At 52.6% G+C, this 136,383-nt stretch overlaps 10 protein-coding genes across 12 annotated transcripts in view; 5 read left to right on the top strand and 5 right to left on the bottom strand.

Annotated features, from left to right (window-relative positions):
- Nucleotides 1-15,368: 15,368 nt before the first annotated feature.
- BCAT2 (branched chain amino acid transaminase 2) lies at nt 15,369-25,329 on the bottom strand. Of its 2 annotated transcripts, XM_080827747.1 has the most exons (11): nt 25,291-25,329; nt 21,708-21,782; nt 21,144-21,347; nt 18,865-18,975; nt 18,655-18,774; nt 18,394-18,557; nt 17,416-17,558; nt 17,160-17,245; nt 16,776-16,916; nt 16,625-16,699; nt 15,369-15,810 (listed from the first exon to the last, which is right to left on the bottom strand). In XM_080827747.1, the coding sequence occupies exons 1-11, from the start codon at nt 25,312-25,314 to the stop codon at nt 15,772-15,774; spliced, it is 1,182 nt and encodes a 393-aa protein (XP_080683873.1). In that variant the 5' UTR covers nt 25,315-25,329; the 3' UTR covers nt 15,369-15,771. The 2 variants fall into 2 exon arrangements, with proteins under 2 accessions (XP_080683873.1, XP_080683872.1); XM_080827746.1 differs by lacking the exon at nt 25,291-25,329 and having other exon boundaries at nt 21,708-22,055.
- A 2,103-nt stretch (nt 25,330-27,432) lies between these two features.
- Nucleotides 27,433-42,353, bottom strand: HSD17B14 (hydroxysteroid 17-beta dehydrogenase 14). Its single transcript, XM_080827748.1, has 9 exons — nt 41,915-42,353; nt 41,180-41,218; nt 40,864-40,946; nt 40,317-40,383; nt 37,176-37,267; nt 28,309-28,413; nt 28,073-28,140; nt 27,879-27,975; nt 27,433-27,776 (listed from the first exon to the last, which is right to left on the bottom strand). Exons 1-9 carry the CDS (start codon nt 42,000-42,002, stop codon nt 27,603-27,605), a joined length of 813 nt encoding a protein of 270 aa, XP_080683874.1. The 5' UTR covers nt 42,003-42,353; the 3' UTR covers nt 27,433-27,602.
- A 42-nt stretch (nt 42,354-42,395) lies between these two features.
- On the bottom strand, nt 42,396-61,630 carry PLEKHA4 (pleckstrin homology domain containing A4; the record flags this gene model as incomplete). Its single annotated transcript, XM_080828567.1, has 19 exons — nt 42,396-42,851; nt 43,190-43,302; nt 43,711-43,769; nt 44,652-44,813; nt 50,072-50,148; nt 50,221-50,320; nt 51,323-51,463; nt 52,643-52,741; nt 54,040-54,189; nt 54,346-54,426; nt 54,565-54,612; nt 55,724-55,810; nt 56,370-56,649; nt 57,012-57,227; nt 58,021-58,130; nt 58,291-58,391; nt 58,483-58,555; nt 60,085-60,192; nt 61,547-61,630. 19 exons carry the CDS (start codon nt 61,628-61,630, stop codon nt 42,592-42,594), a joined length of 2,349 nt encoding a protein of 782 aa, XP_080684693.1. The 3' UTR covers nt 42,396-42,591.
- Nucleotides 61,631-64,160: 2,530 nt separating this feature from the next.
- PPP1R15A (protein phosphatase 1 regulatory subunit 15A) lies at nt 64,161-67,763 on the top strand. Its single transcript, XM_080827924.1, has 3 exons — nt 64,161-64,374; nt 65,083-66,933; nt 67,331-67,763. Exons 2-3 carry the CDS (start codon nt 65,092-65,094, stop codon nt 67,676-67,678), a joined length of 2,190 nt encoding a protein of 729 aa, XP_080684050.1. The 5' UTR covers nt 64,161-64,374; nt 65,083-65,091; the 3' UTR covers nt 67,679-67,763.
- Nucleotides 67,764-68,427: 664 nt separating this feature from the next.
- Nucleotides 68,428-76,656, bottom strand: TULP2 (TUB like protein 2; the record flags this gene model as incomplete). The annotated part of the gene is made up of 12 exons (XM_080828568.1): nt 68,428-69,486; nt 69,776-69,947; nt 70,188-70,286; nt 70,372-70,486; nt 71,207-71,319; nt 72,191-72,487; nt 73,129-73,250; nt 74,651-74,767; nt 75,031-75,195; nt 75,780-75,906; nt 76,335-76,386; nt 76,529-76,656. 12 exons carry the CDS (start codon nt 76,654-76,656, stop codon nt 69,353-69,355), a joined length of 1,641 nt encoding a protein of 546 aa, XP_080684694.1. The 3' UTR covers nt 68,428-69,352.
- Nucleotides 76,657-77,984: 1,328 nt separating this feature from the next.
- NUCB1 (nucleobindin 1) lies at nt 77,985-97,565 on the top strand. The gene is made up of 13 exons (XM_080828182.1): nt 77,985-78,102; nt 78,510-78,649; nt 81,484-81,591; nt 83,880-84,012; nt 87,947-88,050; nt 91,742-91,927; nt 92,172-92,262; nt 94,904-94,962; nt 95,233-95,325; nt 95,410-95,502; nt 95,828-95,998; nt 96,472-96,568; nt 96,684-97,565. Exons 2-13 carry the CDS (start codon nt 78,521-78,523, stop codon nt 96,794-96,796), a joined length of 1,377 nt encoding a protein of 458 aa, XP_080684308.1. The 5' UTR covers nt 77,985-78,102; nt 78,510-78,520; the 3' UTR covers nt 96,797-97,565.
- A 5,380-nt stretch (nt 97,566-102,945) lies between these two features.
- DHDH (dihydrodiol dehydrogenase) lies at nt 102,946-110,187 on the top strand. Its single transcript, XM_080829614.1, has 7 exons — nt 102,946-103,086; nt 103,467-103,578; nt 104,756-104,919; nt 106,848-107,100; nt 108,756-108,880; nt 109,643-109,796; nt 110,041-110,187. Exons 1-7 carry the CDS (start codon nt 102,997-102,999, stop codon nt 110,136-110,138), a joined length of 996 nt encoding a protein of 331 aa, XP_080685740.1. The 5' UTR covers nt 102,946-102,996; the 3' UTR covers nt 110,139-110,187.
- A 16,177-nt stretch (nt 110,188-126,364) lies between these two features.
- Nucleotides 126,365-130,148, top strand: BAX (BCL2 associated X, apoptosis regulator). 2 transcript variants are annotated; one of them, XM_080829479.1, is made up of 6 exons: nt 126,365-126,460; nt 127,036-127,087; nt 127,178-127,324; nt 127,723-127,858; nt 129,348-129,452; nt 129,876-130,148. In XM_080829479.1, exons 1-6 carry the CDS (start codon nt 126,427-126,429, stop codon nt 129,978-129,980), a joined length of 579 nt encoding a protein of 192 aa, XP_080685605.1. In that variant the 5' UTR covers nt 126,365-126,426; the 3' UTR covers nt 129,981-130,148. The 2 variants fall into 2 exon arrangements, with proteins under 2 accessions (XP_080685605.1, XP_080685606.1); XM_080829480.1 differs by lacking the exon at nt 127,036-127,087 and having other exon boundaries at nt 126,369-126,460.
- A 2,666-nt stretch (nt 130,149-132,814) lies between these two features.
- Nucleotides 132,815-134,262, top strand: FTL (ferritin light chain). Its single transcript, XM_080829481.1, has 4 exons — nt 132,815-133,164; nt 133,316-133,462; nt 133,736-133,861; nt 133,958-134,262. Exons 1-4 carry the CDS (start codon nt 133,063-133,065, stop codon nt 134,108-134,110), a joined length of 528 nt encoding a protein of 175 aa, XP_080685607.1. The 5' UTR covers nt 132,815-133,062; the 3' UTR covers nt 134,111-134,262.
- A 1,653-nt stretch (nt 134,263-135,915) lies between these two features.
- The window catches only part of GYS1 (glycogen synthase 1), a 16,060-nt gene continuing 15,592 nt past the window's right edge, over nt 135,916-136,383 (bottom strand). Inside the window, exon 16 of the mRNA XM_080829681.1 lies at nt 135,916-136,383. This exon is cut by the window's right edge and continues 1,174 nt beyond it. The gene's annotated coding sequence lies outside the window, so the exon portion shown is untranslated.

Below are 136,383 nucleotides of genomic sequence, written 5' to 3' on the forward strand. Positions count from 1 at the left end.
ATGGGCTGGAAATCAAGCTGGGTGGTTGAGGCACTGACAAGCTGAGGAATCGATGGCGTAGCGAGCGGTTGGGCTGGTGATGCCCCTAGGTCTCCCACCAAAGCAAAGAGAAAGCTTCTCTAGAGAGACATCACCCAACTCAGATTGAACAGAGGAAGGCTTGAGTGAGCTCATCATGCAAAGTCACGAAACACAGGAGGGAACTAGGCACATAGCTGGTGAGCCAGCAAGGACATTGTCCCACCCCGTCCCACCCCTTCCCACCCTGCAATCAAATTTTATTTTTTTTTAAGATTTTATTTTTAGGGGCGCCTGGGTGGCTCAGTGGGTTAAGCCTCTGCCTTCGGCTCAGGTCATGATCTCAGGATTCTGGGATCGAGCCCCGCATTGGGCTCTCTGCTCAGTGGGGAGCCTGCTTCCCCCTCTCTCTCTGCCTCTCTGCCTACTTGTGGTCTCTGTCTGTCAAATAAATAAATAAAATCTTAAAAAAAAAAAAAAGATTTTCTTTTTAAGTTGTCTCTGCACCCAATGTGGGGCTCAAACTCCCAACTCAGCGATCAAGAGTCGAAGGCTCCACTGCCCAGAGCCCCCCAGGTGCCCCACCCTACAGTAACATCAGATTGTAAAGCTTATAGAAAAAAAAAAAAAAACAGTTCTTTGAAATCTTTTTTAAAGGCTTCTTTTTTTTTTTAAAGATTTTATTTATTTATTAGAGAGAGAGAGAGAGTGCACAGGCAGACACAGTGGCAGGCACAGTGGCAGAGGGAGAAGCAGGCTCCCTGCCGAGCAGAGAGCTGGATGTGGGACTCGATCCCAGTACGCTGGAATCATGACCCGAGCCGAAGGCAGCCGCTCAACCAACTGAGCCACCCAGGCGTCCCTGAAATCTTTTTTAAATTGTGATCAAATATACACAACATAACAATCACTCACTTAACCATTTTTTAAAAATATTTTATTTATTTATTTGACAGACAGAGATCACAAGTAGGCAGAGAGGCAGGCAGAAGAGAGAGGAGGAAGCAGGCTCCCTGCTGAGTAGAGACCCCACCCCCACCCCCAATGTGGGGCTCGATCCCAGGACCCTGAAATCATGACCTGAGCCAAAGGCAGAGACTTAACCCAATGAGCCACCCAGATGCCCCTACAGTTTGGCAGTCTTGAACGACTCATGTCATGGGGCAGCCAGTTCCCAGAACTTTTTTCATCTTGTAAAATTCAACCTCTGTACCCATTGAACAACTCCTCACTCCCTCCTTCCCCCAGCTCCCCACCACCACCATCTGCTTCCTGTTTCTATGAATTTTACTACTTCAGATAAGTCAGTGGAATCATAGAGTATTTCTGTGTGTGTGAATGTCTTACTTCACCCAGCACAATGTTTCCAAAGTTCATCTAAAGTGGTGTACAATGTATCAACATACCCTTCAAGGTTACCTAGTATGGACAGACCACATTTTCGTTTCCTGTGTACCCACCCATGGGCATCTGGGCTGCCTTCACCTTTTGGCCATTGGGTAAAAGGCTGCGATGAACACGTATGTACAAATAGCTCTTCAAAAACCCTGGTTTCCTTCTTTGGAGGATACACTCAGCATTGTATTGCTGGATCATATAGTAAGCCCACTTTTATAATCTTCTGAGGAGCTGTCATGGTTAATTGTATGGGTCAACTTGACCTGACGGAAGGGATACCGAGAGAGACGGCAAAACATGATGTCTGGGTGTGTCCGTGAGGGTGTTTCTGGAAGATATTAGCATTGGAATCAGCAGACCCATCAATGTGAGTGGACATCATAGAAAGCTGTAGAGATATGCACTAATCCCTAATCACATATATGACTTGCAAATATTGTCTTTTATCCCGTGGGTTGACTCTGTTGACTGTCTCCTTTGATGCACAAAGGTTGTCAATTTGGATACAGCCCCATTCTTCTATTGTTACTCTTGAGGCCTGTGTTTTTGTTGTAATATCCAGGAAATCATTGCCAAATCCAATGTCATGACACCCCACCCCCACCCCCCGCCCCGCCATGTTGTCTTCTATGAGCTTTATAGTTTGGGTCTTTACGTTTAGGTCGCTGATTTAATGAGAGTCAATTTTTGCATTTGGCGTTAGGTAAGGATCCAAGTTCATTCTTTGGCGTGTTGATGTGCAGTTTCCCCAGTATCATTTGCTGAGAAGACTGTGGTGAGCTCTTTTAATGTCACAAAAGCTTTTATGGATGGACACAAATATTCACAACTATTTGTTTCTCTGGTAATGATTAACGAATTTTTAAGCAATCCACTTTCCTCTAAACATTAGCTGACGACTTTTACAGCTAAAAATAGCAAGCTGTGCATTTCACAATTTTAGATTTTCCCAAACATTTGAACATTGCAAACGTAAATCAATGAACTTCATCTCAGATTCCCTTAAACGAGTGAAGTGCCTTGAAGAGAAGACGAACAGTAATATTTTTTGCAAGTCAAATATACAACATTTTTCTAAATGCCTTAAATATCTCAAGGACAGACAGGAGTATAGTGATCAGCATATCAATTTCTTTTTTTTTTTAAGATTTTATTTATTTATTTGACACGGAGAGAGACAGCAAGAGAAGGAACAGAAGCCAAGGGACTGGGAGAGGCAGAAGCAAGCTTCCCGGCCAAGCAGGGCACCTGATGTTGGACTCGATCCCAGGATCCTGGGACCATGACCTGAGCCGAAGGCAGACGCTTAACAACTGAGCCACCCAGGTGCCCCAGCAAATCAATTTCTTTACATTCAACTGGTTACAAGGGTGCCAATGTCCTGGATATAAATCTGTTTCTTCAATACCTCTATTCTGATCAAGATTTTGACTTCACAGTCTTGATACTTCTTACTTGTGATTTTTCCTACTTTATGGGTAGGCTTCACTCACCCAGGAGCTAAAGTCAACAGTTTGAGGGTTGAAGATTCAGTCCTAGGACATAAGCTGGCTACCTTCCAAGGTAATTCCTACCACACTCAAATTCCATCCCAGTTAGACTTTGTCACCATCACACAGATGAAGAAATTGATTTTGGGGGGCGCCTGGGTGACTCTTGGTTTCAGTCTGGGTCGTGATCTCAGGGTCTCAGGTCATGATCTCAAGGTCATGAAATGGAGCACAGAGTCAGGCTTCACACTCAGTGGGCTCTCTCCCTCTCCGCCCCCCTCCCCGGCCCAGGTTCTCTCTCTCTCAATTAAGTAAATTTGTGTGTGTGTGTGTGACTTAACAGGGGCACCTGCACGGCTCAGTCGGTTGAGTGTCTGCCTTCTGCTCAGGTCATGATCTCAGGGTCCTGTGATGGAGTCCTGCATCAGGCTCCCTGCTCAGTGGGGGGTCTGCTTCTCCCTCTCCTGCTGCTCCCCCTGCTTGTGCCCTCTCTTTCTTTCTCTGTCAAGCAAATGAATAAAATCTTTTAATAAAGTAAAGTACTATTTTATTACATTGCCAGAAAATCCCTGAAAGATAAAAGCAACATTATATCCCCATTTCACAGATTAGGAGACTGAGGCACATATGGCTCACACTTGGCTGCTATAATTAAAAGATGGGGGCGCCTGGCTGGTTCAGTCGGTTGAGCATGTGACTTTTTTTTTTTTTTAAGATTTTATTTATTTATTTGACAGATGGAGATCACAAGTAGGCAGAGAAGCAGGCAGAGAGAGAGGAGGAAGCAGGCTCCCTGCCGAGCAGAGAGCCCGATACAGGGCTTGATCCCAGGACACTGGGATCATGACCTGAGGTGAAGGCAGAGGCTTTAACCCACTGAGCCACCCAGGCGCCCCAAGCATGTGACTCTTGATCTCAAGGTTCTGAGTTTGAACCCCACCTTGGGTCCACGTGGAGATGGCTAAAAAATAAAATCTTAAGGAAAAAAAAAAAAAAGATGTAACTCAATACAGCTTTACCAGAAAACAAAAGATTTGAAGCTCCAGATGAAAAGGATATAGTGTGAGGGGAGTCTGCTGGCACCAATTCTTCTAGAGGTGTCTCCAAATCCCTGCACGGTGGTGGTGGGAGGGGGGGACTCCCCCCCTCCCACACACACACACAACACCAAGCAGTCCCTGCTGGTGTCCATGAACTCAACTCCGTTCCGACACTCTACCCGGAGGCAGCCTCGGATTCTACAAGTTCAGACGGCCCTCCACCACCCCCACCCCCACCCCACCCCCGCCAGACATCAGTCTGCCTAAACCTCAGGCTGTAAGTCTGACCCACCCGCCATAGATTGGTGGTTCCAACGACCGTCTCTGTGATGCTTTTAATTGGCCGGGGTGGCTCAGGGAAACACTTACTTGTGTTTAGCCGCTTATGAAAGGATATGATAAAGAAAGTGAATCAACGGCCAGATGCAGAGATACACAGGGTGAGGTCTGGGAAAAAAACAGGGAAGCCTCTGTGCCCGCTGCAAGTGCGCCCCGCTCTCGCAGACCTCCACGGGCTCACCAGCCCAGAACTCTGCGGACCCCAGGCCTTTCGGGTTCTTCTGGAGATTTGATTGCAGAGTCACCATGGACTAAGTCATTGGCCATTGGCTGATTCAGCCTCGCCAGCGGTTGGTTGGGGCAGTGGAGGTGGGAATGAGAGCTCCACCCCCTCGTACACAAGGCCGGTCCTCCCGGTAACCAGCAGCATCCTTGGCTAGGGTCCAAAAGTCACCTTCATGAATAACGAGACAGCCCTGGGGCGCCTGGGGCGCTCAGTCTGGTCGAACATCCGACTCTTGATTTCAGTTCAGGTCTTAATCTCAGGGTACTGGGATCTGGCCCCGACATCAGGCTCCAAGCTGGGCATGGAGCCTGCTCAGGCTTCTCTCTCTGCCTAGAATGGACACGATTCCCCATTCATGAAGGGTCTCTCTCTCTCTCAAAACAGAAATAAAAACAAAAAACAAGACAGCCCTTTCACCTGTAGGGCTCTGAAGCATTTGCAGGAACTGCATGAAGACTAAATACAGATGAGAAATATGTATTTTAGTCATCCGAATGACAAAATGTATATTTCTCATAAATCATTGTATTTCAGGGAGATTGATACAGAAGAACAATCAGTATCAAATTGTACCCTATTGAAGTCAACGGACTTTAAAGATTTTATTTTTTTGTTTTTTAAGATTTTATTTATTTAGGGGCGCCTGGGTGGCTCAGTGGGTTAAAGCCTCTGCCTTCGGCTCAGGTCATGATCCCAGGGTCCTGGGATCGAGCCCCACGTCGGGCTCTCTGCTCCGCGGGGAGCCTGCTTCCTCCCCTCTCTCTCTCTCTGCCTGCCTCTCTGCCTACTTGCGATCTCTGTCTGTCAAATAAATAAATAAAATCTTTAAAAAAAAAAGATAAAAAAACTTTTGCACAGCAAAGGAAACAGTCAACAAAACCAAAAGACAGCTGACAGAATGGGAGAAGATATTTGCAAATGACGTATCAGATAAAGGGCTAGTATCCAAAATCTATAAAGAACTTATCAACTCAACATCCAAAGAACAAATAATCCAATCAAGAAATGGGCAGAAGACATGAACAGACATTTCTGCAATGACATCCAGATGGCCAACAGACACATGAAAAAGTGCTCAACATCACTCGGCATCAGGAAGATACAAATCAAAACCACGATGAGATCCCACCTCACATCAGTCAGAATGGCTAAAATTAACAAGTCAGGAAATGACAGATGCTGGTGAAAATGCAGAGAAAGGGGAACCTCCTACACTGTTGGTGGGAATGCCACCTGGTGCAGCCACTCTGGAAAACAGTGTGGAGGTTCCTCAAAAGGTTGAAAATAGAGCTACCCTGTGACCCAGCAATCGCGCTACTGGATATTTACCCTAAAGATACAAATGTAGTGATCCAAAGGGTCACATGGCCCCCAGTGTTTATAGCAGCAATGTCCACAATAGCCAAACTACGGAAAGAACCTAGATGTCCCATCAGCAGATGAATGGATAAGGAAGATGTGGTATATATACCACATCTTCCTTATCCATTCATTCATATATATATATATATATATATATATATATATATAAAACAGAGCCATCAAAAAATGAAATCTTGCCATTTGCAATGACATGGATGGAACTAGAGGATATTACACTAAGTGAAACAAGTCAATCAGAGAAAGGCAATTCTTATATGATCTTGCTGATATGAGGAATTTGAGAACAAAGGCAGAGGTTCATAGGGGAAGGGTGGGAAAAATGAAATGGGATAAAACCAGAGAGGGAGACAAATCATAAGAGACTCAATCTCAGGAAACAAACTGAGGGTTGCTGGAGTGAAGGTTGCTGGTGGGAGGGATGGGGTGGTTGGGTGATGGACATTGGGGAGGGTATGTGCTATGGTGAGTGCTGTGAATTGTGTAAGACTGACGATTCACAGATCTGTACCCCTGAAACAAATAATACATTAAATATTAATTAAAAAAATAAAAAATATACTACTTTAAAAAAAGACTATAGACATGCTCATATATGAATATAGACACAAAGCTATGATATATATATGTCCATAGTATATGATGTGATATATATATGTAGATAATACTTAAAATGAAATCTTAAGAATAATAATTTTTCTTAATTTTGAAACAATCACAAACGTATAGAAATTCTGGAAGTACAGAACAAGCAAGAGTTATTTTCCAGAACTTTCTGAGTGTAAGGTACTAACTAAAAAGTATAGGGGCGCCTGGGTGGTTCAGTGGGTTAAGCCTCTGCCTTCGGCTCAGGTCATGATCCCAGGGTCCTGGGATCGAGCCCCGCATGGGGCTCTCTGTTCAGCGGGGAGCCTGCTTCTTTCTCTCTCTGTCTCTGCCAGCCTCTCTGCCTGCTTGTGGTCTCTGTCTGTCAAATAAATTAAAAAAAAAAAAGTATATAATCGGTCACCCCTCATGACCCCCATGCCACTCTTTCTGCCCTCAGGTCCTGTTCCTGTGCTTTTAATAAAAACATCTCTTTTTTGCACCAAAAACGTCTTAAGAATTATTTTCCTTTCTTTTTAACTTTAATTTACTAGATTTTTTTTCCTTTCAATTTTTATTTAAGTAATCTCCGCACGCAACGTGGGGCTGGAACTCACGACCCCAAAATCAAGAGTCCCACGCTCCACCGACTGAGCCGGTCAGGTGCCCCTGGAGAATTCTTTCTTGACCATTCCCTCCTCACCCTGCAAGACATCATCTGTTTTCCTTAATAGACTTCTTTGATCAGAGTGTCTGACTGGCTCAGTCCGGCGACTCTCGATTTCAGGGTTGTAGGTTTGAGCCCCACACTGAGTGCAGACATCACTTAAAAAAAGCAAAATCTTAGGGGCACCTGGGTGGTTCAGTGGGTTAAGCCTCTGCCTTCGGCTCAGGTCATGATCTCAGGGTCCTGGGATGGAGCCCCGCATCGGGCTCTCTGCTCAGCGAGGAGCCTGCTTCCCCCTCTCTCTCTGCCTGCCTGTGATCTCTCTCTCTCTGTCAAATAAATAAATAAAATCTTAAAAAAAAAAAAGCAAAATCGCAAAATCTTAAAAAAAGAAATAGACTTCTTTGATCAATTCCCTTGTCTGTTACCCCTTCCCTCCTCTGCCCCCACCCAAACCCTTGCCACCTACCTTGGGCTTCTGCTTCCATACCAGCGGGCCACCCCCACTGCCAGCAAAAACCCCTCGGGTGCTCCCCACTGTGCTGAGCCCTCCCCAACTCACCAAGGTCAAGACACCCCATTCTGGGCCATTGTTCCCGCATAAACTGACCTTGTCTGCTCCACCCAAGGGCCTTAGAACTATTTGTTCAAAAAGAAACAAAAGAAGAAAGACTGTTTGATTCCATTCCCCGTGTTTAAATGCATCAGTTTTCTTTTATGGCTTCATAATTCAGGATTATGAGTCACAGTGTAAAGGCTTTCCTCATACTCAGGTTAGAAAGGAACTGTTCAACGTTTGCTTCCCTTTCTTTCATGGTTGCGTGTTTCACATTGAAATCTTTGAGTCATTTGGAGTCTATTCAGTGAATTATTTTTTCCATTCCTTCCTTCTATTGGGCTGATAGGATTTTCTTTGTTCCTTTCCTAAAAAAAATATTTTATTTACTTATTTGAGAGAGAGACGACAGAGGTAGCCAGAGAGGGAGGAGAGGGAGAAGCAGGAGCAGGGAGCCTGACACGGGGCTCGAGCCCATGACCCTGAGACCATGATCTGAGCCGAAATCAAGAGTCCAATGCTTAACGGCCTGAGTCACCCAGGAGCCCCGGTCCCTGTAGTAGGTAAAACAATGTAGTAGGTAAAACAATGAGGCAGATAAATCCTGAAATATCCACGGATGAAACAACTGAGTTTTATTTCTCAATTTGGTAAAGTGAGTACATAGAGTGGCCAGGGATTGTCCTGGGGACCGAACCCACGCTCCGAGATCACGAGTCTCAGGCTGCACCAACTGAGCCAGCCAGGCACCCTTCAGGGCTGTGAATTAATACAACCAGCGCAGAATGGCCGGTCTGATCAGTATGTTTCATCAGCTTTTTTCATAAAAGCTCCAAACTGGAGCTTACCCTGTGATCCTGGGATTTATAGTAAGAAATATATACGTTGGTCTTCATTCCTTCCTAAGCGTTTAGAGTTTCCTAAGGGCTTTAGGGTGATCAAGGTCTCTTGATATTCCTTTTTTTATTTTTTAAGGATCTTATTTATTTATTTGTCAGAGAGAGAGAGAGAGAGCACAAGCACAGGGAGCAGCAGAGAGAGAGAGAAGCAGGGTCCCCGCTGAGCAAGGAGCCCGATGCAGGACTCGATCCCAATACCCTGGAATCATGACCGAACTAAACGCAGACACTTAAGCAACCAAGCCTCCTAGTGTTCCTAACAAACCCTTTCAACCACGCTTGAGTTTAAACGCTGACTTTGGAAAGCACCTAAGTGTGGGGGCTGGTTGTCTAACCAACCCTGTGGCTAGAGGGTTAAAAGTTTCAGTCCCACCCCCCACCACCCCCACCACCCCCAACCCCCCCCCCCCCCCCCGGAGACCACAGGGAAGGGGAGAGCAATCGGAGGTTGAGTTCATCACCAATGGCCAGTGATTTAACCAGGCGTGTCTGGGTACTGAAGTGGCCGTAAAACCCAACAGGGTGGGATTCAGGGAGCTCCCAGGTAGATGAGCTGCTGGAAATTTGGGGACAGTGGCACTGCTGGAGAGAAAGTGGCAGCTGCGTGCCCTTTCCCCAGGCCTCATCTGGTCCATCCTGGGTTATATCCTTTTATAATAAACCAGTCATCTAGTAAGGGACATTTCTCTGGGTTCTGTGAACCACGCTAGCAAATCAATCCAACCCAAGGAAGGGATTGTGGGAAGCCCTGATCTGTAGCTCGGGGGTCAGAAGCTGGAATTGGAACCGGGATCTGAAGTAGGGGGGCAACCAGCAGGCTTGCAGGACCCAACCGTTACCCTGTAGGACAGCGTTAAGGGAAAGAAGTCCTGTTTTATTTCTCTTTCTCCTCTCATACCTGACTGGTAGGGGTGTGATCTCATGCATCCCGTCTGACGCGTTGGTCTGACCGTCAAAATGCACCAGAATCCCACGACTCTTTGCTTCTGCCACAGTAACCTCCTTGGTCTCGCAACCTCCCCCCACCCCGCCCCCGCCCACGGGGACTGCTCGGAGTCCTCCCAACAGAAAGCTCCCCGCACCCATCCTCTCCTCCCTCAGTCTGTCCTCCAGACGGCCGCCAGAGGGCGCCCGTTCCCACCTACGGAAGGTCAAGTTCCTTTCCTGCCGGGAACCTTTACGTAGCTCCAGGCTCGTTCTTAGAAAAGCCTCAGGGCCAACGGGCTTAGAACGAGCTGGCCCCTTCTCTGTCTGCCCTCACACGCCACTGTCTACCCTTGGCTCGCTGACTGTGTGCTGGCCACACCTGCTTTACAGTTCCTGGAGCACTAACGGCACTTTCTAGTCTCAGGGCCCTTGTACTGCTGTTTTCTCTGCACCCGATGCTCTTCCCCCGGACACCCACGTGGCTCATCCCTCACCTGCTTCAGCGAGCTGCTCCACATCCACCTGCCACGGGCAATTAAATGACATTAGGGAATCGGTTGGTTTGTTTTGTTTTTTTTTTTTAAGATTTTATTTATTTATTTGACAGAGATCACAAGTAGGCAGAGAGGCAGGCGGAGAGAGGTGGGGAAAGCAGGCTCCCCGCTGAGCAGAGAGCCCGATGCGGACTTGATCCCAGGACCCCAAGATCATGACCTGAGCCGAAGGCAGAGGCTTAACCCACTGAGCTACGCAGGTGCCTCGGGAATCGTTGTTAATTTCATTATGCGCGGCCAAGTGATTTATAGTAGAGAAAAAACGGCTTCATTGTTGGAAGACACAAAGTGAAGGGGGGAGGGGTGAAGATGTCTGAAACGAACTCGAAGGAACCTGGGTGGTTTAGTCGGTTAAGGGCCCTGACACTTGATTTCCGCTGGGGTCATGCTCTCAGGGTCATGGACTCGATCCCCCAATGAGGCTCCCTCAGCAGGGAGTAAGCTCTCCTCCCTCTGCCCCTCCCCGCTCCCTTCACCTTGTGCTCCTGTGCACTCTTTCTCTCTCTAAAATAAATAAATGAATAATGGAATAGATAGATACAATCTTTTAAAAAAATAAAAAATTTGGGGCGCCTGGGTGGCTCAGTCGGTTAAAGGTCTGCCTTCGGCTCCAGCGGTGAATCCAGAGTCCTGGGATAGAACCCCACTTTTGGCTCCCTGCTCAGCGGGGAGCCTGCTTCCCCCTCTGCCCGCTGTCTCCTCCCCACTGGTCATGCTCTGTCTCCCCCTTTCTTTCAAATAAATGCATAAAATTTAAAAAAAATAAATAAAAGAGGATTGGTTGTGGCAAGGGCCCCTTCCTTTAGGGGACAGCAGGGGTCCTCAGGAGGGCTGATGAGGGGATTTGCAAATGGTTTAAGATGCCATTCCCGAAAGGGGCTGAACCCTTACCTCTGGTGACGTGGGGCTGACCTTTGCACTAGTTACTCCCTGTTGGACCTCGTGTCTCTTTTCAAACAGTTTCGTGTTTGGTTTTTAACAGTCTAGGGACAGCTCTCTCCAGCTACCAGCCTTGGCGTGAGCCGGTAGCCACAGGCGCAGTGAGCCACATCAAGGAGGCCGGACCCCAGCCTCGTTCCGGCAGTGATATCTGGGCCAAGCCTTGTGGCCCCTGGGACGCTGCCAGCCTCCTTTTCGGCTTTGAGGGTGGGGCCCATTCTGGTCACTGAGGTGTGGGAGGTACGTCTCGGGAATCTCGGTGTTGAATTGCCCCCCAGAAAGGCAAGGGCATTGCCAAGAAACTGACCAATGTCCCTGGATGGTTGAGCTGCTGATTTAACACAGCCGGGACCTCCTTCTCTTAACCATTATTCTGCACGACTCTTCAGGTCATGAAAGATCAGAAAAGATGCAGGAGAGGCTCGTGGGTGGGTGGGCGGGTGGGTGGGGGCTCAGGGTATTAAGCACCGTACTCCTGATCTCCACTCGGGTTGTGATCTCAGGGTTGTGGGATCGAGCCCCGTGTCGGGCTCCAGCCTCAACAAGGAGTCTGCTCAGAAATTCTCTCTCTCCCTCCCCGCTCCCCCACCGCTCTCACGTGCTCTCTCTCCAAAATAAATAAATCTTTTTTAAAAAAGAAAGGAAGAAAGAAAAGACGTGGGACCTTCCCCACCTAGGAAGAGGGTAAGCAACCAGGTTGAGAACGGAAATGTGGGATCTCGGATTGGATCTAGATCACGGGTTGGTGGTAATGGGATATAACCCAGGAACGGGCAGACGATGAGACGCAGAGGACCAGGCCTAGGGAAGGGCGAAGAGCTTCCAAGGCCTCCCCAGGTACCCGTCCCCCCAAAATAAGTCCTGTAAGAGAGAAGTTGCAACAGGAGCAGATCTGTTGCTTATTTTAACATTAAACCGGGTCTCGCATGAGCTTGCTAAGTGCCAAGCATCGCTCATGGACGTTTTGGTCCTGAGTCCTCTTGACCTTCCTCAAAAGCCATGAGGACCACCCCCCACCACCACCTCAACCGAGGGGCCTTAATGCGGGTCACATCTACCCATATTTACAGAATTAGAAATCGCAACGATTAGCCAAATGGGTATTCATTAATTCATTTTAAAAATAACAATCCTTAACTAATGATAAGTTATATTTACCTCGCAGGGACTTAGTCTCTATTGGAGGCTTCTAGTTTTGTTAGCCTCATAATAATGGCTATCTACGCTGTCCTTTCCCTTCAGAGGCAAATCTATGCTAAAAATCTGGCCTACGGGGGGCGCCTGGGTGGCTCAGTGGGTTGGGGCCTCTGCCTTCAGCTCTGGTCATGATCCCAGGGTCCTGGGATGGAGCCCCACTCTCTGCTCGGTGGGGAGCCTGCTTCCCCCTCTCTCTCTGCCTGCTTGTGATCTCTGTCTGTCAAATAAATAAATAAAATATTTTTTAAAAATAAAAATAAAAAAGTAAAAATCTGGCCTGCCCTCTTGGGGCTCAGTTACTGCCCAGGAATTCAACTGACCACCAGAGTCAGGGATTCTCCTTGGGTATAATCAGCTCTGGCCATTGGGACAGGTAGCAAAGAAGCAAAGAGTCTTTGACTGCAGGTCACAAAGCAAAACAAAACAAAAACCGTACGAAATCCAAAAAAAAACCCCAAAGCAAATCACAAACTGACAAAAGTGGTTTAAACCAGTTTTTGTTTAATTTTGACTTTTTTTTTAAAAGCAAAACAATCTAGAAATCAGGTGGGTTTTGTTGTTTTTTTTTTTTAAGGTTTATTTATTTGTCAGAGAGAGAGTGGGTGAGAGCAGGAACAGAGGGAGCGGCGGGCCGAGGGAGAAGCAGGTTCCCCGCCGAGCAAGGAGCCTGGGATCATGACCTGAGCCAAAGGCAGACCCTTAACCAACTGAGCCACCCAGGAGTCCCTAGAAATCATGGTTGGAGGACCTGACATCTCTGTGTTTGGCATTCAGTGTGTGGGCAGTGTCACTCTTGGGTGTGAAATGGCTGCAGCCGCTCCAAGCATCACAATTCCAGATAATCACAGCCAAAGGGAGGGAAGAAAAGAAAACATTGTCTTCTTTCAGAATTTCTTTTATGGAGGGAAGAAAGCTTTCCCAGAGGCAACTACACAAATATCCCCATAGCGTGCATGCCCTTCTCTTGAGCAATCACTGACAAAAGGAGATGAGAGGGGATGACAATGGTGATCCGCAAATTGGAATTTTGTCCCAAAGCAGATAACTAACTGCTGGACAGACTGTGTCTGTCCTAGTCCCATGTGGGTCAGCAAAGGGAGTCAGAGGGGGTCAGAGATAGTGACCAGCCCAAGGTCACACACCAAGCAGATAACGGAGGCACGTTTGTCTCTACACCTGCAATGGAATGGATATGCCCATGATGCGGGATACAAAGGCAAAAGAAACATTCAATTTCCTTACCACTTGCAGTCCACTGACAAGTCCTTGAAACAGGCAGAGTGACATTCCTCTAGGAACTCAGCTGCCTCCATGTTAGTACTTTGCTAAGGGCAAAAGGCCACCTTACCTTAACATTATCCATCCTGACCCCCCAGGATCCTGTCAATCTATTTTAACATATAAAATTTCTTTGGAAACTTCCCTTATCGCTACCTGCCCCTCCCCCAAGATGTATGTTGACTGTCATCCCCCAAGCATAGGGCCCACTGATATACATCTAGGGTCTCATGACTGAGGGTTTATTAGACAGTAATAAATGACCTTCTCCTAACAACAGTTACCCCCCTCAGGGTCTTGGAAACCACGCTTCCAAAATTTCTTAGATTCTTACATTATCCCTAACCCCCTCCCAACTTGGAAGTATTTAACAGGCCACTCCTCATGACCCCAGTACAGCTTTCTGCCCACAGATCCTATCCCCATGCTGAAGTAAAATCAGCTTTTTGCACCAAAGACATTTCCAGAATTCTTCCTAGGTCGTCAGCTCTGAACCCCAACATTTTCCTACATTATCCCGGCCCTAAGGTCTGGCTCTTTCTATAGCTACACACGACCATAATTAAAGTATGTGTGTGGGGGCGCCTGGGTGGCTCAGTGGGTTAGAGCCTCTGCCTTCGGCTCGGGTCATGGTCCCAGGGTCCTGGGATCGAGCCCTGCATCGGGCTCTCTGCTCGGCGGGGAGCCTGCTTCCTCCTCTCTCTCTCTCTCTGCCTGCCTCTCTGCCTACTTGTGATCTCTGTCTGTCAAATAAATAAACAAAATCTTTAAAAAAGAAAAAAAAGTGTATGTGTGAAAGAGCCAAGGTTGGGACAAAAGGCATGCCACAGGGAGGGAACAGGGACTAGGTTTTACAGACTTTTTTTTTTTTTAAGATTTTATTTATTTATTTGACAGAGAGAGAGATCACAAGTAGGCAGAGAGGCAGGCAAAGAGAGAGAGGGGGAAGCAGGCTCCCCACGGAGCAGAGAGCTGGACGTGGTGCTTGATCCCAGGACCCTGAGATCATGACCTGAGCTGAAGGCAGAGGCTCAACCCACTGAGCCACCCAGGCGCCCCAGTTTTACAGGCTTTTGCTGTTCACCCCCAGCCAAGGGCAAAGCATCCTGCCCCACTCCTCACCCACCAGGGCCCACTAGCTGCAGTACTGGCCGTGGTGCTGGGAAGCCCTGGGAAGAGAGTGAGCAGAGGCAGCTTTGGGTGGACAATGACCCTTTGGGGGCCTGACTGGCTGCAGAGAGCCAGTAAGGTAGCGCAAGGGTCCAGGCAGGAGAAGACAAGAACCGGGTTGAAGAGGGGCTGAGAGGACACAGAAGAGGAAGACAGGGCAGAGCTGGGAACAGGAGGGCCGGGTTTTTTTGTTTGTTTTTGTTTTTAGATTTTATTTATTTGAAAGAGATACAGCGAGTGGGAACACAAGCAGGGGGAGTGGGAGAGGGCAAAGCAGGCTTCCCACCAAGCAGAGAGATGGCGCGGGATCGATCCCAGGACCCCAGGATCGATCCCAGGACCCCAGGATCATGACCTGAGCCAAAGGCAGAAGCTTAACGACTGAGCCACCTAGGCGCCCGGGGGGGACAGGACTTGAGTGATGGACTTTGGGGAGAAAGGCGTACAGCTCTGAGGGATCTGGCCAAGTGACTGGATGTCCAGTGGGGCTTTCCCAAAGATGTGAAAGTAGAGGAGGCGTGGGTTGGTGGGGGCAAGAGGCTCGTCTCAGGGTGTGAGGAGGTGCGAAAATCTCCCACATCAGAGAACCCGCCAGGTCACTGGGGGCCCGGATTGCCGCGTCTTTGAAAAAAAGAAGGCCCAGGACAAGGATTGCGGGTGAAAACCCTAGAGCGTCTGAGTTGCATCATTGGAGAAAACAGCTAATGGCTTGTTCTTTGGCATTTATTTCAAAATTGCAGCAAAAGGAAAAAAAAAATCAACAGCAGCACCGGGAGATCCGGTCTGAGAACGGAGAGATGCGAAGTCGTGTCGGGTCGGGTCAAAGTGTATCCTTGACCCCACAACACGGAGCAGCGGGGAGCCCAAATCCCCCAAGATCTGAGAGGCGGGGCTGGGGGCCTAGACGCCTGGGTCCGACCCTTATGGCTTTGGGAGTGTCAAGACCATGTGGGGGCGCCAGAGACCCAGGCGTCCCGGCAGCCCCCGGCCTTTTATTTCATATTGCACTTCAGGTGAGTCATTGGTAGGGAGGGGAGGGTCCGTGGAGGACTAGATGTCGCGGGGGTGGGGGGTGGATCCGGGGAGAGGTAGCGCTGAGTCTCAAGCGTCACACTGGCAGCACCCAGTCGTGGGCTCCTGCTCCGTACTGCGGGACAACAGAGGCGAGGTGAGAGGGAAGTCACACTGCAACTCCCAGCAAGCCCGGCGGCGTCCCAGGCTAAATGGTTGCCGATGTGCGCCCCGGGACCTCATGGGAAATGTAGTCCACTTCCCGCAAGCCGGCCTACAACCGTAGGGAAGGGGAACCGTGGCCGAGTGGGCGCAGAGGCTTAAGGGAGACGGGGTTCTGCAAAGAGTTACTGGAAGGCCCAAAAGGCTTTCGGTGGAAAAGTGGTCGTTTTCTGCTGAGACGTCCCGGAGAGTGAGGAGAGGTGGTGTTCTAGGTCCTGATGCACAGGACATTAGAGAACCTCACAGGAAAGGCAGGTCTAGGTCGAGTGCCGGGAAAGGAGCCCACAGGTTCTCACGAAAGATAACTCGGCCGAGATGAATGGAAACACCTCCAGAGGCTTATGAGAGGTAATACTCCTGGGCCACAGAGGGGCACGAGGGTCCAGGGACTTGCGGAAGGAAGTTTCTCAGGCCAAAGGGAAAGCCCAGGACTCCACCGGCTCCCCGCGGGACTTTCGGCCCGAACTCCCATGGGTCCCTGGGAAGGGGTCCCCACCGCAAGGACACGCATGAGCCACAGAGGCGGAGGGAAGGGGATTCCTCGAGTCACCATTTAGAGGCTCCCAGGAAACGAAGAGTGACTCGGTCTGGGACCCAGAGGCCCACGGCAGGAGCCTTTATTGGCTCTTGGGACTTCGGGGCAGGAGGGCTCCCGGTCCAAAGGCTCCTGGGACGGCAACTTCCCGGGGAGCAAACATCCAGCCCACGTCCTAGCCGGTGCATCTCACCTGGATCGCCTTCAGCTCCTTCAGGAAGCGGAGGATAAGCTCAGGCCCGTTTTCCATGGTGGGAATGTGCAGGTGCTGGAGAAGACCGTGCCGTGAGGACCGCGAAGCCCCTCTTCTTCCCTCCCGTTTCCGAAGGCGGCCCCCACCTCACCTTGCCTTGGTACAGGATTTGGTGCACAGGGCAGACCTGGCAAGCGGTGCCAGAGCCAAAGACTTCCCGGACCCGCCCCTCCTCCAGCGCCCGCGACAACTCCTTCATGGTGATCTTCCGCTCTGCCACCCGGAACTCACCCTGCCGGGCGATACCCGTGAGCCCAGGACAGGCCCCCGCCGCAGAGCCCTGCCTCGTCCTCCCAGGGCACGGGGACAAAGACACCCGAGGAGACAGACACCCAGGGAGAAGCGGGAGCAGAGACGTGCTGATGGGGTGTCACAGCCGCCTCTGGGGCCTCTTGAAGTTCTTCCGCCCACCCCCCGCCCCCGGCAGTGGCCCATCATTTCAGCCACCCACGGACACGGACATGGCACCCCTCACCCAGGTCCTAGCCAGGTCCAGCAGACTCTGTCTGACCACTCCGGGCAGGATGACGCCGTCCAGCGGGGGGGTCACCAGTTCCAGCACTGGGGCAAGTTCAAGGGCTGGAGGGTTACCTCATGCCCTCAGGCCCACCCGCCCATCTTCTTAGAGGCCAGCCAAACCCACCCACCACCCCACTCCCAATCCCCCACAGCCGGCTAGGAGTTATGATAGACCCACTTCGGGGGGAGGGGGATGTCACAGAAGGGCTCACCCCCATCCTCGTGGGTCCAGTAGATGAAGATGTTCATGGTGCCCACCTCGGTGAGCTGGTGGTCAGGCCCATAGAGCCAGAGCACCTGTTCACAGCCCCTCTTTTTCGCCTCCTGCTGCACCAAAACGGTGGGTCCGTAATTCCTGGCAGAGAGCAGCGTGGTTGACCAGGAAAGGGCTCCTCCCTCAGACCCACTTGAGGGCTCACTAACCCCGCGCAGTGAGCAGTGCCCCAGCCATTTCCATATCAGTGCCGGCTGCTCTGGGTACTGGGGCGCCCTTTAGCCTGGGGGCCCCTGGAAGACAGGGCCGGCACCTGATTCATCTGCATCCCCAGCTTCGCTGGGCACAGGGTCTGGCCCTGGGAGACCTCACAAGGGAGGTGTGTGGAAAGGACCCGTATGAAGCTCCCAGCTGGGGCCACACTCGGTATCCCCAACACACCGTCACCCCACCTCCTGCCTGGATCACCGGGGGGGGGGTACCCTCCCTGCCTGCTGAGCCGAGGTCCCTGGCTTCCCACAGGAAGTCCCCACAGAGCATGACAGTCACTGGAGGCCCAGGGGACTAGGAGAGCTGCACGTGGCGGTGGGGAGGGCGGGGCGCTGGCCGAGCCTCGGTGCTCAGGGGAGACACCGATGAGCTAAGGAGAAATTCCATTTCTGGAGGCTTCCCAGGCGGCCAGTCAGGGTTTCTCCACTGACTTTTACCCTCCCCCCGGCCAAATTCTAAGCCGATGTGTCCACAGCGCTTAGCACGGCCTCCCCTGGCACCCCCGCCACAGTGCCAACAGCATCCCATTCCCAAGGGCAAGCAGAGCTGTCCCCAGCCATGTGAAACAAGACAGGAAGGGCAACTGACATCCGAAGACACAGATCCACACCCGAAGCACGACAGCCAGTGTCTCGGATGTCCAGCATCCTGGACACGTAGGGGGATATGGAGGGTTGGGGGAGGGACTGCTGCAGGGACTACTTACCCCCCCAGCTTGTAGTCACCCACCCCACCCATCCAGGCCCGGATGAAGGTTGGGTCTGCCAGGAGGGAGACGGGATCCACGGCGTCTCCGGGGAAGTATGCACCCACGGGGCAGAGAATGACAAACAGGAGCGCTTGCGAGGAGCGGGTGACGCCTAGCGAGGGCTGCGGCGGGCGGAAGGTGGCATCAGGGACCCAGGAGTCCAGGCCCCCAATCCCAACACCCCCCCCCTCCACGCCCCAGTCAGGGAGTCCAGCCTACCTCGTTTCCGATGAGCACAGGCCGGACGTAGAGGCTGGAATCCTTGCCCTCAGGGACCCAGTCCTTGTCCACTTCCACCAGCCGTCGGATACACTCGAGCAACTCGACCTTATCAAAACTCTGGGCAGGAGTCCCACGAGTCAGCCCCCTCCCCCACCCTTACCACCCACCCCCCAACCTGCTCCCCTGGAGCCAGCCAGGGCCCCTCACCGGCAGGCAGAGGCGCTGGGCCGATCGCAGCATCCGGTCTATGTTGAGCCAGGGGCGGAAGAGGCGCACGCGCTTGTCGCTGCCTTTGAACGCCTTCATGCCCTCAAAGAGCTGCGGGGACGGGTGGGTGGGGGATGGAACTCAAACACCACCTCAGGGAAGCCCCGAGCCACATGGAGAGATCCTGAAACAGCGCCTCAAACGCAAGGACTCAGACACAGATGCAGAGACAGACCGGAGGAGAGTTCAACCCGCTGAGCTCAGAGAGGAAGAGGAGGAGGCAGAGACAAGACAGAGGGACAGAGAGAGACCAGAAGACAGGAGACACACCCCCCAGAGGTGCCAAGGGATCACCCTGCTTAAATCCCTTCCGTGTTACTGGTCCGATTTCTCAGGAACAGCAAAGGCGTGCAAGTTCTGTTTTTTGTTTTTTGTTTTCCTTTTAAATACTTTTGTTTATTTATTTATTTTAAAGATTTTATTTATTTATTCGACAGACAGAGATCACAAGTAGGCAGAGAGGCAGGCAGAGAGAGAGGGGGAAGCAGACTCCCCACTCAGCAGGGAGCCCGATGCGGGGCTCGATCCCAGGACCCTGAGATCATGACCTAAGCCGAAGGCAGAGGCCTTAACCCACTGAGCCACCCAGGTGCCCCCGCAAGTTCTGTTTTTAAAGAATCCTGGGGGGCGCCTGGGTGGCTCAGCTGGTTAGGCGTCTGCCTTCGACTCAGGTCATGATCCCAGGGTCCTGGGAACAAGCACTACCTCCGGCTCCTTGCTCAATGGGGAGCCTGCTTCTCTCTCTGCCTGCTGCTCCCCCTGCTTGTGCTCTCTCTCTCTTTCTTGCTGACAAATAAATAAAAATCTTTAAAATAAAAAAATTAAAGATTCCTTGAGTTCTTGAGAAGCACTGAACTTGCTATGGGTGAAATACTGAAAAGTCCGGGGTTTGCTTCAAAAGGGGGAAGGGGGGGGCACGAAGATGGGAGTCCAGATGGGGACCCACAGGTGCTCGCCGATGAAGCAGGGTGGTGGTGGGGGGGCTTATAGATCATTCTATTTTTATGTTTGAAATTTCCCATAATAAAAACTTTAAAAAAAAAATTTTTTTTAAGTCATCTCTACACCCTTTGTGGGGCTCCAACTGATGACTCCCGAGATCAAGAGTCACACTCTCCACTGCCTGAGCCAGCCAGGTGCCCCAAAACATTTGTACAAGTAAAAACAACAACAACAACAAATCCCACCAAGTTGATCCGCTCCCCCAGCCTATTGTTGACCTTGGCCTTGGAGGCCTCACAGGATCTGGCCCCTCTTATCTCAGCCTCCTGAGCTGACACTGCAAACCGGTTACTAGGGCTGAAACCTGTTCATCCAAATTCTTGTCAGCGCGGAGGCTGCCTCAGGAGGACTCTGCTCTCAGCCACAGCTTTAAGTCATAACCTGAATGCCTCCTCGATATCTTCCCTCAAAGGCCCCTCAAAGGCAAGTCCGGCAAAGCCGATCTCCAGAGGAGTCCCCACAGGGGGACAGCCCCATGGCCTAGCTGAGCACCTTGGCCACGCCTCTGGGCACCATGCTCCGCCCTCCAGTCCCTGCTCTGGTCCAGCCTGCCAGACCCTTCCGTCCCTCCCCCCCCCCCCCCCCCCCCCCGCTCTGGCCCCAGCTCCGGCTTCCTGGCCTCCAGCTCTCCCCTCCAGCTCATCCTCCAGTCAGCCTCAGGGGTGTCACTACAGCCAGAGCTGACCTGCTCCATGCCTCCTCGGAGCCCTCCATGGCCCCCAGCGCCCTCGACAAGGTGCCAGCCCTCAGCCCCTCGGAGGCCCTTGATGACATCCTCAGCCTCCTCTATCGTGTTCAATCCCCCAAGTCCCCCGAAACGCCGGGCTCTCCTTTGTCCTGTGTCTTTGTACTGGTGGCTCCCTCTCCCGCTGACACCCTACACTTCTTTGCCGCAAGAGACCCTACTTCCTTTCAGGTTAGAGGTGGGATGGGTGCCTGTTCTGGCTCCCGCAATGCCTCAGTGGCCTCCCTCAGGGCACAACTGCCTGGGGCTGTAACCCGAACATGGGGTTTTCGAGGGGAAGAACTGGCTCTGCTCTTCTTGGGGACCCCGGCATCACACTGCAGGGGGCCCGGAACACGAGAGACCTCAGGGAACACATGTTGAGCAAGAAGAAACACAAAGTGTGTGCACGCCCGGGGAAAAATGGAGCCAGCGAGACACACGGCAAGGGGAAGAGATGCAAAGAGACGGGGAGGGAGGTTGGGTGCCGTGCCTGCATCGAGTAGTGGAGGCCGGAGCAGGCGGGGTGCAGCGTGAGGTTCTGGAAGGGCTGGATACGGGGCCGGCCCCAGCCCTTCTCCTCCTTCCATTCTACCACCAGCATGTGGTCAGTGAATATCTTCCCAAACACCAGGGGCTTGCTGGGGTCAGGCTTCTCATGAGGCTCCTGCGTCATTTCCAGCTGCAGGTCGGCAGCCTGAGAAAAGACAGGAGATCGAGGTATCCTGAAATCGGGTTGCGGCTTCAAAGTGAAAAACTACAACTCCCATGAACCTCTGGGGCTAAGATCCAAAGACGAAAAAGACCTGTAGCCCCAGAGGCTTCTGGGACATACGCTATCACATTTCTCCCACAGCCTTACAGCAGACTAATAGGACCCTATTGCCAAACACCTTCACCTTTGGACCCTGGGTCCTTTTGGAGATGCCCAAATCCGGCTGCCCACCCCTTCCTCAAACCTGAGAGTCCTGGCCCCCCATCCCTTCCCCAACTCAGGCCCAGCAGTCCTGGCCCCAGTCCCACCTTGAGATTCAAAAGTACATTCCCCTCCATTCACCTTGAAGTTGGATGAGGCATATCTTCTGGAGCCACACAGAAGCCAAGAGACAGGGAGGAGTTTTCGGGCCCAAATCTGGGGATGGGGACAGAAGAAAGAAAAGCAGTGAGGCCAGGAAAGGTAGAGAAAGCAGGGGACCCTGGTGCCTGCTTTGCCATCATACACTTGGGAGGCCTCTCTGTCCTGGTCTGTCCAAGGCCCAGTATGTTCTAGATGGACCATGTGATCCTGGACAAGTCCACTCCTCTGTCAGATCAGCACCTAGTGGGAGGCAGTCCTGAAGGAGGCCAAACCCCCTCCCTGTCCTCACAAGGACAATCCCTAGCAAGGGCTGAATCAGCTCCCATCGACTACGTGCTAGGGCAAAGTCAAACACAGGCACCTCCCACCCCTGGGCACTTTGATCCCAGCCCTGAGATCAGTTCAGACAGAAGACAGCGAGGCACAGTGTACAGGTAAGTGAAGGCGTCCTGGGGGGCCCAAATCCTGATAAGAATTAGAAAAGTGAGTAATGTAGAGGCCATATTTCCCCAGAACCCCGAAGCTGGGCCCCTGTCCCCATCCTCCCTCAGACCTAGGAGTCCAGACCTCTGGCTTCCTCCTCCCTCAGACCCAGGAACCCAGGCCCCCAGACCTTCTTCCCTCAGACCCAGGAAATCAGTCCCCGGTCCCTCCTTTCTCAGACCCAGGAGTCCAGGCCCCCAGCCTCCTCCTGCCTCAGACCCTGCTGTCCAGACCTCTGGCCTCCTCCTCCCTCAGACCCAGGAACCCAGGCCCCCAGCCCTTCTTCCCTCAGACCCAGGAGATCAGTCCCCGGTCCCTCCTCTCTCAGACCCAGGAGTCCAGGCCCCCAGCCCCTTCTGTCTCAGATCCAGGAGTCCAAGTCCTTATTCTTTCAGGATATTAGACCAACTGGGCTCAGATTACCTAAGCTCCCAGCCCCATACCTTGGACACCAGTGACTCCAATTCCCTTCAGACCCCAGGGCTGAGAGGCAGCCCCATGGACCTGGGGTGTGATCCTAGTCATCAACAAAGACCCTGCTCAGACAAACATCTGTGGCCTGCCTGAGACAAACAAGGGAGAGCCAGTCTGTCTGTCCATGAGGGTGGCCTCTCCCCAGTATTCTTTGACCTCACAACACCTCTTTCCCAGCTCGACAGGAAAGCAGCTGGGTCCTGAGGCCGGTGCAGACAGAACAGCCTAGCCATTTCCTGCCCTGTGAGCTGGGTGAGCGGACACCAGTCAGTGAGAACCAACATGAATGGCAGCGGTCACCGGTCAGTAGGTGAGTCGTGGGCCGATGCGGTCTGTGGAGCGTGAAGTCTGAGGTGTGGTTCCCCATCGTGCAGGGCCCAAGGGCTTCTGGGCGGATGAGAGTGTGGGTCCACAGCATGGCCTCTAGGTGGCGCTGTGTAGCACGCGCAACTCTGGCGGTAAGACCCAGAGCACAGAGAAAGGATAGACACCCAGGGCAGAGACAGCCAGTATCTGGGCAGGAGAGCAACGCTCAGGAGAGGCCGGAATGGAAAAAAATAAAATAAATAAAAGGGAGGGAAAAGCAAGAATGAGAAAACAAATAGACAGAAATAGAAAACACAACCGAGGCGGGTGCCTAGCTGGCTCAGTCAGAAGAGCAGGTGACTCTTGATCTCAGGATCCTGAGTTCGAGCCCCAGGTTGGGTGGAGCGATTACTTAAAAAAATAAAATAAAATAAAATAAAAAAAGAAACAAAACTGAGAACAGAAATCAAGAACACAAGATGCCAAAGCAGATATGATCATAAAGAGAGACTGATACAAGAGACAGATTGGGAGACAAACTCAGGTAAAGTCAAGTCTGGAGAAATCTAGACAAATGCCAAGGGTGAGATACAGAGAGGCTGAGGGAGGAGAAAGTAAATAGACAAAGACCAGCCTTCAGGCGAGAGCACAAAGTGAAAGGAGACCCAGAGAAAGGAGGAAAACCAAAGAGACAGAACGATGCCAACACCCGGAAAGAAACTGACTCAGGGATGCCTAGAGACAGAGTATATCCAGGAGATAGAGAAGGGAGAGGCAGAAAAACACACCCACGGGTTAGAGAGAAGGAGCCAGGCAGTGCCCAGGTTGACTATCAGCAATGGCCACCACGCACTTGGGAGGTCCCTCTGGCCATCAATACCCTCTTGTCCTGGAAGAAGCTAACTTTATCCTTCCAGGACATTTCTGTGGGGCGGGGGGTGTCTCACCTCAGCTCAGAGAAAGGGCTCTACCATCTGACACCCCAAGCCATGGGGATTGGGTCCAGGGCATGGTAGATGGGCTACTGGGACAAAGAGTGTGAAAAGATTGGGCTGAATTAAAAAAAAAAAAATTGGGCTGAATTAAAAAACAAGGAAGGGGAGAGGGAGGGGGACAGGCACAAAGTAGGGCTCTGCAACGTGATGGAGCCTCCTGGGGTCTCATTACAGCCTAGGACTGCCCCCAGCACAGTCCAGGGGTGTCCTCTCAGCAGGGATGTGACCATCAGAGCCCAGCACTGTCTTTGCATAGCTCAGCACTACCCTTCACGCTTCAGGACGGCACCCCCATCACAGCCCAGGAAGGGTCCCCCCGGTAATGCAGTGCTATCCTTTGTCTCAGCCAGGGAATGTCCCTATTACAGCCCCAAACGGTCCCAGTCAAAGCCCCAAACGGTCCTCATGATGGCCCAGGACGGATCCCATCACAAGTAGATCTGTCCCGTGATAGCCCAGGACTCTCCCACCGCAGCCCAGGAGTGGCACCATCAGAGCCCAGATGGCCCCAGGGATAGCCCAGCGTCAGTCACCCCAAAACCCAGAACAGTAACAATGGGCCCTGCTCGCGATCAAGCTGGGGCAAGAGTCGCGGGGCGGGGCAGGGGCAGAACAGGACGCCAACACCACTTTTCCTAGGGTGATGGTGCCGCCGGGCACGGCTGTAAAGATCCCTTCTGTGAGCTGTTAGCGTTTCCTTCCTCGCGGAGAAACTGTGCTGTAAAAACCCCACTCTCCCGAACTCTGCCGGTCGACCTCTTCTGGGTGAGAAGCGACCGGGAGGACCCGCCTCCGGGACAGCGGGAAGCTGGAACGCTGATGCGCAGCCCTGGAGAAGAGCTGGCAGGGACAGGGCGCCCACATCTTAACTTCTAGTTCCAAGAGAACGGGGCCGTGGGTCCAACTCCCGGTCCAGACCCGGGATCTGCGCCTTCATCCTACGCGCACCCCCAGAAGTTCGGGGCGTCTTATCCCGGCGCCCCCACAGGCCGGCGGTCACCCCCTCCCTCACCCCCACCCGCCCCAGCCCGGGGCCTGTCCCATTACTGTACCCTCTTCCGTGTTTCCCTCGCACCTCGCGCCGGTGGCCCCGTCCCACCAACCACCTCCCTCCACCTCCCTCGCCCTTAAAGCCTCGTGCTCCTCTCCAAAAGACCCCCTCCTTCTCGGCGCTCCGCAGCGGAACCCGAGCGCCGGGGGCGCGAAGCCGGACGGGGCCCAGAGCCAGTGGTCCACCCGGAAGTGGGCCTCCCCCGCCTCCCCACCCCCTCTCCCGTGTCCCCGGTCCGGGGCCGCGAACCCACCTGTCCCAGCGCGGCTGCGGCCATGGTCGGTGCGGCGGGTAACTGTGCCCGCCCGGGGCGCGGCCCGGGAGAGAGACGTTCCGGCCCCGCCCCGCTCACGCCCCCTCCCGCTGGAGGGCTGCTTGCTCTACGCGGCAGGCGGGTCGGGCCGCCCCAATTATAGGGCGCGGGTGGGGAGCTGGGCTCTGCCAGAGGGCGCATGCGCTGGAATCAGCGGGGCTAGGGGAGTAGGTGGGCATGCACCCTCCTCTCAACTCCCACCCAGATTCTGTTCCCGCGACACGATCGCTGCGCAAGACAGTGCATGAAGTTTTGTGGGTTTTTTTTTTTAATGCATTTTAATAGGTACTGTCACGGAACCCTAACGAGGATAAGCAGCCTGAGGTAAGAGCTAAAAGACCAAGAACTGGAAAGTCTGCGTGTCTCCATCCCTTGGTGATAAGGCAGAGAGTGCTTTGCTGTAAGTGTCGTGGTGGGCGCATCTAGCATGCAAATGAAAAGGAAAAGGACCCTGGGAAAAGGCCTCTGAAAAGGGTGGCAGGTAGGGATGGATGAAGGGGTCGCAGTCAACCCCCCCCCCGTTGGAATATAGTTTTTCCTTCCAAGGAGAAAATGTATGTATATTCTTTATAACTTTTTAAGAGATCCAACACACATGGGGCAGCTGGGTGCCTCAGTCCGTTAGGCGCCAGACTCTTAGTTTCCACTCGGGTCATGATCTCAAGGTCCTGAGATCGAGTTCCACACAGCGCAGAGGCAGCTTGTGATTCTCTGCCTTTCCCTCTCCTTCCCCCTCTGCCCCTCTTCCACGCTCACATATTCATTCTCTCTAGAATGAATAAATATCTGAAATAAATAGGGATGCCTGGGTGGCTCAATCGGTTAAGGCTCCGGCTCTTGATTTCAGCTCAGGTCATGCTCTCAGGATCAAGAGATAGAGCCCATCGCTGGCTCTTTGCTCAGCGCAGAGTCCGCTTGTCTCTCTCCCTCTCCCTCCCCTCTCCCCGCCCCCCCCAAATAAATAAATAAATATCATTTTTTAGAAAAGATACAACACACATGGTTCCAGTCCCATCAGTGAGACCCGAAAAATTTTAATCCACCAACGCATGAGTGAGCCTCTAAGAACAGCCCCTAGAGCCCCTAGGGTAGGGTTAGCTGGTTATGCCCCCTTGTGAGTGTCTCCCCAGTGACAGAACCCCCAGGGGCAGAGTTAGCTAATTACAGCTCATCAGGATCCCTCTAATCCCTAGCAGTTCAAACCTGCATCAGTGCCCCCTATACCGAACTCCTCGGTCACTGTGGCCCCAAAACCTCCTAGGTCAGGATTCCCCCAACTTCTGCCTCCGGATTACAAGAACCAAAGTCTTGTTCCTGTTGAGTCCTCAAACTCTGATTCCCGGGTCACTGTCACCCGCCCCTAACACCACAGGCCTCGGCAAATTGCCAGCCTTTCCACACAAAGTCTCACCCCGTTTGGTTTCCTATGCCCCAGTCTCCCTCTCCCACCACCCGGCCTGGAGCCCGAGGGGCGTGGCAGCCACGACCGCACCCACCCCCGCCTCAGCCAATCAGCGGTTGCCGCACACCCTCCGAGGCGGCCAATCCGCAGCAGCCATGCGGCCCCACCCCCCCACACTGGGGAGATTCAACCCAAACTGGGCCCCGCGCCCCTGAGGGAATCCAGGGTACGCTCTTCCCTAACTGGGGAGTCCACGCCCCATGTTTCCTCCTCCCACAAACCCAGGAGTCCAGGATCCCAGCCCCTCCTCCCTCTGACCGAGGACTCTCAACCGTAGCCGCTGCTTCCCGCAGAAGTTCTGGAGCCCGCCACCCTCCTATTCCACAGCCAGCGAGGTCAAAACCCCATTCCCTTAAGGACCTAGAATAACGAGGAGGCCCTTTTGTTTCACCTCCGCTATTATCTCCTAATAAGGTTTAATTTATTCTCCCCTGCGGGCCTTTGTATTAGCTAGGGTAAAGCCGACCGGCAATACCTCCCCAGGAGCCTGCTGCAAGGCCTGCCGGGAGTTGTAGTCCCTCGGGTCGAGGCTACGCGTGGGAACACCTGGGACTGGGAGCGCGGACGCCGTCCTTGAGTGGCAGACGTCGAGGGTAGAAAAAATTGTCGTGACGCCCTCCTCCTCCTGGCTGCAAACTGGTTTTATGGGAACTCGCGGGGTGGTTTGGCACATTGGTAAGTGGAGTTAATGTCTAGAGTTGGGGTCTGTAGATGGTAGAAGCTGAAAACTGGGATACTGAGTTTGGGGTGGGAGTCCTGATCAGGAAGGCCCGCGTGGAAATTTGGGAAATCAGGAAGGGATGGTGGGGGGCTCCACGGGGGTGTCCGGAATGGCCTTGCGCCCATACCCCAGCTCTGCACCCCCAGTCACAAACAGCTCAATCCCGGTGCAGAAATTGGCTTCCGAGGCCAGGAACACGGCAGCGGCCGCCACGTCGGCTGGCTGGCCCATGCGGCCCAGGGGCTGGGGAGAGACCAGAGGCAAGGGAGAACACGTGAAGCGCCTGGCCTGGCTGCCTTGCCCTAAGCCACTCCCACAGCACCCGGACCCTCTCCCCACCCCTACCTGGGCCAGGGTGCCCTCTCGGATTGTGGCGGCAGGGTCAGGCGTGAAGGCTGCCAGCTCCTCCCACAGTGGGGTCCAGATGTTTCCTGGAGAAATGCTGAGGGAAGGGAGAAGAGGGGGGTCAGGGACGGGTGCCACCAGCGTGGCCTCTCGGGCTCACTCCCAGCCTTCTCTGCCCAGCTGGAGCTGCTCACCAGTTGACCCGGACACCATATTGACTCTCATCCAGGGCCAAGGCTTTGGTCATGGCTGTTACTGCCCCCTGCGGAGGGTGATTTGGAGGGAAAGTTCAGTCCAGGGAAGAGGAGGTTCCTCCTGTCCTCTCCTCCAACGGGCGGGTGTCAAGTTGGGACATGAGAACAGGGTAGTCATACCTCGGGGCTGAGGTACCTAGAGGGCCCGGCAGAGAGTGAAGGAAGGGGTAGGGTACCTTCGTGGCCACATAAGGAACCGCCTGGACCTGGCCAATGGCCCCCACCAGACTGGAGATGTTGATAACGTTCCCGCGGCTCTTCCGCAGGTGGGGGAGGGCAAGCTGGGGAGACAGAAGGCAACGTCAGCCACCTGGCCCCTTGGTTCCACCAGCCACACCGAAACGCATCCTGATGCCTGGGTCAATGACCATTGCCCTGGTATGCTCACTAGCGGATCGCAGTGCCTTGTGGGGACAGCGTTCTAGAACTCCAGAGAGGGTCTTCACTGGTTTGCCTCAGGGTCTCCAGGTCTGGTTGAGGAATCCCTCCATGTCTGGAAGGCATTTTTCTCCATGTCTCCTCTCCTCCCTCCCTCCCTCCCCTTTGTGTCCCTGACCCTCCCCCCCCCCACCTCCCTCCCCACCCCACCCCACCCCAGCCTGCCCCTCTTTCTCTAGGTCTCTGTCTCCCCCCTCTAGGTCTTTGTATGTTACTCGAACTCATGTCCAAATCAAGACAGGAAAATGCAAGATGGCTGCATATTTTGCAAAAATGGGAGGAAGCTCTTTTATCCATAAGGGGAAGATAGTGTCTCTGAACTTTAGGGAGAACTCTATGGTCAGAACGTGATGTGGGAGACCTTCAGGAAATGCACCCATTTTTACCAGCTTCTGCTCTGCAACCCTCTGGCTCCCCAGAGGTCCCTAAACTAATTCTTTCTCCCTCTCCTCCCTCCCTCTGTCTCTCAGCTCTTTCACTACACATGACCTTGAATAAATTCAAATCCTATCCTTCCCCTTGCTTTCTTTTGACAGCTGAGCAGGCTGGTCAAGACCTGTTCCTGCCACTAAACATTAATGAATGCAAGCAGGCTCCCCTGGGGGTTCCCAGAGTGGGAATCGAAATTCCCTCCCTCTCTGGGTCACCCCACCAGCAATTTTAAACTTTCTCTGCTCCCTTCAAAAACAGCCTTCACCTTTTCTGAGGACCGGTGTCTTCAAACATACCCTGCATGTCCCAACCTCAGGGCCTTTGCACTTGTGGTTCCCTCTGTCTGGAGTACTTTTTTTTTTTTTTAAAGATTTTATTTATTTATTTGACACAGAGAGAGATCACAAGCGGGCAGAGAGGCAGGCAGAGAGAGAGGGGGAAGCAGGCTCCCTGCTGAGAAGAGAGCCCGATGCGGGGCTTGATCCCAGGACCCTGGGATCATGACCTGAGCTGAAGGCAGAGGCTTTAACCCACTGAGCCACCCAGGCGCCCCTGGAGTACTTTTGCTCTGATACACATGGGACTCACTCCTACAGTGACCAGCCACTCCAGTATGCCGAGGACTGAAGGGCTCCTGGGGACATGGGATATTCAGTTCACTTTCACGGCTCACCCGGGACAGTCCTGGGTAAACCGAGTTCCTCAACAATTCCAAATTTCGTTCAGATGTCACCTTCTCAATGAGGCCAACCCTGACCATCCTATTTATTAATTTAAAGATTTATTTATTTGAGAGAGAGAGAGAGAGCACAGAGGGAGAAGCAGACTCCCCGCTGAGCAGAGAGTCCGATGCGGGGCTCCATCCCACAACCCTGAGATCCTGACCTGAGCCGAAGGCAGACACGTTTAACTGACGGAGCCACCCAGGTGCCCCTGAATTTATCTATTATGTGCCTGGCCCTGTTGTCAGCTCTTCACACAGATTAGCTCATTTAATCCTCAGGACAATCCTAGAAGGGACTGTCCATAGCTCCTTTTTCCAGGTGAGGAGACTGAACAGGTGACCGAGGCTCTGAGGGTCATGTGACAACTGTCAGAGCCGGTATTTCCACCCCGCAGTGAGCAGAGACCAAAACCCACAACCACAAAAAGAATTTCTGACAATCTAAGTCTTAAGAACTTTAAGATAATATGAGCCCGAGTGCATCATTATGTGGGCACTGGGTGGGGGGGGTTTGAATCTTCCAACCTTTCCCCGGGGACCTGACTCCCTCCCATTGCCCCCCCCCCATTCCTTTCTCTCCTCTCCCTTATTGGCCTTGGAACCCTCCTCCCTCAGCCTGGGTCTTGCCCCGCTCCTCCCCCAGGTACTGCTCCTGCCTTTTCTTTCCTTTTTTTTTTTTTTTAAGATTTTATTTATTTTTTTGACAGAGAGAGACACATTGAGAAAGGGAACAGAAGCAGGGGGAGCGGGAGAGGGAGAAGCAGGGAGCCCGATGCGGGGCTTGATCCCAGGATGCTGGGATCATGACCTGAGCTGAAGGCAGATGCTTAATGACTGAGCCACCCAGGCACCCCTGCCTTTTCTTTCCTAAACCTTCTCCTTGCCCAGCGTTATAACTCCCTCCCCACCCCCACCCTGCACCCATGAGGTCCCTAAGGACTGCACAGGCTGCATGATGTGGGTCATTGGCCACCCTTCTCCTAGCACTGGGCATACAGCTAGCACTGAATAAATATTTGTCCCACACTCCCTGCGGTCCTTTTCTCAACCCTCCCACACATGTTCTTTGGCCCATAGCCCAACCCCCACCTCCAAGGTCACCTAGCACCTCGGAGTAGCCACATCAAGGATGCATTGGAATCTTACTGGCCGGCCCTTCCCTTCTCTCCCTCCCTCCCTTCGGACGCCTGACTGTCCCAGGGAGCCTGCACCCTTGCTTGGGCCTGACTCCATTTCTCCTAAATGTTGGGGTTCCTGGGTCTGCTTTCTCCAAGCTCTGCCAGGGGAGCCCCTGCTTTGCTGGTTTCCCATCAGCGTATGCTAAGTCTCCCTTAGAACCTCCTTCTGGAGCTCCCCTGCCACCTTTGGGTCCCTCCATCTCTCAAGTCTCCTGGGCAAAACTCACTCCATTGTCTCCTCCTAGAATCTGCCTTTCTTCCTGATTTCCAGCCTCAGACCTGGGGGCCACTCCCATCCAGCTTCTCAAGCCAGAGAGGTGAGAGCCTTCTAGAGCCTCCCTCTCCCTAAGTTCTCATCTGATCCCCTCATCAAGCCCTGGCCATTGTGCCTTCTAAGGATCTAAGGACCTCCAGAATCTCTACAATTGTCTCCCCCTCATTCATTCGACAAACATTAACGGAGCACCTAGTAGGTGCCAGGTACTGTGGTACACCAACGGGGATACCACAGGAAACAAGACCAAAACTTCTGTCCTCGCAGAGCCCAAGATCTGGGGAGGAAGCGGCAATAAACAAATAAAAGAGTGTAATGGAATGTGCTAGAGTGTGGTCAGGGAAAGTAGAGCAAGATGAGGGGAATGGGAGTGTTGGGCTGGGTGCAGCTGCAAACCCAGATATGAACTGAGGGGAGGTCTTGAAGAAGCCTGGGCCTGGGCCAGGCAGAAGGAACAGCATGTGCAAAGGCCTGAGGCAGGACAGAGCTGGCGCGCTTGGCACAACAAGGTCCCAGTGGTGGGAGGAGAGATCAGAGCAGGAACCAGGGCCAGACCATATGAGGCTGTGAGGGCCACCTCTTTTTACTTGCACAAATGCCACAGTCTCCTAATACTGGTTTTCCCACTCCCACACTCTGTCTTCTGATTGGTTCTGCAGACAAGAGCCAGAGTGACTTTTTTTTTTTTTTTTTAAGTAATCTCTACCCCTGACATGGGGCTCAAACTCACGACCCTGGGATCAAGAATCGGGTGCCCTACTGACTGAGACAGCCAGGCGCCCCTTGAGTGATCTCTTAACGTTAATGATCTGTTAGGATTTTTTTTAGGATTTCATTTATTTATTTTGAAAGAAAGAGAGCGAAGGAGAGAGAGCGTGCATGCACGGGTGGGGGGAGGGGCAGAGAGAATCCCAAACCAACTCCACACCTAGTGTGCAGAGCCCAACAGGGGCTTCAACCTCATGCCTGTGAGATCATGACCGGAGCCCAAACCAAGAGTCAGAAGCTCACCCAACTGAGCCACCCAGGTGCCCCACAATCTCTTAGTATTGATGGCATCACATCGCTTCCTTGCTCAAATACCTTCCATGGCTCCCTATTGCACTTGAGAGAAAGACCAGACACTTCAGCATGGCCCTCGGGTCCCCATATGATCTGCTCCCCCAACGTCTTCCTGCACTAGCCCCTTGGATTGCACGACTCAGCCTCTCCACAGTGCCCAGCTCTCTGGAGGCCAGGCCTTCGAATCAGCTCTTCCCTCTGCTAGGAACACTTGTACCTCAGGTGTAGCCACATCAAGGACCCCCTTGGACTATTATACGTCTGGCTGTCCTCCCCGCTTCTCCCAGCCTGGAGAGCCACCCCCCCCCCACCTTACCCCACTCTCTAGTCAATGCTGCTCATTGTTCACTTCCACTGGGAAGCCCACCCTGCAATTACTTAAAAACAAAATCTTGGGCACCTGGGTGGCTCAGTCAGTTGCACATCTGCCTTGGGCTCAGGTCATGATCCCCCGGGTCCTGGGATCGAGTCCTGCATTGGGCTCCTTCTCCCCCTGCTCCCTTTCTCTCCCAAATAAATAAATAAAATCTTTTTTAAAAAAAAGAATTCTAGGGGCGCCTGGGTGGCTCAGTGGGTTAAAGCCTCTGCCTTCGGCTCAGGTCATGATCCCAGAGTCCTGGGATCAAGCCCCGCATCAGGCTCTCTGCTCAGCAGGGAGCCTGCTTCCTCCTCTCTCTCTGCCTGCCTCTGCCTACTTGTAATCTCTGTCTGTCAAATAAAATAAATAAAATCTTTAAAAAAAAAGAATTCTAATAATCTAAATAAGAAGAACTCTGGATTACCCAAGACCATGGTGTCAATGTTAATCTTACTGTGACTGCATGAGAGAACGTTCTTGTTTTTAGGAAATATTCCCCAGATTTGGGGGGGGGGGGTGAATGGACATCAGACACCTTAGGAGACATGAATGGATGCCTGCAATTTACCGTCAAACCAAGAGGCAGAAAAATAAAGCAAACAGAGTAAAATATTAGCAATGAGGAGTCTGGGTATACAGGCGTTCTCTGTACTATTCCGGCAAGATTTTATGAGTCTTAAACTATGTCAGTAATTATAAGTAAACATTTAAATCCACTGGTAGTATTTCTGAAGTTCCTACTGATGAAATTATAGGATGTCTCGGTAGGGGATGGCAGGAGGCAATGGATAAAACAATTTAATAAAATGCTTCTAATTGCTAAGCTAGAGGTGTGAATGGGAGATGAGCGTCTCTTATTCTTAAAACACACCTGGGTGGTTACAGTCCCCAGGACCTTTGCACAGTCTTTTTTGGGTAAATGAAACACCTTATGGCCTAGTTCTCCACTTCCCTTCCTCCCACTCAGGATTCAGCTTAAAGCTCACCTTTTCCCTTCTACTTCTGCCAGGTTTCATCTGCCTCATGTATATTTCTGTGAGCTTGACCTGAGTGAGGTAGATTGCCAGAAACAGAATGGGGCAAAGTTCACCACAAGCCGTAAGAATGCGTAGATAGTAAACTGTGCCAGGCATGTTGTAAGGGCTTTGTGGGTATTTTACCCTCAGACAATTCTCAGGAACCCGGTGAATGAGATGCCATGATGAGCTTCATTTTTCACAGGAGAAAACTGAGGTGTGTCAAATAAATAAAATCTTTTAAAAAAATTTTTTTAAATTCATAAGTCTTTTTTATTTTTTAAATTTTTAAAAAGATTTTATTTATTTATTTGACAGAGAGAGATCACAAGGAGGCAGAGAGAGAGGGGGAAGTAGGCTCCCCACCGAGCAGAGAGCCCGAAGCGGGGCTCGATCCCAGGACCCTGAGATCATGACCTGAGCCCAAGGCAGAGGCCCAATCCACTGAGTCACCCAGGTGCCCCTCGTATTTTTTTTTTAAATAAAGATTTTATTTATTTGACAGAGAGAGACAGCGAGAGAAGGAACACAAGCAGGGGGAGTGGGAGAGGGAGAAGCAGGCTTTTGGCCGATCAGGGAACCCAATACGGGGCTCAATCCCAGGATCTTGGGATCATGACCTGGGCTGAAGGCAGATGCTTAATGACTGAGCCACCCAGGCGCCCCAATAAATAAAATCTTTTAAGAAAAATAAAAAATAAATACTGGGCACTGAAAGATTATATATATAATTACGTGTATAATGTATAATTACATATATACCCTCTTTGTGGGCTGTGGTTTATGTCTTACGGTATAGAGGTGAACACAAGTGAGGGCTAGGAGTGAGGGTTCACGGGTTGAACAAGGGCACCCAAATGCCCAGAAACATTTCAGCTAGAACTCTGGTGATACCTCAAAAACAGTGCCTGAGGGGCGCCTGGGTGGCTCAGTGGGTTAAAGCATCTGCCTTCGACTCAGGTCATGATCCCAGAGTCCTCGGATGGAGCCCCGCATCGGGCTCTCTGCTCGGCGGGGAGCCTGCTTCCCCCCGCCCCCCCCCTCTGCCTGCCTCTCTGTCTACTTGTGATCTGTCAAATAAAAAAATAAAATCTTCAAAAAAACCACAAAACAGTGCCTGAGCTTCCTCACACTGGTGACCACCCTCCCCCCCGCCCCGCCCACTCCCGGGGCTCCTCCCTTCTCTGTCTACACTGTCTTTTCCGATCTACCCTAGCCTCAGGCTGGTGAGCGCCCAACTGATGACTCCAGGCCTCTCCCCTCACCCCAGACCCAAGAATCCCAAGGGGACGTGGGCGAGGCACCCCACCCACACCCCCACCCAAAGGTCTTGCAGTCCACCTGCTCCTCCCTGGGCGTCCCCGTGGCAACGGATGGCAACTCAGTCCGGTGGCCAGTTGCTGGCAGTAGGGGTGGGAGACCAATAAACCAAAACCTCCACTCCGTTCTTTCTCGAGTCCACCCCCCACGTCTAGTCTACAAGGAAATCCCGACAATTCTACCTTCAAAATGGATCGGGAATCGGAACGCTTCCCTACAAATCCACAGCCACCGGCCTGGTCGGATTCAAATCACCTCCTGCCTGGACCACTCTGGGGCCACCGCCTCCACCCTCGCCCCCGCCTGTTCCCCACGCGGCCGCCGGAGGGCGCCGGTTCCCACTAATGGCAGCTCACTCCGTGGGCTTTAGGCTCAAGCGCCAAAGCACTGTGTGGTGATGAAGCCAGATAGCATCTAGGCCCTTTGGTCCCCTTTCTGCTCTCACCTCCCCCCCGCCCCCCTGCCCTGCTTCAGTCGCGCTGGGCTCTCGCTGTTCCTCCTCCGCTTGGAGCAGTCCCACCCCAGGGCCTTTGCACAGGCTGTTCTCTGCTGGACGACTCAGCCTCACCCATATCCTTGACTCATGGATACCTACACCTAACTCAGTCAGTTAAGGGGCTGCCTTTGGCTCTGGTCATGACCCCAGAGTCCTGGGATTGAGCCCCGCATCGGACCCCCCCCCTGCTCAGCGAGGAGCCTGCTTCTCCTTCTCCCTCTCCCTCTGCCTGCTGCTCTGCCTACTTGTGCTCTCTCAAATAAATAAATAAAATCTTTTTAAAAAATAAAAATGATAAAAATAAAAATAAAATACTCCAGCAAAAAGAAAGGAAAAGAACAGGAAAGGAAAGCAAAGTAAAGCAGGAAAACAGTAAGAGGTCCACGGGAAGAATGACAGAATGTTGCTAACGGTTGCTGGGTGATAGGTGTGTGGAATTTGGTGCACAATCTCTCCGCTTTTGGGTATGCTTGCAAAATGTCAAAATAAGGGGCGCCTGGGTGGCTCAGTGGGTTAAGCGTCTGCCTTCAGCTCAGGTCATGATCTCAGGGTCCTGGGATCAAGGCCCCTCATCGGGCTCCTTGCTCAGTGGGGAGCCTATGTCCTCTCTGCCTGCCTCTCTGCCTACTTGTGATCTCTGTCTGTCAAATAAATAAATAAAATCTTTAAAAAAATAAAATGTCAAAATAAAAAGTTTCATAGGGGCACCTGGGTGGCTGAGTCGGTTCAGTGTCCCACTCAGTCTCAACTCAGGCAGGTCTCGATCTCAGGGTTGTGAGTTCAAGCCCCACACTGGGCTCCACACGGGGCAAGGAGCCTACTTTGAGAAAAAAAAAAAGAAAGGAAGAAAGAAAAGAGGGTGCCTGGGTGGCTCAGTGTGTTAAGCCTCTGCCTTCGGCTTGGGTCGTGACCCCAGGATCCTGGGATCGAGTCCCACATCAGGCTCTCTGCTCATCGGGGAGCCTGCTTCCCCCTCCCCCTCTGCCTGTCTCTCTGCCTACTTGTGATCACTCTCTCTCTCTGTCAAATAAATAATTAAAATCTTCTTAAAAAAAAAGTTTTCTAAAAGAGTCTTTACACTTGCCCATCACTCTTCTGCCCAGCATTTATCACTCCCTGACATTATATTCTATTTACTTGCTCACTGCCTGTCCCCCCCCTACCAGCGTGTCGGCTGCCCAGGAACAAGGATGTTTGTCCTTTGCTGGGTGCACACAGCAGGTACTTAGCAAATAAATGTTGAATGAATTAAAATGTGCTCTGATGAGAATAAACAAGCTGTTACAGAGAACAGATATGCACGTGCATGCACACTGGTGCTACAGAAGCAAGGATGGTTGGGAAGGAGAGGCCCTAAAGCAGGAGACCTTTATGAAGGCAAGATGGGGGAGGTAAAAAAGCTCTTTGTTCCCCAGAGCTCTTCACAGAGTGGCAAAGCTGTTAATGCCTATCACGGACTCCCTGCCTCCACACTTCCCCCCTGTTCCTAACATCCCCCAACACGACCAGCACAGCACTCTGGAATGTTCTGGAAGGTCCCTAAGAGGACTGGGCCAAGTAGCCACACAGTTAAGCTTTGGCTGGATGTAGGGATTTGCCCCCACCTACTTGCTACAAAGCACGGAGTCCTTTTGGAGTCAGGTCAAACCAAGGCAGAGGAAAACTTCTGCTCCGAGAAAAAATGCATCTGAGAATCTCACCATCAGGAGGCCCCCTGGCCTGGCAGCCAGGGCTGCGGTCCTCACCTTGGTCAAGGTGTATGTCCCCAGCAGGTTCAGCTCCAGCAGCTGCCTGAAGCCCTGGGCAGAGGTCTCCTCGGGCCATTGCGGAGGTGGGTCTGAGGGTGGGGGACAGAGAGGTGGAGAGAATGAGGGAGTGACACAGAGAACAGGGAAGAAATAGGGATATGGCGAGGAGGGGCCACCAGCAGAGGGCAGGGGACAGACAAGAGGGTCAGGGATCCTGAAAAGGAAGGGAGGTTGCATAACAGTGAATTAAAAAGCCGCCTCAGGCCAAAAGGCCTGGGTTCCGATATGAGCCCCTGCCACTTCCTGGCTGTGTGACTGTGGGCAAGTCACTTTGCCTCTCTGTGCCTCAGCCTCCCTATCTACAGAAGGAGGATGACACTTTGCTCTCAGGCTTAGAAGTTTCCCAAATCTGGGGGCACCTGAGTGACTCAATGGGTACAGCACTTGATCTCAGGTCTTGATCTCAGAGTTGGGAGTTCAAGCCCTATCTTGGGCATGGAGTCTACTTTAAAAAGAAAAAAAAGGAAATTTCCGAAGTCAGTGCACCTGGCTGTCTGGGTCGGTGGAACAAGTGGCTCCTGACCTCGGGGTCATGAGTTCAATCCCCCACGTTGGGTGTAGAGATTACTTAAAAATAAAATCTTATACTCTATGTTGGCTAACTGAATTTAAATTAAAAAGATAAAAAATAGGGGCGCCTGGGTGGCTCAATGGGTTAAGCCTCGGTCTTCGGCTCAGGTCATGATCTCGGGGTCCTGGGATCGAGTCCCGCATCGGGCTCTCTGCTCGGCGGGGAGCCTGCTTCTCTCTCACTCTCTCTGCCTGCCTCTCTGCCTACTTGTGATCTCTGCCTGTCAAATAAATAAATAAAAATCTTAAACAAACAAACAAAAAGATAAAAAATAAACAAAATCTTAAAAGGATTTTCTTTTCATGAGTCCATATGTGTGCCTGACACTTAGTCCCATAACGTATTTGTAAAATAAATAGGAGGAATTGGGGGGAGGGGTTAGGGCTAAAGGGACAGAAAAATCAATGTTCAGAAGAAAAGGAGCTGGGAAGATAGAAGACAAGGGCAGAAAGAAAACAAGACGGCGGCCAGAAAGTTGAGGGAATCTTGGATTGTTCTTTCCCGGGGACCCAGAGCTTGTGTCCTGGCTTCCTCCAGGGAGCTGTTCAAACATCTTCAGAGAATCCACCCTGGATCCTCTGTTGAAAACAGCCCCTGCCATTTTCTAGACCCTAAACAGCTTTTTTTTTTTTTTTAAAGTAAGCTCTATGCCCAACGTGGGGCTCGAAATCACTACCCCGAGTTCAAGAGTCGCAGCCTCCCCTGAGCCAGCCAGGCAGGCTGACTTTATTTTTATTCACAGCCTTTATCACCACCCGACATACTCGTATATACAGCCAACCCTGTTATTCAAGGCGTTACGCTCTATAAAGTTCCAATGACAATGAATTAGGGACCATTCATCCACTGCTCCCAAGGGAAATGTAATAAGATGTAAATGTTATGGACTAAACGCATCCCCTGCGCCCCCCAAATTCATATACTGAAATCCTAACCTTCAATGTCATGACATTTGGAGGGGAGGTCTACGGGGGGGGGGGGGATTTTCAAGTCCCGAGGATGGACCCCCTTAGAAGAGAAACCCCAGAGATCCCCTTGTCCTTTCCACCCTGTGAGCATACAGCAAGAAGCAGGCTGTCCCCAGACATGAATCTGCTGACCTCTCAGTCTTGGACTTCCCAGCCTCCAAAACTGTGAGAGATGGACCTTTGTTGTTTAAGCCCTCCCCATCTGTGGCATTTCTGTTCTAGAACCCCTAAGACACTATATATATGTTTGTATGTAGACACCGTATATACATAAACTTAATAGATATTTGCAAATCAGATTAGAGCCTTAAATCCTCAAAACAACTCCTACCAAGACACTCTATTTTATTTATTTTGCAAACAAGGAAACAAGGATCAAAGGTGTTAAGCCATTAGCTGGAGGCTGCCAGAGTTGGGATGCTAACCCATCCAGACGGCCCCAGGGCAGTTCTATCCTCTGAAACTAGCAGGCAGGGGTAGGCCTGGTCTGGGAACAGGTGCTTCGGGCAACTAGGACTTCTCTCACCACTCCCCAAGCAAATCTGCAAAATCCCTGGGAAGCAGTGAGGACTGAGGCTGGGGTTCCAAAAAAATTTTTGTGTGTGTGAGTTGGTGATTTCACGAATACAGAAACCACAAATGGGGAAACTTAACTGTATCCTTTCTTGTCTATTTCCTTCCTCGAGTGTGTGAATCCCAAGAAAGCAAGAATGTTTTTGTCTGTTTCGTTCACTGCCTACTCCCCCATCCCCAGGAAAGTATTCGGGACATAGTAAGCGCTCAGTAACTATCTCTTGAATGTACACAGAGAGAAAGGATGAACTAGTATTCGCCATCTTTTTGACGCTTACAGCAATTTAAGGAGGAAAATGCAGCCCAGAGAGGGTGAGCCACTTGCTTAAAGTTGCCCAGCCAATAAGCAGGGGGAGGGTAATAGAAGAGGGTGTCTCTTTGATCACCGCTTTGCTGTGTGACCTCAGTGTGAACAACTCACCTCTCTGAGCCCTGGTTTACCAGCAGGAGAGATTCTTAGGAAGGGTAGTCATTAACCTGATGGCATTCTCCCTTCCAAGTCACCACACTAAGACCCATAAACTTTCATGCATAAGGATAACTTCATAGTCATCAGCAACGAGAAGGGCCACTGACGTCACTGCATGGATAAGCTAATTGAGACCCCAAGATTTCTGGAAGCTGTTTGCCCAAGATGGTTCTGGTAATTACGAGGCTGAGTAGTTCACCTTATTCAATACTCACAACAACTCTGCAATGATGATGATCGTCACCATCATTCCCATTCTAGAAATATAGGAACTGAAGCATGGAGAGGAGAGGGCGCGGGTGTGGAGGCACCCGGCAGGGATAGAACAGAGCCAGGATGTAAGCCCAGGAGGTGGGGAATCCCAAAGCTGTACTGTCCCATCCAAGAGGATGGAGAAGGGGATGGGGAAGATGAAGGGGAAACTGAGGTGGGGGGAGGAAGGGATGCGAAGCCGGGTTGACAGCAGCGGAGAATGGCCTGTGGGCCTCACAACTCACGGTAGCCAGCGTTGTTGACCACACAATCCAAGCGGCCAAAACGGCGGACGGTCTCAGAAATGAGGGTCTGGGGACAAAGATGTCTTGTAAGTGAGCAGTGCCGGCACCCAGCCTTGAGGAGCCTGGACTCCCAAAAGCAAGATGGGGAGGGGGAAGCTGGATCACAGCTGAGAGGGGACTCCCCCAAATCACCAAGCATGGCAGGAGAAGAGGAGACAGGAAGCCAGGGTTGCCAGAGACCAGAGGGCTGGTTATATTCACACAGCAGAGAGCTCAGCGGGGTCGGGGTGGGGGACGGGAGGAGCACAGCAGAGAGACATTGACTGAAGGGAAGGGTTAGACACCCAGAGGCAGGAGAGGAAAACTCTTCCAGAAGGAGGTCCACTGTGAGGAGTTTTTTTGTTGCAGTCTCTGTGACAGGTGTGACAAAAGCCCTGAAGGAGGGAGAGAACTTTCCCAGGAGACCCAGAACCTGGCCAGCAGGGAAAGCTTGGGAATGAGGCTGAGCCTAAACCTTTGGGACGAGACAGGGATGAAAATATCTCACCCTCACATCTTCCTCCCGAGTTACATCACAGAGGAGAAAGAGAGTTCCAGCAAGCTCCTGCTGCAGGGCCCGGCCCCCTGACTCTGCAGGGAGAAAAGGGCTGGAGGCCTGGACGCCTGGGTCTGAGGGAGGAGGGGGCTGGGGGCTGGGATTCCTGGGTCTGAGGGAGGAGGGGGCTGGGGGTATGGACTCCTGGGTCTGAGGGAGGAGGGGCTGGGGGCCAGGACTCTTGGGTCTGAGGGAAGAGGGGCTAGGGGTCTGGACTCCTGGGTCTGAGGGAGGAGGGGGCTGGGGGTGAGGACTGAGGGACACTCACCATCTTTGTCACAGATAACTACTTGGGCCCCGCTTTGCACTGAGAACGGAAGAAAAGGTTAGCCCCACCCTTGTACAGACTCTGGCAAAGGCCTCTGCTGCCCTCTTGTGGCCACCTGGAGTGGGGCCCCATCTTCCCGAACGTTCCCCTCGTGACCCCAAAGTCTCATGATGATCCTCTAGAGCAAAGGGCAGAAAACTTGACACATATTCTCCCTGGCCACTCCAGGTGCCTGCTGGGGTTCCTGAGCCCCCCATCCCTGGTTCCAGAATAAACCCCAAACCCGCAAGCGCCATTCCCCAACCACCCACTTTGCAGGTATAATAACTGAGACCCAGGGAAAGGGAATAACCATTTTTGGAGACCCGCCAAAAGCTCAGGCCCCAGGCTTATACTGCCTTCCTTCATTAGCATCGCAAATTGGGTTTTAATAAGAATCCTGGGGGCGCCTGGGTGGCTCAGTGGGTTAAAGCCTCTGCCTTCGGCTCAGGTCATGATCCCGGGGTCCTGGGATCGAGCCCCGCATCGGGCTCTCTGCTCTGTGGAGAGCCTGCTTTCTCCTCTCTCTCTGCCTGCCTCTCTGCCTACTTGTGATCTCTGTCTGTCAAATAAATAATCTTTAAAAAAAAAAAAAAAGAATCCTGGCTCCAGTACTGAAGATCCCACACCCACTAGTTCCCAGGGTCCCTCGTCTGCTAGGCTCCACTATTCCTGAGCAGCCAGACCCCTACTCACCGAAGGCTCTCACGATCCCGGCTCCGATGCCGCGCCCGCCCCCTGTCACAACCACCACCTTCCCGGCATAGCGCGTTCCCGTTGCCATTCTGCTTCTGTCTGTCTTTCCCTGTCGCTTCTGGGCTTCTTCCCACCTCAAGTCGGGTGAGGCCGTGGAGCAGAACCGTTAAATAGGGGCTGGTCCGCGAAGCCCGGCCCTGGGGGGGCGTTGCCAAGAAGGCCAGAAGCCTGGCAGCTTGGGCCCGGCCCCCTCCGCCCTCAGACCCAGGAGTCCGGCTCCCCCCCACCCATCCCCTCCTTCCTCAAAGTCAGGATTTACGGCGTCCAGCCCCCTCTTCCCTCAGACCCAGGAATCCAGGCCCCAGCTGTCCATTTCAGACCTACAGGTTCCAGACCCTCGGGACACAGGAGTCCACGACTCCAGCTCTGCCCCGAAGAGACCCCAGCGTCACAACCCCAAACAGACAGAGAGAAAGCTGTTGACTAAAAGTTCAAAGTTTTAATCCGAATTTGGACAAGTGTTGGGAAAACCAAACTTTGGCCATAGAAACGTCTCCCTCTCCTGGCTACGGAGGGGACCAGGCCACGCCTCCAGGCGCCCTGAGTGGCTCCAGATCGCGGGGCGGTACCTCCGGGCCACGCCCTCACACTCCGATTGGCTGCGGCGCGCCGGCGGGTCAGAAGCTGGACTGCAGCAGCGTGACTCGCAGAGGCCACGCCCCCTCTTCGTGGGTCAGGGCGGGAGGGGCGGTCCCAGATTCCCACGTGGGCTCCCAGGAGGTGGGGCCTGCGCCGCGCCCACCGCCTCCGCGGGACAACCCCGCGGAGCGGGAATTAGCCACTGGAGATCTGGGGGGCGAGGTCACCTGGGGGCTGGGGTCTGACGGAGGCGGTGGCGCAGGGGGAAGAGGGTCTCCTCGGGAGTCCAAGTTTCCACCTGGACGGCACGAGTGGGTCGTGAGAATGGCAAACTTTGGGACACAGGAGTCCGGACCCCAGGGCCTTTCCTCTCAGACCCGGGAGTCGAGCCCCCAGTCCCTTCCTCTCTCAGACCACAAGTCTGGCCCCCCACTCCCACCCCCAGACTCAGAAGTCCCAAACCCCTGTCCCCTCCTGCCTGGGATCTGGAACTCCCAAACCCTGTAGGGCGCTCTCCCCATCCGGACATAGGATCCCAGCAGCTCTCAGAATCCTCCTGACCAGAACCAAGGATTCCAGGCTCTGGCTCCCTCCTCCCCCAAACCCAGGAATCCAAGGTCCCCAGCCCCTCCTCACCTGTCATCATTCTGTGCCACTGCGACGCCTCAGTAGCCAGAGCTTGAGAGAGGCTGAGGACTCTCTCCCGGTGCCCTTCGGCTGTCGGCAAATAAGGGGTGGTATTCCTGGGACTAGGAAAAAAAAAAAGAGATCTGGGGGACATCTACAAGGAGCCAGTTCCACTGTGCCGCGCGCGTCCTGCTGGGAATTGTAGTCCCTAGCCCGTGCCCCTAAAAGACTTTAAACAGGCGTGGCCCTCAAAAAACCTGTGTGCGTTGTGGGATTTGTAGTCTAGCCCTCCCTAAATTTCACCCACTTTCCTGACACAGGAGCGGAGTTTGATACCGACCCAGAGAAACTGCAATTCTCATGCGGATCTCATGCGGATCTACAGATCTACGGCTTTCTGATGCCCCAGGAAGTCAAGCATCTCTAAAAGGTTTTGCAGTCTGTACTTTAGTACTCAAAAGGCAGCAATAATAATGCTTTCCCTTTGGCAACTTGATTTCCTCCTTCTTGCCTCACTCTCGGTTCTTTACCTGCTCCAGGATCCAGAGCTTCTGAGCCATTTGGGGGCTCCTGAATGTCCCTGGACTGGCTGCAAAGGAATTGGGGCATTAAAATTCCTCCTCACCGGGAAGTTCCCATGTTCTCATTTTGAGGGTGAAATGAGGGGGGCTCTGAGAGGGAGCGAAATTGCCTCAGAGACAATATTTAACTTTATATGCATTCCTGGAAAACAGCAAGCATTAAGAAAATCCACCCCCCACCCCCCAACACAGATCCCTTTGCCTTCCGGGAAATGGCTTACCACAGAACCTCTCTTCCTTTGTATGACCTCCACAGGACTGACAGATGACCACCCCCCAATTTACCTGTGACAAGGCCAGGAAAGGGCCCTCCAAATTCACAATTTTGGGCTCATAAAGAATTAGCTGAACTGCTTGTCTTCTTCAAACTAACTAGACACAGAGATAAACATTTGGTGTTCAGCCGAGATGTCTCCTGATTACAAAAATAATCCCAGCTGTAAAATCACCCCACCTATGACTTGTCTAATTACTCCCTAGAAAAGTCTCAGATGAAACCATGGGCCGAGACATTCATCTTCAGATCTGGAATGCTCTCCCCATTGTGACAGGATGAATATAATCATTCCCTTACTTGCTCATTGTTTTCCCCTTTGATAACACATAGTAACCAAAAAAAAAAAAAAGTGGGATCCACAGTCCTGAACTGTGACCCCCGTCCTGAGGGAAAAACACTGGTGATGTGAAGAGGTCTCTGCCTCTCCCACCTGCACCCCCCTAGGGGAGCCATCAGCAGCACAGGGACACATTGGGGTGAACCTGGAATCCTAGCTCTGGGAAAAGAGGAAGGGAAATGCCCATTTTACAGACGGGAAAACTGAGGCTTGCACTAGGTGCGGAGGATCCACTACCACCCCACCGCCCCACGTTGCACCCTCTGTTCCCTTCACCCTTGGTTCTGTGTCAGGCTGGCGTCTGGCAGGGGACAGCGTCCTTCCCAGAGTGAGAAGCCGGGGGGAGGCTGGGCGAGGGAGAGGCCGTCCAAACTCCTGGTTTCGGCGTATTCTCTCCATCTGCTCCTGAGCGCTCATCCGAGGCCGGGCAAGGGGAGCCTGGGGAGATGAGAAACACTTTGAGGCCCCAACTTCAGGGCTCCTCTTTCTCTCTTCCCTGAACCACTCAGCCTCCAGTCTTGCCCTTTCCAGTAAGTTCCATCCCTAGACTCGGAGGGATCTTTAGGCAGCCAGAGCTGACGCCGTCCTCCCAGGCCTCCAAGCACTCTCAGGACAAAGGTATTTGAGGCCTTCCCTGCCTCTCTGGCCCCATTTTTAGCAGCTGCCCTGCTGGGATCCAAAGCCACAGCCTAACAAACACCCACAGGTCCTAGACATTCTCAGCTTCCTCGCCCTGGTAGTCAGGAGCCGGGCTGTCAACTCTTAGTTCCTGGTGATGAAAAACAACTCTGAGTCAGCTTAGACCCAACAGAAGGAGGAATGACAGACATTCACTAAATTGTTTGGAGGATCCTTTTGGATTGGCCTGCAAAAGGGCTTTGTGAGCTCTCTCGCTCTCTCTCTCTCACTCCTGAAACCTGGTGGATGACACACACAGGGACAGCGCCATAACGCCATGTGGTAAGTCGAGGGGGGTGGCCAAAAGCCAAGGACCTTCCAGAAGCTAGGACAGAGGCCTGAAACAGATGCTTCCCCAGCACCTTTCAGAGCGAGCCTGGCCTCACTGACACCTGAACCATGGCCCTCTAGACTTAAAAACTTCAAATGCGGGAGGACAGAGATAAATCAAAGAAGAAGGAGGAGGAAAAAAACACTCAAACGAAACCAGAACTCTGGAGAGACTCCCAAGGGTGTGGCTGGCCACCCCGTTTGCTGAGAGATTAGGCATGTGATGTGCGGATCTGGGAAATCAGCTCAGCGGAAATGCCACCAGCCTGAACCGAAGGGGAAAGGCTGGGGACGAAATGCAGGAAGGCTGTCATCCGGGCAAGAACCAGGTGGACAGATCTCTTGGGCCGCAGACGTGTCATCCTTCAGGAAAGGGGGACCATGTGGACACAGACACATACAATGAGAATGCCAGGGGCCACCTGGAGTTCTCTTGCCACTAGCCAAGATGCCTGGGAACAGACCCCTTCCCGGGTGCTTTCCCAAAGGGCATGCTTTTGGACTTCAACGAACAAAACCAGAGGGAAGAGAACCCTTAGCTGCAGCCTCTAACTAGAAGATTCTAGAGAGCCGCCTCAGATCAGCTGGCTGGCAGAGGGCCAAATGCTGCTGTTTACTCTGGTTCGCTCTGATCGGGGCCATTGTGAGTCACAGGTCCACCTGCTGTAAAAATGATGGCCCCAAGCCGGCCATCACCAAATTCCAAGGTTCACACACAGACTTGTTTTAGACATAGCCCACGTAGGCAGAAAACTGTAGCCATTCACAGCCTGCCTGCTTTGAGGACTCCAGGAAACAGTGTCCCATGTCTGCTAGCCACAGATAAGATAAACTCGAAGCTATTAAAAAACCCCAAGTGGCTGCTGCCCTTAGGAGCTCTCTGACTCGGAGACCCACCATCGAAGCTTCTGGGCTGCGGCCTCCAGGCAGTGGCCTCTGCCCCAGCGTGGATCAAACGCATCCCGAGGGTGTTCCTTCTTCCTCCTCCCCGGGGTCATATTGCTATCCTTGCTCAGCTCTGAAATCCTTGGAACTCACAACAGACACCACCCCAGAGCTGTAAACAGCCACAGTCCCCAGAACCACATGGCTGGTTCAGCCTTATTCGAAGCAGCCCTGACTGTCCCTGTCCTGGACACACCCCTCTGAGAATCACACAGTTCCTCTCCTCCTCCGAAATGACAGACAGACTGTTTTGTATCTGCGATAATAAAGGAAGCACCAGACATGCTTTAAAACGTTCGATCAAGAGGCGCCTGGGCAGGGACGCCTGGGTGGCTCAGCTGGTTAAGCGTCTGCCTTCAGCTCAGGTCATGATCCCAGCGTCCTGGGATCGAGTCCCACATCGGGCTCCTTGCTCCGCAGGGAGCCTGCTTCTCCCTCTGCCACTCTGTCCGCCTGTGCGTGCTCGCTCTCTCTCTCTCTCTCTCTCTCTGACAAATAAATATTAAAAAAAAAAAAAAAAAGAGGTGCCTAGGGGGCTCAGTCATCGAGTGTCTGCCTTCGGCTCAGGTCATGATCCCAGGGTCCTGGGATGGAGCCCCGTGTCAGGCTCCCTACTCAGCGGAGAGTCTGCTTCTCCCTCTCTCTCTGCCCCTCCGCCCCCCACTTGTGTTCTCTATTGCTAGCTCTGCTCTCTCTCCCAAATACATAATCTTAAAAAAAAAAACTAAAAAAATAAAATATAATATAATATAAAATGACCCTGCAGGTGAAACGTACGGGACCTCCTGTCCCAAAGTCCTCAAGCAAAGATCTGGGGTCTGGTGAGAAGATGATGTCCACCCTTGTTATTTCCGCCCACAGTGGTCACGTGTATATAAGAAGCCCACACTGGACCTGGCAGTGAGTTAGTGACCCACCAGGTGGGCACTCATTACTCTGACAGTCAGAGATTCAAGAGGATGACCCCTTGATGATGTTGAGGACATTGGGGGCACAGGGGAGCAACTCCCCATGGAAGAAAAGGTGAAATGAGTGATCATTTGTTGGGGAGCAAAAATTCCTGTGCCTATCAAGGGTCCTTCCAGCCAGACCAAGCATCGAATTGACAAAGCATAGTATTAAGTGGAGAAATTCCAGTTTAATAGTTTGCGCAAGGGGAATCCACACGGACTTGGAAATTCTAAAGGTGGACGAGCAAAATGAGGTTATGTGTGTCGTTCTGAACCAAGAAGGGGGTGGGGGTGTCCGGGACTTCAGGGGGAAAGGAAAGCACTTCACAGGGTGATTAAAAGAGGAGATGTTGGGGCGCCTGGGTGGCTCAGTGGGTTAAGCCTCTGCCTTCGGCTCAGGTCATGATCCCAGGGTCCTGGAATCGAGTCCCACATCAGGCTCCCTGCTCGGCGGGAGGCCTGCTTTCCCTCTCCCACTCCCCATGCTTTTGTTCCCTCTTTCCCTGTGTCTCTCCCTGTCAAATAAATAAATAAAATATAAAAAATAAAAAATAAAAAAGTACATATTCATAACGGGTTTTTATTCCACTCTGACCCAATCGATTATTTAGTTGTTCACTGCTCTATTTTTAAAAACCACAAATTTAAATTGAGACGTTATTTATAAACTGAATCCCATTTAAGTACGAATCATCATCTGTATAGCTAGAGGAATGTAATGTGTCTGATTAAGGGCTCTGTGCCAGACGCTGCTAGACGTCTTATATTATACACAGTATGTGAATCCTATTACCAGCCTAGAATCGGCAAATCCTTTGCCTAATCATATTTATTTATTTATTTGAGAGAGAGAGAGAGGGAGGGAGCGTGCACAAGCGTGCACAAGCAGGGGGAGTGGGAGAAGAAGAAGCAGGCTCCCCTATGAGTAGGGAGCCTGACCTGGGGCTTGAGCCCAGGGCCCTGGGATCATGACCTGAGTCAAAGGCAGACGCTTAACGGACTGAGTCACCCAGGTGTCCCCAGAATCTGCAAATTTTTGCACTTTGAATTAAATCTGGTTCCCAGGGTTTTGCATACATTTTGAAGAGCGGTGTAACTAGAACCTACCCCCTTCTCAACATATCCAGTTCTTCTAACCTAGTGGGAACTACCGTTATTTTCCATCCGGACTGTCCTCACCGGTCTCCTGCCTCACTCACTGCTCACCCCACAGCTTGTTCCCTGCATGGCCGGCAGAGGGCGCGAGCTCCCGCTGGCGTTCAGAACCCTCCTTGGGGCTCACCTTGAACCTCAAGCCCCAGCACCGTCCAACCCCAATACCCTTCTCTCCTCTTCTCTCCACCACTCTCCCCCTCGCTCCCATACTCGGTTCTAGCCACACTGACTTTCTAGCGGCTCCTGCAACACGGCAAGCCCACTCCCCCGCCCCACCCCCTACCCCCCACCCCCACCCCCACCCCCACCCCGCAGAACCTCGTCAAAGGCTGTTCCTTTGCCTGCAACGCTTTTCCACCCAAGGCTCACTCCCCCACCTCCTTCAGGCGGCTGCACAAACGTCACTGGTCCAGACCAGGCCATTTACAATTGCAGCCCTTCCTCTGCCATCCCAAACCTCCTCACCATGTTCGTGTTCTGTTTTTACTTCTTTAGCACTCATGACGTAAAAATGATGTAGAGAAAATTGATTATTATGTGCCTCTTCCCGCTAGAACGATGGATTCATGAGGGAAGGATTTTTTTTTTTTTTCTCCTTTGTTCACATTTGTGCCCTCAGCGCCTGGACAGCTCTGTGCAAGAGAATTTTCTGGAGAGAGGCAATGTTCTGTATCTGCTGTGTCCAGCAGGATAGCCACTAGCCACGGGGGCGGGGGGGGGGCACTAAGCACCTGAAATGCAGTGAGTGCGAGTGATTTTTAAATTTTATTTCATTTTAATTTAAATAGTCTCATGTGGCTATTGGCTACCTTATTGGACAACAATGACAAGATATATATAGAGATATATAGATATATATTTTTTAAAGATTGATTTATTTGAGAGAGAGAGATAGAGCATGAGCAGGAGGGTCAGAGGGACAGGAAGAGAGAATCTCCCCAGAGTCTGACTCGGGCTCAATCCCACGACCCGGAGATCACGACCTAAGCCGAAACCAAGAGTGGGATGCTCACCAACTGAGCCACCCCGGCGCCCCCAGCCATGAGGACATTTAATAAATATTTGTCAAATGAATGAATGAAGTCCTTACCACATGTAAGCACTATTTTCTTCTTACTCTTTTAAGATTTTATTTATTTGAGAGAGACATAGGGAAAGAAAGTAGGAACAGGGGAGGGAGAAGGAGATGGGGAGGGTCAGAAGCAGGGCTTGATTCCAGGAACTTGGGATCAGGGACCTGAGCCCAAGGCAGCGGCTTAACTGACTGAGCCACCCAGGTGTCCCTAAGCACTATTTTCGACCTTAGTTTGAAGTCCAGTTTGAATCCTCACATCAGCTCTAGGCAGGAGTGGGCGGGGGGGGGGGCGGGGGGGAGAGGGAGGGTTAGTGCCAGGAGCTCCATTTTGCAGATGGGCACACGCAGGCAGAGAGGTTTCATAAACGACCCCAAGTCACGCAGCTTAGAGGTGGTAGAGACAAAATTCCATCCCAGCACTCAACAAATCTCACTCTCCCTACCCTGGGGTGTGATCTCCGAGCTCCTTTCTCGAAGCTCTTCCCCCCCCCCCCCCAGTGGGTGGCAGTCAGGTTAAAGGGTTAAAGATGGGCGTGAGGATATGGGGATGGACCCTCCCCTACCTTGATTCCTGCCTGTGGGGAAGCTGGGCGGCGACTCTCGGGGCTGGAAGCCCGGGAGACCCTCGGTGATCCAAGACCTAGGAGGGCAGAATGGGACTTGGTGAGGTCAGGGAATGCCCGGCAAGTCTCATCCAGCCCGGGATGCTCACCTGAGCGAGGGCTGGAGAGGTCTCTGTCGCCCCCGGGGGGCCGCCCCCAGTCAGCCTCAGGGGACCGGGTTGAGCTCAGTTCCAAGGACTCAGGCAGGCTCTGGAGGGGTCAGGAGAGGAGAATAATGCTTATCATCATCATTCTTACTAATTGTCAGGCACTCAGCAACGGAGACACAGCATGAATAGGAATCCGACTGAAAACCGGTCTGGTTTCAAATCTCAGCTCTGCCATTTATGAGCTGTGTGACCCTGGGCCAGTTACTTTACTTCTCTGGGCCAGCCATATTTCATCTTTGCTATGTAGATTGAGTCCATACACGTAAGGCACTTAGAACAGCACCTGACACGTGGCGAGACATGGTAAGCACAAGGTTTTGCAATGATTGTGCAGCTGGAGCTGTGATAAGTCCTTTACCTGCATTATTTCATTAAATCTCCTCCATAAACCTACAAAGTGGCCATTATTATCCCTACTTAACATATGGGGAAGCCAAGGCTCCAAGAACAAAGTCGACGAGTGCTATCACAAAGATGGCAGAGCTGGGATCTGAACCCGGGTCTCTCGGATGCATGATCTGAGGGTCAAGGCACACAGCCACTCTAAGCCAGCTCGGACAACAGTGGTTCTTGCCTCCTGAGGGCCTACTCCATGTCTGACACTTTCTAATCATCATCTCTCCTTTTTACAGAACCCTACAAGTTGGGGGTTATGATCAGCAGAGTCTCATAAATGCTGAGTAAATGTCTCTCCAGGAGAGAACAGCCCCGGTTTGTAGCGATCGCCAATCTCTGTGGTGTGAATACCCCCACCATGGTCAATTTCAAGCAACCAACAGGACATCACCGAACACGGTGTTGAGAGGAGATGCGCCCAGGTGGCTCTTAGGAGGTGTTGGGAGCTGGCTGGAGCACACCACTGGACTACGATCACAATCTAACAAGCAAAGAAACAAAGGCTTCTGGAGCTTACGATGCTTGCCTGTGGTTGGTTAGCTGAGAGAAAGAAAGGGAGAGAGAAGAAGGTGGTGTGGGTGAGGGGTCGGGCCAGGGCAGATGAGACAGGAAGCTGGGGGTGGGGAGAGAGGCTTGTGAGTCTCACCTCCCTCTCTGCTGACTCCTCCGCTTGGAGCGCAGGGGATGGGGAATCAGGTTCTGTGTTGGGGGGTGGCTTCTGGGGGCCCCCCAGACCTGCCAGCGTGTCTTCCACCATCCATAGCTGTTGCTGAGCTGATGCTCTGTCCTGGGGAGGAAGGAAAGGAATCTGTTACTCAAAGGTGGGAGAATGCCAGGAGGGTTAGAATTGGGTCTGAAATCAGTGAGGCTTTATTTATTTATTTGTTTATTTAAGATGTTATTTATTTATTGGAAAGAGTAAGAGAGCAAGCGCACAAGGGGTGGGGGGGCGGCGGGCAGGGGAAGAAGGAGAACCAGGTTCCCCGCAGAGCAGGGAGCCCAACACAGGGCTCCATCCCAGGACCCAGAGATCATGACCCCAGTCAAAGGCAGATGCTTAACGAACTAAGTCACCCAGGTGTCCCTGCGAGGCTCTATTTATGGAGTCATAAATGGATTATGTATGCATGGGGAGAGATCAAGACCTCTCAGGACATGAGATCAAGAGTCAGACACTTAATCAGCTAAGCCACCCAGACACCCCTAGAAGTCAAAATTTAATGGGCACCTGGGTGGCACCGTTGGTTAAGCGTCTTATTCTTGGTTTTAGTTCACTGATCTCAGTGTCATGAGATTGATCCCCGAATCCGGCTCTGGGCTCAGCCCAGAGTCTGCTTCAGATTCCCTTTCTTTCTCCCTCTGCCCCTCCCCCCCCAAAATAAACAAATTAATCTTGAAAAAAGAAGTCAACATTTTAAACTAAAGATAGATGATTCAGAAACCCAATTATTCATCTTAGATTGAAGAAGTGAAGGGGAGGGGCACTTGGAGCTTGTGACTCTTGATCTCTGGGTTGTGGGTTCCCGCCCCACCATGGGTTTTGAGAGGACTTAAAAATAAAATCTTAAAAAAAAAAAAAAAAAGTGGGCTTGAGGCTAAGCAAGGGGACTTATACTTCAGAAGTGGAGCTTGAACCAAGGGATTGGATTTAGAACTAGAAATTCCAGAAGATAAATATAACAACAAAAGTCAGGACGCAGTATGGAGACAGGGCTGAGGGGTGGAGCTGCGAACTGAAGGACCGGGCTCCAAAATTAGAGGAGAGAATTCAGAACCAGAGGGGAAAGTGGTTCGGAGCCTGAGGCAGGTGTTAAAATAAAGGGCAGGATTTGAAGTACAATAAGGGGTTTAGAATGAAAGGAAAGGACAGGGGGTAGGAGCTTCAAAAGAAGTGGGAGGAGCTTTAATGCCCTGAAGGGTTTCCAGGGGAAGAAGGCGGAGAGGGTGGAGTTTGCGGGGGACATACCTGGGGGGAACCAAGGTGCAGCAGGTACTCCAGGGTCTCCCTCAAGGTGCCCAGCTCCTGTTCCAAGCTGCTGTATGCGTCCCAAACGCGCTCCCGCTCCTCGGGTCCCAAAAAGGGGGAGCCAGAGGGTTAGTACGCCCACCCACCAGATCCTTCCCCACTCCATTTTTTCCCAGTTGACGAGGAGGAAGAGAAGCCTGGTCCCTGGGCGGCCCTGGGGCGTCTATGGACTACAACTCCCAAGAGCCTCTTCGCTCAGACTATTAGACTCCCGGAGTCTCTATGGAACGTGCCATTCCAAAGATCCGCTAGTATTGAGAAGTAACAGATTTCCCTAAATCCTCTGCTTACTTCTGGACTACACTAGGGTGGTAGACTCTACAGATCCAATAAGTTTTTGCAAGAGCCAAGATCATAAGCCCCAAGTGCCCCTGGGACGCCTCACCATCATTGTGATCATCATCATGGCCGCTAACATTGATGAGGCACTTAACCACATGCCAGCCACTACTCTCAACTCTCGTTTAATTCACGTGTGGTAAGTGTTATTAATGTCTCCATTTTACAGGTAATAATTATAGCTGACATTTCTTACCCTATTAAGTATTCATATATTTATATGATTTATATTTATATGTAAATATATATTTATATGCTATATAGAAGATAAATACATAAAATATATTATGTGTTAAATATTCATTTATTATGTTGTGTATAAATATATGTATTTGTGAAATTCTTGCAATGACTCCATGAAATAAATACTATATTTAGCATTTCAAGTTTACGTTAAGAGGCATCTAAGGCCCAGAGGGGTTAAGTAACTTCTCTAAGGTGACACAGCTACCATGAGTAGGAAGTAGGAGCTGAGATTCAAATCAAGGAAGCGCATGTCAAATTCACCCTCTCAGACCGCTAAATTAGGTCTGCCGTTTCTTGGTTGCTTGCCTCTCACCCTCTAAGACTGTCAAGATGACTGATTTAAAACTTAGGGAGGGGAGGGGAGAGGGGAGGAGGGAGAGGAGGGGGAGGAGGGAGGAGGAAAGGGAGGGGAAGGGAGAGGGGAGTGGGAAGGGGGAGAAGAGGGAGGGCGCGTGGGCAGTTGGGTCAGTGAAGCGCTCTAATCTCGAAATCGGCTCAGGTCACAATCTCAGGGTTGTGAGATGGATCCCGGGGTCCAGTTCCATAATCGGTGTGGAGCCTGCTTGAGATTCTCTCTCTCCCTCTCCCTCTGCCCTCACCCCCCTAAAAAGAAAACTGGAGGGGATTTCTCCAGAAAACCTTGCAGTGGAATTCTCAAGAACCACCTTCCCATGAGCCTCTGCGGGCGTGTCCCCTTCACTAACACCGTGCAGAGTCCTCCTGGGAGCGCACACCCCTTCCCAGATGCTCACCTGAGTCAGGTGACAGAGAGTCGCCCTCACACTGACCAGCCGGTCCTGCAGGAGGCGCTGGCGCCCCCACGCCCTGCCGGGAGCCGCGGCCTCTCTGGCTGTTTGGCCCAGTTGCTGCCTTGTCAACTCCAAGGCTGCTTCCAGCTGCTCCTGTACCCAGAGGGAAGCTGATTAGACTTCTGAATCCACACTTGGCCCCAGCGAGAGAGAAAAGGTGTCCTCCCAGATCCCTGGGCATGCCGGAGACCAGGAAGGGAAAGGCAGGTGGAGAAGCCAAGTGTCCCTCCCCATCTCAGAGCCTCACACCTTCTCCTCTTGCCTCTGGTCTATCTCCTCCCGCAGCATCCTCAGGAGCCGGTCCTGCCCACACAATTTGGTCAACAGAGTCTGGAGAAAGGAGAACAGGAGCAGCTTATGGACCAGATCTGGCTCTTCCCCGTCCTCCCCGCCATCCCCCACCCCCATTTAAAGCATTCTCCCCCCAGCTCTGAGTACTTGGAAGGGTTTACACCACAGAGAACTTACATCTGTCTCCAAGCTTTGGTGAAAAGTTGAGTCCAGCGGGGGACCCGGCTGAGGAAAAGGAGAAGAGCCAGGGGTCACATAGACAGTCTTTATTGTAGCTCAGTGCTCAGTCAAGCCCTGTTTCTCAAGCCCTGTTTCTATTGGCAGACCCCACCCCCCCTTCTCCTTATTAGCTTTCTTTTTTTTTTTTCCTTCTGGGCTCAACCTGGGGCTTCAACTCAGGAGCCTGATGTAGAGACCTGAGCTGAGATCAAGAGTCAGACATTTAACTGATTGAGCCCCCACGCATCCCCTTATTAGCTTTGTTCCAAGCTTTAGCAAACCTCGGTAGACCACCTGTCAAATTCCTGGCCTTAGGAAGATCCAATGACTCTGTTACCAAAAAGCTTCAGCAATGTTATAATTGGTGGAGAACATTTAGACATTTCTTTTACAACTGAAAATAAAATAAGGATGCTCGCTACTACTGTTACAGTTTAACACCATTTTAGAGATCTTGACCTATGCTATAAGAAAAGAAAAAGGAAACAAACAGAAGTGTTAGGATGGGAATGATATGTTTATCGACCCAGAGAAACCAACAAAATCAAAGAGTGATTAGAGTAAGAGAATTCGGGGTGTCTGGCTAGCTCAGTCAGTGAAGCATGTGCCTCTTGTTTTGGGGTCTTGAGTTCGAGCCCCATGCTGGGTGTAGAGATTACTTAAAAAAAAAAAAAACTTAAAAAAAAAAAGAATAAGAGAATTTGGCAAGGGTGCCAGGTGAAAGATGAGTTTCCAAACATCAAACATCAATAGCCTATCTCTACACCATCCATAGCTAGAAAATATAATTTGAAAAAAAGAAGATACCATTCAAATGCTATAAAAACTATCAGGAATTTAGGAGTTACCTTAACTAAGAGTATACAAGAGCTCTATGGGAAAAAAAAAACTTAAAACTGAAATAAATACCTAGACGATGATATCAATGAAGGGAGAGATATTCTATATGTATGCTACCCAGTTTGTGGCAGTCCTAGGAAACTAACAGGAGCGTCGGTCAAGGGACCTTAAAATATCCAGTCTTCTCTAGGCACACTAGTCCAGGAGATGACATTCTCCATAGCCAAGAAAGCAAGGAAGGGGGCTCTGGCAGATTCAAGGCGCCAAGGACACCTACCAATAAAACCATGGAAGCCCGTGTCCCGGGAGCTCTCGGGGGTAGTTGGAGATATGTGGAGGAGCCAGAGGGGGCCTGGGAGGAATAACGAAATAGAGATGTTTTAAAATTCTCATGTTTTAGTAACAAATATTAGAGTGGGGGCATCCAGAATTGGTGTGACTTAGGAGACTCTCTGAGGTTCAGAACGGGCCTCCTGCAACTTCCTCAACTACCTGTTCTCCAGCTTTGTGCCACTGTGGGGACACATGGGATGATAATAAATGGAGAAACCTGGCAAAACTGCCCCAAGGGTCCATAAAAGTTGCAATCTACTTTCATTCTCACATTTGTGGTTAACTTTGGATATTCTGGGCTACAATTCCATCTTGGAAAGATAAACTGGAGACACAAGACAGGTGCAATCCCCACCACCTCTCCCGGCATTGTCTAGGACAGTATTCTGGACTACAATCCCCATAATACATAAGGTGTAATGGCCAGAGGTTGGCTTGAAAAGACCGCCCTGAGAACTGATGGGAGATGAAGTCCCCTTTCCCTCATATCTGAAGCCAGCAGTGATTATGTTGAACCACAATTCCCATGATGCCAAGGGGCCATGGCCGGCAGACCAGCCTGGAAAGACAGACCACGTCCATCTGCTCACCTGTGTTCTGGCCTCCTGACTCCAGTGCTGGGGACTCCTGGGGGGCCTTCCTCCCCCAGACTCAGAGGAGGGTCCTCGCCGGGGAGTTGGGGGCCTGGAGAGTGTCTGGCGCTGAGGGCCCCAATCCAGGGGAGGCCGGACATCGATGCGACTCAGAGGGGTATGGGGTCTGGCAAGAGGCGCTATGTCACCAGAGGATGGAGGGGGTCTGCGCACAGGAGCAGAACGGGGTCGGGGAAGGCTCAGAGGGGAGGGAGGGCGAGAGAGGGGTGTGAATAGGCTGTTGGGCAGAGAGAATAGGGAAACTGGGTGAACTAGAGCCTCCTCAGCCCACTACCCACCCAGTCAGCTTCATGTACATGTCCCCTTTCAGTGTCTCACTGTCCCTCTAGAGTAGAATCCCTCTCTATTAGCCTGATCCTGAATAATTTCCCCCTTTGAGGCATCTCCTCCTTAGACCACCCCTATGGGTTCTGACCCACAAAACTCCAGCAACTGGCATCCCCTCAAGGAAGAGAGCACTAAGCCACACCCGAAATCAGCCACAGTCCCCGCCCTTCTCTTAGACCACGCCCCCAACATAGCTTCTCCTCTGACGCTCTGCCCTGTAGAACCTTCTTGTCCCAGACTCCCTCAACTCACTCTGGGCTCCTGGTCCTTCGGATCCGAGGTCCAGATTGGAGGTCGGCTGTGGGGCTGGGAGTGAGCAGCCCAGGTCGTCCACGAAGTCTGGAGAGCCGAGCCACCTCTGGTGACTCTAAGCCGTGTCTCTCTTCCCCTCTGGTCACCTCTGGGGGACCGCCAGGGCCGCCAGGGCCCTCTCCAGGCTGGGGACGTGGGGGTGACCTGGGTAGCCCACTAACGAGTGTGCACAGAAAAAGACATCACTCCTTTGTAACAGCCCATATTCCCATTTCGCGGGTGAGCACACAGGAACCCACACAGAATAAAGGGTAAGTGGTGCACTATAAATCATTGTTCCCTCTTTGCAGATGGGAAAACTGAGGCCCCAAGTGTGGAAATGACTAGTGCAGGGCTACAAGGTCCACTGGGGTCACTGAGCCCAATGTCCCAGTCTATGAGTCTCCAGACTGAAACTTCGGAAGCGAGGACGGAGTTTGAAAAAAGCCTTTCTTTTTATATTTGATAGTTACTTAAGTAGCAGCCTTGGGGGTGGAGACTTTTTTTTTTTAAGATTTTATTAATTTATTTGACAGAGAGCGAGAGATGAGAAGCAGGCAGAGGGGTAGGGGCGGGAAGCAGGCTCCCTGCAGAGCAGAGAGCCCAGTGCGGAGCCAGCGGAAGGCAGAGGCTTAACCCACTGAGCAGCCCGGCCGCGGGGCCGGGGGGGGGGGGGGGGGGGGAGGGGGGAGACGCGGAGGACACCGACGGGGACTTCTGAGGGAGCCAATCAGAGAGTATGGAATATGGATGAAGGGAAGGGCTGGACAAAATGGTGGGCGGAGCTTAGAAGAGAAAGACTTTTTGCATAAATTCCCTCGAGTAGGGACCTGAAGGGCGGGAGCACCTTAGCTAGAAGACGTGTGATTGGACGTTGAAGAGGCAGGACCTAAAGGGGAGGGGCTGGAGCGAATTAGATGGACTCGGATTAGAAGTGCGGGTCAGGGGCGTGGCCAGGAACTATACTCACAAGTCGTCCCCCTCCGCTCTCGAGGCCCGGCCCAACGCCCTCAGCCAGCCCCGCAGGTCCTCCAGAGTGTCCGCGGCCAGAACATAGGTCCTCATGCCTGGATGCTCGGCCTGCGCGGGGAGAGATAGCTGGGGATCTGGGCGCCCGGGCCCTCTAAAAAGGAGGATGCCATGGACCCCGGTCAAGGCTTTTTATCTCCAATAATGGATGTTCCCATGGCTGCCCCCACAGCCTAGTGCCTTAGTGCCCACGGGGGATGGACGGACTCACGGTGAAGGTGAATCGCCGCCCTCGGGGAGCTCCTGGCCCATCAGGCCTGATGCTGTAGCTAGGGAGCAGGACGCTGCCCAGGACGCTCTCCTCGCGGCTGTCTGCAAAAGAGGGGCTGGGATCAGGCAACACACAAGAGGCTAAGGGAAAAAGAGGGAGCCCCGTCCATCCCGTGCCAGCCGGGGCACTGACCCTTGTAATAGAAGAGGCAGTGGCCGGAGAGGACGAACCAGCGGCGTTTCCAGAGCCGGAGCCCGGAGCTGTCCTGGGGAAACAGCGGGAGGGGAGGTCTGAGTAGAGGGGCAGTGGGGAGAGGAAACGTGACACCGGGGACAGATAAACCCAGGAAGAGGAGAGGAACAGACACGTGTTTGCTGCAACAGAGTGAGCCGGAGAGCTGGAAACCAGAGTGTACAGGGGTTGGTTGAGCTCACGAGGATTCTGGACACAGACCTGAGTTGGGCTCCTAGCTCCACCCCCTCAAACTATGCCATTAGACTAGTCATTTCCTGGCTAGGACACTTGTGTTTTCTCATCTGTCAATTGGGGATTGAGAAGTTACCAGAAGGTTGGAACGAGCAACTGTACAGCCCATGCGCCAGGACTGTAAATACTCAGACTTTTGATTGGATTATTCTGGAGTCTGAGACACAGAGGCCAGGAAGGTGGCACTGGGACCCATAATCTGAATCCTGCGTCTCCCATCTCCTCTGCCAAAACTACTCCATCTACAACCTCGTGCCCCTCTTCTCGCCAATCCATTCCCACTGTAGTCAGTAGGATCTTTTTCAGTTATGTCAGATGGTGGGAGTCCCCTGCTCAAAACAAAGCCTCCCATCACACTCAGAATAAATCTCGAATTCCTTCTCCTCTTTTACTGGTTTGCAGGGAGTCTCAAATCTGGGTCTGCACAAAAATCACCAGGGGATGGGCGCCTGGGTGGCTCAGTGGGTTAAGCCGCTGCCTTCGGCTCAGGTCATGATCTCAGGGTCCTGGGATCAAGCCCCGCATGGGGCTCTCTGCTCAGCAGGGAGCCTGCTTCCCTCTCTCTCTCTCTCTCTGCCTGCCTCTCTGTCTACTGTGATCTCTCTGTCAAATAAATAAATAAAATCTTTAAAAAAAAAAATCACCAGGGGAGCTTGTTAAAATACAGTTTCCTGGGTCCTACCCCCAGAGTTTCTGAGTCCATAGATCTAGGGTGGGTGGGAGCTGACAGTCGGCATTTCCAGCAAGTTCCTAGCAGGGACACATTGTGAACCACTGCCCTGCCATCCCTCCTGTCTCGACCTTTGGCTGGCTCCAAACATCAAACTTTAGGCTAAGCCTTTCGCTCTCAGATTCCCTCCATCCCCCAGCTCTTAGCATGGTGGGCTCTTTCTTGTCTGTTCGTTCTCAGCTCAAATGTCATCTCGGAGACGCCTTCCCCGACCAAGAGTCAAAGGGCACCCTCATCCCTCTGCCATTTTTGTGTGTATCCTCCTGTGTTATTTCTTCAGAGCAATTCCAACAATTCCTAGAATCAAAATATGCTACTGTCATACCCATCCCTGCCCCACCCCCTCTTGAACGTACGATAGATACTAGTTTGTCTTATCTGGTCTTGGCACATTACAGATATTCAGGAAGTGCTCACGGAATGAAGGGGTGCACGGAACAAGGACAGAAAAAGGAGAGAAGCCACATCAGAAAAAACGAAAGGCATTTGGAGACTGGGAAGGAGAGAAAGAGTGGACAGCCAGGGGCCCGGCCTCTAGCGTCACTCCCGTGTCCCTTCCCTTCTCATGCTCACTCCACCTGCTTATGAAGCCAGCCTCGGATGTGCACTGGGAGGTTGGGATCTCTTCGGAGAGCATTGCCTCTTTTCCCAAAGGCATGCACCTTGCTTACTGCCCGGGGAGGCTTCTGAGGAGAGAAGGAGGACAGAAATGAACGGGGCCTCAGATGGGCTTGGGGAGGCGGTGCTGGGGGAGACAGGCAACCCGAGGCCCTCGCTTGGCTGCCCTTAGACACCAAGCCAAGGAGGGAACTGGGTTTTGAGATCAGAACTGGATATTCATGGTACAGAGCTGTTAGTCTGAATGGGTGGCTGGAGGTGTTTGGGGGAAAGGAAGAAGTATTGGCTGAAGGGGGAGGGACGGGATTCAAGGGTCTACTGCCAAGGAGAGGATGCCGTTGGCCGCCAGAGCCAGACGTGCAGTGCAGTCTTTGGGATCAGAATTGGAAATACTGGGGCGCCTGGGTGGCTCAGTGGGTTAAAGCCTCTGCCTTTGGCTCAGGTCATGATCTCAGGGTCCTGGGATCGAGCCCGCATCAGGCTCTCTGCTCGGCGGGGAGCCTGCTTCCTCCTCTCTCTCTGCCTGCCTTTCTGCCTACTTGTGATCTCTGTCTGTCAAATAAATAAATACATAAAATCTTAAAAAAAAAAAAAAAGAATTGGAACTACTGGGAGGTTCCCCCGTAACCAGGAAGGACTTCCATGCCACGTCCTGGGTGATGGATGGGTCAGCTGAAGGGAGGATGCCTCCGTGTAAGGGAGTGACATCCCTTAGCGACCATGTCCAAGGCAGAGAGATGACTCCCAACCCCTCACCCCCCCCCAACAGATGGAGCCCCTGTCCCGTCCATGCAGGCATCTCAGGCGTCCACAGCCAGAGTCCCACAGGACTTCCTAGGGGATGGCGCTGACCAAGGTTGGGATGGAATCTCTAGATTCTGAACTGGGGAAACTGGAAATGAGTAGAGGGTGGCAGAGGACAAGGAAATGAGTGTTGTCACTGAACTTTGGGTGACAATTTGTGACGCCAGTATCTTGGGGCTCTTGGAGACTTATCGTCAGAGAAAGGTCTTTCCTTATCAGATTTCACAACTGGGTAGGATGGTTAGAGGTAGGACAGGGAGTGAGTTCTCAGTCCCAGTCAAGGGTAGCCACAGCCGGAGTTCCCGGAGGGAGCCTCGTGGCTGGGGAGTAGCCCTACCTTAGCAACTGGAGTGCAGCAGGACTGTTACTCTGGTTGAATTAGGAAAATCCAAGGGGTGGGGACAGCTGGGAGTGCCTCTGAATTCCTAGCTGGGACTGATGGGCAGTTTGGGACCTTACTGGGTGTGGCCGAGCGAGCCCATCACTAAGGATCCTTACCCTTAGCAACGGGAAGCCCTTGGGTTGGCACGGAACCCCAACCCCCGGGGTCTGGGAAGCAGGAGGATGGGGCAGCCCAGAGCCCCGCCCTCCTCCCCAGCCCCTCCAAGAAGCTCGAACCTTGGTGCTCAGGCTGCCCAGCGAGGAGATGGTGGAAGCGCTGCTGGCCAGGCTGAGGCTGCTCCGAGGTCTGCCCTCCTCCATCAAGGGCTTGGGGAGAGAAAGAAAGGGGCTGTGTGCCTGTCTCTGCAGCTGACCCGGCTGGGGACAGAGACGGGGTCAGGGGCTCGCAGGTCGGAGGAGGCTGAGGAGAAAGAGCCCGTTGTCTGGGGACTGGGGGGCTGGGGGAGGCCCAGGCCGGGGACTGCATACCGAGCACGATGCCAAGAGAGGTGGGCGGCGCTGGCAGCTGCGGGAGGGGGCAGCTGTCTGCAGCCCAACACAGAGAATAGGGGCTCCTTTATTCTTGCCCCCTGCACTCTAGCCAGGAATTTGACCCTCTCTGTGCTCAGGGAGCCCCCATTCTCTGCCTCTTCCCAGCGGCCCCCAGCTACCTGTCTCCCGCCCACCCACACGCACCCCGCCAGCCATCCCTGCCAAGCTCGGGGTTGCCAGGAATGTACACCCAGGCAGTCCCTCCCAGGCCAGCCAGGGAACTTACCAGCTCTGGGGTCCCAAGGACGGGGCGAGAAGGCCGTGTGAGTGCTGGGGCCCCCAGCTGCGGTGTCCCTCCTTTTCTGGTTGGGGGGGGGCGCGGGGGCTACCTCTCAGACCTGTCTCCCGTCTCACCTGCTCACTCACACGTTTTTTGCTTTTTGTCTCTCCTCTCTTCGGGTCACTCCTCCTTCTTTCAGAGCGTCTCTGTCTCCGGCCTCACCTTGCCTCTCCGTCTCTAATCGGTCTCCTCCAGTCTCTCTCTCACTCATTCTCTCCCCCGCCCCCTCCACCCAGGACCTTCCCTTCCAGTCTTTCTGTTTCTGTTCCAGATCTTTTTCCCTCGGACTTTCAGAGTCTCTCTTCCTCAGGTTTCCATCTCGTTCTCTCCCCCCCTCTCTCTCCCTCACCCTCAAGCTCTTCCTCTTTCTCTCTCTCTCTCTCTGTCCCACCGACGCGGTTTCCTCCTCTCCCTCAGATTCCCCTTCTGTCTTCCTCCCCTCTCCGTTTCTCTTTCCTCCCTGCTGGTCGGCCAGCCAGCCGCCCACGCTGCGGTCTCCCCTTCCAATCCCGGCTGACCCCGCCCCTCCTGGCCTCCCCCCCAACTTCCAAGCCTGACCCCTGGTTCAGCTGCCCCCACCGCCCGAGGGGAGGAGCGGGGGCCCCCTGATTCCTGGGTCCCTGCTGGACTGGGATTCCTGTTTGGAGAGGAGGAGCTGGGCCCCTGACAACCCTGGGGTCCGGGTCACTGGCACCCTGAAGGGAGGTAGCTGGGATCCTGGAACTAAAGGGGGCTCAGACTTCTGGGTCCCTGACAAGCTGTGCGCCTGGAGTCAGGACTCCTGGGTGGTTAGTGGAGCCGGGCATCTGGAAATGTGTTTTTGAGCCAATGGGTCCAGGTTTTCCAAGGAAGAGGGAGTGACCCTGGATTCCTGGATTATGGCTAGGGCAGAGTCAGGAGGCCATGGTCAAACATCTACCTGGGATCCAGGTGAGAACTGTGTTCTAGACTGAGGATGCCCCCGTCCGGAGGGAGACATGGTCCCTGGGCATATCTCGAGGAGCAAAATCATGGTAAAAGGGACGGGCCGGGGAATTGGGAGTGTGTCCCTGGGCCTGGTAAGGTTCAGTGGATTTTGCCCAGCCAGGATTTCAATTTGTGTATGAGCTTGCATTTTTTTTCTTTTTTAAAAGATATTTATTTATTTATTTATTTATTTATTTATTTATTTGACAGAGAGAGAGAGAGAGCGTGCGCACAAGCAGGGGAACAACAGAGGGAGAGGGAGACGCAGGCTCTCGGCTGAGCAGGGAGCCTGACACAGGGCTCGACTCCAGGACCCCGGGATCATGACGTGGGTCTGACGCCCAGCCAACTGAGCCTCCCAGGCGCCCCTGTGTATGAGCCATTGTATGCCTCTGAAGCGGGTGAAACTTGTGCTTGAGACCAGGAAGGGGAATCTGAATTTTTGGTTTCCAATGCACTCACCCAATATTTGTTGAGCACCTACTATGTGCTGGGCACTGAGGGAAAAAAGCCGTGAGCAAAGCCAAGTGCTTGCCTTCAGGGTGCTTACATTCTTGTTCTCCTTTGCAATCCATCTAGACTCTGCTGTGGCCACTTCTTCGGGCATATGACATTCCCAAGCTTCAGTTTCTCATCCGTGAAAATGGAATGTGAAAAAACAATGCTCTGCCCCACCAGGAAGGAAGCGGACCGGTAGTGACGGTGGGAGACTCTAGCCTGTGGCCTGCTTTTTAAATCCGGGCGGGAAGCCGGTTTCCCACCCGGAAAGGAGCTGGGAGAGCGCCCAGGCGGCTCAGGCCGTGCCCGCGTTTGATTGACAAGCTCGCTTATTTCGGGGCGTGGCCGCGTGGGGAAACGCCGCGGTGTCGTCACATAAAACCCCCGGAATCTCCGCGAGAATTCCGACCTCACTTTCCCTTCCCACCCCCCCGCCCCGCCCCGCCCCGCCCCGCCCCGCCCGGACGCCTTGGTGTCGAAACCCCGCCTCCCCTCGTGACGTCATCCCGTGCGGCCGCGTTGGCCTATAAAAGCCGTGCGGGCCGCGTCAGTTCCCAACCTCGCTGTGTATCACACCCGCCTACGACAGGAATCCCGTATCCCTTCGTTGCGACGGTGCTTGCCCCCGCAGGTGATAACCTGAGTCCCCGAGCCCGGCACCGGAGGGCGAGATGAACGCGCTGGCCTCCCGAGCCGTCCAGATCTGCGATCGCTGGTGGCAACCCGAGCCGGCCTTCCTGCCCCCAGGGTGAGGCGCAGCCCCGAGTCGGTGAGTGAGGGGTCCGAACGCCTGGTACCGCCCCACCCCACCCCCCCGGCCGTTGGGGGCTGGGGATCAGACTCCTGGGCAGTGAGGAGGGAGTTTGCATTTCTGGGTACCGAGACAGGAGGGTTTGAGGCCGGGACCCCGGGGTCCTGAGGAACGAGGGCCTGGGAACCCAGACTCCTGTGTCTGGGGCGAGGTGGGACCAGGACGCACTCCGGGGCTCGGACTTAGGAAGGAGAAGAAATTGGGAGCCTGGAGGCCTGAGCCTGGCGAGAGGAGGGTTCTGGAAGCCAGACTCGTGAATCCCCCGGGGAATGGATGGAACCCTGCGGAGGTCTCAACTTTTGAGTCTCAGAGGGAGGAGAATGATGAGGGCCTGATCTGTCGATCCTCAGGGATCGAGAGAGAGCCAGGGACTAGGACCTTGTCCCCAAGGGGAGCAAGTAGAGGACCTGTGTTCTCAGCTCTGGGGACTGGGACTTCTGGGTCTGAGAGAAGAGGCTGGGGGGCTACCTCAGACTCCTGGGTATGGAGAGGAGAGAGGTGGGAACCTCTGCTGGAGATGGGAGTGGCAGGGATCAGCAAGGAATGTGGGACAGGAATCTCTTGTTGCTATTTGTGTTACTATTTCCGTTGCTATGACTCACAGTCATCCCTTGATGCTCTCCCCTACATGGCTTCTAAACTCTATTTCCTTTTGTTTATTTCCAGCCCAGACAGATGGCCCCAGGCCAAGTGCCCCATCATTGTGCCTCCTGGAGGGAAACCTACCCGTTTTTCCTCCTGTCCCCACTGATGGGCCTTCTCAGCAGGGCCTGGAGCCACCTGAGGGGCCCAGGACCTCCAGAACCCTGGCTGTTGGAAGCAGTAACTGAAGCCGATCAGGGAGAAGCTGGCCTAGGGGGAGAAGCCAAGACAGTTCCGGCCACCTGCCATGCCCCCTGGGTCAGGCACTTTCAGGGGGAGACTGGAGACAGTGGAGCAGCTGAGGAGGATGGAGAAGCATTCTGGGAGGCCTGCCATGATCTAAAAGCCAACCGTTCTCCCCTTAAAGCCTGGGAACTTTCAGATGATGATGATGAAGAGTATGGTGGGGACCAAGCAGCCAGTGTCCCTGAAGAGCAAGGAGGTGAATTTGTAAATGGCCAGCCTGCTCCCCTGTCCCCCAGCCTTCTGAGAACCCTGCAGGAACCTCGTGGAGAGGAGCTGTCTGGGGAAGGAGTTGCTGCTGAAGACGAAATGGTCACGTTCTCCTCTTTTCCTCCATCACTCTGGGAGTGTGGTCCAGGGGAGGAGGAGGAGGAAGGAGAAGATGCACACGAAGAAGCTGCCAGAACACCTACTGCCCCTTTATCTCCAGGATCCAAACCCAAAGCTCAGGTGTACTGTGCTGGAGAGGAAGGGGTTCAAGCGACAGAGGAAGAAAGAACAGAGAACAGAGAAGTCAGAAAGAGCTGTGTTTCCCCCTCATCTTCAGGCTTTCACCCCTGGGCCTGGGAGTGGTGTTCAGGAGAGGACACAGAGGAAGAAGATGAGGACAGTGATACGGGACCAGCTGAGGAGGAGGGAGAAGCTGAGGGTCCCTGTTCCATCCCATCCACAAGTGCCCTCGTGAGGGCCTGGGTGTATCGACCAGGAGAGGACACAGAGGAAGAAGATGAGGACAGTGATACGGGACCAGCTGAGGAGGAAGGAGAAGCTGAGGGTCCCTGTTCCATCCCATCCACAAGTGCCCTCGTGAGGGCCTGGGTGTATCGACCAGGAGAAGACACAGAGGAAGAAGATGAGGACAGTGATACGGGACCAGCTGAGGAGGAAGGAGAAGCTGAGGGTCCCTGTTCCATCCCATCCACAAGTGCCCTCGTGAGGGCCTGGGTGTATCGACCAGGAGAGGACACAGAGGAAGAAGATGAGGACAGTGATACGGGACCAGCTGAGGAGGAAGGAGAAGCTGAGGGTCCCTGTTCCATCCCATCCACAAGTGCCCTCGTGAGGGCCTGGGTGTATCGACCAGGAGAGGACACAGAGGAGGAAGATGAGGACAGTGATACGGGACTAGCTGAGGAGGAAGGAGAAGCTGAGGGTCCCTGTTCCATCCCATCCACAAGTGCCCTCGTGAGGGCCTGGGTGTATCGACCAGGAGAGGACACAGAGGAGGAAGATGAGGACAGTGATATGGGATCAGCCGAGGAGGAGGGAGAAGCTGAGGCCACAGATACCTTCTCAAGGGCCTGGATCTATAGACCAGGAGAGGACACAGAGCAGGAAGAAGATTCAGAAGCAGCTCACTCTGAGCCAAGTCCCTCCCTTCAAGCTCAGAGCACCCTCCACAGGGGCTGGACATACCGGCCTACAGAGGACGACACGGGGGCAGGGGCAGTTGCTGAGGAGCGGGGAGAAGCTGAGCCCTGCCCCTTCCGAGTGGCCATCTATTTACCTGGAGAGAAGCTGCCACCTCCGTGGGCTCGTCCTCAGCTGCCCCTCCGACTGCGGAGGCGACTCAAGCCCACAGAAACCCCCACCCAGCATCCAGACCCTGAGACGCCCCTACAGTCGCGAAAGGTGGGTACTGAGGGCTCAGTTTCTCGAGTCTTAGGGAGGAGCTGGAACTTCTGGGCCTTGGGAGGGGGGTGCCGGAGGGCTGGATGCCTCAACTTCTGGGTCCCCCGCGTGTTGCAGAGGGTTGCGTGTGAACTCCGTCGGGAGGGCTGCATTCACTGTAATGCAATCCTTTGCAAGAGGCTGGGGCCCCATGGGAAGGGGGGAGCCGCTGTGGCTCAGGTCAGCTCCTGGAAACAGCTTCCGCCCGCAGTGAGTCACGTGGAGAATCCCGTGGGCCCTGATGAGCAAGTGACTCAGACAACAAGCATTTTTGCATCACTCATTTTTGTTTGGGTTCTCTCTCTGCCCCTCCCACACCGCCCCCTGCGGACACGCGTCTGTGCTGCTCCGTCTCCAGGTTCGCTTCTCTGAGAAGGTCTCTGTCCATCTCCTGGCTGTCTGGGCAGGACCGGCCCAGGCCGCCCGCCGGGGACCCTGGGAGCAGCTCGCCCGGGATCGCAGTCGCTTCGCCCGGCGGATTGCCCAAGCCCAGGAGCAGCTGGGCCCCTGTCTCACCCCTGCCGCCCGGGCCAGGGCCTGCGCCCGCTGCGGGAACCCTACTTCCCTTCTGGCCGCCACACCTGCTGCCCCCCAGATCTCACCACCGTCCTCCATCCAGGCCACACCCTTGAGCCAAGTTGGGGCATCTCCCCCTACTCCTGTGTCCCCGTCTCCTTGCCTGGACCTCAGTGGGAGGCATGGCTAAGATCACGGAGTTCTGTGTTTCTATTAGTTATTTATTTTTGTGTGTCGTTTTATAATAAGAAATAAAACTTGCTGATTTGTAACAAGCAATGTCACCATCACTGTGTGTACTAACCCGACAATAATCCACTACCCCGGGGATAAAGGCTGCTACCTCAATAGAGGACAAACTCTATTTCCCATCACCGCTCAAATTTGCCTCTTCTTGTCCTAAGCTGCTTTTGAACTAAGGGCTGGTGGGTCTTTTTTTCTTTTCTTTTTTTTCTTTCTTTATTTATTTGGGAGAGAGAAAGAATGAGAAGGGAGGTCAGAGGGAGAAGCAGACTCCCTGTGGAGCTGGGAGCCTGATGTGGGACTCGATCCCAGGATTCCGGGATCATGACCTGAGCTGAAGGCAGTCACTTAACCAACTGAGCCACCCAGGTGCCCCAGGTCTTTTTTTTCTTTGGTATCGGCCTTAATTTTATTAAACTTGCGACAGTTATCTCCCCAAGGGGGCTGGGGGCTGGAATCCCCGATCTATAGAAAAGGGTTCAATTCCAGTTCTCTGCGCCTCCCTTGAATATACTCGTCCTCCCACTGGCCTTTAAGTGCTGGCTGCTTGAGGATTTCAGCGGTCCAATTTCACCTTCCTAAAGCCCTGTTCCATACTCTTCTTACCTATACAACTTGACTAACAATAGCACATGCCTTATAGGACTGTAAGACCCCCAAAGGAGTTCATATTTATTTATTTGCATTTTTAATAGGTTTTATTTTTAAGTAATCCCCACACCCAGCGTGAGGCTTGAACTCACAACCCTGAGATCAAGATTCCCACCGTCCACCAACTGAGCCATCCAGGCATCCCAAGTTCATATTTAAAACAATGTTCGCCAAACAGGGGCACCTGGGATCAAGCCCCACATCGGGCTCTCTGCTCCGTGGAGGGCCTGCTTTCTCCTCTCTCTCTGCCTGCCTCTCTGCCTGCTTGTGATCTCTGTCTGTCAAACAAATAAATAAAATCTTTAAAAAAATAAATAAATAAAATAAAACAATGTTTGCCAAATGATAAATGTAAGGTAAGTGTAGCTAATATTGTAATCATTCTCTCTCACCCATGCATGTCTTCAATAACCCATCCAAGTTCACGTCTCCAACTCAGAAGTCTTTTCTGACCCCACGAGATCTGTCCAGCAGCTGAAAGGCTCAAATACCTTGTCCCTCTCCAGTGGTTCCCCAGGCTCTGGCCACACTAGTCTTTCATTTTCCCAAACCGATCAAGCCCCCTTTTCACCTTACGACCTTTGTATGAGCCGTGCCTACTCCCTGATGGTCCCGCCCCTGACCCCTCTGGCCCTAGTTCCTCGTGATTTTTCAGACGTGGTGTGAAAATCACTTTTTTAGAGATACCTTGATGTGGCCCAGCTAACTTGTGCCTCCACGCGCTTTTCTCCTTTGTGGCAAAGGAGCATTTCGATTTTTTGTTGTCGTTTAAGGCCCATCTCCCATGACTGTGAGTCCCGTGAAAGTAGGTGCTGCTGAAAAGCCCACTCCCCAGAGCCCAGGACTGGGCACGCAGGCAGAGTAGGATGTGTTGGTTATGAGGAAGCTGGTGCAAAAGAAGGCACGCGGCGCGGCCCTTCCTCCAAATGAGCAGGCACAGAAGCTGGTGAGGGCATGGCATTTCATTGCATTACTCACATGCCAGCTTGCTATCGAAATTGGACAAGCAGATGGCAAAGGCTTGGAGCGGGCAAAGCGGGAAGCGGAAATCCATGGTGAACGTATCTGGGGCCACGCGGCCGAACTGGAGCACCAGGTAGTTGGCTGAGGAGGAAGTCAGGAACTAAGGAAACCTAGCCCCACTCCTCAACTCCCTTCTGCGGGTCTCTGAACTTCGAGATTACCACTTCTCAGAGGCTGTGCGCGTGACGCTCCCACTAAACCCAGAAACCCTGAGGGCCCTTTAAACTACAGTTCCCAAGAGGCTTTGCAATAACGCGGACTCGGCCCTGCCTAGAAAAACGCTCAAGGGCTGATGGGGGAAGTAGTTCTCGTCCGCTCATCCCTCGCCCTTCCCGCCCTGGGCCCTGTAAACCGGTTCCTAGGAGCTCACGGTCATCCGGATGCACGATCTGGAAGTTCTTGGCCGAGGCCCGAGTGACTCGGCCGTGAAAATTGAGTACGTAGGCGCCCCTCTCGTCGCTCCACGACGGTGCTTTGTTTTGCAGCAGGACCAGCCCCTGACGGGCCCCCCGTTGGAGGCGACTCAGTAGCGACTCCTGTTCCTAGAAGATAAGGTAGGGGGCGTAGTTAAGCTACCACCACTGAACTTTTTTTTCTTGGGATGCAGATTTTGCGTCCCTAATCTCTCCTCCTTGAGAAACACGGAAATCTGACAAATTCCCTCTGGCTTCACATATGACCACCTGCAAGCCATGGGCCCCCTTCTCCCTTAGGACCTAGGGCAGATCCCCCAGGCCTTCCTCCCCGACTGACCCAGAAATTCCCAACCTTAACCAACTCACGTTTTGAGGTTGGACACTGATTCTCTGGTTCTGGGCATCGATTTCTGGAATGATCACAGTCATTTTCCGGGGCCCTCGGAATCCCAAGACGTTGGTCTCCTGGGGGTATTATGCTCCGGTTGGCCTGGCTCTTTCTCCCTCCCCACCGTCCTGCTTCATTCTCTCTTGTCTCCCAGACACTCACATAACACACAGCCCCCAGCTCCTCTCTGATCCGAGCGGTCTCCGGGATGAAATTCTTCCTTTCAGGATTCACCCCATTGTCAAAGATGGTGAACTTGGTGCCCAAGACATTAGATCTGCCCCAGGAGGGGAGTGGTCAGAGTAAAAATAATTACTGTTTTGCTGTACATTAAGTGGTTTCCCACGTCATGTCATCAACACTTCCCACTAACCCTCTAGTTGGCACTTAAGTTCCACGTTCCATGCATCTACAGTCCCAGCCCCTTCTGTTTCTTTGATGAGCCATGATTTTTAGTCCCCTGCCTTTTAGGGCGCTTTCTTCCCCCTAAGATACAAGAATACGCACATCACAGCCCTGCCCTATGGGAATTAGGAGTCCCACCCTCTTGCCACTCAAGAAGTCAAATGTCTTTTTTTTTTTTTTTTTAGAGAGAGAGAGAGAGAGGTCACAAGTAGGCAGAGAGGCAGGCAGAGAGAGAGGGGGAAGCAGGCTCCCTGCTGAGCAGAGAGCCCGATGCGGGGCTCGATCCCAGAACCCTGGGATCATGACCTGAGCCGAAGGCAGAGGCTTTAACCCACTGAGCCACCCAGGCGCCCCAAGAAGTCAAATGTCTTAAACGTCAACCTCTGCTCCAAAGCCCTTAGTTTTCTTATTTCCACCCATCCTGGGGCTACTGCCTAAGATATACACAGGCCATCAATCCGTAAGACGAAAGGTCCTAGAACAGGTGGAACTTGTGCTCGGTGGCCGGATTGTCCCCTCTCCCCCAACCCTCCTGGCACCCCCCCCAGCCCTCCTGCCACCTGTGTCTCACACGTATCAGGGCTCTGCCCACCTGACTTTGCCCACAAAGTTGTCCCCATCCCGAGACAGGTCTGTGGGGTCCAGGGAAATGAGGTAATTCGAGGTTTTGATCCTTTTTCTCTTGCGCCCAGCCAGGAGGAAGTGCTGTGGGTAGGAAGAATGGCCCATCAGAATCAGTTTCTGGTATCTGGCTAAGGTTCGGGGTCCAAGATAAAAAAACACCGTGGCCCCAAGGCAGAGGAGAGGGTAATAGAGCAAAAAGTATCCCGAGCCTTGCTCTGGGAGATGTGGTTCTCACTGAAGGAAGTCATCAGCTGGGTCCTGAAGGGGAGCTTCACAGCTTAATATCCCCCTCATTTCTTCGGCCACTGGGTCCTGGGTCAGGGCTGAGCCCTGGCAGCATTGAGCCTAACTGTGGCAGGCTGGGTGGCTTTGGAGACTAGGAAGGAGCCTCCAGCGGGACTTTGGTAGGCATTTCATCGGGCAAAAGCAGGTCTAGCACTACTGAGTAGGGGGAAACCCTCCCTTTGGAAGACTGCCTTGAGGAGAAGCCGCCAAGCCGCTGCCAAGGGGGAAACTAGCCAGTTGAGGGGGGAGTGGTTTGGCTCTAGACTAGGCAATCCGCGAGGGGAGGGGCTTGGTTCCTAGGGGATGGGACTTATCCCAGGATTGGGGCGGGGCCTGATAGATTAGAAGGTTCACAGTGGGGCCAACACTTCGAGAGGGTGTGTAAGGGGTAAGGTTTTAGACCCTCAGACGGCGTGGCCTGACTTTGAGAAAGGTGGGCCCATCTCAAGAGTGGACGAGGCTTAGTTACGGGCTTGGTTAGGGCCTATGCTACCGCGAAAGCAGCCTAGTTCGGAGAACGGCAGGGTTTGGCGTTGGAGTTCAAAAGTCCTGGCTCACTGTCATCATTGAGCAAGAACTGGATTCGTGGAAGTCTCGACCTCGCTCAGAAAGGGGCGGGACTTGCCCCTGGGAGGTGGGGCTTGCTGGAGAGGAGTCCAGACCGCACCTTCCGGCCGTCGGCCGCCTCCAGGTAGAGATAGTAGAAAGGGAACATGCCCTTGTCTACGCCGCGCTTGTCGCGGCTGATGCGACACCGCATCGTGCGGCCGCGCAGTGCCGGCCGCAGCACATAAGCTTCCATGTCCTCTCCCAGCCGAGGGCCTGGCGCGCGGGGCGAGCTGCCCACATCACTGCTTCCCGCGCCGACCTCGCCTTCCGGGGTCTCGAACACCTCTTCGGCTGCCGGTGGGAAAGTCCTCACTTTAGACTCCGACTCCTCTTTCTTCTCTTCCAGGTCTTTGCCCTAGTCCACGCGCCAAATTAAAATTGAGGCATTGGTTGAGACCCGCCTCCACCGCAGCCTTACCAACTGCTGATTGGCCAAGCCGGCGCAGGGTTACGCCCTCTCCCAACCATGTTTTCTGACTATTGGTCAAACGTCTTAGCTACGTGCTGATTGGCCAGCACCTTCAAGGGGCCCACCCAGCCAAGCCTTCATCATCTGTTCATTGGTCACCACTAATAGCGACCCTCTGGAGCCACGCCCGCCCCACCTACCGATTGGAGAATCTCTTTGAAAGCACTGTCCGTTCCGCTAAAACCAGTGTTGTTTTGGTCTAGATAACATCTAATATGGCCCAGATCTCTGCAGCTGAAACTGTCTTACTCAGAGTGAGTGCCAACTGGCCCCTCCCCATCACTGATTCACCTCCTCCAAAGCTCGCTGCCTTTCGGTGGCCTGGATTTTAATGTATGCTTACATCAATTTAAATCCTCCAGATTGACTTCATAAACGGTACACACCCAGAGACACTGGTAGCCCAATCATAACAGGTTCCACCCACCAGCAAAAAGGGCCTCTGATTGGGCTGCAGAGTTTTAGACCCACCCTCTCTCGAGTCTGAGCCCTCCACTTACATCCTGATTGGCTGTGCCACCTCCTACCTTGTTGGAGGCCAAGTCTCCGCGTCCCAGGTCAGCATCCATACCCGGGTTGGGTTGTGGACTGGGGGCCTCGTATTCATCTCCAACATCCTGGGATTCACTCTCTTCCTCCGCACTGGCCCCTAACGGGTGGAAAAAGCCAGAAAAAAAGACTGGTTCAGGGCACCTGGGTCCCAGGAGCTTAGGACCAGGTCACCAGTGCTGCTGGAAAGGGCCAGATATCCTGGGTTCCTGGCTTCTCCATTACTCATGCCAGATCCTCCAGCTCCCCCATGTGCACGGTGTCTACACTGACTGAGAAGTCTCTCCCCTGGGTCTAAGGACAGGGGTGGGGTTAGAGTCCTCCCTTTACCTTGTCCAAAAGAGCGCATCCGAGAGATTGGCAACTAAAATGGGAGGGAGGAACGGGGTTTGGGGTGATAATCAAGGGTCCTGTTATTGAATGAGTGGTCATGTCATGAGAATAGAAGAAATTGTCATACAAGAAATAACGGTAACGAAGTACTGATGATGCTACAACATAGAGGGACATTAAAAACATGCTAATCAAAAGAAGCTAATCATGAAAGATCATATACCATGTTATTCTATTTCAAAGAAATGTCCAAACTGAGCGGGGGATGGGGTAACTGGGTGATGGGCATTAAGGAGGACACATGATGTGATGAGTACTGGGTGTTATACACAACTGATGAATTACTGAACTCTACATCCGAAACTAATAATGTACCATATATTGGCCAATTGAACTTAAATTTTTTTAAAAGATTTTATTTCTTTATTTGACAGACAGAGATCACAAGTAGGCAGAGAGGTAGGCAGAGAGAGAAGAGGGGGGAAGCAGGCTCCCCGCTGAGCAGAGAGCCCCATGCAGGGCTAGATCCCAGGACCCTGGGATCATGACCTGAGCCAAAGGCAGACTTTAACCCACTGAGCCACCCAGGCGGCCCTGAACTTAACTTAAAAAAAAAATAAATGAAGAGTCCAGAATAGGCAAATCTAAAGAGACGGTACATTAGTGGTTGCCTAGGGCTGGGAGAAATGAGGTGTGGAGGGCAGGGTGTGTGTGTGTGAGGGGGGGTGGCATCACTGCTAAAAGGCACAGGGTTTCTATGATAATGTTCTAAAGTTGATTGTGGTGATGGTTGCTCGTCTCTGTAAATATACTAGAAACCATGGAATTGTAAGCTTTAAATGAGTAAATTGTATGGTATGTGAAATATATTTCAATAAAACTGTTACAAGAGGGGCGCCTGGATGGTTCAGTCATTAAGCGGCTGTCTTCAGCTCAGGTCATGGTCGTGGGGTCCTGGGATCAAGTCCAGCATTGGGCTCCCTGCTCAGCGGGAAGCCTGCTTCTCCTTCTCCCTCTCCCCCGACTTGTGTTCCCTCCCTCGCTGTGTGCCTCTCTCTCTGTATCAAATAAATAAAATCTTCAAAAAACAAAACTGTTACAAGAAAGGGGACAGGATTTGCCATATGGACCAGGGGACCGGATTCCACCCAGTGTCCCCGAAATTACCCGGTTGTTGGCGGGCTGGCCAACCTCTGCGTCGAGTCCCTGGAGGCTCTTTATAAGGTGGTGGAGAAGCGGGGACATCCTCCATGGAAACTTCCTCCAACTCTGGATCGGAACTGTCTGGCAGCCAGGAGAAGGAGAGGGACTAGAGATCAGGATTTCAGGAGGTTGGGGAGGTGGGAAAGGGGCTTGGAGGTTGAGATTCCTGAGTGTTGGAGAAGGAGTAGTTTCAGGATCTGGATTCCTTGGTGTGAGGGATGACAGGGCCCCGGGGGCCTGGACTCCGGGCTTCTTTGGAGAGAGCAAGGATTGAGGTTCTAGACTCCTGGATTCTGGTGGGAGTGTAGTTCTAGGGTATAGGCGGCCCAAGGACTCGAGATTACCTCCTTCTGTCGGCGATGCCAGTGGGCCACGCTCACCGCTGCCATCTCCACCGCAGGTCACGATGCCCAGGGCACTGGGGACACCAGAGCGCAGGTGTGCCTCTGGCACGTTTTCCTGGAGGAAAGGGTTCCCAAGGCCTGGGAGAAGGTGCAGCGAGGCCCATTAACACGATGTACAAATTCCAGTCCTCTGCGAAGATCCGCTCCCTCAGTGACTCCCAGACCGCCCTGAGTGGCTCCCTGCGTGACGGCCCAAACCCCCGGAGACCCATGCAGAACGCAAAGTCCATCCTAAGGCTCAAGCAAGCACATCCCTGCGGCTAGCTCCGTGCCTGCACAATCGCACACGCAGCTCTCGGTCTCTCCAGGACCCGTCTCGAAATGATCCAGGCCTCGGCCCCCACCCGCCCCCGGGGCTTTGTTAATTCCAGTCTTCGCTCTCAGGAATTGAGTCCCTGCCTTTCTGCCTTTTTCCGGGCTGCCCCGCCCCCCCGCCCCGCCCCGCCCCAATACAGCCGGGGCTCTCGCGCCCCACCCTCTAGTTGCACCGGGCTCCGCCCCCGCGCTCTCCTTGCTCCGCCCCTGAGCTCTCCCGGGTCCGGCTCCCTGGTGCCTAAGGGCGCGGTACAGGTCTCATCTGGGCTTCGCTTGGACCCTCCCCTCTCGGCCCTTGGGGGCCCGGTCCCAAACTCCCGCAGACCCCTCCCTCTGGGTCTAGGCTCCTGCCCGACACTAGAACTTTTCCTCACTGCTGTCACCCGCGAGGCGCTCCTCCCGTCGCCACGGTCGCCGGGGCCACAGGGAAGCGTCGGGATTGGCCTGAACCATGAGGGGCTCTTGGCGCTTCCGCCGCCGCTTCTTCTCAAAGAGCCGTCTCTGCCGGGTGGAAAACGGGGGTGTGGGGGCCGGGAACCGAACGGGAAGACGGGGCGAAGGAGGGCCTGGGGTAAGGAGAGGCATGCCTGGAGGGGAGTCCTGGAGTTCAGGCTCTCAGTCTCTCATCTCCTACTTCCTTGGATCCAGGAGTCTTGGCACCCCGTCAGGTCCCCCAGGACCTAGAAGTCCTGCCCTCCAGAACCCTTGTTCCTTAGAAACTTTGCATTCTCATCACCAAGGTCTGCTTCTTTAGGATCTCCAATTCCTATTTTCTCATTTCCCAGTTGCAGACTTGAGGCTCGGAGAGAGCCAAGGAGGGCCAGGAGTCCCAGAACAAGTCCTGGGGTGGTGTTTCTGGAAGCTTTGGAAGACCGAAGGGGGGGGTGAGGGATGGGGGGTGGGGGTGTCAGGACTCCTTGGCATAGTACCTGCTGCTCCAGCTTCTGCAGCCTCATGGCGATGAGCTCATCCCCCAGCACCCTGAGAGAGGTGCAGGCTCATGGTGACAACAAGCAGGGCACCCCAGCTGCCCCAAAGCCCCTCCTTCCCTTTCTTCTTGCCCAACTTCGGGTTCTGAGCACTCGTGAGGTCACAGAAGGAGCAGAACTTCACTCTACCCCACCAGTTCTGAAACTCTTTTTCCCCAGCACTGGCCTGTCTAGAATGCAGGATGCAGGAGTCCAGGCCTGCGAGGCTGATGGTGCTGAACTTGCAAACATGGTCATAAAGCCATGAAGTGAGTGTGGGCATAATCAGACTTTAAGCCCCTCCTGCACTCCCATTTCCATCCTTGCCCATCCTGTTGCCCCACTCACTCTTTCTTCCATGTGTCATTCTCCTGAGACATTCTGGAGAAGCAAGAATGAAGAATCAGGACACAGACCCAAGATCCCAGTGGACTCCACCCTCCAACACCTGATCTTAACCTTTAAAATTTTCTCCTGGACCCAAGCACCCCGAAAACTAGCACCTCCTCTGTCAGGGATCCAGCAGCCTGTTTCCAGCTTTCATGACTTTGAGGGGCCCAGGAACCCAGTTCTCTCTCCCTCCAAATAGCTAACTCTCCTTTATGCAGGCATGGGAACTTAGGACTCTGGGCCCCAAACACTCTACCCCCCGTTGACCCCAGGTGGCCAGCACCCACCTGCCTGGGATCCAGCAGCTCCTCTCCTCGTGCCTGCGGAGGCTTTTCACATTCGCACTTTGGTACCTTGCCTCTCTGGCCAATTTCTAAACATACCTAACCCTCTCTTTAGGGGGGACCTAATCTCTGGGTCTCTGGGAATTAAGCAGGCAAAGAAAGAGGGCTGGGGGGGGGATTCCCACTGGGACCTGCCCTTTTCCCCTCCCTCCTGGCCCCCCACACTCCACTTCCAACAAAGCAATGACCCTTGACCTCCACTGCAGCTAGGCAACCCCGCTCCGGGGTTCTGAAATGGAAGGGCATGGAAGGTGTTCCTTAAAGGGACCCAAGAGAGCCGGCATCTCTGGGTCCTCTACTATACACACACACACACACACACGTGTGTGTGTGTGTGTGTGTGCGCATACAACACGCGCATATGGATATATACACACACGTATATGTACATGCATGTGTCCATACGTATATGTATACGCATATATACATGTATACGTATATGTATGTACATGTGTATATGGGGTATACATATATGTGGCTTATATTAGATGTACATGGCTTATTATTAGATATATATATATCTCTATCTATCTATCTAATATATATGTTAGAAATTTATAAGATGACCTGTGCCAATTGCTACCGATCTGTAACTTGCAGCCACTTCTTGTGGAAAAATAGATGCGGAAAACTACAACTGCCAGGAGGCGGAGGCAGGCGCCTCCTGGCCCGCGGAAGTGGCCTCATTTTCCCCTGCCTGCAGGGAATTGTAGTTCTCTTCGAAAGCCTCCGCTCTCCTTTCGCCTGAAAGGCAGGAAATGCGACGTCAAGAGTCAGAGCTTCCGAGAAGGGAGGCGAGGCTTTCGAGAACAGACGAGCGACTTCGGCAAGGGGCGGGCCGCTAGACAGGGACCTGGAGACCTGGAGCCAACGCGGACCAATCAGACCTCTGAGGGCGGGTCCTCTGCGGGAAAGTGGGCGGGGCCTCGGGGGGAAATCACCGGAACGCGCCGGAGGTCTCAGCCCGGGAAAACGCCCTCTGCGCGGAAGGAAAGGTGAGGGGTTGAGGGGGTTCTAGATTGGGTCCTGGGGAGGAGCGGGAGAAGGGGACCAGAGGGCTGGAAAACTGGGTCCCGGGGGGGGGGGGATGGACTGGGCACCAGTACTTTTAGATCCTGGCGAAGAGGGAGGCTGGGGGCCTGGACCTTTGGTTCTGGGGAAGAAGGGTTGAGATCTCGGATTCCTGAGTCTGAGCGAAGAGGCTGGGTGCTGGGAGCCAGGACTCCTGGGTCTCAGGAAGGAAGAGCTGGAGGTGCGGAATCCTGTGTCCCGGGAAACGAGACGCTTTGAGTCTTGACTCTTAGAAGGGGGGTGGGGGCGGCGCTGGAGGCCCAGACTCCTGGGTCCCTGGGAGTCCTGGCTGACTTGGGACAGACATTATCCACCTTTCTGCTCCTCACAGGCCACGCCGCCATGCCTTCCTCTGGGCCCCGCGCAGCCCTCCTTCTCCTGTTGCCACCGCTGCTGCTGCTGCGCGCTGTCCTGGCTTTGCCCCTGGAGCGGGGGACGCCCAAGCAGGAGAGCCCTGCGACCGAGAGCCCAGTGAGTGGCCCTGCCCTGCTCTCCAGCCAGGTGTTTGCAAGTGGCACTACAATCCCGCGGAGCCGCGTCGCCCCTGGGTGGATACTTCCCCCCACGGCCGCGGCTCGGAGTTTGCCTGCCATTCTTTGCCGTCCCTGGGCTTTGACGTGGTGAAAAACTCGGGGCGAGTATCCGTGTGTATGTGCATATTTCTAAGTCCCTGGCCCTGAGGCGTGGGGGAAATGAGGTCAGATTTTAAGTGACAAATCTGCATGACCCCCTATGTTTTAAGCGCCGCCCCCAAGAAGGAATCCGAAAAAAGAACTACATTTCCCAGTAGCACCTGGGGCAGGTGGCGTTCCTTAACTGGGGTGTGCTGGCTTCATGGAGCTCCTGGGAGTTGTTAAAGCTATGAGGGTAGTCCCGACACGTGTTTATCACATGCTGTGAAACCTTTGGTCTTAGGGAATTTAAGACCCCCAGGGCCCAGGCGCTGATTTCTGGCCTGACTCCTCCTACAGCCTTCATCAGTAAGGGGCACGTCACTGTCTCTGGAAGGGATGGTTCCATGCTCCTGTGTGGCGGTCCCACCTTGTGAGCAAGGCCTGTGCTTGGTGACATCTTTGCAGGCGCAGAAGGCAGTTCTAAGTCCCCTTTCCCTTCATTCATCCCACACATTTCTTGAGAGTGGACGGCAGGGTGATGGTCAGAGAGGAAGGATTGTGAGCTGAAATGCAAAATGCAAGGAAGAGCATTCCAGGCAGGGTGAACAGCCTAGGCCAAGACACTGTGGTGTGGAGGGCAGAGTGAGTAGAGAGACATGGAGGTGGCCAGTGGGATTGGAGCAGAATGGGGAGGGGGCAGGTCACGTGGGGCCTCAATGGGGGCTCCCAACCTTAGTTCACAGGTGAGGCTGAGGCACAAGAGGGTTTAAGTAAGTTGCCCAAGGACTGAGGTTTCCAGGTGTAGCAAATAAAAACCCAAGACGCCCAGTTAAAATTGAATTTCAGACAAGCATGAATAATTTTGCCTGTAGGTAAACTCTTGCAATATATTTATAAGTTATTTGTTGTTTATCTGAAATTTAAATTGAACTAGGCACTCTAGCTGTCCTAACAAGGTCAACTAGCTAGTAATTGGCAGATTTGGGATTCCAGCCCGTTGGCTAAACAAAGATGTCCACACCTTGGGGCACCTGGCTGGCTTAGTCGGTAGGGCATATGACTCTTGATCTGAATTCGAGTCCCACACTGTGGTGTAGAGATTACTAAAAATAGAATAGAATAAAACAAAACAGATAAATTAACTTTAAAAAAATGATGTCAACACCTTAATTCCCAGAACCTGTGACTATCTTACCTTACAGGGCAAAAGAGTGTTTGCAGGTGTGATTGAGACAAGGCTCTTGAGATGGAAAGAAAAGTTAGCCTGTGTTATCCAGGTGGGCCCAATGTCAACACGAGTGTTCTCTATAAGAGGGAAGCAGGAAGGTCAAAGTCAGAGGTGATAGGATGACGTAAGCAGAGGTCACAGTGACGCAGAGTCATGTGGCAAGGAGCACAGGCAACCTCTAGCAGCTGGAAAAGGCAAGGAAACAGATTCTCCCTTAGGGCTTCCAGAATGAACTCAGCCCTGTCCTGTTCTGGGCTTCTGACCTTCAGAACGCTAAGGGAATACATTTGGGTTGCTGTCAGCCAGTGGGAAGTCGGTATACCCACAGGGGCCTGGCTGAGCCATCAGGTTATCCAGCTCCTACTGCGTGCTCACTACTTACGAAATGATGGCATTAGTAGATCGAGCATCGTGCCAGGCCCCTCATCTCGTGCACTTTTCACCATGGCACTGAGAAGCAGGGAATTTATTGCCTATTTTCTTTTATTTATTATTATTATTTTTTAAGGAAATAGAGTTTTTTTTTTTCTAAAGATTTTATTATTATTTATTTGACAGAGAGAGAGATCACAGGTAGGCAGAGAGACAGGCAGAGAGAGAGGGGGAAGCAGGCTCCCAGCTGAGCAGAGAGCCCGATGTGGGGCTCAATCCCAGGACCCTGAGATCATGATCTGAGCCGAAGGCAGAGGCTTTCCCGTTGAGCCACCCAGGCGCCCCTTATTTTTTATGATTTTATTTATTTGTCACAGGAAGAGAGAGTTTGAGAGAGAGAGCGCGCTAGCAGGGGGAGCTGCAGGCAGAGGGGGAAGCAGGCTTCCCGCTGAACAAGGAGCCTGATGCAGGATTCGATCCCAGGACCCCAGGATCATGACCCCAGCTGAAGGCAGATGCTTAACCGGCTGAGCCACCCAGGCGTCCCTATTGCCTGTCTGATAATAGGGAAGAGGGAGGCCCAGGAAGAAGAGCGTGCCACCCACCGACACATGCCAGTCTGGGTCCAGGAGCCTAGGGACTTTTGTCTGTCTTGGTCATTGCCGAGTCCCCTAGCAGAGCACCTAGTGTGCGGTAGGAGCTCGGGGATTGCCTGATGAACGATGGATGAGGGTATGTTTCATGGCTCGCCAGCAAATACTGGTGTGTCCACCCCGAGCACCCGCTCCGTGTTCGGCATCGGGCTGGGTGTCTGTCTCCCCGTGTGATGTTTACTTCGTCTCCACCAACGGCCTGGGAAGAGACAAGTGCCTCGGCCCAGGGGATCAGCCTGGTCTTACGCAGCAGCTGGGGATCAGAGCCAGGGCCACCCGGCTCTAGAAGCTTTGTCCCATGGGGCAGGCCTGCCTCTTGCTCCCAGCACGGGGCCTCGGAGTCCTTCAGCCGGCGCTCAGGGGAGTGGGCCCTGGCTCCTAGGCGCAGGGAGAACCGGGGGTCGGGGCTGGGCGCTATGTTCATCCCTGTCCCCTCAGGACACCGGCCTGTACTACCACCGGTACCTCCAGGAAGTCATCAACGTGCTGGAGACGGACGGGCATTTCCGCGAGAAGCTGCAGGCTGCCAATGCCGAGGACATCAAGGTGCGGCTGGGTGCGGGCCAGGTGGGAGGGAACGAGGGGCACGTGCTCAGAGGACCGGCCTGTTGCTCTACCCTTCCATGCCGTGTGCCCACCCCGCGCCGTGCCTCAGTTTCCCCATCTGTAAAGCAGGCGCACTAGCCGAGTCTGCGTTACAGGGTTCAGCTTAGGATCACCGGAGGTGAGACGCGTCAAGGACGGAGACGCACAGGGTGGCGGTCCTTGCACCTGCCATGCACGTGCAGGTCCCCCGAGGCCAGGCTAGTGTGTTCTGCTCAGGAAGAATTCAAGACACAGGAGATGCGGTTGCGGCTCGCCTCCCCTCTAGCTCACATTGGGCCTCCAGAGGGGCCGAGATTGTCGTCATTTTATGAAGGGGGACATGGAGGCCCTCGTGGCAGTGTTTGTCATCCGTATAGGCTCTGTGTCCCCGCAGGGCTGGCTGATGGCAGCCTCCCCCTCCACAAGGAGATGGGGCTGACTGGCCCCCTTTCCTCCTCCCTGCCCCACTGCACACAGACCCCCCCACCCCGTTGAGGTGCGTGTGGGCATGCCCCCCTAGAGGGGCCTCCTTGAGTCTCTCAACGCCTTGGTCCCAGAGAGGACCCAGGTGGCCCTGCTCCCCCAAAGCCTCCCGGCATTTCTGGGGCTCCCATGTCTCCCCATCTACCTGGTCACCAGTGAAGGATCAGCAGAGCCAGAGATCCTAGAGCTCAGTCCCTCCCGCTGCCCAGCGGGGATAACCTGAGGTGCAGCCGTCCCCAACACCCTGCCAGGGTTCAAGGTCATATCAGTGGGAAATGACCTTGGAAACAGAAGGGCCAGTGAGGCAGGCAGGGTCTGTAGTGTGACAGTGCCCAGGTACAATGTACAATCCCAGCCCCTCCTCATGTGCTCCCCAGGCTGAGCAGCTGCACACTCTGGGCCCCGGTGTCTTTCTCAGAAACCGGGGGGCCTGATGCAACACTTTCTGGGACGTGAGAGGTGTGGGTTGGCGAAGATCCCCGCCTCAGGGCCTGCTCTGGCACACCGTGAGGCCACGGTGGATGTCAGTCGTCATCCTTGGTGGTGGCAGTAATGTCCGCTCGAGCAGGAAAAGAATGTGGGGAGACACAACACCGACCTGGAATCCAGTGGCTTCTGCTGGGCCTCAGTTTACCCATCTGTAAAATGGAGCTGTGGGCAGGATTAGAGGACAGACCTGGGGAGTCCAGCGCAGGGCTTGGCCCAGAGTAGATGCTTGACTGGTTGGGGTGAATGGGGCTGTCTCCATGGTCACCATGTCCTGTTGCCTCTCAAGGGCCATGGGCCCTGTGGGCTGGGGAGCCCCGGTGTGAATCTCAAGTGACCGAAAAAGCAGCCTGAGCGATGACAGATAGCAGAGGGCCCTGGGCGGGCCTCAGGAGGGCACAGTCCCCCATGACAAGTGAAAGAGGACTTACGGAGCAAGGGTGTCCCTTGCCCAAGTGAAGTGTGAAATCTTGAGTGGGGATGTCCGTGTTGTAGAAATCGTTGCGGGGTGTGTGTGTGTGTGTGTGTGTGTGTGTGTATAGGGGGGTGAAGGCGTGGCATTTCAGACAGCGGGAACTGTGTGTATGAACAAAGCATTCTGGTACCTTCAGCCGTCTCCCCGTGGTTCATGATCACTGCCACAAAGACGATGGGGCGATGGGGCTGGAGAGGTGGATGCGTGCGGGGTCCCGGGTACTGGCCGCGGGGATTCTGTCCTGGGGGCCCTGGGGAGCCATGGGGGCTGTGAGCAGGAGAGGGGTGGGGTCAGCTCTGAGCACCAAACAGAATCTGAAGTGACAGGAGGGGCAGCCCAGGGAAGGCACTCCGGGGGAGGGGGGGGGAGTTGCCCAGAGGATCTTTCCAAGGGAGATGCCATGTGCTTTGGGTGTCCAAGGGCAGTGAGGATCTGCTTAGGCCTAGAAAGGGGGTGGCGGGAGAGAATCCTAGGTAGAGGGACCAACTAGCATGTGCAAAGGCCAGGAGGGGGGAAAGAGCCTTGAGCGTGGAGGCTGATGCCCGGTTAGTGCTGCTGGAACCAAGTGTGATTTGACGGATGGCGGGACTCGGGGCTCCCGGGGTGGGCAGGGCCTCAGATGCCAGGCTGCAGGGCTGGACCTGGTCTCGGAGGCTTGGGGAGCGGGTGCACCAAGGGTCTGTAAGCTTTCCAGGCTTCACAAAGCTGGTAGAAGATTCCAGGGAGGGCTGAGAAAGGACGAGGCTGCCCCGTGCGCCCCGTCCCGGGGCCCCCAGCCTGACCAGTGTCCCCTCCACCCGGGCAGAGTGGAAAGCTGAGCCGGGAGCTGGACTTTGTCAGCCACCATGTCCGCACCAAGCTGGATGAGCTCAAGAGGCAGGAGGTGTCTCGGCTCCGGATGCTGCTCAAAGCCAAGATGGACGCAGAGCAGGAGCCCAGTAAGCAGGGGTGGGTGGGGTGGGATGGGCTCTCTCCTAGGGACTCACCAACCCCCCCCACCCCACCCCTGTCCACCACCTAAGATGTGCATAGAAGATCGACCGAGTTTTCTTTCTAGAACGATCCACCGCTAACATGACTGGTTGGTGGGTTGCTTTTTGCTTCTCCGTTTCATTTTTTAAATTTTTATTTTTAAAAACCATTTTCATTTAAAATATGGATGTAGGGATGCCCGTGTGGCTCAGTCGGTTAAGCGTCTGGATTTGCCTGTTCTTGGACACTCCAGATAAATGGAGCCCTACCGTCTGTGACCTTTTGTGTCTGGATCCTTTCACTTCCCGTAATGTTTTCAAAGTTCATCCAAAACGTAACATGTGTCAACAACTTCATTTTTAGGGCCAAGTACTATTCCATTATACAGATAGACCCCATTGGGTTTATCGACTCATGAGTTGATGGATATCTGGGTTGTCTGCACCCTTTGGCTACTATGGCCTGGGGTGTTATATATATTTTTTAATTTCTAAAAAAAAATCTTTTTAAAGATTTTATTTATTAAAGGCAGAGAGAGAACGAGCCATGGGGAGGGGTAGAGGGAGAAGGGGAGAGAAGCAGGCTCCCCGTTGAGCAGGGAGCCCGATGCGGGGCTCGATCCCAGGACCCAGAGATCATGACCTGAGCTGAAGGCAGATGCTGAAGTGACTGAGCCACTCAGGTGCCCCCCCCCATGGTGTTCCCACTTACTGTGGCTCTGTGGTATAGTCTGGTAAGGGGCGTGACCACATGTAAGGACACGCCCCCTTTCTTGAGACGGACCCATGGCTCTCCTTTTATCTCTGGACATCCTTTGAGGCTCCCATGTTATGGAAGGGGGCGCTGAGCCTTGGTGGATGGCATTGACGGTCAGTAGGAGAGCTGGGCTTTGTTTTCATTTCTTCCTTTTTTTTTTTTAAAGATTATTTGTTTGAAAGAGAGAAAGCATGAGCAGGGGAGGGGCAGAGGGAAGGAGAAGGAGACTCCGCTCTGAGCAAAGAGCCCAATGCGGGGCTCGATCCCAGGACCCCGAGACCACGACCCGAGCCAAAGTCAGACACCCCTGTTTTCACGACTACCTGATTCCACGGGTCCATTGACGAACCGTGTCTCCGGTTGTACCGTGTGCCGGGCACCAGGCGGGTGCTGGAGCTCCACGGTGACCAGACGGCCTGCGTAGGCACCCACGGCTGTCTGCTGATTTAATTATTACAGCTCCAGAGTTGACCACTTCACCCATCCATTGCTGTCGCATGGGTCCTGCTTGGATCACTGCAGTCGCCTCCTCCCTGGGCTCCCTGGTGCTTCCCCTGCTTTGGGTCCTAATCCTCGCCCCTGCCCGCATCAGCAGCCAGGGGGATCCTGTAGCTGTTTCCTGTGGCCACTGCAGCAAATCACCACAAATTCAGGGGTTAAACAACACACACGAGTTCCCTTACAGTTGGGAGATCAGAATCGGAAATCAGTTTCACCCAGCAAAAATCAGCGCGTCAGCGCAGCCGCACTCCTTCCGGAGGCCCTAGGGGCAGCCTGTTGCCTCGTCTTTTCTGGCGGCTGGAGTGGCATTCCTTGGCAGGTGGCCTCTTCCTCCGTCCTCAAAGCTAGTATGTAGCCTTTGTGTTCAGTGCTCACGTGGCCTTCCCCCTCTGCCTCCCTCTTTTCTTTTTTTAAGGTTTATTTATTGGAGAGAGAGCGCACGTACACATGCTTGGGAGCATGAGCAGCGGGGAGGGGCAGAAGACAGGAATAAGACTCTGTGCTGAGTGTGGAACCCAGTGCCAGGCTCGATCTCATGACCCTGAGATCATGACCCGAGCCGAAATTTCAAGATTCGGAGGCTTAACCCGCTGAGCCACCCAGGCACCCCTGCCTCCCTCTTAGAGGGACCCTTATGGTTGCATTGGATCTCCTGGGTAATCCGGGATCACCGCCCCATCTCCAGATTCTTTAATCACCTGCAAAGTCCCTTTTGCCACCTGAGGTCCCCTAGTCATGGATTCCAGGGTTTAGGGCATGGGCGTCTTGGGGGCGGTGACGCAGCCCACCACAGCATCCAGTCCACATCGTGTCCCTCCTCTTCTTAGGACCCACCCCGGCTCCCCAGGGGTCAGCAGACCCAAGTCCACGGTTCTCACGGCTGCTCTGCCTACCCAACCCCTCCCTTTACAGTTGCCCTCTCCTGTCAGCATTTTTAATAACGCTGCGGGGCAACGTGTGTCTGTCACCTCTGGACCTTGACCCTGGCACTTCTCTCTGCCTGGGATGTTCTCAGCGCTCTTCGCACTGCTGGCCAAGCTACTGTCTCAGCTCCTACCCTGACGGGGCTGCCCAAGGGAGGTTCTGTTGGTTGCCGTCCCTGGGGTCGCTGGGGTCACGTGTGTTGGTCCTCTGTCTCATGCTGGGGGCGAGGGGAGCCCACGCTGCTGCTGTCTGGTTCCCATGGCGGCACCAGGGCCAGGCACCGCGTCTGGCCCAGGGGTAGGGGCTCAGCCCCCATTAGTGGCATGAATAATGCACCATGAAATTTGATGTGTGTCTGTGTGCTGAGAGCCTGTCCCTCCTCTGGGCTCAGCCCGGGCAGAGCTGGCCCCATGGTAACACAAGACCCCAGGTTCCCGGCTTCCCTGCGTGTGTGTAGCTCTCTCCCTCCCCAGAATGGGAGCCACCGGAGGGTCTGATTCACATGTGCCCCCGCCCCTCACAGGCTGGCTTTAGCAACAGAGATCTATTGTCTCACAGCCGGGGAGGCGGGAAGTCCCAGCTCAGGTTGTAGCAGGATCAGTCCCTTCTGCTGGGAATCAGTTCTGGGTCTCTCTTTGGCGTGGAGATGGCCAGCTTCCGCCTCGTGTCTTCCCTGCAGTGTCCAGGTTTTTTTCCCTTTTAGAAGGAAACAAGTCCTCTTAGATTTGGGTCCACCCCGAGACTTCGTTTTAACTTGGTCACCTCTGGGAAGACCCTCTCTGCTAATAAGGTCACATTTGGAGGGTCTGGGGGTTAGGACCCCAACAAATGGGTTTTGGGGCACGTAATTCAGCCCGTAACGGGACTTGTGCTCTGGAGCCCAGCGACGGGTTCTAATGCTCTCTCTGCCATTTCATAGATGATGGTGACCTAGACAAGTCCCTGACCCTCTCTGGGCCTCAGTTTTCACATCCGTAAAATGGGATCATCGCAGAACCTTTGTCCTAAGATTTTTGTGAGAAATAAATGCATTAGAGATGCCTGGGTGGCTCAGTTGGTTAAGCTTCTGCCTGCAGGTCCGGTCATGATCCCAGGGTCCTGGGACTGAGCCCTGCATCGGGCTCCTTGCTCAGCAGGGAGTCTGCTGCTCCCTCTGCCTGCTGTTCCTCCTGCTTGTGCACACGCGCTCTCTCTCTCTCTTTCTGACAAATAAATACAATTTTTTAAAAATGCATTAAATAGGGGCGCCTCGGTGGCTCAGAGGGTTAAGCCTCTGCCTTCAGCTCAGGTCATGGTCCCAGGGTCCTGGGATCGAACCCCTCATCAGGCTCTCCTCTCAGCAGGGAGCCTGCTTCTTCCTCTCTCTCTGCCTGATACTCTGCCTACTTGTGATCTCTCTTTCTCTGTCAAATAAATAAATCTTTTAAAAACGCATTAAATATATTTAATGTGTTTAAAGCAGAGCCTGGCATATAGTGAGTACTCAATACATGTTAATTATTATTATGGTTATTGTTTAAAGCATCAGAGTCAGCTGTGGTGTCACCTCCTCCAGGAAGCCCTCCCTGATTACCCCGGCTTCATTCAGGACATCCTCTGGGCTTTCCCAGTACCTGCTGTAACCTCCTTTAGAGCCCATCTAGCCCAGGATAGAGATTTTGAAAGAAGGAACATTCTGTGCACTTTTTTTTTTTTTTAAATAACTTGTCCCTCATTCAGATGTACAGGTGGATCACCTGAGCCTCCTGAAGCAGTTTGAACATCTGGACCCTCAGAATCAGCACACCTTCGAGGCCCGGGACCTGGAGCTGCTGATCCAGACGGTAGTGTGGGGGTGCAGGGGGGGGCTCTCCGGGCAGCGGACTGAAGGAGGCTTCGTGGAGGGGGAGAAGGGAACGGAGGCTGGGACGTGTGCCCCATCACCCTGGTGTTCTCCGAGGTCAGTGGCCGCAAAGGCCAGGCTGTCCCCGGAAGCCCTCCCCAGATTCTTTCTGGGAGAGCAAGGCGTAGGCAGGATGGGCTGGGCTCCATGCAAACCATTTCAGATCCTTCCTCGGCTTTGTCCTTCCCCATATGACTTGGGTGGGGGCGGGGTGCTGTCCCCTCTGCGTCCTCGTGGGAGGCAGAATCCTGCGGCTGCCCCCCCAGAGATGTCACACCCTTCACATCCCAATCAGCGAACCTCTGGCTGTGTGACCTCTCGTGGCAGAAAAAGATTTTGCAGAGGGGATTAAGTGGAGTGTCCCAAGCAGGTGAGATTACCCTGGGTTATCCAGGTGGGCCCTCCGCGTCCTCACAGAGGGAGGTGTGACTACCTTTGGAGGTGGCAGTGTGAAGCAGAAGGTGCTCGGTTGCTGGCTTTGCAGACAGGGGAAGGAGCCACCAGCGTGGAAGCCAGTTCTAGAAAGGAGAGGTCTGTAGAAGGAGCATGGCTCTGCCTCCAATGTAATTTGAGCTCTGTGAAACTATTTTCACATCTCTGGCCTCCATACTACGAGATGATCAGTGTGTGTTGTTTTTTCTCTCTCTCTCTTTACTTTTTTTCTTTAAGTAGGCTCCACACCCTATGTGGGGCTTGAACTCACAACCTAGAGATCAAGAGTCACGTGCCTGACAGACTGAGCCACCCAGGCGCCCCTGAGTGTGTGTTGTTTTAAGCCACCAAGTGTACGATAATCCGTTATAGCAGCCATAGGGGCTAATAGAGCCCTTATCTGAGAAGCGGGATCTCCGGCCCAGCCTCATGGGGATGGCCAAGGGCGGCGGGGCTGGAGAGTGCAAGGCTGTGCCCAGACTTGACCCTGCCTCTCCCCTGCTTGCCTTCCATGGCCCCCCAGCGCCTCCAAGAACAAACCTGGAGCTCCCGGTTTCTGGCCTCCTGGAGCTCCATCTAGTGGCCGTGAAGATAATAGCCGTCAATTGAGTATTCTTGGCATTGGGCTCTGTCCCCGAGGGATATTTTTGCCAGTCACTTCCAGAACATTCCAGAAACTGTCCGCTTTTCTCCAGCCCCACCGTCCTTCTCCTAGCTTCAACTCGCACCATCTCTCATAGCTGCTTCTTCAGTGGGCTCCGGACTTCTCAACTTAGCACTCTTGACGTTTGGAGCTGGATAATTCTTTGTTGTGGGGGAGGTTTGTGCATTGTAGGACATTTAGCTGCATTCCCTGCTCTCCACCCACTCGATGCCTGTAGACCTATCCTCGTTGTGAGAACCTGTTCCCCACACAACAGCTGTGTTCGTTTCTTATACCGCCCTATAATAAATTACCACAAACCTAGTAGCTTAAGACACCTTGAAATTATCGCACGGTGTAACAACTTACCACAGACTCAGTGGCTTAACACAACAAATGTGGGGCGCCTGGCAGGTTCAGTCAGTAGAACGCTTGACTCTTGATCTCGGGGTGGTGAGTTCGAGGCCCATATTGGGTGTGGAGGTTACTTAAAAAATAAAATTCTTCTTTGAATTAAAAAAATAAAAATAAAAATAGAATTGTAGGGGCGCCTGGGTGGCTCAGTGGATTAAGCCTCCGCCTTTGGCTCAGATCATGATCTCAGGGTCCTGGGATCGAGCCCCGCATCGGGCTCTCTGCTCAGCAGGGAGCCTGCTTCTCCCCTCGCTCTCTGCCTGACTCTCTGCCTACTTGTGATGTCTCTCTCTCTCTCAAATAAATAAATAAAATCTAAAAAAAAAAAAAAAGATATTCTTTAAAAAAAAAAAAAAAAAGAATTGTATTCTCTCACAGTTCTGGAGGCCAGAAGTCCAAAATCAGTAACCCTGAGCCCAAACCAAGGCTTCGGCAGAGCTGTACTCTCTTTAGAAGCCACAGGGAAGGGGCGCCTGGGTGGCTCAGTCGTAAAGCGTCTGCCTGCAGCTCAGGTCATGATCCCAGGTCCTGAGATCGAGCCCCGCATCGGGCTCCATGCTCAGCGGGGAGCCTGCTTCTCCCTTTCCCACTCTCCCTGCATCTGTTCCCTCTCTCGCTTTGTCTCTCTCTCTCTCAAATAAATAAATAAAATCTTTAAAACAAAAAAAAAAAAGAAGAAGAAGAAGAAGCTATAGGGGAAAACCCACTTCTTGCCTCTTCTGGCGCTGGAGGCTGCCCAGCGCTCTGCAACCGTCATTCCAGCCTCAGCTTCCCTGGCGTTCTCCCCTTGTCTCTCTGTATCTTCTCTGTGTCCTTCTTTCTCTTTTTTTGTTTAAGACCTTATGTATGTATTTATTTGAGAGCAAGAGAGAGACAAGAGAGCATGAGAAGGGGGAGGATCAGACGGAGAAGCAGACCCTCCGCTGAGCTGAGAGCCCAATGTGGGGCTCGATCCCGGGACCCCAGGATCGTGACCTGAGCCAAAAGCAGACGCTTAACCCACTGAGCCACCCTGGAGCCCCTCTCTGTAGCCTTCTTATAAAGACACCACTCTTTTGGATTTAACGGAGATCCTATTTCCAAATAAGTTCCCATTTCAGCATTCTGGGTGAACAGTAATTTTGGAGGGGATACTCTTCAACCCAGCGTCCTATTGTTCATTCCAATTTCCAGAGGAGGAAACTGAGGCACAGAGAGGCTAAGTAACTTGCCCAAAATCACACAGCCTAGTGGGATTTGTTCACACAGCAGAGCCTGGATTAGAACCCAGGGCAAAGTAATTAGGGACCCAGGGTTCTCTATCACCTATCACTTATTTCTCTGAGATCCTTATTTTATTTTTAATTTTTTTAAAGATTTTTATTTATTTATCTGACAGAGATCACAAGTAGGCAGAGAGGCAGGCAGAGAGAGAGAGGAGGAAGCAGGCTCCCCGCTGAGCAGAGAGCCCGATGCGGGGCTGGATCCCAGGACCCTGAGATCATGACCTGAGCCAAAGGCAGAGGCTTTAACCCACTGAGCCAGCCAGGCGCCCCTATTCCTCCAAGATCTTGAGATTGTGGAGGACTTGAAAGAAGTGGGTTAATGTTGTTGCTGGGTAGGGGCACTTGGCTGGCTCAGTCGGAGGAGCCTGGGGCCCTTCATCTCACAGGGTCATGAGTTCGAGCCCCATGTTGGGTGTAGAGATTACTTAAATAAATAAACTTCAAAAAAAAAAGTTGTTGCTGTGTGTTTTGAACAGATAGGCTGTGTTACGGGACAAGAGTGGGTTGTAGAGATCAAGAAGTGAGCTCAGGGGGCACCTGGGTGGCACAGTTGGTTAGGCAACTGCGTTTGGCTCGGGTCATGATCCCGGGGTCCTGGAATCGAGACCCGCATCGGGCTCCCCTGCTCTCTGGGGAGCCTGCTTCTCCCTCTCCTTCTGTCTGCCACTCCCCCTGCTTGTTCTCTCTCTCTGTCTCTCTCTGTCAAATAAATAAATAAAATCTTAAAAAAAAAAAAAAAAAAAAAAGGAAGTGAGCTCGGGACATGGAACCCAGGACTGGGTGGAGATTGGGGTGGCCCTTGACCAGGTTCAGGGCTGAGGGCCTGGAATTTGGAGGTTGAAATTAGGGCCTGGGTGTGACCGTCTGCCTCTCTCCAGGCCACCCGGGACCTCGCGCAGTACGACGCAGCCCATCATGAAGAGTTCAAACGCTATGAGATGCTGAAGGAACATGAGAGACGCCGTTATCTAGAGTCACTGGGAGAGGAACAGCGAAAGGAGGCAGAGAGAAAGCTGGAAGAACAACAACGCCGGCACCGAGAGCACCCCAAAGTCAATGTACCTGTAAGAACCCCCACTTGTGGCTACCCCACACCAACTCCAACTCTCCAGGCACCGCAAGATGAGAAAGTAGCCAAAGAACTACAATTCCCAGCAGCCTCTGAGGCCAGAAGGCCCTTTAAATATGCTCAGCCACCCCCAGGAGCTGCTGGGAGTTGTAGTTTTTCTTGCTTGAGGGGCATGACATTCGAGGGCTGGGAGGGACTCAGACTTCTTGCTTATGAGCCCCTGGCTCTCCCCTCCACAGGGCAGCCAAGCCCAGTTGAAGGAGGTGTGGGAGGAGCTGGATGGATTGGACCCCAACAGGTTTAACCCCAAGACCTTCTTCATACTGCATGGTAAGGTGGGGAGGAGCCCCAAGACCCAGGCTGAACCCTGAGGCTCTGACCTTTCTGGGGCCTGAATTCTAAGAAGAAGTGTCCCCATCACAGTGAGGCTTAGGCAGGCCAAAGAGATCTAAGCCTGTCCCTCCTGTTGGTCCAGAAGGCTCCACCCTTCTGCATTGCTAGAACCTTCCAGTGAAGAGCTAGGTCTCTTTTCAGGGATACACCAGACTCCTTGGTTCTCAGGACAGGCTGATACCCGCTAACTGAGCCATCCGGGCTTGGCTAGGCTGGGCCCGCCTCCCACAGCAGCCCGGGAGCCCTGTTGCCAAATAAACAGACCTCCAGGGACCGGGAAGCTACCTTTTCCATGGTGGTTCAGACACGTCTCCCTTCATTCTCCTCTTCTAAAGGAACCTAACCCAGGGTTGCCAGGACCCCCTCAGATGTGCTTGTCCCAGAAGCCGCCAGCAGTCGGCAGAGCTTAGCTGGGCCGGGTTCATTGATTTAGCAGACATTTCCCCCGCTCCCTCTGAGACAAGCTTCTCGGAGATTCTGTAGATTCCGCTGTGCACAGAACAGAGCTCCCCCCTCTCACACAGCCAGTGATCAGGCAGACTGATAAAGCTGTATTTCGGTGAATCTAAAAAAACCAGGGAGTATAAGATGTTCTAGAATTTTTACACAAGCCGCCCATTAAACTCACACACCACCAATGCCAAGATGCCTCCTGATCTCAGGAAAAGTAAAATAGCGTGGGGGTGGGGGGGTGACAGTCAAGGAAGGGGATTCGATGATAGCGTCCCGAGGAGTGCTAAGAGATGCGTAACGTGGAAAAGACGACAGGAGGGTTACGGGCGGAAAGTGTGTTGTACCCACCAGCCTCCATGTGGCTGTTAAGCTCTTGAAACGCACCAAAGAACTGAATTCTCTAGTTTTGAGACATGAATTTTTTTTTTTTTTAATTTGTAACTGTGGTGAAATACACTTACCATGAAATGTCCCATCTTCAGCCCTTTTGAAGTGGATAGTTCAGGAAGGCTAAGGTTGTTGTTCAGCCAAAGTCCAGAATTATTCTTCATCCTTCCCAAAGGTAAACTCTTTGGTCAATCAACAACTCCCCGCTACTTCTCCCCGCCCAGCCCCTGGCCACCTCTCTTCTGGGTGCTGTCTCTGTGAATTCTAGCTATTTCACACAAGTGGACTCATACAGAAGTTGTCTTGTTTGGGACTGACTGCGTCTGCCTTAAGGGCTGACAGAATCCACGTGTGTGGAGGATAGGCAATATGGCGGGAGGGCCAAAGCCTGGAGAAGGCCGGACATGCTGGTGGCTTTGCCATGGGAAGTAGGGAAGAGCGGTTGGATTGTGGGTTTATCTCGAAGGGCAAGCTGGTAGGACTCGCGGATGGACTGGATGAGGATTACGAGCTAACAAAAAGGGTCAGGGGCAACTCTGAGGTACTTGGTGGGAGCAGCCATATTTGGCAGGGAAGATTGGGAACTAGGTCCGGTCGTGTTAAACTGCAGATGTCTGTCAGACACTTAACGTGGCCAAGAGAGTTGACAGTTGGATATTCAGGTGTGGAGGCACTGGTAGATGAGGGACTGGAGGGACCCATCTGAAGAGGTGCCGGCCAGTCACGGTCTTTCTGTAATGATCCACATGTTCCATGCCATCCAATATGGCAGCCACCAGCTACATGTGGCTGTTGAATGCTTGACTGGTAACAAGTGGGGTGAGACACTGGGATTTTTTTTTTTTTTTTTTTTTTTTAGATTTTTATTTTATTATTTCTTTGAGAGAGAGAGCAGGAGCAGGGTGAAGGGCAGAGGGAGAAGCAGACGGGGCCTGATGTGGGACTCGATCCCTGGCAGGATCGTGACCTGGGCCGAACAGTTGAACAGTTGCTTAACCCACTGAGCCATGCAGGCACCCCCTGGGATTTTTTATCTTAATCGGTTTACATTTAAATGGCCAGTGTGGCTGGCAACTACCATGTTGGATTCCAGGATTAGATGGGCCCTGGGGCCCACCGATAGGTAGCATTCAGGAGGAGGATGGAGCCAAAGGAACCAACGAAGGAGAATGAGGGGTATTTGGGAGGAGAAGATGATGCTCTGGAAGGACAGAAAGTCAAGTAAAATGCTGGTTAAAAATTAACCATTGGCGGGACGCCTGGGTGGCTCAGTTGGTTAAGCAGCTGCCTTCGGCTCAGGTCATGATCCCAGCGTCCTGGGATCGAGTCCCACATCAGGCTCCTTGCTCCACGGGGAGCCTGCTTCTCCCTCTGCCTCTGCCTACTACTCTGTCTGCCTGTGCTCGCTCGCTCTCTCTCTAACAAATAAATAAAAAATTAAAAAAAAAAAAAAATTAACCATTGGCGGGACGGACCCTGGGTGGCTTGGTCCGTGGATCATGTAACTCTTAGAACTCAGGGTTCTAAGTTTGAGGCCCACACTCACTGTAGAGGCTGCTTGAAAAGAAAATGTTTTTAAAAAATTAAATATTGGACTTGCAAGGTCAGGGTTTCTGGCCTTCTCCAAAGGACCAGCGTGGGTGCTGATCTGAGTGAGCGAGGGGTGGAGGCGGGGCACAGTGACCTGACCCACCCTGTACTCAGTCCCCCCAAGACACCCTATTGTCTTCCCCCTCAGATATCAACAGTGATGGGGTCCTGGATGAACAGGAGCTGGAGGCCCTCTTCACCAAGGAGGTGAGCGAGCATTTCGGAAACCACGGGTGCGGAGGATGCCGGCATTGGCCATGTGTCCCCTCAGCACCCCCTGCATGGGAACTCAAGAGAAACTACAACTCCCAGCAGCCCCTGGGACAGAAAGAGGCTACCAGGAGTGGCAGGGCGCCCCTGCGGACTTCTGGGAGTTTAAGTTGCCTGGTCTGTGTGTGTAAAGAGACGGAGTAGCCCAGGCGAGAGGTCTCCCTGGACCCCTCAGTATGTCCTTCCTCTCCCTTGACCCTGCTGCAGCTGGAGAAGGTGTATGACCCGAAGAACGAAGAAGATGACATGCGGGAGATGGAGGAGGAGCGGCTTCGCATGAGGGAGCACGTGATGAAGAATGTGAGAGGGGGGACCGGGGTCACGGGGAGGGTGGGGGCCGGGGTGGAGTGAGGCTCAGCTCTGTCGCTTACCCTGGCTCTCCAGGTGGACACCAACCAGGACCGCCTCGTGACCCTGGAGGAGTTCCTCGCATCCACCCAGAGGAAGGAGTTTGGGGACACCGGGGAGGGCTGGGAGGTGAGACAATGGAGGATTCTCTGTCCCCCCCCCCCCCAGCCCGAAGCCTTCTTTCAGAGTCTCTGGACACTTACCCTCTGGGTCTCTGTCCCCCTACCCTGGCTCTCTGCCTCCCTCTGTCTCTGGGTTCTGTCTCCGTCCCCCTCTGGGTCTCTCTTCTCCCCTTTCTCAGGGTCTTTATCACCCTCAGCTTCCATGCAGAGCTTTTCCGCCCTCACACGTGACCCAGGCCGCCTCTGTTAGTGGCGCCCTCCCTGGCGCGGGGCGGGGGGGGGGGTGCTAAGGCTCACGGCACCCCGCTGAGACCCCTGTCCCCACCTGGCAGACAGTGGAGATGCACCCTGCCTACACGGAGGACGAACTAAGGCGCTTTGAGGAGGAGCTGGCCGCCCGGGAGGCAGAGCTGAACGCCAAGGCGCAGCGCCTCAGCCAGGAGACGGAGGCCCTGGGGCGCTCTCAGGGCCGCCTGGAGGCCCAGAAGAGAGAGCTGCAGCAGGTGACTGGCCAGGGAGGCTGGCCCCATCCTCTAAGTCCCTGATGGCCTCTGTCCTTGTATATTCAGAGGCTGGGAAGGCCTGTGGCCACCGTGTTCATCACTACTAGACTCTCAGGTGGTGACCGCCATCTTTAGTAAGGGCGGATGTCCCCATCCCTGACAGCTCTGTGGCTGCCATGTTGGATAAGGGCAGTGGGGCTCTAAGCAGGAAAGTGGGAGGGAGGAAGACCAAGGATGGAGCGGGAGGCTAGACTCAGCAAGGGTTCAGTGAAGGCTTCCCGGTCCCAAGGTATGACCCAAGCAGTGACAGGAGAGGGAAAACTGGACCTTCTTACTGTTAAGCCCAACTCTCAGAGAGAGAGAAAAATGCTGAGGCCCATAGGGAAGGGATGGGTTCAGGAACACTTAGCAAGTTGCGGTGGAGACTCTGTGTCATCCCCCTTTGCCCACGCAATCTCCCCCACACGCTGCAGGCCGTTCTGCAAATGGAACAAAGAAAACAGCAGCAGCAAAGCCAGAACAGCCCAGCCCCTGGCCCCGAGGGACAGCTCCAGTTCCACCCGGACACAGGTGCTCTGGGCCCCTGGGCACCCTGGGGGCGGGGAGGGTGCTGGCCGCCACTCCGGGTCCAAGGGAGGAAAAGGCTGGGATGCCTACTGCTACCATTGCCTCCCTGCCTTTCCAGACGATGCACCTGTCCCAGCTCCAGCAGGTGACCAGAAGGATGGAGACCCTTCAGAAAAGAAGGTTCCCGATCAGCTCCCACAGCTGCCCCAGTCAGACACCCAACACCTGTGATCCTCCTGGGACACCCCCCCCCAACACACACACACACACGCTCTGGGTTCCTACGGAGGCAGCTGGTGGGAGGGGGCTGAGGAGTTGACATCAACCTCCCTGGGGGGCCAGCGACTTGTGTGGCCACCCGGGGGAGGGGAGGGCCCGGTGGCCCTTCACACATTGCTCCCCGAGCCCTACATCTGCCCCCTCAGCTTCCACAGCCTCCCAGTCTGTGCTCCCTTCTTTCCGAGCCCCCCCCCCAAGTCTAGTTGGGCCCTCACTGCATCCCTAACTTAGGGAAGTCCTCTCCCTCCCGAGAAGGGTTGGCCTTGTGCCCGCCTTCTGAGATGGTTTGGCCTCAGCTGCCCAGATCATGGCTACCCTGGCATCCTGCCTTCGTCCCCACTGCTGCTGGAATTCTGCCTGCGCCCGGCTTCTGTCGGCTGATGAGGTTTTGGCGGGGGGTCTCTCGAGAGGACCACTGATGCCTCAAGGACGGTGTCTTCCCCGTGGCTGGCTGCGAGGGGCTGCAGAGTCATCAGCATAGCTGACTAGTGCTGACCCTGGGAACCCAGACTCTCCCTGACCCCTGGCTTCCAGCTGCCTGGCTCCCCGCCCTTTCCCCACACAGCCCCAGAGGGGTCCTGGAGCCAACCCAGCCCCAGGATCGGGTTCCAGCCCCTCAGCCCATGGGGGAGGCCCTGCCCCACTTTCTGGCCTTTTCTCACATGGCTCCAAGTTCTGCTCTGTACTCCAGTTCCATCCAAATACACTTTCTGGAACACTTTCCACGCCTCTGTGTCTTTGGATATACCATTCCCTCTGAAGCCTCATCCCCAATGCCCCTGCGAAAGTCCTCCTCATTCTGCAAAATTCAGTTCAAGCGTAATGGCTGAGAGGCTTCATCCTGGCAACTTTCTGTCTTCTGATAAGACTTCTGATAAGTCCACCACACTTATCAGTGGACTTATCAGTGTGTTTTGCACACAAACACACACACACACACACCCACACCCACACACCCCCTTCAGCAGGATCCCAGCCACAAGGATAGAAAGGTTTAGTAGAGAAAAAGAAGTATTATCTCCCAACGCAAGACATCCCAGGGTAGGGTGATCCCAGGGAACCACTTCCTCCCATAACCTAGTTCTGCTGTGGCCCCAGAGTGGCTGCGGCTGCTCTGGGTGCCACACTGCACCAACAGCTGATGAAGGAACTTGGCAGAGGTGACAAATCAGAGCCCCCTCCTACCCCTGCATGCCAGCGCCCGTTTGCCAACACACCACTGGGCATAGGGTAGGTCCGGTTCGGCACCCACAAAGAGGAAGAAGTGTAAAGGAGGCTCACATGATAAAAGTTATCTGAGGAGACACAAGCCCCTGGGCACCAAGGGCAGGCAGATCTGCTGGGAGGCATCCTGTGTGGCTCTGGCAGAGCCCAAGCCAGTGGCCTGGAGCCAGCTGGTGGGCCTCCTGGAGGAGGCACAGACTCTCCACCTTCCCCCTCCCCACCAAGCCGCTGGAGTGGACAGCGACCCTGGGCAGGTATTGGTAGCCTGTGGCCCAGGGACCCTTCTCTACTTTCAGAGACCCCCTGGGGCTGCGGGTGAGGCCTCTGGCAGCAGGGAGTAAGGCCTCAAGAGAAGGTCATGGTCAAGTATGATCGCAAGGAGCTACAACCGGGGAGGCGTGGATCTGGAACGGCTCCCCCTTGGAAAGAGGAAATTGCGGGGCTGGAGACTGATGTGGAGAGATGGGTCAAAGAGCTGCTGGGTGACGGTTACAAACCCCCTGAGGCCTTTGTCTCTGGCCTGCTGGTAAGATCCCAGTCTTCCAGAAGCCCGAACACACCCCAGAAGTAAGGGTTTTCACTGCCATTGTGGGGACTTTTTTTTTTTTTTTTTTTTTTTTACTGTTACTGAACTGATGGGACTTTAAAAAAATTATCTGAGAGGCTCATTAACAACGCAAATTCCCAGACCCTGAAATATCCAAGGGAGGGTTCTGGGAAGTTACCCGACCTGCTGTGCGCCCCGGCTTGAACCCCAACAATGACCACAAACAGCAGCCACAGCCACTCAGCTTCTGGAAGACTGGGAGCTGAGCCTCGCTGAGCCAATTTGGAAATTGGGCCTTAAATGGTAGAGTTCTTTGAAGGATCCGATAATAATACACACGAACAGCATGGCTCCTGGGTTGAAATTTGAGATCAGCAGGCAGCAATTTGTTATTATGTGGACACATTTATGCAATTAGTGTCCCCGGGCACCTGTCGGTGACTTCCATATTGAAGGAGGTCCCCCATCCCAGCTTCCCAGGACCCTTTTGTGTCAGGCTTCCTTACTCTCTCTCCATCAGTAGACTCTAAGTTCCAGAGAAGCCAGGAGAGGGCGGCTCACGTCTGTCAAGTTCATGGCCCCATACAGCAACATGCATGACCAGCATACGTGGTCAAGAACAAGGTCACCTCTGCCCCGAAGACCCCCCCCCCCACCACTGCCTCCCTACCTGGCCTTTTGTTCTAGTCTTAAATCAACAGGATTATTTTGACTGTTTATGTATATTCGGAAAATGATGTCTTTGTTACTACTGTTGGTGGTGGTCATTTCTTACAGCAGCAGCGAGACACTAACACGCAGCAGCGAACATTTCTGTAGCGCTTGGAACGTGGCAGGTGCCCTGCCGAGCACATTATATGATCTCAGGAACAACCCATTTCATCTTCATATAAACACTGTGAGGCAATTACCGTCAGCAACCCCATTCTACAGAAGAGGCGAATAAGAGAAGACAAGTCGCTTGCCAGAGAGCCCACAGCTAGTAAATGGCCGGGCTGGGATTGGAACCCTGACCCGCTGGACCCAGTTCATGCGAAGTTCTTTTTGGCACAGAATCCACGCTGAAAAATTTCTGGTGAATGAGTTAATGGGGGGGGGGCGCCTGGGGGGCTCAATCAGTAGAACGTGGGACGCTTGATCTCAGGGCCGCGAGTCCAAGCCCCAAGTAGAGCATAGCACTTAATTTGAAACAAACCAAAAAAAAAAAAATTTTTTTTAAACCAGTTCATGAATGCATGCTCTGCTCCCTACCTGGCACGTTGTCCACTCATCGGTTCTGTGGTTGTGACCTTTAATTTCCTAAGGGTTTTTCTAACACTTGGATATGACTCTATTCATCAAAACGCTTTGTCTTCACCTTCACACTCTATCGCCCACACAGGAGCTCCTCGACCCTGCCCAGGTGGTCCAGTTGATCCCTCTAGGTTTATCTTTCACATTCTTCCCCACTCCCAACCTGGGTTCCAGACTCTGGCTTCTTTTCTTTTTTATAAAGTAAGCTCTGTGCCGGAACTTGGAGCTCGAACTCAAGACCCTGGAGGTTCAAGCGGAAAATCCGTTTCCTTGCTTTTCCAGCTTCTGCCAGCAGCATAGAATTTTCAAATCCCCTGCCCTGTTTTGAGGTCCCTCTGCTCGGGTTGAGTTTCCTGCCTTCCTCTCCTAAGGTCTTCTGTAATTGCAACGAGTCCACCACAGAATCCGGGGAAAGCTCCCCATCTCAGGAGGCTTCACAGTGATACCTGCAAAGTCCCTTTTATTAGGTCAGGTCGCATGGTCACAGATTCTGGTGATTACAGCAGGGACGTCTTTGGGAGGGGGTGATTGCTGTGCCGGCCCCAGGTTGCGTCTCTTTCGCCCACTAGAGGGCGGCAGAGAGCAAAGCGAGGTTGTCCCTGGACATCACCCAGCACACGACCAAGTCAAAAGTAAAAATGTTTGCTCAGTGAATATGTGAGTCATGCCGGTTAGATCTTTGTTGTCTCTGCTCCTCCTGCTGAAAACCCTTCCACGTCTTCTCCAAACCGTTGCTGACCGCCCTCCCCCCAGCCCCATCTTCCATCCCACTGACCCAACCATGCTGGCCTGTTCTGGGTTCTTAGAACATAAGGAAGCACTGAGAGCTGATATGAGAGCAGAGAAAGTATCTGTCTCGTTTCTGATGTGTCCTCGGGACCTAGAACAAATTAGATGCTCAGTAAATATCCGTGTTCTGTCTGGGAGGACAATCTGTGGAATGACCCCAGAGGCTCTCTCTGGAATTCCTGGCTAGGAGCTGGCTGGCACAGGGTCTTCCCCTCTTGCCATGATTTCAACGTCCTCCAAGGTCTGCCCACAGTGTTTCCTGCAAGTTCTGGGAAGTGCTGGTGCCCAAGCTTAGACTGGCTTTGCCACGCTTCTGGCACCATTGTCTTGCTGGTCTCCACAAAGAGAGTAAGAGCTAGGAAGCAGGTGTGTTTCTCAGGTTACAGACCCCCCCAGTGTGGCCACTTGAGCCCAGCCAGGCAGCCCTGGACCAGGTGGTCCACCCCTAGTTCCTTATCAGACCTTCGGCACACAGGATTCTTGTCCCAGGGCAGTGATCTTCCTAACTTGATTATGAATTAAACACAGCCATCACAGTTCAGTGTTTGTACTGTACCCCACTGAAAGTTTACGTTTTTGAGATTCAGTGTATACACAGTGCAGAGTTAGTTCATCCATTTTTCTTGCTGTGTGGTACCCTGTTGTTAGAATTTGCCACCGTTTGCTCATGGGTTTTTCTACTGATGGCTCTTCCCAATTTTGAGCTATCACGGCCAATGTTGCAATAATACATACGGCCTCCCAGGCACACATCGGACAGTTTCTCAAGGGTATGTGTCTTCTGCCCACAGTGGAAATTGCTGGATCACGAGGCACCCTCCTTTTCTCCTTTACCGGATATTGCGAAATGATTCCTCTGGGTACACGGACTCGCTGCCAACAATTTTAAGTCGTAACATTTCATCCTGAAACTGTTTAAGAACTTACAAAAATAGTACAGAGAGCTCCCCCTTGTACCCTACAGGTAGCTTCCCCCCACCGTGCAACCCACCCTGTGATGATATCTTAGGTAAATACAGTGCATTGTCAAAGCCAGGAACTGACATTGCTACATTATTTAATCAACTGGTCTATTTGTTTTCTTTTTTAAGATTTTGTTTACTTGAGAGAGAGCACAAGCTAGGGGGCAGGTAGAGGGAGAGGGAGAAGTAGACTCCCTCGCTGAGCAGGGAGCCCGATGCCGGACCACAACCTGAGCCATAAGCAGTCACTTAACCAACTGAGCCATACAGGAGCCACACAGGAGCCCCTGAAACTCAGACCTTAACTGAATGTCTACAAGGAAAGAGAAGTGCACAGATTTGCTGTGGGTGAAGTTGGCCAGCCCTTTGCCAATTGACTTAGAGAATAATCATTTGATATATTTTACATTATAGACTCTGGAGCTCAGTTAATCCTCTTCAACAGGTAGATGCCATTGTAACTTCGGTTTTCGAACGGGAAGGTGAAGCTCTGACAGGGAAACCCTTTGCGCAAAGCAGTACAGCCAGGCAGTGGCAAGGAGGGGCTGGGACCCGTCAACCTGGCACCTGGGCTCTTAAGAAGCGAACAGACTGGCTTCTAAGACTTAACGGTCTTTGGAAACAGCCAATTTGCACGTCTTCACATCCCGGCTGCGAGACTTCCAAAAAACGACCATGGCTTTCTGGGATTGTTTCTCCCTCTGTAAACAGCGAGCGACAGAACCCAGTTCGCAGATCTGGGGTGAGAAATTGGAAAGGAGGAAAGTAAAGCACGGAGCTGGGGGTCTGGCCACGACAGGCGTTCTAGAAATATTAGTAATGTTTATATTTGCTATTACCATCTTGTCCCCCCACCCCCACCCCCAGGCAATTCCTAAGGGTGCCCGGCTTTTGGAGCGAAAGAGTTAGGGGAAGGAGGAAGGGCGCCAGCTCCGAAGGTGACGAGGGAGGAAGCCTCCCCACCCACTCCTGCAGGGCCTGGCTGGCTGGCGTGTGGGTAGAGCGTGCAACTCGTGTTGTCGGTGGGGACTTCAACCCCAATATTGCCCGTAGAGATGGAAAAGGAAAAAAAAAGTCGCGTGGTTAGAAGTCTCCACCGGCGGCTCCTGGAGAATCTCTGGTCCCACCCCCTCATAAAGCAGAGCCAATGGTGCGCTGCTAGATTTAAATAACCTTCTCCTTTGCGTCGGGACTGGAGGGGTGCGCAGGCCTAGTGGCCAATGAGAAGTGGCGTAGCTGCAAGAGGCGGAGGGATGACCACGCCCCTGGATGGGCGGGGCACAAGGTTTTTAATTTCTAGGCGCAGGTGGCAAGACCTTGGGACCCCAGGTTTGGCGATGGCGGTGCGCTGGGGCATCGTGTCAGTCGGTTTTATCTCCAGCGACTTCACGACCGTGCTGCGAACGCTGCCTCGCTCCGAGCACCAGGTCCACCCTCTCTCTGGAATCCTCTGGAAGAGCAGGCCTGGGAACCGGGACTCCTGGGTCTGAGGGAGGAGGGAGCCAGGGTACCCTACTCCTTTCTCCATACTTCTGTCCCGTGAACTCGACTTTCGTCAAGTTCGGGAGGGGTTTGTTCTGAACTACTGCGAAGAAAACAGATTTAGGTATTAGGGGATTTAATCATCGCTTGAGCCAGATCTCTCTTTTCCAGGACCCGTGTCCAGCCCCCGTCACGTCCTCCCCCGGGACCCCTTCTCTTCGTGTCCTGGGGGACGTAATTTTTCTTAGCCCGGGCCCTTCTCCATCAACCTAACCTCCCATCCACCTGCCGCCGCCTCCCAACTCTGACCCTAGCGTCCCTCCAGGTGGTGGCGGTAGCAGCCCGAGACCTGAGCCGGGCGAAGGAGTTCGCGAGGAAACATGACATCCCCAAGGCCTATGGGTCCTATGAGGAGCTGGCCAAAGACCCGAATGTGGGTGAGTGACACATGCAGCCGAAGCCACCAGGGCGCTGGCTCTAGGCTGCCCCGTAGGATAAACAAGGCTCCGCGGCATGGCCCAAACCCTGTGTGCTTCTGGAAGGGTCTGGGGCTGGGGGCACAGAACTGTAGGAACGGGTTGGGTCTGCGATTAACAGTCTAGCAAGAAATTGCGTTTGGTAACAAGGTGTCCGTGGTTTGGAAGGGGCCTGAATTTGTGAGCCTCTTCAGACTTTTTTTTTTTTTAAGATTTTTATTTATTTATTTTATTCATTCACTCGTTCATTCATTCATTTGAGAGAGAAAGAGTGTGGCAGAGCTCAAGCAGGGTGAGCTGCAGAGGGAAAGGGAGAAGCAGGCTCCCCACTGAGCCGGGAGCCCCATACTGGCTGGATCCCAGGACCCAAGGATCATGACCTGAGCCGAAGGCAGACGCTTAGCCAATTGGGCCACCCAGGCACCCCAGGCACCCCTGGCACCCCTGTTCGGGCTTTTTTTTTTTTTTTAAAAGATTTTATTTACTTATTTATTTATTAAAAGATTTTATTTATTCATTTGACAGACAGAGATCACAAGGAGGCAGGGAGGCAGGCACAGAGAAGGGGGTGGGGAGCAGGCTCCCTGCCGAGCAGAGAGCCCGATGCGGGGCTCCATCCCAGGACCCTGGGATCATGACCCGAGCGGAAGGCAGAGGCTTTAACCCACTGAGCCACCCAGGCACCCCTGTTCGGGCTTTAAGTAAGCTGTGTGGCCTGGGCTCCTATGTTCTGGAGTGACCTGGATGGAGGGGCAGGACTTTAGAGCTGGACAACAACCTGACTGGAGTTTGGCTGCCGGAACTGGCTTTTTCCCCTTCTGCTTGCCCTTCTCAGTTTCCTCATTTGTAAAACGGGCGAAATAACAGTATCTGCCTCTTGGTGGTGTCGTGACAAATGACTTCATGATCATTTTGGAAGGTTGGAAATAATCTGAAGAAAATGAGTTATAGGAGAGAATGGTTAGCTCCTTCCGAATGGGACACGAGGCTTGACCCCTAGGGTGGGACTGACCATCCTTGGTTGGTGGGACCCCAGTTCCTAGCTTGCTGGGGGCGGGGCCTCGACGTTGGGGGCAGGTCCAGGAGGTCTGGGGTGGGCGGGGCTCCTAATGTCTCTCCCTCCTTCCTTCCAACCCAGAGGTGGCCTACATTGGCACCCAGCACGTCCAGCACAAGGCCGCAGTGTTGCTATGCCTGGCAGCGGGCAAGGCTGTCCTGTGCGAGAAGCCCATGGGCACGAGCTCTGCCGAAGTTCGCGAAATGGTTGCCGAAGCCCGATCCCGAGGCCTCTTTCTCATGGAGGTGAGGGTGAAGGGGACCTTCCAACCTCCAACAGAGCGCTTCTTGCCATTACTAAACATGGCTGCCAGTGGACTTTTTTGGAGGAACACAACGGAAGGGTTTGTCGAGAACAAAGACGGCCGCAAAGGGCACTGGGGTTGGTGTGTTTTCCAGAATGTAGTTGAGCTGGGCCATGAACTCTACTGGCAACATCTGTCAGGAGTGAGAGCCCTTGCTTAGCAAACATCAGCACCCTGAGCGGTATTTTGTCAGCTTTTTAGAGAAAAAGTGGCACAGAACAGCAATAGGCTGAGTTTGGGTGGATTTCCAAGGATATTGATCAGAAGGACCAGGGCACCTCTACCTTACCAACTCTCAAGGTCAACCTGTCTTTGCTTTTGCCCTTATCAGACATGGCTACCTCTATGGGACCTTTGACATTTGCAGAGTGCCAGTAATTAAAATGGTTGCCCAATGGCACTAGATAGCACCAACAGTTAAGATGGCTACCACATGACCTTTAGGAGCTATTTTCACATTAAGGAATATCCTGGTTCTTAAATGCTACCTTGCCATAGGTTCTGCCAGTAGTAGCAAGAGCTACCTCTTACTTCCCCATGTCCTAGCTAGCTGTCCTGTGCCCAGTACTGCTCCTAGTCTGCAAAGTTCTCTATGCACAAGGAGGAGATAGTCCAGATATACTCTGGTTCCTTGGTGCTTCTGGTTCTCACTGTGCCTCGGCAGTGCCAAAGTGCTGAATTTATTGCTTCCTTGTTTTTATTGGCTCCAGTTGTGTTCCAGATCCAACCCTAGGAACTGTGCATTCGTAATGGGTTAAGACACAGACTCAGTTTTCAATGAGCTCAAGGTCAGCTATGGTCACAGAAATGGGCTATCGCGATGTCCAGTTGCACAGACTTTTGTAGATACAGTACCAGGCAGTTGACAGAACCCAGAGGCATCAGCCCAGCATGGGGGATAGTGAAGGAAGTTTCCCGTGGGTAGGCACTGACCTAAGCCATAAAGGAAAAGTACAGTGCCCAGGTAAACCGGCCAGAGAGGGAAAGCAGAGTTAAGACTTCCAGAAGATAAGAATGGGCAGATTTCACGTCTTTAGTGTGAACTTGACCTTGGACAGGCTTTAGAGTCAGAGGAGACTCTAGATTCCATCTCACCGGTTCCTAGCTCTGCGATCTTCGGTGGGGCAAGAAATTTGAGACAGGGCCAACTCTAGGAGCGGGAAAGCTGCCTCCGGGGCCACGTGGAGGGTGGTCTGGAGTGGGGAGACCCTGTGTATTCGGTTGCCAGGGCTGCGATAACGAAGTACCACCATAGACTGGGTGACTTCAACAACAGAGACTTACTTTCTCCTACTTCTGGAAGCTAGAAGTCCGCAATCGAGGTGCTGGTTTCTCCTAAGTCCTCCCTCCTTGGCTTGGAGATCACACTCTTCTCCCTGTGTCTCAGGTGGTCCTCCCTCAGTGTCAGTGTCCTCATGTCTTCCGGTCAGATGAGGGCCTGCCACAATGACTTCGTTTTAACCTAATTACCTCTTTAAAGACCCCATCTCCACACTGGGAGGTCCTGGGGTTGGGCGGAGGGGAGCCGGTGAGGACCTCACCCTGAGTTTGGTGGCGACACAATTGAGCCCATAACTATTGGGAGACTGGGGGAATGGTCCAGCTACGAAAGGACAAGGCCAGAGTTGGGGACCCTGAGAATGGAGAGGAGAGGAGAGGGGCAGAGAGACTCAGGGACAGGACCCAACCTGGGGACTGATGAGGGCTGTGGAACGGAGAGGGAGGGCTCTTGAGTGGAGAGTGGGGAGCAGCGGGGACTCTCTCACGCTGGAGCTCCAGAAGGGAGAGGAACTGGTTGGTTAACTCGTGGGTCCTGACGTCTTTCCTTCCTTCTCCATTGTCCTGCTTTCTCCCCTCTGTGGTGTGCAGGCCATCTGGACACGCTTCTTTCCTGCCATAGAAGCTCTGAGGTCGGCCGTGTCTCAGGGAGCTCTGGGGGATCTCCGGGTGGCTCGGGCAGAATTTGGGAAGGACCTCACCTGCGTACCCCGGGTCATAGACAAGGCCCAGGCTGGCGGTGCCCTGTTGGACATTGGTATCTACTGTGTCCAGTTCATCTCCATGGTCTTTGGTGGGCAGAAGCCGGAGAAGATTTCAGCCGTGGGCAGGCTCTATGAAACAGGTACGGTCTATCCTGGACTGTATGAGCACGATAAGGTGATCCTCCCTCACTGGGAGCACTGAACTAGGGATGAGTCTCCTAGCCCCTAAGAATCAGGTTAGACAGCTGTAGGAACTTCCTACCCAAAGTCAAAGAAGATCAGAGTGGAGAGTGTGGGCAGGCTCTGTCCTGGGATTTGCTGTGTGGTTTTAGCCAAAGCACTTAACGTCTCTGAATCCTAGTTACTGGTAAAATGTCAATAATAAGGTGGTCAGAAGGGAACCGGGCTGGCTCAGTCAGTAGAGCATGTGGGCTCTTGATCTCGAGGTTGAAAGTTCGAGCCCCACGTTGGGAGTAAAGAGAGACAAAGAAAGAAAGGGGAACTGAGGTTGTCATAAAGTTAATGAAGTCAGTCTCTCCTTTTTTTTCCATCTGGCTAGTGTGGCCTCATTCACACGGTGGGCTCAGTTTCAAGTCCAGTAAAAAGCAGGCCCCAGTATGCAAGCTTTTTTCTTTTAAGATTTTATTCATTCATTTGACAGAGAGATCACAAGCAAGCAGAGCAGGAGGGAGAGGGAGAAGCAGGCTTCCCGCTGAGCAGGGAGCCCAGTGAGGGACCTGATATCAGGACCCTGGGATCATGACCTGAGCCGAAGGCAGATGCCAATGACTGAGCCACCCAGGTGCCCCCCCTCCTTTATTTTTCAGCATACATTGATTTTGGTAACCGCTTTACTGAGATATAATTCACATACCATACAGTTTATTCATTCAAAGTGTATAATTCGATGGCCTGGAATTATTCTCCGATCTCCCATAGCCTTGAGCCCTTCACAGCCACACTTATCTCTTTGCTGGCTCTGGGGATTTGCCAGACATGAGACACTTCACGCAAGTGGCATTCGACAATACGCAGCCTTTCGGGTCTGCTTCTTTCACTTAGCATATGTGTTTTTTTGTGGTTGTGGTTGTTTTTAAAATTTTTTAAATATTTATTTATTTTGGGGGGGAGGGAGAGAGCATGTGTTGTGGGGGGAGGGGCAGAGGGAAAGGAAGAGGGAGAGAAGCCGGAGCCTCACTTCGGGCTCGATTTCAGGACCCTGGGATCGCGACCTGAGCTGAAACCAAGAGTCCAACACACAACCGGCTGAGCCAGGTGCCCAGCACGTGTTTTTAGTGCCTCATTCTTTTTTCACTGCTCTGTTAGAGACGAGGTCTCCTTTTTTTTTTTTTTTAAGATTTTATTTATTTATTTGTCAGAGAGAGAGCGAGAGCACAAGCAGGCAGAGTGGCAGGGAGAGGCAGAGAGAGCAGCAGGCTCCCCGTCGAGCAAGGAGCGGGATGCGGGACTCGATCCCAGGATCCTGGGATCGTGACCCGAGCTGAAGGGAGAGGCCCAACCCACTGAACCACTCAGGTGCCCCCCCTTTTTTTTAAAGATTTTATTTATTTGATAGAGAAACACAGCGAGAAAGAGAACATAAGCAGGGGGAGTGGGAGAGGAAGAAGCAGACTTCCCGCCAAGCAGGGAGCCCGATGCGGGGCTCCATCCCAGGACCCCGGGATCATAACCTGAGCCAAAAGACAGACACCCGATGACTGAGCCACCTAGGTGCCCCAGTGTTCCATAGGCGGGATTTGAGACCAGGCCTTCTCCTGTCCTGTGCCTTCCCCAGGTGTGGACGACACGGTCACCGTGCTCCTCCAGTACCCAGGAGAGCTCCACGCCAGCTTCACCTGCAGCATCTCTGCCCCGCTCTCCAATACGGCCTCAGTGAGCGGCACCAAGGGCATGGCCCAGGTGAGGCGCGACTGGCCGAGCTGGGAACCTTGCCCCTTTGCAACAGGAGTGGGCCAGTTGTGGTTGCCGGAGCCGGCTAGGGGCTGAATCAGCCTTTCCCCCAGCATTGCTAAGGAATCCATCCTCAACCACCAGGCCATGGGATGGGTTTGGACCTCTAGGCTCCTTCCTGAAGGTGAATTTCCTGGTCTGTCAAAAATCCTTGAGCCTAAGGAGAAACCAGTTCTTATCACCCGTGCTTAGAGGGCCGATGTGGCCTGTGGAATTGCTTCCAGGATTGGGGCCAGGCATGACCAAAGACCGGCCTCATTGGGCTTCCTGGGGCTCTGTTGCTAGAAAGAAATCCTGTTCTTAGCAGAAGAATTTGGACCTTGCCTGGGCACATCTCTATCTCCAGTTTGGCCTAGACTTGGGAATATTGTTGGCTTCCCAGGGCTCTGGGGCCAAAAAATCAAGTCTTCTAGTAAATAAGAAGATGCTGGATTATCTAAGTCTCCTCCTTGCAAAGGAGATTCACACACATGTGGAGATAAGCCATCCTCAAGGCCTAAGCATCCTGTTAGAGAAGGGTTTGCCCCTGGGGAGATGAATGGACAGTTTTCTGTTTTGACAGTTCTGTGGCTGAGAAGCAAATCCCTAGCATTGGGGAAGAGAGGGACGAGACTTCTTCTTATCAGCTCCCAGCCACCAGGTGTGAGAGGGAGTCCCCCTGAATATCCTGGGGCTGGAGCCCCCAGTAGCCACCTCTTCTCTCCCCACCAGGTCCTCGAGCCCTGCTGGTGCCCAACAGAGCTGGTGGTGAAGGGAGAGCGTAAGGAGTTCCCACTGCCCCCAACCCCAGGCAAGGAGTTCAATTTTCCAAATGGAGCAGGCATGGTTTATGAGGCCAAGCATGTCCGGGAGTGCTTGCGAAAGGGTAAGGATGTGAAGGTTGGGTGAGAGGGTGGCAGGGTGGAGGGGCAAACCTGGTAGGGAAAGCGAGCTGCTCCCCAACCCTCAGCCTCTCTAAGTAGCTGTCTAGAACTACAATTCCCAGGATCCCCTGGGGCATCCATCTGCCAGCACCATGTATGACTGTGCCCCACAGGATTCAGGGAATGGTAGTTCTTTTGATCTTAAAGGCGTGAGTCACAAGGGTCCCTAACTGTACTCTCCCCCAGGTCTGAAGGAAAGTCCTGTGATGCCCCTGGCGGAAAGTGAACTCCTGGCTGACATCCTTGAAGAACTGAGGAAGGCCATTGGAGTCACCTTCCCCTAAGATAAATGCTGACATGTGCCCTGAATAAAAAAGACGTGGCTCCCACAGAGATCGTGGCAGTGGTGGTTTGGTGGGAGCTGGAGCAAAAGGGTTGCCAGAGGGGTCACTAGCGAATAAATTGGTCGAAGGATGTGGGGAAGGGGAGGAAGGCAGGGTCAGGACCACATTTTTTTTTTTAAGATTTTATTTATTTATTTGAGAGAGAGAGAGAGAGCACAAGCAGGGAGAGCAACAGGCAGAGGGAGAAGCAGGCTCCCCGCTGAGCAGAGAGCCCGATGTGGGACCCAATCCCAGGACCCTGGGATCATGATCTGAGCTGAAGGCGGAAGCTTAACCGACTGAGCCACCCAGGCATCCCGAGACCACATTTTTCACAAGCTCTTGGAGCAGACCCCTGTAGGCAGAGCTTGGTTTGCCTACCATACCCTGTGTGACCTGGGCAAGGACTCGTCTGTGGGTAGGAGGTGTGTCCCTAGGTGCACTTTTCTGCAGCCTCTCCCTGCCCCGTCTCCTCCTCAGTAAAGAAAAGACACAGTACTGACCACCCTCTGGTGAGGGTTAAATGAGATGGTATATGAACAGCCCCTGGGGGCAGGGTAGATTCTCAACAAATGTTAACTGATGGCCCTTCACTTTGAGGTCAAGCTTTTCCCAAACCAGTGTCTAGAAGCTCCAGGCCTCCATCATGGTACAAAAAGTCATTTTAACTGGAGAGAAGGGATTGACCTTCCATTTCTTTCTTTTTATTTTTTTTTAAGATTTTATTTATTTATTAATTTGAGAACGAGAGAGAGAGAGAGAGAGAGACAGAGAACAAGCAGGGGGGAGCAGGAGAGGGAGAGGCAGGCTCCCTGCTCGGCATGGGGCTTGATAGCCCAGGACCCCAGGATCATGACCTGAGCCAAAGACAGACGCTTAACCGACTGAGCCACCCAGGCGCCCCTTGCCTTCAGTTTCAGTGGTCTTATTGGCAAAGCCTGGGTCATAGGCCCCTCTGTGTAGCAGGTTTAGGATGTCCGTCCCACTAAAATTACAAGCAGTTGGTGGGGGGCTATGTGTGGGTGGCTGATCAGCCAATTAGGGCTAACCCTGTGCTCTAAGCAAGGTCTAACTTTCCTATTTTTCTGTAATAGTTTGTGTAAGTTCGGTGATATTACAGTAACAACCCCCAGATCTCAACTTAGCATAACAGGTGTATGTCCCACTGGTGTTATGTATTAGCTGAGGATTCTGGTCTGTATACATCTGGCATCTAGGCTAACAGAGCCACTAGCATCTGGAGTCCCGCCAGTCAGTGTGGCCAAGGAAAGAAAGTTCTGGAGGCTTTGGTACCAAAACTTAAATGCCCTAATACATAAACAACATACATAACCTCTCGTAATTCATTGGCAAAAGCTAGTCACACGACCTTGATGAGCCAGAGGGAGCCCAGGAAGTCCAACTCTACCAGGCTCTAGAAGATGGAGATGGATACATTGGGTCTGCACTAACAATTCCAACTTGGAGCAAATGAGACTAGACATCAATCAAATGAGTTTTCTATTATTTTCTATTCCAAGTCCCCTTATATATTGTTCAGCTATCACTACACTGATTTCAGCCCTCTGCTTGCTTGGTTTCCATCTTTTGTGAGGCAAACATGGCTAATGTCCCCGTAATCATTCACTTAAATGATGGGAAAGTATTCACTGGACATATGGCTGCTGAGCTAAAGACTACATTTCCCAGGATCCCTTGCAACTAGGTCTTGCCACATGGGTAGGTGCTGGCCAATGGGATGTATGCAGCGCCTGAGCTACGTACGGCCTTTTTTTAAGCAAAGAGGATGGTCTCCCTTTCAACCTCTCCCTGATACTGGAGTAGAGATGTGTCGTTGGGCATTGGTGTGTCAGTCTTACACCATGAGACAGAAGCCACGTTTGCAGATGGTGGAGCCACAAGCTAGAAAGCTAGAAGAAAGACAGGACAATGGAAGTGGTGAGGTCCTGAGGGCTGCGGCGAAGGTTGGCGAGCCGGAGACCCAGGGGAACTGATGTTTAGTTCCAGTCTCAAGTCCACAGGCTGCAGTACCAGGTGCACTTCACCTCAGGAGGCCGCAGCTTGAGATGCAAGAAGAGCTGATGTTTCCGCGTGAGCCCGAAGGCAGGAGGAAGCCTGGTGTCCGAGTTCAGAGGCAGTCAGGCAGAAAGAATTCTTTCTTACTCTGAGGAGGGTCGGCCTTTTGGTTCTAGTCAGGCCTTCCCCTGATTGGATGGGCTCACCCACGGGAAGGATCATAGTTGGCTTTACTAAGTCACCAATGTAAATGTTAATGTCACCCAAAATACCCTCACAGAAACACCCAGAAAATATAAGGCCAGATTTCTGGGTACTCTGTGGCCCAGCCAAGCTGACAAAAAAAAGTTAAGCACACACTCCCTGACTTGGAACTTCCCTCCCTATGTTCATATCACATTGGGATGGCATCTTCTTGGACTTCCCATGAGAGGTCAATAAGCTTCATTGATGTTTAAGTCACTGTCACTTTAGCCTTTCCTAAAGCGGTTGAATTAGTGGGCTGCCTTGCATTTTCCAGAGATCTCTCCTGTCCCACTCACTTCCCCTCTCATTGGAGTTCCTCTCGTTCCTCTTCCCTTGAAACTGAGTGTGCTCATGACTCAGCCATAGTCACTGCAACATGGCAGGAGATCAACCCCCATGACTTGTGCGGTTGTCAGGAAAGGCGACGCAATGTCTTCCTTGCGAGCCGAGATACTCTTGAAACCTTCAGCCATGATGCCCAAAGCCCAGCCATCCTGAAGCCACCAAGCCACAGCAAAGCCCGAACTAACCCACACAGAAACCATGCAGAAAGCCTGGAGACTCCATAAGGAGGGAAATGCTCAGCCAGTGGGCTCCGACCGCCACGGACTCTACTGTTCCAGGCCCCACTGCTGCCCGGAGCAGTCCCAAGCTGGAACTGCCCAGCTAAGCCTTTCCTGATTCCATCACCCATGGGCCTATGCAAGATAATAAGATGATTCCTGTGGTCTGAAGCTGCGAAGCTCTGGGATGATTTGTTATGCAGCAGTAGCTGACCGGAACACCTGATACCACAGCTTTCAGAACATGAGAGATGGATTCATTTTCAGTACGTCGAAGCAAAACAGAACCCCCAAATCCTACCTAGTATTCCCCACCCTGCAAAATTTCCTAGGTCAGCCACCAGGTCCCACTGCTCCTGAATAACTTTGCACCCACAACATAAAGGGCTCCTCATCTCCCGGTGCTGGTTTCTATGGTGGCTTTCAGTGACCTCTACTTCCTGGTCTTCGTGTCCTTGTGTCTCCCCTTTCCTGTGGGTGTGCTGGATCTAGTGATCTGCTAAAGGCCAGGGGGAGGTTGGGATGTCCCTTCTGAGACTAAGTGATAATAGATGGACTTCAGCCCTCCTTACACTCCTGTTTGCTCACTGTGATGCCGGGTTGTGAGCTTCCCTATGAAGAGGTCCCATGACAAGGAACTAAGGATAGCCTGTGGCCAGCAGCCAGCAAGGAACGGAGGCCCTCAGTCCAACCTATCTCCAGGAACTGAGTCTTCCCAATAACCACGGAAGCATGGTTGGAAATGGGGGCGCCTGGGTGGCTTAATTGGTTGGGCATCTGCCTTTGGCTCGGATCATGATCCTGAGACTCTGGAATTGAGCCCCACATTAGGCTCCCTGCTCAGAGGGGAGTCTGCTTCTGCTTCTCCTCCCACTCTCCTTGCTCATGTTCTCTCTCTCTCTCTCTCTCTCAAATAAGTCCATACAATCTTTAAAAAAAACAAAACAAAACATGGTTGGAAATGGGTCCTTCCCCAGCTGAAACTTTGGATGAGACCAGAACCCCAGCGGACCCCTTTTTGATAGCCTTGGGAGAGAATGTGAAGCAGGGGCCCCAGGGAAGCCACACCCAGATTCCACCTATCACTTACGTCTTGTAATATAAGTCTATAACTTTATAATATCTGTACATTGTATTTTTCTTTGTTAGAAGAGCCTTAAAATACCAGTTTCTCTCCTCTTTGGATGTACTGTAAGTAGCAGATTCTATTAGCTTCATTGTCCTTTTTTTGTTTTATTAATTTATTTGAGAGAGAGCAGGGGTGGGAGAGGCAGAAGGAGAGGGAGAAACAGACACCCCACTGAGCAGGGAGCCCCCACCCAGGGCTCGATCCCAGGACCCCAGAATAATGACCCAAGCCAAAGGCAGATGCTTAAACGACTGAACCACCCAGGCGCCCCAGCTTCATTGTCTTGTCATAACGTGTAAGAGAGGGGCACCTGGGTGGCTCGGTCAGTTAAGCAGCTGACGCTTAGTTTCAGCTCAGGTCATGATATCAGGGTTCTGGGATGGAGCCCTGTGTTGGATTCCCTGCTCAGTGGGGCATCTGCTTGAAGATTCTCCCTCTCCCTCCCTCTGCCCGTGCTATTTCTCTCTCCCTCTCTCTCTCTCTGAAATAAATAAATAAATATTTTTAAAAACGTGTAAGAGATTTTTCCTTGCCAGGGAGCCATGGGAGGGCTACGAGCAGGGGAAGGCCATGGTCAGCTCTGGGTTTATAGTAAGACCCTTCTAAGTCCATGTGGGGGATGGACTAGAGGGGAGGGACTGGAGGCTGGGAGGACGTGGAAGCAGCTGGGACCTATGAATGGGGCTGAGTAAGGAAGTTCTTGTCCAAATGACACAGCTGTCAAGCCGGACACCTGAGAGCACCCACGAGAACTCCTGTGCCACTCTAGGAATTTGAGCTCCTTCTCTGGGCCTCAGTTTCCTCATCTGTAAATAGGCCTTTGTTGTCCGAGATATCTTAGTCATCTATCGCTGTGAAATGAATCGCTCCCAAACGTTCAGGCTTAAAACAGCAATAAATATTATCTCACACAATTCCTGGAGGTTGGAAATCCACACGCGGCTTAGCGGGGTGCTTCGGGTTCAGGGTCTCTCGTGAGGTCGCATTCAGGACACGGGTAAGGGGAGAGAAGGGAACAGAACAGTCGCTGAGCGCAAAGCAGAAGGCAACACCCTGTAACCATCCCCCCCACCCCCCCACCCCTCCACTCCCCTCCCCATGGGACACGTGTGACACTCTTCCAGGAATCTCTCAACTATCTTAATGTTAACGCCTTGTTAGAGGGAAAAACAACCTGAACTTGATGGTGGTAAGGCCTCAGGTATCTCGTAGGTCCTCTTTAGCATATGAAAGTTCTTTCGAAAACTCCTTTTTCCTACTTCCCCCTCCCAACTTGTAGGTTTATAACGGGCCACTCCTCGTGACTCTAGTGAAGCACTTTCTACCCAGGGGTCTTCTCTCCTTGCTGGTGACCTTTTTGCACCAAAGATGTCTCAAGAACTCTTTCTGGGCCATCGGCTTTGAACCCTAACCCTAAGGTCTTTCTGACAACATCTGGCGACCATGAAGGGACTTTGAGCCTTTTTTTCATCTGGACTCTGAGCTTCAGTGCAAACTTGGTGAGTACGTTCTCTCCTCTTCCTTCAGTCTCATTTCAGGGGCCTTTCAAGGAGTCCGGTCTTATTGGAACATTTCCCTGCCAGCTGCTCAGGTCGCTGTCCTCTAGCCTGTGGCTTCTGTATGGGGAGGAGAAAGTCTGCCTTTTGGCTGGAAGTTAGTACCCTGGCCGGGATGGTAATAAGACCCAGAAACTTGATGCCCTCTCTTCATTCCTGTCCTTAATACAAAGTCGTCTGTCTTGGGCATGGGACAGCCACCTGAGTCATCAGGACAGCTGCCAGTGTTAAGACTCCAATGTGAGGTTTCCTCCTGACTGATCTAATGCGATCCCCTCCATGTCCCTGGTCCAGCGGCTTCTGGTCGAGTGACGGCCACTGGAATCCTGCCAAAACCAGTACCCGATGGAATTAAAACCCAACCAGGGACCATTTCCTAGGGAAGTTGGCCGAAAGGACAGCGTATGTTGGAATTTCGCTTAGACCATGGTGGATTTCCGTCTTCACTGTTTTCCACCAATGTTCTCTACCAACTACTTAAAACTACTAAATTGGGTCATTTCCCCTTGTAAAACTTTTCTAGTATTTTCTGGTATTTTCCATGGGTTAAAATGGCAGGGCAGTACACAGCCTTCAGGGACATAGATAGCACGGCATGGGTGTTTGGGTCCCTTCATCAGGCATCCATCGGGAGCCTGGGACACCGGCATCCCTCCTATGGGCCTTTTTGGGACGGAATGCGTTCATGGGAAGGCCAGATTGCGATTGATAGTGATGTCTTGATGGACGCCTCAGGTCGCTTTGACACACGGGAACTTCTGACATAACTTTGCAGGGGACACTATCTGGGGGGGGAGGGGGACTATGATAATGGACATTCTTTACTTTTCTGGAAGCGTGGTCTCTGTAGGCTTCTCCTTTGGTTCCCAAGAACTTTCCCTTGGGGTGTCTTGAACCCACTGGAAACAATTCGGGTTGCAAAACTGAGGAAAGGACGGAGCTCCTGTAACACCGCCTAGCCTCCGTGGGATCTCTCAGAGAGATCTCTTTTGTAGGAAATAGGGCAGAAAGGGTTGGCTAGTAAACTCCCTCCTGACATAATCGGGTGATAATTATCTAAATAAACCTCCTCCAAATAAACCCAGGCTGCTGGAGCGAGAGTGGGAGAGGGAGGAGCAGACTCCCCACTGAGCAAGAAGCCTGATGTGGGGCTCAACGTGGGGCTCGATCCCTGGACCCCGGAGTCATGACCCGAGCCGAAGGCAGACGCTTAACCACTGAGCCCCCCCGGGCGTCCCCAGGTTGCTGGAGGGAAATGCAGACCCTCCCTAGCAAAGGGGACCCTGACTCTCCTCCTCCCTGTTCCTCCTAACAGATGTGGGAGCTTCTCCCTCACTCATTTCCCGGCTTCATGGCGATACCTGGAGCCGGCTGTGTTTAGTCTCCCTCGGGGACGGGGACTTCAAGGAATATTCCCAGGCAGCTGCTGAAACTCCCTTCGTTTTGGGAAAGTCCCTGTGCTCTCCGGCCGGACACGGACTGCCTGTTCCCCTCTTGTTGGCAGGGAAACACGGCGTCTGCTTCTCTGTTGGAGCTGAGGAGCTCTAGGGTGGGGAACACTTTCTCTCTGCCTTCTGCCAGCACTTTGCCTCTTCTCCCCCCCCCCCTTTCTGTACCACCTTGGGTGCGGCCTGTAAACCTGGCTTCTAGACCATCCTCGATGGCCCCTTAAGTTGGTTGTTTAAGATAGACATGTCTCGGGGCACCTGGGTGGCTCAGTGGGTTAAGCCTCTGCCTTCAGCTCAGGTCATGATCCCAGGGTCCTGGGATCGAGCCGTGCAAGGGGCTCTCTGCTCAGCGGGGAGCCTATCCCCTCCCCCACCCACGTCTGCCTCTCTGCCTGCTTGTGATTTCTGTCAAATACGTACATAAAATCTTAAAAAACAAAAACAAAAACAAGACAATGTCTCAAGTTACCAGCAGTAAACGTGAAACTCTTACTCTATCAAGGTTTACTGAAGGTCAAAGAAACTCGTGTTATCTCTGTTGCCAGTTGTTAGTAAAAAGATGACTTGAAATGATGGTGAATTGTCTGTCTCATCGTAGTTTTCACGGGTAATTACTACAATATCTTTCAAAGGCTTTGGTATCCTGAAACTTGAAAGTTTTGCTTGGATAATAAATGGGATGAAATTCTTGGGACATCTGAGTCTTTTCCAAATCGGATAAAGTGCTAAATCATTGATACCTGGACATAGGTTTTGTGCTTTTGACTTCTTACGGCAAAGAAACTAAGGATGTTTGAATCTGTTGGTAAACACGTTTTGTGCTTAATTTTGCCATCCAAAGAACTCTGTTTCAACAGGTCACAGCTGGTTACTACTTGATCATCATTGGGGACTACCGTGTTTGTAAGAGTGCAAAATTCTGCTAAGTGTGATTAAGACTGATGGAAATAAGGGAAACAACTCTAGAAAAGTAGAAGATGTGTAAGAAAGATACAAGGAATGGGAATGCATTTTTGTTGATGGTAAAAGAAGGTGCTTTTGTCCTAAAAGACGGGTTGTTTGGAAAGAGATGACTTGGGACAAAATCTGATTGCAAAGGAAAGTTGTAGGACATTTAGGAAGGGAACACTTCAGAATAGAATTCTAGGTTTGGTCAGGACAGAGAGACTAAGATTGAAATGAATGGATTTTAAAAGTACACTGGTATAACACTGAAAAGTCTGCTTTCTCTGGATTCAAACAGTTTTTCTCCAATTGTTGGTCTGCTCTTGATTAAGAAAATGTAAATAGTTGTTTCCTTTTTGCCCGCCCAGAAAAACACAGTTTCTATGTTCGCCTTTATCAGATCTTTAACATCCTGAATCCCGTTTAGGCATGTGCTTTAAAAGTTTTTGAGGTTTTTGTTTAAAGATTTTATTTATTTCAGGCAGAGAGAAAGAGCGCGAGGGTGAGGGAGAGGGGCAGAGAGATAGGCTCTCCACCAGGCAGGGCCGATCCCCACGCCCCAAGCCGAGGCAGACACTCAACCGACTGAGCCTCCCTGGTGCCCCACAAAGTTTCTAAGGTTTTAGCAAACTTCCCCAAGATTTAAATCATGAACAAAGTCTTGTTGACTGATGAGGCTTACTTGTGTGGTATGTTACCTTCTGGTTCTGGTTATTGAAGTGTTAAGCGTCAGAATAACTTGAGTTTCCTTGTCAGTTGTATCATAGTGAACTCTCGTATCAGAATCATTAACACTGTCCATTTTTGGTTTGTTGTTGTTTTGTTTTGTTTTGCTTTGTTTTTGTTTTTGTGTCATTTGTAATTGTTCTTACTATCTTGCAAAATGAGTTTCATCTTCAAGGAGGGTCATACAAAAGACTTTCAGGACAATACAGGCATTCAGTATCTTTAAGATCAGAACTGAAATGAGTAAGAATTTCCAGAACTAACTAAAAGCTGCATTCAAACTGAACAAGAATCAGTAACATGGGCCTAAATGAACTAAAAAGATTATTATAATTCTGTGGTTCTTGTCCGAAGCATTGCTGGTTTTCTAATGTTCACTCTTCCAGATTAAGAATTCTTTTTCTTAAGATAGCTGTGACTCTTAAAAACGTGATAAAGTATTCATTTGTGAACAGATCTCTACCTGTACCCTCCAAGATTCAAAAGGTCTCAGTAAGTATTCATTCTTCATGGCAGTCATAGGCATTTGCATACATTCCGTAAGAATCTGTTCTCCTTGTAAGAGGACGCTATTGGAAACACTGGTTATTTTACCAAGACTTTGGCTGGAATGTCGTATTTGAGAAGGACATCCATAGACTCCGATAGGACCAGACAGCTTCAAGGAACTAAGGTTGACTTTGTGAAAGGTGGAGCCGTAAAGCCCCTTGGAAACATTGGCCTGGTACCTTGCTTACAGAGTTCCAAGCAGCCCGAATGTCACTTCCTGGCAGATGCAGGACCCTCAGGACACCTTGGGGACCTTGTGAAGAGGAATTCATCCAAATCTACAGATACTGCCAACTTGCCTGGTGGTAAGTGCTTGGGTTGGCTTCTGGGCCTGGAGAGGCTACTAAAAGTTCAACCTAGAGATTCCTTACAAAAAATTCCAGCAGGGGCCCCTGGATGGCTCAGTGGGTTAAGCCTCTGCCTTCTGCTCAGGTCATGATCTCAGGGTCCTAGGATAGAGCCCCGCATCGGGCTCTCTGTTGGCGGAGAGCCTGCTTTCCCCTCTCTCTCTGCCTGCCTCTCTGCCTACTTGTGATCTCTCTCTGTCAAATAAATAAATAAAATATTTTTTAAAAAGTTCCAGCAAAGCAGATGCTAAAAGATCTATATGATCACTCACTGTTCCTGCTGAGTGTATGTAAATAATTAGGCCAAGTTTGTTAAAATTGGACTTGTTTTGCAAAAAAATTAGTCCTTATTTGGCTATCTCTGGAAACGAGGGTTATTTTAGAGAAAAGAATTATGTTTAAATAACCCACTTTGCGGATGTTAAATTCTAGACCTTGACCGTCTTCAAATGTTTGTTGCTTGCCTAAGCTAGACAGCTTGAGGGAAACTTCAGAGAAAAGCACAATAGACAGTCTTCCTGCTTTTTCTTTTGTGGGGATAATAACAGGCCCTCATGGGCACAGGATTACTTAAACAACTGGAAAATGGGATAGATTCCCCAACCTTTGTACAACTCAGCTATCACTTTGACCAATTCCACATGGCTGGGATGACAAAAATCCTTTCCTAAAAGCCAGAGCATGCCCCACTCCATGGGGTTTACTGTGGACTTACTGGAGATAACGGATGACCCCACTTTCTTTATGATCGGATTGCATAATGTACTTGGGAATGCCCTTATCTCTTGGTCAGTCTTCTCCCACTTGCCAGTGATTCCTTGTAATTAGGATATTAACACTTTACCCCAAAGAGGTCGTCTTAATTGTTTCATCCCTCACAGTCATATTTATCCTAGAAGCCACCTCTCTTTTTTTTTTTTTTTTTTTAATTAAGATTTTATTTATTCATTTGACAGAGAGAGAGAGATCACAAGTAGGCAGAGAGAGATCACAAGTAGGCAGAGGCAGGCAGAGAGAGGGGGAAGCAGGCTCCCTGCCGAGCAGAGAGCCCGATGTGGGGCTCGATCCCAGGACCCTGGGATCATGACCTGAGCCGAAGGCAGAGGCTTTAACCCACTGAGCCACCCAGGCGCCCCTAGAAGCCACCTCTCTTGATGTACAGTTGCAAACAAAGGTGTTAGCCAAGTACATACAACAGCCCTCTAGTAAAAAAAGAGCCTCAGAGCTCACTATGGGACAGTCCCTGACTGTAATGACTTCACATCAGGCCCAGAGTGTCTTTGAAACCAAAGGCCACCAAGGGATGATAGAGGCAGACTTATGCTTTACATAGATCCCCCTGAAATAACCCTTGACCTGTCAGACTTTAAACCCAGCTGCCCATGCTTGGACCTGACCATCGTCCTTCTGTAGAGCATAACTGTTAAGACATTATTGATCTTGATGATGCTAGTCAGTCGGGTTTTAAAGATGCCCACATTGAAAAGACAGATGACCATTGGTTTACTGATGTCAGTAGTTTTATGGAAAAGAGACTAAGAAAAGCTGCGTATGTGTGGTGCTCACTTTATGGTTTTTGGGTATGTGTGATGCTTTGCAGTTGCCAAAGCCTTAAAAATTAATATTGATACTGACTCCAAATGTGCTTTCCTAGTTCTACATGTCCATGGAGCAGTTTGAAAGAAAGGGGGATTATTATCAAGCTGTAACTCCCCAGTCAAATAGGGGCTGGAAATTATTAACTCTTCTTAACGCTGTACACACCTACCTAAGGAGATAGCTGTAATTCACTGCAAAGGCCATCAAAGGATACGACCTTAGGAACCAATGGAAAGGAATACAGGGTTTTACACCAGGCCACTGATGTGGGTAAAAAGGCCTTAGAGGTGACAGGAACTTTGCAAAGAAAAACTGTCCCTATATTTGGACTCCCTTCATCCGTACAAAGTAACAGCGGACTGCCTTTTATTATACATTCAAAAGATGGCTCTCCATAACTCAACAGCCCTAGATACCTTGACTGTAGTTACAGACACCCAGAACTACAGGACTGTCTTCTAACAGGACCCAGTGGCTCTGCGGCCCTAACTTGTGTCTATAGCTTTCCCCAAGCTAGACAGGCCACTGTACTCTGGGTTTTGCCTGGATGCACAGACGCATTATTAAAACCATCACCAACCCAGCCAACCTTGCAAATACAAAACAATGGTGGACACGGTTTGTATCACGTGAGTATAACCGCCGAGTAGCCATCTTTGTTCCCTCTTTGAGACCTGAAGATGTTGTTTGGTTCATGGAAGCTACACAGGAAAGGCCCTGAATGATCCCCAAGATAGCATTTGTCTACTAAATGCTGAAATGACACAAATGCGTAAAGCTAGTTTTGCAAAATAGAATGGTACTAGATGTTTCAACTGTTACACAAGGTGAAACTTGGGCTAGCCTAAAAATAGAATGCTGTGGGGACGCCTGGGTGGCTCAGTGGGTTAAAGCCTCTGCCTTCGGCTCAGGTTGTGATGCCGGAGTCCTGGGATCAAGCCGATTCCTCGTCTCTCTCTGCCTGCCTCTCTGCCTACTTGTGATCTCTGCCTGTCAAGTAAATAAAATCTTAAAAAAAAAAAAAAAGAAGGCTGTGTATTCAGTTCAGATTACCACAAAATACTTCCGGGTTTCTCCCTGATGTAAATACTAAAATTGGCACTTTAAATAATCCCTCCCTTTCCTTTAATGATTGATTAAATTCCTGGACTGGAAAGAATTTTTGTCAACTACAAAAGAACTCTCATTTGAGCATCTTTTTTTTATTTTTTAAAGATTTTTATTTATTTGACAGAGATTACAAGTAGGCAGAGAGGCAGGCAGGGGGGTGGGGGGAAGCAGTCCCCCTACTGAGCAGAGATCCTGATGCGGGGCTCAATCCCAGGACCCTGGGACCATGACCCGAGCCGAAGGCAGAGGCTTTAACCCACTGAGCCACCCAGGCGCCCCTTATTTGAGCATCTTTTTCTCTTTGTTTCACTAACCACGTTTTGCCGTTTTCTCCCATGTCTTCCCACTGGGTGTGGACTGCTTTGCTGCCATAACTTCAAGTCAACAGATGAGCCTTTCCACTTGGGAAGATCCCTTGAGCAGTTTTCCCTGGACTCAGCTGCCTCTGCCTTTCACAGCTCCCCTATACATTCCCCAGCTGACCAGTATTGACCCATAGGGAGGGACTTCTCTAGGCCCCTGTTCAGCAGGAAGAAATTACAGAAGATGAGACCTTCCACCTTCAACTACCTTAAAGATTGAAGGATCAAAATTTTCGGGGGGGGGGATTTTCAGGGGGGAAATGATAAGGGAATAGAAGGCTGGCTAAAGACAAAGCAGAAGTTTGCACCATGCGATCCCATCCTGCTCCTGGGTGGGCCCTGGGTGACACTCCTCCAGGAATCTCCCAACTGTCTTTCTTCTTTTTTTTAAATTAACATATAATGTGTTATTTGCCCCAGGGGTACAGGTTTGCAAATCATCAGGCTTACGCATTTCACAGCACTCACCAAAGCACATACCCTCCCCAGTGTCCATAACCCCACCACCCTCTCCCTCCCCCCTCCCCCCCAGCAACCTTCAGTTTGTTTTGTGAGATTAAGAGTCTCTTATGGTTTGTCTTTCTCCTGATCCCATCTTTTTTTTTTTTTTAAGTCTCCTGATCCCATCTTGTTTCATTTTTTCCTTCCTTACCCCCACAGCCACGCGCCTGCCTCTCAAATTCCTCCTATCAGAGAGATTATATAATTGTCTTTCTGTGATTGACTTATTTCGCTCAGCACAATACCCTCTAGTTCCATCCACGTTGTTGCAAATGGCAAGATTTCATTTCTTTTGATGGCTGCATAGTATTCCATTGTATATATATACACCACATCCTCTTTATCCATTCATCTGTTGATGGACATCTAGGTTCTTTCCATAGTTTGGCTATTGTGGACACTGCTGCTATGAACATTCGGGTGCACGTGTCCCTTCGGATCACTGTATTTGTATCTTTAGGGTAAATACTGAGTAATGTGATTGCTGGGTTGTAGGGTAGCTCTATTTTCAGCTTTTTGAGGAAACTCCATGCTGTTTTCCAGAGTGGCTGCACCAGCTTGCATTCCCACCAGTAGTGTAGGAGGGCTCCCCTTTCTCCACATCCTCCCCAACATCTTAATTTTAACCATTCTGACTGCTGTGAGGTGGTCTCTCACTGTGATGTTAATTTGTATTTCCCAGATGCGGAGAGATGGAGGACTCTCCCAACTATCTTAACGTTAATGCCTTGCTAGAGTGAAACACAACCTCAACTTGACAATGTCAAGGCCTCTGGTATCTTGGTATCTTGTAGGTCCTCTTTAGCATATGAAAGTTCTTTTGAAACCTCCCTTTTTCCTTACCGTCCCCTCCCAACTTGTAGGCCACTCCTCCTGACTCTCGTGCAGCTCTTCTGTCCACTGGGTCCTGTCCCTGTGCTTTTATTTATTTATTTTTAAAAAGATTTTGTTTATTTATTTATTTATTTGACAGAGATCACAAGTAGGCAGAGAGGCAGGCACAGAGAGAGGAGGAAGCAGGCTCCCTGCTGAGCAGAGAGCCCAATGCAGGGCTCAATCCCAGGACCCTGGGATCATGACCTGAGCTGAAGGCAGAGGCCTTAACCCACTAAGCCCCACTGTGCTTTAATAAAATCTTTTTTTTTTTTTTTTTTGCATCTCAAGAATTCTTTGTTGCCCCACCCTAACATCTTTCCTACATCAGGGGGTGTTGTTATCTGAAGGCTTGAGTGGAGCTGGAGGTTTTGCTTAGAGTGGTCCACTCACATGGCTGAATGAAGGTCTTGGTGCTTCACCACGTGTGTTTCTCTGTAAGGATGCTTGAGCATCCTTACAACACAGAGGCTGGCGTCCTCCAAAGCCAGTGATCCAAAGGTGCCTGAGTGGCTCAGTCATCGAGCGTCTGCTTTTACGGCTCAGGTCATGATCCCAGGGTACTGGGGTTGAGCCCCTATCAGGCTCCCTGCTCCACGGGAAGCCTGAGTCTCCCCCTGCTTGTGTTCCCTCTCTTGTCAGGTAAAATCTTTAAAAAATAATAATAATAAATTGAGTGATCTGAGAGAGAGCACGACAGAAGTTGCAGTAACTTTTATGACCTAACTTTGGAAGTCACACTCTGTTATTTCCACAATATCATACTGATCACGTTGCTCGGCCCTATTCAGTGTGGGAGGGGACGGAACGGGGCATGAATAACCCGGGAGTAAAACCATCGGGCGCCATCTTGGAGGTGGGCTTCAAAGTTCCAGTGTGGCATCTTCCTTGTTACAAACAACGAAGTTTTCTCCCCACTACTCAATGGCTGTACTGTTTAGCGGTCTGTAGCTACTTTAAAAGCCCTCTGTAGTTAAGGCAAAGGGAAGGCTAACTTACTGGGCTGGAATAATAGGCACACATAACGTTAGCTTCAAATAGGAAACACTGTTTCCTCCAAGGATATGCTGTCTTTCAGAGAGACTCTGTTCCCTAAAATCATGAAGTATTGAAATTTTTATCGGTAAAAATGAAAGATCCCACTTCTCCCTGTAGTCATTTGAAACAAAGTAGCAGCCTAGATTTCCAGTCTAGGTGCAGAGCTTCACATAAAGGGTTTCGGGGCCCAATACTCCACATCTGGATTGACCTTGTAGTTTCCAGGGGTAGAAGACCCTGGTTCCACTTCACAGTCTGTGCCTGATGTTGACCCTGCCTTGAGCCCATCATTCAGTTGTCACCTAAGTTCTGTCCTTCTGGCAAGTCCTATAGTAACTCTACCATTTCCTTTGTCAAGATGCTCCATGGTTTCTCTCTCGTGTGATCTCCATCATCACAGTGGGTCAGTAAACTTGACTTTGTCAGGCTGTGTTCTGGTGGTGGTGGTAGGCTGATGTATTAGCACTCTTATGGTCTTATTGCTATGGCTCCCACCCACCCTTAGGACCTAGATACCTTCTTTTATATGCTCCACTGTTCATTATCTGACCCCAGTCTATTTTCTGATCTTGGGTTTTTTCTTCTTTCTCAAAGGAGATAAAATTTCCATGTGGTAAAGTGCACATTTCGTATGTACAGGTCCGTGAATTTTTCAAAAGCATGTTTACCCAAGTAGTCATCACCTAGATCAAGATAAAGCTCATTTCAGGTCCCCCCCCAGGTGCCTGACTTGGGGTCCTTCCCCTTTCATACCCTTCCAGTCCCTCGGCATAGATTAGTTTTGCCACTTTCTGAATCTCACATTCCTTTTGTTTTCACAAAAACAACTCACAATCATCTGAAACGTCCTGCTTCAGAGGATGAATAATTTTGGCCTCCGGTGTTCCTTCTGTTCTGGCGAGGGCTCACATCCCACCTGAAACTTCCAAAAATACTGCACAGAGGAATGAATGAAAGTTCACAGCTGCCTTGGAACAGGTGGCCGGTAGAAGAGCGCCACGGCCGGTTCCTACAAGGAAGTGCGGATTCCACGGTCACGTAATCGGGGCCGAAGATTTCCCCCCGCAGGTGCGGCAGGTGCGCTCACGTGACCGGACGGGCCTGCGGGGCGACAGCGCGCGGCCGCCATTTTGCGGGGCGATCACGTGAGGACGCACGCTCAGCGGGGCGATCACGTGACCAGGGGCGTGCTGCGGCCGCCCGGGCGGACCCGGCGAGAGGCGGCGGCGGGAGCGGCGGTGATGGACGGGTCCGGGGAGCAACCCAGAGGCGGGGGTGAGGCGGGAGGCAGACGGGCGGGAGGAGGGCGAGCCCCCTCGCCGGCTGGCCCCACGATCCTTCCTGCCGGTCTGGGGCCGTGCGATCTCCAAGCACTCCGGGGCAGAAACTCCCGGATCGGGCGCTGCCAGCTTCCAACCCCCTCCCTTCCCGGGGGTTCCCGGCTCTCTGGCCTCTGTGCCCCGATTCCTTCCTGCCTGGTGCTCTCGGACTCCCGAGAAGCTGGAGACCCCAGAATCCAAGCCCCCGGGGCAGGCCCGGGCTTGTCGCCGGCACCACTTCCTGGTGGGAGGGGCGGGTCTCTCCTCTGCCCCCTCAGGCCAGGGGTCTGGATGCGTGAAGCGTTCTCTCAGCCGCCTCCGCCGGAAGAACGTAGGATACAGGCCTAGGCTCCTTGCCTTTTTCTCCATCAGGGACTCAGTTGACCGGGCCCCTAACTACTGTATCTACTAGGAACCCAGAAGTGCAGGACCTCCTAGTGTTGTCCTCCCTCAGAGATCATGAGCTACCCTAGTCTCTGGATCCCCTAGAACCCAACAGTCCAGGCACCTCTTCCCTCCTTTCTCCTCTAGGGCCCACCAGCTCTGAGCAGATCATGAAGACAGGGGCCCTTTTGCTTCAGGGGTGAGTTTGAGGTGTGATTATTGCTGAGCGGATTTGAGGAGTGATGCCCCATTCTGATTTTGCACCTCCCAAACTCCATTCCCACTCTAGTTTCATCCAAGATCGAGCAGGGCGAATGGGGGGAGAGACACCTGAGCTGGCCCTCGAGCAGGCGCCCCAGGATGCATCCACCAAGAAGCTGAGCGAGTGTCTCAAGCGCATCGGAGATGAACTGGACAGTAACATGGAGTTACAGAGGTGTGGCCCCGGGGGCCCCAGGAGTCCAACCACTGGTTCCCTTCTCCCTCAACCCTGGAGTCCTGGCTCTCAGGCCCCCCTTCTCCTAGGAGCCTGGAGTTCAGACCTGCAGCCTCCTATTCTCTCAGACCCAGGGGTCCAGTCCCCCTCCCCCCACCTTCTCAGCGCCCTGGACACTCAGCCCTTCCCTCCTTTAGAATATTGAAACCCTCCCTCAGTCATTTTCCCCCACATTCCTAAGTGTCCATCTCGTTCCTTTCCCCCATGTTGGCCCCTTCTTTCTCACATCAGCTGGGCTTGAGCCTCAGTTTCCTTGTCTTTGGTACGAGGTGGATGTCAGGTCTCTACACTCTGCCTGATCTTTTCTCCCCAGCTCTCGCTTTCCTCTTTCCCTGCAGGATGATCGCAGCCGTGGACACAGACTCCCCCCGCGAGGTCTTTTTCCGAGTGGCAGCTGACATGTTTTCTGATGGCAACTTCAACTGGGGTCGGGTCGTTGCCCTCTTCTACTTTGCCAGCAAACTGGTGCTCAAGGTGGGCAGCTGCAGGGCATGAGCCCAGGGAAGCTCCACTCAGACCTAGGAGGACCTGGGGGTTCTGAGGGCAACAAGCCCTGGGCAGCCCACTTACCAGAGGGAATGGAGAGAGCTATGGGCTGGTTGTTTGCACCTTCATTTATTCATGGAGCAAACATTTCTTGGGCCTACTGTGTGCCTGACCTCTACCCAGCACCCGAGATGCAGTGCCAAACAGAACAGGATAGGTCCCTGCTCTCTTGGAGCTCACCTTGTCCAGTGGGGCGGAAAGAAGTAAACGAGGATGATGTAATGCAAAGTGGTTGGAACATTCTAAGAGTGAGGGACATTAAAGCCAAAGTTCTGGTGATCTAAGAAGATCGAGGGCAGGGGAGGCATCCTGGGGCCACAGCAAGTGCAAAGGCCGTGAGGCAGGCTAAGGGGCTGATGCGTTGAGGGAAGACTTTAAGGGGTCTTGTGAGGGCCCCCACAGTCGATGTTAAAGATGTTAACTTTGCTGTGAGCAAGAGGGGAGTGACTGGCTGGTTTTGAAACAGGAGAGTGAGGTGACCTGATTTGTAAATTTCAAGGATTGTTCTAGCAAGCAAAATGGTGATTGTATAATCTCGGCTGCAGGCATATGGCTGTTCACTGTGAAATCCTTTTAACTTTAAGATATATCGGGAGCGGAAGCCCAACAATTTGGGGGGGCTGTTGTGGGTAGGAGAGCGTATGGGGTAAAAGCTGGAAAGCTGTGAGGGGGGCGCCTGTAGTAATCCTGGTTGATGACTGACTGACCTGGCGTCCACTGGTAGCAGTGGAGGTGGGGAGTAGATTTCTTAATGTGTTTGCCAGATTCGGCTGGTAGGGCTTGAATGTTGGAGGTGAGGGGGAGAGCGGTCAAAATGGTGATGGAGCTGTGTAAGGTACTGGGGACAATAGGGAGGAAGCAGTCGGATACATAAAGGGTGGGAAGGGGGAAGTTCAGGGAGTTGGAAAGTCATGGGCAGGGAGGTATGTCTGGTCCTACCTAGTTTGAAGGTCAGGAAAGCTCTCTCTAGAGAAGTGACATTAGACCTGACATGAGAGCTTTGAGGGAGGAGTAAAAATTTGCTTGGTTGAAGCCTATTTAGGTAGAAGAATCAGCATGTGCAAAGGTCCTGAGGCAGGGAAGAGTTGGTGGGAACGAAGATATGGAAGAAGGTAAATGACACACAGAAAAGAAGTGGAAAATTGGAATGCAGTCAAGTCAGAGCCTTCATACAGGGCCTTGTGGGCCGAGAAAGGCCTTTTGGTCTTTACTACCTAGGGAGCCACGGAAGGTATGTGAGCAGGGCAATTGATTACAAGATCCAGTTGACAATTCATGAGGCTCATTCTGAGTAGGAGTGGAAGTAGACTGCAGCAGCGTATGAGGGGAGGCAGAGGTGAGAAAGGAGGCTTGGGGCCACTGTCCCCAGACAGTGGGGACAAGGCTGAGTCCCTAAGGCCAACACTACTTCCTGTAGGCCCTGTGTACCAAGGTGCCCGAGCTGATCAGGACCATCATGGGCTGGACACTGGACTTCCTTCGAGAGCGACTGCTGGGCTGGATCCAGGACCAGGGTGGTTGGGTGAGGCCCCCTAACCCCCTCCCCCACTCCTCTAAGACCCCTGGGTCTTCCCAAGCCCACTAGTGTTGCTCTCTCTGACTCTGGGTCATCAAATGGGGTCTGTCATGCCTTTCCTCACAGGTCTGATCAACTCCTCTAATTTGTCTGGTATCCACTGACCTGTTGGTGATCTCTGACCTCCCCGTGACCTCTGACCTCTCAGTGACCTCTGACCTCACTAGTACCTTCTTTCCTTCCTGGTGCCTCCACTTCATGTGGAGTCCCTCAAGTTTTTTGATGACCCTTTGACCCCATTATCCATTCATCTTAGGTTTTTGCCCCCACTCATGCCCTATGACCACCTCCCTCCCTGATTCCTCCTGTGCTGGCCCAGGGGCTGCCCCTTGGCCCAGCTGCTGAAGTGACTGATGTCCCTGTCCACAGGACGGCCTCCTCTCCTACTTTGGGACACCCACATGGCAGACAGTGACCATCTTTGTGGCTGGAGTGCTCACTGCGTCACTCACCATCTGGAAAAAGATGGGTTGAGGCCACCAGCTGCCTTGGACTGTGTCTTTTCTGCATAAATTATGGCATTTTTCCGGGAGGGGTGGGATTGGGGGTCATGGGCATTTTTCTTACTTTTGTAATTATTGGGGTGGGGGGGCACGGGGAGGAGTGGTCTGGGGGGGGGGCAATAAACCTCTTTCAGGCCACACTTTGGAGTCTGAATCACTGAGCCCACTTGCTGGCTGTCCTAGGAGACCTATGTGCTGACGAACCTTTTTTGAAGGAACCTGATGCCCTCTGGGTTGGTGATGAGCTAGTCTCGGCTCTGCCCTCCAGGAGCCGGGGGTCCTGAGGGAATTGAAGATCACTTGTGTGGAAGCCTGCGGTGTTGTGCTGGAGACACCAGTGGGCAAGGCCAGGCCAGGCAGTGGAGCCTGGGGCTTTAGGAAAAGAGAACAGGGCAACAGGCTCTGGAGAACTAGGGCTTGGAAGCTTCTGCCATATGGGATGGGAAGAAGTTGCACTTACTGAGGTGGAGAATGGGGGCAGGGGGTGGGGGGGTGGGGAGGCCTTGGGAGGAGGACTTACTGGACCAGGAGAGGGCTCTAGAGCCCTTTGGAGAAGCTAACTGGTCGGAATGCTGGAATCGGGTTCTGAGAGCGAGGACAAGGCGCGCACCTGTGCTGTGGGGTCCAAGGGGACGGGACGGGCTGGACACCGGCTGCTGGGGAGGGGCTGGCCCAGGACCTGGGTGGGGCCCCGGGGAAGACACCGGAAAGCTGCCTCGTAGATGAGACACGAAAAAGGATATCAGAGATAAAGATCACTTGGTCATAGGGTCTGTTGTACCTTCTCTCTGGGTCTCTTCTCCCATCTTGTGGTCTTTCCTCTGTCTCTCTGGGCCTTTTGTTTCCCCCATCCAATGATCTACCCCTCACCCCACCCTCAAGATCTCAGTCCTTCAGATCATCTTTGTCTCCCCACTTCCTCTCCCTCTACCTGTGAGCACTTCTGAAGCCCGCTCCCGGCAGGTGGGGCCTGCTGGAGGCTAAAGGTCTTTAGGCTGAGGTATGAAATTTAGTGAATGAGTAACTCAGGCCCCATTGTGACTGTGTGCCTGGGGCAACTGCCCCTCCCCCAGACACTCTCCCCAGAGACACCAAGTCAGGGGAAAGCTGTAGGATGAGACAGCCATGAGGGGAGACTGAGTCAACTGGCCATAAAGAGGGGACACTATGACCACTGGCAGGAGCCCAGGAAAAACATCAAGGCAACTAAAAAGACTGTAAGATTCGGAGACCAAGCACACTCGCCTCTTGGGAGAGTGGGCCAGACCTGGTTCCCAGCCAGGCCTAGTTCTCAGGGTCCCAGCCACTTTGCAGTCTGCCGCGAACATGAGGTCAGTCAGAAGTGGCCCCACCCCGCCTCTGCCCGAGACCCTTCCCGCTGAGTTCAGCATGACTCAGCACTGCTGCTTCCCTGGCCACTGGCCCAGGCACCCATTGAGGACCCCAGATAACAGCCTGGTCCAGCATCCCCTAGGTCAGGACACCCCCACCGCTGCCTGGGCTGTTTGGGGTCCCCCCCACCACCTGCAAAGCAGGCCTCAGGGGCTTCAGCTCCCCTGCCCAACCTGCTGGCTACCCCTTAGGACACTGAAAACAGGGTCAAGTTCCTGTCTTTGTCTCATTCCCCCCCGCCCCAGGACATGGGGAGTTTCTTGAGGGCGGGGTCCTGGTTTGAGCCAGCTTTGCTTTCTAGACACCAGCCCGCAACTGAGAGACTTAAAAAAAATGTATACTAGTTAGAGACCCATCCGATCCACAGGTCCCTAGACCTTGTTTCCCCAGGACCCACGGCTTCTCTCTGAGACGTTCGAGAAGCATGTGTTAGGCAAGACAGAGACTGCTTCAGAGCCAAAGGGAATTCAAGTCTCTGGCTGCCCTCAATAGTCTCCAGGAAAAGCAACCTCGGAGAGACCCTAAAGCTTGAGTGTCATTTCACCCTACACGTGGCAGCTTCCAGAAAAACAACAGGCCCCTGAAATAGCCCCAGGGTATTCCAAATGGCCCAATCTTTCAAAGGCTCCAAAGACCTCCTAGCACTTAGAAAAGCCCTTAGGAGGCTTCCAGAGATATCCCTGTCCCCTACTGAGGGGGGGAGGGGTGCACAGGAGGACCCCCAAGGCTCTAGAACTGTCCTTTTAATCTTGAAGATCACTTCATGAGTCTAAAGACACACCACCACCACCCCTCTCCCAGGGGAAGATTCCAGAAAATAAGGACTTCATCGTGAACTCTAGTGCTACAGAAATTCCCAATCTTTGAGTGAACCACAGGGCTCCAGGTCCCCCCTTTCAATCCATCTATCAGATCCCCAAGATTGCAGAAATATCTCACCGCACCGCCTTCCAAACTTCTTAATGATCCGGGGACCCCTTATCTTCCAGAGCAAACCCCAGTCATCTGGAGGTCTCCGCACCTCTGAGAAACTTCCAGGGCGCCAGAAAGGTCCATGCACTAAGAGACAACCCCAGAATCCAACCTACTTTCCTGAGACACCCCCAAGACCCCAAAGTCATAATTTTCCAGGGCTCCCAGTGTCCCCATTAACCTTTCACCTACCAGGGAGATCCCCACAATCCCCTGATGTCCCAGAATCAGCCCCAGGACCCTTGCACCCCGCAACCCACCCCCACCTTCGCTTCCCCATTTCACAACAGCCTCGCGCTACTGGCGCGTGACTTCCCCCACTTCTGGGCGGGGGGTCTGGGATTGCTCTCAGCTCAGATTGGTCAATAGGGGTCCTAAGCCCCGCCTCCCAGCGCCGCGGATTGGCCGATTGCTTTCCCTGAACGCCCCACCTCCGAGGGCCCGCGCGCTATAAAAGAAGCCGCCTCGGCCACAGCCTCTCGCAGTGCGCCCGGCGGTCCTGCGGATCTGTCTCTTGCTTCAACAGTGTTTGGACGGAACAGACCCAGGGACGCCCCTGCAACCAGCCAACGACCACCCTCCAACCTCTTTTCCAGTCGCAACTTTGGGAGCCATCTTCTTGGCCACCCGCTGCCTCCGGGACCTGCCCACAGCCAATTTCGGGCTTACCTCCTGATCTTCAATCAACCATGAGCTCCCAAATTCGTCAGAATTATTCCACCGAGGTGGAGGCCGCCGTCAACCGTCTGGTCAACATGCATCTGCGGGCCTCCTACACCTACCTCTCTCTGGTGAGGGTCCCCAGGACGCCCCCAGTCTAAGTTCCCCGCAAGTGCGCACGCGCTGGCCGCCTTTGTCCCGTAGGGTAGTCGGAGGGCGGAGTCCGGGCTTCTGGCCGGCCTTTCTTCCCGCTAACCATTTTTCGCGCCTCCCTTCCCGCAGGGCTTCTATTTCGACCGTGACGATGTGGCTCTGGAAGGTGTGGGGCACTTCTTCCGCGAGTTGGCTGAGGAGAAGCGCGAGGGCGCGGAACGTCTCTTGAAGATGCAAAACCAGCGTGGCGGCCGCGCCCTCTTCCAGGACGTCCAGGTAAATAGTGTGCGGGCAGCGGACTACATGTTCCAGCAGCCCTTGCGCGCGCCGAGCGCCTTGATTGTAGCGCTGTAGGCCCCGCGTGGGCTTCTGGACTATTGTGTTCACTCTTGTGCGGCGCAAAATGGAGGCGGCGCGCCTTTCCGCGAAGACACTGCAACGGGGTCTCCTGGGACGGGTGGTTGTAAGAGCCCGGAGGTGATAGATGCAAGCTCTTAGACGCTTTAGCGGGCGATGTAGCTAGTCCTGAACGTTCTGCCCTCTCTACAGAAGCCGTCCCAAGATGAGTGGGGGAAAACCCTGGACGCCATGGAAGCTGCCATGGTTCTGGAGAAGAGCCTGAACCAGGCGCTTCTGGATCTGCACGCCCTGGGTTCTGCCCGTACAGACCCCCATGTAAGTATCCCCTTCATCCGCATTTAATTGGGCGCGTTTCCCCATCTGTCACACTGTCGATGGATAAGTGGCAATGTGTTCTTTCCTGTCGCTCAGCTCTGTGACTTCCTGGAGAACCACTTCCTGGATGAGGAGGTGAAACTCATCAAGAAGATGGGTGACCACCTGACGAACCTCCGCAGGCTGGCCGGCCCCCAGGCTGGGCTGGGCGAGTATCTCTTCGAGAGGCTCACCCTCAAGCACGACTAGGAGCTCTGGAGACCAGCAGCATCCTTTGAGGCAGCCTCGCTGACATCCGTGCCTCAGCCTCTCCCTGCAGCCAGAGGCAGCTTTGTAACCACCCTGGAGCCCTCTCCCAAGCCCTGGACCAAATGGAAACAATAATAAAGCTTTTTGCAGCAGCTGGCGCTTTGGGTTGTGTTGGTGTTGCACTTGTGTGTGTGGTGTGGGAACTGGCGGGATCCACTTCCACGAGGCTTACAGCTGGACTGCCCTGGCGGGGAGACAGGTGTTGGCCCCGCAGCCGATCTCTGGGGTTCTCTAAACCTTTAATCTTAATTTAGGTGTGGGGCGGGGTGGAGTAGCAGATTCCCTGCTGGGCCAGGCTGTTCATCTGCCCCTCCTCCTACAGGACAGAGATGAAACTCCCAAGGAGCGTCTAGTAGGACCTAGCTTGGTGGCTGGAAGCAGGCACTGTTAGAAATAGCAAACTCTAACCAGACACGGGCTCTGACGAGTAACTTTTTGTCAAGCAGGAGCGTGTGATAAGAGACGCTGAGCTAGGGTTTTGGGGCACAGCACAGAAAAGGGATGTGAAACTTGGGAACTAAGTTCTCCAAATGGGAACTGAAGGGTTAGCAGGCAGCTGCTGGGTCCAAGCTATGAAACTGAACTGACCCCCTGCCCCCTCTCTGGTTTTGGTCAAAGAATCTAGGAGGAAGTGGTTCCTGGACACCCAGCACCTGCTGTTGTCACCACACTTTGGTGGCCACGCAGGGTTCTGGAGGGGAGGTGTGTCCATCATTAACAGTTAACGGGGATGGTCACACATGCAAATCCAGTTTTCTATTCCCCTGAAACATGACTGGTTCAGGGATGCACTCTAGTTTAGACTAGAACTGAAAAGAAGAGGCGCCTGGGTGGCTCAGTTGTTAAGCATCTGCCTTCGGCTCAGGTCATGGTCCCAGGCTCCTGGGCTCGAGCCCTCCATCAGGCTGACTGCTTCTCGAGCCTCTTCCACTCCCCCTGCTTTAGTTCCCTCTCTTGCTGTGTCTGTCAAAATCTTTTTTTAAAAAAAGAGAAAACAGAGTTTTCCTGGAAAACAGCTATTCAGGAGACGGTAGGGCTAAAGTCCAGAGGCCACTGTCCTCGAAACATGTTCTAAGCTGGTGTTCAATAGAACTTTTTGCAGTGATGAAAATATTCCAGGGGCGCCTGGGTGGCTCAGTTAAGCTTCTGCCTGCTCAGGTCATGATCCCGAGGTCCTGGGCCCAGTCCCCGCTGCTGGCTCCCTGCTCAACAGGGAGTCTGCTGCTTCCTCTGCCCCTCCCCCCTCACGCCCTCTCTCAAATAAAATCTTAAGAAAATATTCTGTATTTGCGCTGTTAAGTTGTGTACCTATAAGCTTCATGTGGCTACAAGTGGCTATTGGTCGTTGGCCTGTGTCTAGAGCTACTGAGGAATCTGGTTCATCTAAATTTAAATAACCACACCCAGCTTGTGGCCAAGGTTTTGTTTTGTTTTCTGGTGACACAGCCCCTTTCTGCCAAAGAGCTTGAGCCCAATTTTTTGCCTGCTTGCAAGTCCCAACTAAACAGGGGTGACTTCCCTTGAAATAAAACTAGAACTGAGGGGCGCCTGGGTGGCTCAGTGGATTAAGCCTCTGCCTTCAGCCCAGGTCATGATCCCAGGGTCCTGGGATCGAGCCTGCTTCCCCCTCTCTCCCCGTCTGCCTTTCTGCCTACTTGTGATTTCTCTCTATGTCAAACAAATAAACAAAATCTTAAAAAAAAAAAAAAAAAAAAAAACAAAAACAAAAAAAACAAACTAGAATTGAGAACGGCAATCCAAGTCTCTCCAAGACGAGGTATCAGGAACTCCAGGGTAGACAGAGGAGGGGGGAAGAATACAGGAGGTTAAGAGGTAGAGAAGCCAAGGGGAGGGAGGGGCCAGGAGCGAGGCCCAGCAAGCCCTCACAGTGGACCAAACCTGAGATTCTTAAATATAGATGTATTTTTCATCTCTGGACACACATCAATCACACCCCCTTCTCCCCTCCCCCCCCCAACTGCAAACCGAGTGGATCAGACACAGCACAGCACACACAGAAGGGCCCCTCCCTTTCACCAAAGCTGGGGGCAGGGCACAGTTTAAGGATGGAAGAGTCTCGAGGTAAATATGAAAAGTTCTAGAACCTAGTGGGTTCAGTTCTAGACCAGGGGAAAGGGACCGGGAAGTGGCACAGTGGTAAGGTTCTGGATTCAGCAGCCGGGACCTAGAACCCAGTGGTTTCGCGGTGGGCC

The sequence above is a fragment of the Martes martes genome (genome assembly GCF_963455335.1).
Source record: "Martes martes genome assembly, chromosome: 17".
Taxonomy (NCBI): domain Eukaryota; kingdom Metazoa; phylum Chordata; class Mammalia; order Carnivora; family Mustelidae; genus Martes; species Martes martes.

What these genes read in the sequence shown, in the direction of transcription:
- PPP1R15A (XM_080827924.1), top strand. Translation starts at nt 65,092, where the DNA reads ATGGCCCCAGGCCAAGTGCCCCATCATTGTGCCTCCTGGAGGGAAACC. An exon ending in CGCCCCTACAGTCGCGAAAG is followed by an intron (nt 66,934 to 67,330) that starts GTGGGTACTGAG and finishes CTCCGTCTCCAG; the next exon opens with GTTCGCTTCTCTGAGAAGGT.
- HSD17B14 (XM_080827748.1), bottom strand. Translation starts at nt 42,002, where the DNA reads ATGGCAACGGGAACGCGCTATGCCGGGAAGGTGGTGGTTGTGACAGGG. An exon ending in AGTTATCTGTGACAAAGATG is followed by an intron (nt 40,947 to 41,179) that starts GTGAGTGTCCCT and finishes TTCTCCCTGCAG; the next exon opens with AGTCAGGGGGCCGGGCCCTG. An exon ending in GAGAGGGCACCCTGGCCCAG is followed by an intron (nt 27,777 to 27,878) that starts GTAGGGGTGGGG and finishes GTCTCTCCCCAG; the next exon opens with CCCCTGGGCCGCATGGGCCA.
- FTL (XM_080829481.1), top strand. Translation starts at nt 133,063, where the DNA reads ATGAGCTCCCAAATTCGTCAGAATTATTCCACCGAGGTGGAGGCCGCC. An exon ending in CCCTCTTCCAGGACGTCCAG is followed by an intron (nt 133,463 to 133,735) that starts GTAAATAGTGTG and finishes CCCTCTCTACAG; the next exon opens with AAGCCGTCCCAAGATGAGTG. An exon ending in CTGCCCGTACAGACCCCCAT is followed by an intron (nt 133,862 to 133,957) that starts GTAAGTATCCCC and finishes CCTGTCGCTCAG; the next exon opens with CTCTGTGACTTCCTGGAGAA.
- BAX (XM_080829479.1), top strand. Translation starts at nt 126,427, where the DNA reads ATGGACGGGTCCGGGGAGCAACCCAGAGGCGGGG. An exon ending in AGTAACATGGAGTTACAGAG is followed by an intron (nt 127,325 to 127,722) that starts GTGTGGCCCCGG and finishes CTTTCCCTGCAG; the next exon opens with GATGATCGCAGCCGTGGACA. An exon ending in TCCAGGACCAGGGTGGTTGG is followed by an intron (nt 129,453 to 129,875) that starts GTGAGGCCCCCT and finishes CCCTGTCCACAG; the next exon opens with GACGGCCTCCTCTCCTACTT.
- DHDH (XM_080829614.1), top strand. Translation starts at nt 102,997, where the DNA reads ATGGCGGTGCGCTGGGGCATCGTGTCAGTCGGTTTTATCTCCAGCGAC. An exon ending in TGCCTCGCTCCGAGCACCAG is followed by an intron (nt 103,087 to 103,466) that starts GTCCACCCTCTC and finishes GCGTCCCTCCAG; the next exon opens with GTGGTGGCGGTAGCAGCCCG. An exon ending in CCGGGAGTGCTTGCGAAAGG is followed by an intron (nt 109,797 to 110,040) that starts GTAAGGATGTGA and finishes ACTCTCCCCCAG; the next exon opens with GTCTGAAGGAAAGTCCTGTG.
- NUCB1 (XM_080828182.1), top strand. Translation starts at nt 78,521, where the DNA reads ATGCCTTCCTCTGGGCCCCGCGCAGCCCTCCTTCTCCTGTTGCCACCG. An exon ending in GGGAGCACGTGATGAAGAAT is followed by an intron (nt 95,326 to 95,409) that starts GTGAGAGGGGGG and finishes CTGGCTCTCCAG; the next exon opens with GTGGACACCAACCAGGACCG. An exon ending in CCAGTTCCACCCGGACACAG is followed by an intron (nt 96,569 to 96,683) that starts GTGCTCTGGGCC and finishes CTGCCTTTCCAG; the next exon opens with ACGATGCACCTGTCCCAGCT.
- BCAT2 (XM_080827746.1), bottom strand. Translation starts at nt 21,929, where the DNA reads ATGGTCCATCTAGAACATACTGGGCCTTGGACAGACCAGGACAGAGAG. An exon ending in ATGCCTCATCCAACTTCAAG is followed by an intron (nt 21,348 to 21,707) that starts GTGAATGGAGGG and finishes GTCTTTTCTCAG; the next exon opens with GCTGCCGACCTGCAGCTGGA. An exon ending in AGGAGCTGAAGGCGATCCAG is followed by an intron (nt 15,811 to 16,624) that starts GTGAGATGCACC and finishes GTTGTCCCGCAG; the next exon opens with TACGGAGCAGGAGCCCACGA.